Source organism: Dipodomys merriami, unplaced genomic scaffold (genome assembly GCF_024711535.1).
Source record: "Dipodomys merriami isolate MVZ:Mamm:240054 unplaced genomic scaffold, mDipMer1.0.p SCAF_59, whole genome shotgun sequence".
NCBI classification, from domain to species: domain Eukaryota; kingdom Metazoa; phylum Chordata; class Mammalia; order Rodentia; family Heteromyidae; genus Dipodomys; species Dipodomys merriami.
In genome coordinates this window covers 4,414,265-4,545,287 of record NW_027206168.1, presented here as the reverse complement: position 1 = coordinate 4,545,287, position 131,023 = coordinate 4,414,265, and the positions used below count along the sequence as shown (strand labels likewise).

The 131,023-nt window shown below is 49.2% G+C and overlaps 9 protein-coding genes across 23 annotated transcripts; 5 read left to right on the top strand and 4 right to left on the bottom strand.

Moving 5' to 3' along the window:
* Positions 1–11,549: 11,549 nt before the first annotated feature.
* On the bottom strand, positions 11,550–41,822 carry Kif1c (kinesin family member 1C). 2 transcript variants are annotated; one of them, XM_070001670.1, is made up of 23 exons: positions 41,611–41,822; positions 39,797–39,916; positions 39,417–39,549; positions 38,942–39,018; positions 38,369–38,548; positions 37,757–37,822; positions 36,989–37,167; positions 36,790–36,901; positions 36,078–36,155; positions 35,857–35,922; positions 35,694–35,769; positions 35,147–35,225; positions 34,831–34,976; positions 32,805–32,974; positions 32,560–32,639; positions 32,395–32,470; positions 24,111–24,190; positions 21,582–21,676; positions 16,905–16,988; positions 16,259–16,445; positions 16,041–16,113; positions 14,617–15,231; positions 11,550–12,849 (listed from the first exon to the last, which is right to left on the bottom strand). In XM_070001670.1, the coding sequence occupies exons 3-23, from the start codon at positions 39,520–39,522 to the stop codon at positions 12,166–12,168; spliced, it is 3,309 nt and encodes a 1,102-aa protein (XP_069857771.1). In that variant the 5' UTR covers positions 39,523–39,549; positions 39,797–39,916; positions 41,611–41,822; the 3' UTR covers positions 11,550–12,165. The 2 variants fall into 2 exon arrangements, with proteins under 2 accessions (XP_069857771.1, XP_069857772.1); XM_070001671.1 differs by lacking the exon at positions 14,617–15,231 and having other exon boundaries at positions 41,611–41,821.
* A 93-nt stretch (positions 41,823–41,915) lies between these two features.
* Inca1 (inhibitor of CDK, cyclin A1 interacting protein 1) lies at positions 41,916–55,390 on the top strand. 7 transcript variants are annotated; one of them, XM_070001675.1, is made up of 8 exons: positions 41,916–42,088; positions 44,938–44,993; positions 45,845–45,932; positions 51,139–51,252; positions 51,908–51,947; positions 52,176–52,369; positions 53,574–53,742; positions 55,014–55,390. In XM_070001675.1, exons 3-8 carry the CDS (start codon positions 45,889–45,891, stop codon positions 55,149–55,151), a joined length of 699 nt encoding a protein of 232 aa, XP_069857776.1. In that variant the 5' UTR covers positions 41,916–42,088; positions 44,938–44,993; positions 45,845–45,888; the 3' UTR covers positions 55,152–55,390. The 7 variants fall into 7 exon arrangements, with proteins under 7 accessions (XP_069857776.1, XP_069857774.1, XP_069857773.1 ...); XM_070001674.1 differs by lacking the exon at positions 41,916–42,088 and adding an exon at positions 42,215–42,317; XM_070001676.1 differs by lacking the exon at positions 41,916–42,088 and adding an exon at positions 43,241–43,260.
* Positions 55,391–55,648: 258 nt separating this feature from the next.
* Positions 55,649–76,848, top strand: Camta2 (calmodulin binding transcription activator 2). 8 transcript variants are annotated; one of them, XM_070001660.1, is made up of 23 exons: positions 55,649–55,808; positions 57,081–57,175; positions 57,375–57,478; positions 60,104–60,171; positions 60,258–60,393; positions 60,885–60,956; positions 61,181–61,334; positions 61,643–61,777; positions 62,374–63,314; positions 64,293–64,419; positions 66,217–66,351; positions 69,606–69,721; positions 70,568–70,752; positions 71,222–71,300; positions 71,446–71,668; positions 72,135–72,436; positions 74,536–74,732; positions 74,983–75,166; positions 75,317–75,388; positions 75,485–75,505; positions 75,660–75,844; positions 75,969–76,043; positions 76,124–76,848. In XM_070001660.1, the coding sequence occupies exons 2-23, from the start codon at positions 57,145–57,147 to the stop codon at positions 76,185–76,187; spliced, it is 3,606 nt and encodes a 1,201-aa protein (XP_069857761.1). In that variant the 5' UTR covers positions 55,649–55,808; positions 57,081–57,144; the 3' UTR covers positions 76,188–76,848. The 8 variants fall into 8 exon arrangements, with proteins under 8 accessions (XP_069857761.1, XP_069857760.1, XP_069857763.1 ...); XM_070001659.1 differs by having other exon boundaries at positions 60,870–60,956; XM_070001662.1 differs by lacking the exon at positions 75,485–75,505.
* A 61-nt stretch (positions 76,849–76,909) lies between these two features.
* On the top strand, positions 76,910–82,521 carry Spag7 (sperm associated antigen 7). Its single transcript, XM_070001668.1, has 7 exons — positions 76,910–77,100; positions 79,901–79,968; positions 80,477–80,565; positions 80,704–80,788; positions 81,646–81,735; positions 81,828–81,984; positions 82,113–82,521. Exons 1-7 carry the CDS (start codon positions 77,016–77,018, stop codon positions 82,220–82,222), a joined length of 684 nt encoding a protein of 227 aa, XP_069857769.1. The 5' UTR covers positions 76,910–77,015; the 3' UTR covers positions 82,223–82,521.
* Positions 82,522–85,776: 3,255 nt separating this feature from the next.
* Eno3 (enolase 3) lies at positions 85,777–93,875 on the bottom strand. The gene is made up of 12 exons (XM_070001657.1): positions 93,787–93,875; positions 92,787–92,873; positions 92,300–92,395; positions 92,105–92,163; positions 91,879–91,948; positions 91,342–91,475; positions 88,948–89,170; positions 88,631–88,828; positions 88,048–88,249; positions 86,214–86,322; positions 86,002–86,060; positions 85,777–85,920 (listed from the first exon to the last, which is right to left on the bottom strand). Exons 2-12 carry the CDS (start codon positions 92,869–92,871, stop codon positions 85,851–85,853), a joined length of 1,305 nt encoding a protein of 434 aa, XP_069857758.1. The 5' UTR covers positions 92,872–92,873; positions 93,787–93,875; the 3' UTR covers positions 85,777–85,850.
* Positions 93,876–96,626: 2,751 nt separating this feature from the next.
* On the top strand, positions 96,627–99,952 carry Pfn1 (profilin 1). The gene is made up of 3 exons (XM_070001656.1): positions 96,627–96,887; positions 98,447–98,639; positions 99,602–99,952. Exons 1-3 carry the CDS (start codon positions 96,756–96,758, stop codon positions 99,697–99,699), a joined length of 423 nt encoding a protein of 140 aa, XP_069857757.1. The 5' UTR covers positions 96,627–96,755; the 3' UTR covers positions 99,700–99,952.
* A 410-nt stretch (positions 99,953–100,362) lies between these two features.
* Positions 100,363–105,371, bottom strand: Rnf167 (ring finger protein 167). Its single transcript, XM_070001655.1, has 10 exons — positions 105,277–105,371; positions 104,651–105,143; positions 104,227–104,307; positions 102,696–102,821; positions 102,512–102,599; positions 102,253–102,343; positions 101,943–102,048; positions 101,708–101,801; positions 100,946–101,026; positions 100,363–100,860 (listed from the first exon to the last, which is right to left on the bottom strand). The coding sequence occupies exons 2-10, from the start codon at positions 104,732–104,734 to the stop codon at positions 100,547–100,549; spliced, it is 1,065 nt and encodes a 354-aa protein (XP_069857756.1). The 5' UTR covers positions 104,735–105,143; positions 105,277–105,371; the 3' UTR covers positions 100,363–100,546.
* Positions 105,372–105,599: 228 nt separating this feature from the next.
* On the top strand, positions 105,600–108,406 carry Slc25a11 (solute carrier family 25 member 11). Its single transcript, XM_070001654.1, has 8 exons — positions 105,600–105,830; positions 106,434–106,586; positions 106,680–106,886; positions 107,076–107,166; positions 107,247–107,337; positions 107,448–107,547; positions 107,624–107,675; positions 107,811–108,406. The coding sequence occupies exons 1-8, from the start codon at positions 105,736–105,738 to the stop codon at positions 107,964–107,966; spliced, it is 945 nt and encodes a 314-aa protein (XP_069857755.1). The 5' UTR covers positions 105,600–105,735; the 3' UTR covers positions 107,967–108,406.
* Positions 108,407–110,920: 2,514 nt separating this feature from the next.
* Positions 110,921–113,327, bottom strand: Gp1ba (glycoprotein Ib platelet subunit alpha). The gene has a single exon (XM_070001389.1). It carries the CDS (start codon positions 113,325–113,327, stop codon positions 111,351–111,353), a length of 1,977 nt encoding a protein of 658 aa, XP_069857490.1. The 3' UTR covers positions 110,921–111,350.
* Positions 113,328–131,023: the final 17,696 nt, after the last annotated feature.

Sequence of the window (131,023 nt, the reverse complement as noted above, 5' to 3'; positions counted from 1 at the left end):
TCCCTCAGTGACCCCCACATTCACAATCCAACAAGTCACAGCCACCTGAGACATACTTCTAACGGTATCCATTCACAGCCTGCTCTGAGACTCCCTTCTTGTGAGTGAAGGTTTTTCTAGCATTCTGCTGTTCTTCAACCACAGAACGCTCTTTCCCAAGATATAGCGCTCCCTTGTCTCAGACTCACTCCAAGACAAGTGCCTGCATTTTATTATTTTTCTTTTGCTTCCTTGCAAGGCTCCTCACATGTGAGCAACTGTCACTCACACTGCAAACTGTCGGGAACTAATTGTAAGCAGGCAGTGGGACAGTAGCTTCCAGCCTGGAGCCAAGGGATTCTCTATATTAAGGGCCCAAGATCTGGAGTCAGATCATTGTGGCAGCTCAGGGTCAGGTTCAGCTCACATCCCACAGAAGCATAGGCAAGCCTTCCATGCATAAATGTATGTAATAGGAATTATGTTAAGAGGATAGCTGGGCACTAGCAGTTTATACCTATAATCCTAGCTGTTCAGGAGGCTGCGATCTAAAGATGTTGGTTGATAGCCAGCCTGGTCAGAAAAGTCCATGAGACCGTTATCTTTAGACACCAATCTGGAAGTAGAGATGTGACTCAAGTGTTATAACCCTAGCCTTGAGCAAACAAAGCTCAGAGCCAAAACCCCAAGCCCTGAGTTCAAGCCCCAGTACTTGTATGCATGTGCATGTACACACACTGCTTTCTCCTTAATATCTATCTATGGCCATTTTGGGGATTGAACTCAGGGCCTTGCATGGCTGCCACTCTACCACTTGAACCACACCTCCAGCCTGGTTCTTTGCTGCTTCATTGGAGACAGAATCTCAGACTTGTTCTGCCTTGATTGGCTTTCAATCTCAATTCTCTGACCCCAGCCTCCTGAGTAGTTAGGATTGCAGGTGTTAGCCACTAGTGCCTGACATATTGGTTACTTTCAATGTAGGGTCTTGCTTCATACCCAGGCCACTCTGGACTGTGATTCTCCTATTTGTGCTTTCCCATGTAGCTGGGATGGCAGCTGTGCACTACTCTCTCTACTTGTTTTACTCCCTTGTAGCTGGATGACAGATATGTGGCACCACACCCAATCATTGCTTGAGATGGAATCTGAACTTTTCTGCCTGAGCTGGGTCTAAACTTCAATCCCCCTAGCTCTGCCTTCCAGGCGGCTAGAATCATAGGTTTGAACCACCTCAATGAGTTTTTTTTCCTTAATATTGAGAGCAGTGCATGGCATATAAACAGAGCAATGTGTTAAATGATCTCTTTTAAATAGTCTTCTCAATATGAGAAACCCCATTCCATGGTATTACTGTGGGTACCTAAATTTAATCACATTCCAGTCTGGTTTAGCTTTCCCTCAACAATAAGTCTAAGACTGGCTATACCTTACGATCACCTAGGAAGTTTAAAAACAACAACAACAACATATATTTGGTCTGGGAATGTGGCTTAGTGTGCTGGCCTAGCATGCATGAAACCCCAGTTTGATTCCTCAGTACCACATAAACAGAAAAAGCCACAAGTGGCTCTGTGGCTCAAGGGTAGAGTGCTAGCCTTAAGCAAAAGAAGCTCAGGATGGGGTGGAAGGTGGCTCAGTGGTAGAGCGCTTGCCTTGCATGCATGAGGCCCTGGATTCGATTCCTCAGCACCACATAAGCAAAAAGAAAAAAGCCGGAAGTGACGCTGTGGCTCAAGTGGTAGAGTGCTAGCCTTGAGCTGAAGAGCTGAGGGACATTGCCCAGGCCCAGAGTTCAAACCCCAGGACTGGAAAAAAAATTAATATTGGTTATTATTGGGTTGGGTGGGGGAGGGTTGTACATTTTTGTCAGTTGTGGGGCTTTAACTCAGGGCCTAGGTGCTGTCCCTGAGCCTCTTTGTATTCAAGGCTAGTGCTCTACCCCTTTGGACCACAGCGCTACTTCCAGTTTTTGAGTGGTTAATTGGAGATAAGAGTCCCTTGGGGACTTTTCTGCTAGGATTACAGGTGTGAGCCACCATGTCTGGCTTGTACATTTATTTTTTAGACAGGGTCTATGGAACATAGGCCATTCTCAATCAAGGTAGGAGTTTGCAGTCCTCTTACCTCAGCCCCCAAAGTGTACCACCATGCCTGGCTCAGTTCTCGTATTGAACCAAATGATTTGGGCACATTCTGTGTGGCCAAATGTCACAGAGAATAAGGTCGTAGTAAAATAGGCAAAATGTCTCCTTCAGCAAGCCTACATCCTAGGTGGGTGATATACCAGGGGAGAAGAAACTTTTTCAGTAAGTGGTATTTAGCAAATATGGCTTTGAAGAACATACAGTCTCTGTCAGAACTACTGAATTCTGCCTTTTGTGTGTGTATGTGAGTTTGTGTGTGCTGGTACTGGGCTTGAACTCAAGATCTGACTCTCTGACTTTCACTGGGTTTTTTTCTGCTCACAGCCTGAACCATGCCTTCAGTCTGGCTTTTTCTTTGTCAGTCATAAGGCTTGAACTTTGGGCCTGGGCGCTGTCCCCCAGCTCTTCAGCTCAAGGCTAGCACTCTACCTCTTGAGCCATAGTGCCACTTCTGGCCTTTTCTGCTTATGTGATGCTTAGGAATTGAACCCAGGGCCTCATGCATGCAAGGCAAGCATTCTACCACTGAGCCACCTTCCCAGCCCCAGGTCAAGCTTTTTTGCTGGTTAACTGGAGATAGAATCTCTTGGACTTTTCTGCCTGGGCTGGCTTCCAACCACAATCCTCAGATCTCAGCCTCTTTTTTTTTTTTTTTTTTTTGCTGGTCATGGGCATTAACTCTGGGCCTGGGCACTGTCCCTCAGCTCTTTAGCTCAAGGCTAGAGCTCTACCACTGGAGCCACAGCGTCACTTCCGGCTTTTTCTGTTTATGTGGTGCTGAGGAATCGAACCCAGGGCCTCATACTTGCAAGGCATGCACTCTACCGCTGAGCTACCTTCCCAGCCCAGATCTCAGCCTCTTAAATAGCTAGGATTACAGGCATGAGCCACCAGTGCATAGCTTCAGTACTGCCTTTTAACAAAAATGCCACCACAGCCCAGTTTTGGTGGCTCACACCTGTAATCCTAGCTACTCAAGAGGCTGAGATCTGAGGATCGTGGTTCAAAGCCAGCCCTGGCAGGAAAGTCTGTGAGACTCTCATCTCCAATAAACCAGCAGAAAACTGGAAGTGGCACTGTGGCTCAAGTGGTAGAGCACTTGCCTTGAGCTGAAGAGCTGAGCAACAGCGTCCAAGGCCAGAGTAAAAGCCCCATGACCAACAACAACAAAAAAATCAAAAACAAAGAATGCTACCACAAAAATGAGTACAGTAGGCTATAGGCATGGCTTGGGAAGTATAAGGCTCTGCCTAGGAAGAGTGAGGCCTGAGTTCAAACCCCAGAACGGCCAATAAAGAAAAAAAATTGTGGTGGTAAAAGGAGAAACAACAACAACAAAAAAAGCAACCACATACAGTAAGGACATGGCTGTGGTTCAATGAAACAATATTTACATAGGGTAAGCTTATACTATATAATAATAGTGTGATGGTTTTTGGTTTCCATATAATACTGTGATAATTCTCGGTTTCCATATAATTTTCCATGTATCTTCTGATATTTTCCCCAACCATTGATAAATATAAAAAACCCACTCTTAGCTCACCTACCAGTCAAAAGCAAGTGGTGGGCCAAAGAGCTCTCCAGATGGACAATGGGCAGAAAACAAGAATGGAACATCAGTTAAGGCCTCAGCCATATTTACCTATTGGAATCTGGTGAAGAGAGCAACCAGCTGGAAATCTGAGAGCAGGGTTCTGGCCTTAGCCACTTAGATTTGCTAGGCTCAGTTTTCCTCTGAATATAAAAATTCTGATAGTGTTTCCAACCTTGTGAACAATGAATAGACGTTATTGTGGATTTCAGAATCCATTGAAAACCTTACCAAAAAAAAAAAGTAAAATCAGAAAGTCTAGCTAAGTAATTTGTACACACACATATATTCCCGATGTACAACTGGATTGGAATATATGTTGCAGTGCCTCTTAATACTGGCTATTTGATGTAAGCTTGTTAAAACACCCACGTTTGAACAGACTTCCAAAAATCATCCCTTGTCCACTCATAACAGTGCCAAGGGCTTGATATAAGCGGTTATTTAATAGATATTTGTTGAACGAACATTTTAGGATCTATTTTCAGGAGATAGCAATTGATACTTGGGGGAGGGGTAAACATCCATTTTTTTTATTTTCTTCTACTTTTCTGTATTTGTCAAATTTCAAACAAAACAAGCTCCAATACAAAATCTCCTCTAGGAAGGAAAAACGTTGCCCTAAGCGTCAGTCACTCCTTTGACAAAGTCCTAAGGTATAAATTTCCCCTTTCCTCTTCTCTGGGATTGCAAGAGTATCCAGCGGGGAGGAGAAATGCAACCGTAGGGAGTCAGGTCTTTCTTTATGCAAAATGAAGAAGAAAGCTAGCCCTGGAGTAAGAACTCCCCACAGAAATCCTGTCCTTCTCTCTCCGTTCCTCTAACCTCATCCTTTCCTAGGTCTAACCCTGCAGAAAACGCGCCCAGCCTCACTTCTCAGCAGGTCTGGGATTCTGCGCCGGCACTCTTGCACCGCCCAGAGACGCGGTGCACGGGATGCACTCAGCGGCGGGGGCGCGCACGGGCGCGCTTGCAAGGCTGTGAACACGCAAGCCTTAGAGGTTTCCCCGGGAACCTGCACCTTTCTCCCCCTGGCGGACAACAGTGGGACAACACGCTTGGGGCAAAGTGGGGGATGGGGAAGGAGATGCTAGTCATTAAGTCTGAGCTGGAGAAAAACTTTATCCTTTAGGATTTGGCCCCATTTTGTGTGTGTGTGTGTGTGTGTGTGTGTGTGTGTGTGTGTGTGTGTGTGTGTGTGTGTGTGTGTGCGTCCCACACACACTGACACTGGGACTAGGGCTGGAACTCAGGGCCTGGATAACAGTCCCTTAGTTTTTTCACTCAGTACTGAGGTTCTAGCATTTGAGCCACACATTCACTTCTGGATTTGTTTTTTGAGGGTTTTTTAAATGGATAATTGGAGATAAGAGTCTCATTGACTTTCTTTCTAGGTCTCTGGCTTCAAACCATGATCCTCAGATCTAAGCCAACGGAGGAAATAGGATCTATAGGCATGAGCCACCAGTGCCCAGCTTGACCTAATCTTAGGACACCTTTCCTCTTTCCCAAGGCTGTTCTTACAGTTCTGAGACCAGGAAAGGGAAAGACACCCATATGTTAGCTTCTACTAATGAAACCAGTGAAATCATTTGGTACATGATGGGACAGACACTTTTCTCCTGTTTCAGCCACTATGTGCCTGTATTGAGCATTTTGTGTAGCCCACAAACAATGTTATGAATACCCAAATGACCCTTGTCAGAAAAAGGTTCTCCATTCCTGAGTCTTCCCAACAGCTCCATGGACTTACTTCACATACTTGACAGAGGAGGAAACAGGCCTAGAGGAGGTGATTTACCCAGACAGAGGAGGAAACAGGCCTAGAGGAGGTGATTTACCCAGAATGCAAGATCTGGCCGAAGCTGGAGCCAGGCCCATGTACTAAATAGTTTCCCCCCCACCCCCACCAGCTGAGGACGAAACTCAGGGCCTTGCACTTACCAGGCAAGTGCTCTTCCACTGAACTAAATCCCCAACTCCCTCCACAGGTTCTGACAGCAGCCTCAGCTGCTGATTGGCCTAGAACTTGAAAGGGAGCCGCTTCTTCAGCTGAGAAGGCTCTGCAAGAACCTAGAACCACCCCCACAGCCATTTGTAAAGAAGCTTTCCATGAGGACTGAGGGCATAGCTCAAATGGTTAAGTATTTGCCTAACAAACACAAGGCTCTGAATTCAATTCCCAGTACCAAGGGAAATAATCAAATGAAAGCTTTAATGAGTTCACTGTAGAACAGGAGAGTCGCAGCCACTGGCCAGGGTCATCCATAACTATAAAGCTTGCCATGTGTTTTCAGGCCAGTTCCCCTGCCTGGGATAGCAAGAAAGATCCCAGCTTCAGCCTAGGAGACACATGAGCTCAGAACAAGACATCCCCAGGTACCTGAAAATGCAGGAAAAGGAACTAGAGTGGAGGTGGAACTCTTTGTTGAAGCTGTGAGGGGCCCTGGAGGTTAACTTCAGCTCCTATGGTGGAATTGTTTAGGAATGAGGACAGCAGTTCATACAGCTCGCATCTGGTGACCAGATCTTGATGAAGCATCCCGTCCAGATGCCATGGTCTTCTGTGGACTCTTGACAGACAGAAGTGAGTAGCAGTGGTGAGAGTATGCTACTGCCTTTACCCAGAAAGGTGAGTGAGCACCAGCCACCCATAGCCAGGGAAACAGAGATGTTAAAGAGGCAGTACAGAGTACCATCACACAGGGAAAGGGAAAGCCTACATGCCAAAGTGGGTTAAGTAGCACACTTAAAACCATCCTGCCAGCTGGGAGCCGGTGGCTCACACCTGTCATCCTAGCTACTCAGGAGGCTGAGATTTGAGGATTTCAGTTCAAAGCCAGCCTGGGCAGGAAAGTCTGTGAGACTCTTATCGCCAATTAACCAACAGAAAAAAGGAAGTGGCGCTGTGGCTCAAGTGTAGAGTTTTCACCTTGAGCTGAAGAGCTTAGGAACAGCTCCCAGGCCTAGAGTTCAAGACCCACAACTGACAAAAACAAACAAAATAAAACCCATCTTGCCTTGTCACAGGATTTTCTACAATTCTACTGGCACAGGAAGAGGACTTAATTCATGCCCGTAATCTCATCTACCAGGGGGAGATCAAGAAAAAAAATGCTTGAACATAGGGCCTGGGTACCTTGAGTTCAAGCTTTTTGGTGGTTAATTGGAGATAACAGTTTCATGGACTTTCTGGCCCTGGCAGGCTTCAAACTAGGATCCTCAAATCTCAGCCTCCAAAGTAGCTAGGATTACAGGCATGAGCCACCACTGCCTAAGTTCCTGCAACATGTTAGGATAATCAAGCTCTAAGGTCAGACCTGAGCAAAAATGTGAGACTCTATTTGAAAATAATCTAAGAAGGGCTGGGAAGGTGGTTCAGTGGTAGAGCACTTGCCTCTCATGCATGAGGCCCTGGGTTCAATGCCTCAGCACCACATAAGCAGAAAAAGAAAAAAGTCAGAAGTAGCGCTGTGGCTCAACTGGTAGAGCGCTAGCCTTGAGCTGAAGAGCTGAGGGACAGCGCCCAGGCCCAGAGTTCAGGCCCCACGACCGGACCCCCCAAAAAAATATCTAAGAATTATGGCTCAAGTAGGACAGCACCTACACAGCAAACACAAGGTGCTGAGTTCAAACACATTCCGTTTTTTTTGTTGGTGGTGGTCATGGGGCTTGAACTTAGGGCCTGAGCACTGCCCTTGAGCTCTCTTGCTCAAGGTTAGTACTCTATCACTTTTTTTTTTTGGTCGGTCGTGGGGCTTGGACACTGTCCCTCAGCTCTTCAGCTCAAGGAGAGTGCTCTACCGCTTGAGCCACAGCGCCACGTCTGGTTTTCTAGTGGTTTATTGGAGATAAGAGTCGAACGGACTTTCCTTGCCCGGGCTGGCTTTGAACCATCATCCTCAGATCTCAGCCTCCTCACTTGCTAGGATTACAGGTGTGAGCCACCAGCACCCAGACAAACTCCAGTTTTGTACATACAAAAAGACCCTAGTGACACCTAGAGTTCCAAAGACTCCATTTGAAAAGGAAGAGGAAGGTTCACAGAAGTGGCTGTGGGAAGCTGTAGATCACTGGGGACGATAACTGACCATAGCCATATGGTGACAGTGGCTTAGGCCTGTAATTCTAGCTACTCAGGAGGCCGAGCTCTGAGGATCACAGTTCAAAACCAGCTTACACAGACAAATTTCAAGATTCTTAAATCTTCAACTAACCCCCAAGAAGCCAGAAGTAGAGGTATGGATCAAGTGTCATAGTACCAGCTTAGAACAACAAACACTACGTATGAGCAGGAGGCCTAAGAGTTCAAGTCCCAGTAGTGGCATCAAAAGAAGAGAGAAAAGATAGGGAAAGAGTAGGGAGGAGGGGAAAGAGAAGGGAAGAGGGGAAAGAAGTCTGGGGAGAGGGGTGAGGGGAAAGAGGAGGGGGAGGAGAAAAGTAGAGAAGAGGGGAGAAAAGGGAGGGGAGAGGGGAAGAACCTGAGGGGAAAGACCTACCCGTGGCACAACTGAAGTCACATGACAATCATGGCATCAGGTAGCTGTGACTAAATCTTTAAAAGGAAGGCCAAAAGAGGTGTTACATGTGCCAAGAGGTTAAGGCAAGAGAACTGCACATTTAAGGACAGCTTGGGCTATTCCGAAAGTCTCTATCTCAACAAGCTTTTTAGCCAGGCACCAGTGGCTCACACCTATAATCCTAGTTACTCAGGAGGCTGAGATCTGAGGATTGCTGTTCAAAGCCAACCCGGGTAGGAAAGTCCATGAGACTCTTTTTTTTTTTTTTTTTTTGGGTCCGGTCCTGGGGCCTGAACTCTGGGCCTGGGTGCTGTCCCTCAGCTCTTCAGCTCAAGGCTAGCGCTCTACCACTTGAGCCACAGCGCCACTTCCAGGTTTTTTCTTTTTGCTTATGTGGTGCTGAGGAATCGAACCCAGGGCCTCATGCATGCAAGGCAAGTGCTCTACCATTGAGCCACCTTCCCAGCCCCAGTCCATGAGACTCTTATCTCCAATTAACCACAATGGTGCTATGGCTAAAAGGCAGAGCGCTAACCTTGAGTGAAAAAGCTCAGGGACAGCGCCCAGGTCGAGTTCAAGCCCATGACCAAAAAAATAAAAATAAAAAGGGAAAAGAACAGTTTTTCAGGCCAAAGCAAAGTGGAAACTATTTATACAGAAAAACTTTTTTAAAAAAGTTTAAAAGTATTTCAAGATGCAAAAATCTCAGGTAAAAGAACAAAAAGTCTAAATGAAAAAGCCAAGGAAAGAAGGCTCCAAAGAGAAATGAAGACAAGGCAACGGGATTTCCAAGGAAACCAGAGTGAGACTGTAAAAATGCCAAACGGAGCCAGAAAACAGGCAGCTTGTCCTGGTGACTTCTCATGATTCAAGGAGGCTCACAAAACAGAGGCCCTCGCTTCCTCACAGGACAGTGCGGGAGAGACCGGAAGCTAGCAGGCAGGCCTATGACATGGTTGAAAAGACCTAATGGAAGAAGGCAATCACAGGTTTCTAGAAGGAAAGGTGTGACCTGACCTCCTGGAGGGAGGTCTGGGCTTTCGTCAGGTTAGTTTGGGTTCATACCTCTAACTTTTCTCTTTAAGAACTATGTACTTTGTAGTCAGGCATGGTAGAGCACACCAAGAATCTCAGCACTTGGGAGAATGAGTTTGGATGACTGCAAGTTGGGCTATAGAGCCAAGACCTGTCTTAAAAACAAACAAAACAAAGTGGAGGGACAAAGAGTGAACAAAAGTAGCAGTGGTACTCTCTAGACACAGTGCTGAAAATGAACTATACAACTTGTGAGTGGGGACGGAAGGGAAAAACTGTGAGAGCAAGGGAAGGGGTGACACTGTCCAAAAAGAAATGCACTCTTTACCTGACTTATGTAACCACAACCCTCTGCACATCACCTTTATAATAGCAATAAAAAAATTAAAAACAAAAAAACCTAGGCATGTACAAGACAGTATGTTGAAAACGAACTTTACAACTTTGCAGGGGGTGGGGGGTGAGGGGGGCAGGGAGGGAGAAGGGAGGGAGGAGCTGGGGAGGTAGGGAGGAAAGGGATAGTAGGGGGAAAATAAAGGAAGGTGTAACAATGCTCTACAAGAAATGGACTCATTATCTTGTTCATGTAACTGTAACCCCTCTGTATAGTATCTTTACAATATATATATATATCTATGTATATCTATGTATATATATAAAGATATATATATATATATATATATCTTTATATATCTATGTATATATATAAAGAAAAAAAAACCCTAGGCACTTGGATAACTCATAACCAAATCTCAATCAATCTGAAAAAATGGAAACAGAAGACCTCCTTTGCAGGGTTATTTAAAGAGCAAATGCACACAGAACACTGGCACATGGAGCCCATGAGATTAATGGGCGCTCCTCTGAATAAAATCTAAACAAGGTTTGTCCACATTCTTAAAGATTGACGTGGAAGGCTGAAGAAGTGGGTTTTTAAAAAGGGAATCTAATGCCTATTTACACTGGGCCAAGTTCTTAGGGGAGAAGAAACCAACTGTACTTGAAGCAGCTATGCCGATTCCCAGCTCCGCACCACAGAGCCTGCGCTGACCTGCCGGGGACTTCGTGTTCTGTCATTTTCTCCCTCACATTCGGATCCCCACCCACGAGATTACAAACTGCTCAAGTAAACACTGCTGCCAAACTACCCATTACATTCCAGATCTTGGGTTGTGGTCAATTTGTCCCCAAAGGCCTGGTAGTCAAAGGTGTCAAAATAAAGGTAGCCAACATTTGGGTTTGGAAACCAACCACAGGCTGAACCCTCCCCTCCCCACAGCCCTGATTTGCCTGCAGTTGGACCTGTGGAATGGTTGCTTACACTTCTAGACTCAGTGAGCCCAGCAAGCTGCAGAGGGGCAGCGGAAAATATTGAGTGAGGCAAAGTGTTTTCCTGAGAACAAGATGAAAACACAAAAATTCCAGGTCTTGGCAAACTCGGGGGAGCTTGATGGAATCCAGCCTGCAAAAGCATCCTATAACATTGCCACCAGCTTCCTGCTTGTAACTAGAACATGAAAAACAGGCAGTGCCTTGAAACTATTTTTAAAGTAATGTTTTAACACAAGTGTCTTTTTTTTTTGTCGGTCGTGGGGTTTGAACTCTGGGCCTAGGTGCTGTCCCTGAGCTCTTCAGCTCAAGGCAAGCGTTCTACCACTTGAGCCACAGGGCCACTTCCAGTTTTCCAGTGGTTTATTGGAGATAAGAGTCTCATGGACTTTCCTGCCAGGGCTGGCTTTGAACCACAATCCTCAGATCTCAGCCTCCTGAGTAGCTAGGATTACAGGTGTGAGCCACCAGTGCCAGGCACAAGTGTCTTTTCATTCTGGTCTGACCCAGGGTGGCCTTAACCTCACAATCCTCCTGCCTTGGTCTCCCAGAGTGCTGGATTACAGGTGTGAATCACTATAACCAGCATGAAAATAGTTAAAACAAAATGCTATTTGCAACTCTGAATGCAGCTGCCTAAGGGTAGATAACATGACCAGAATGAAAATAAACAGGTAGGCGCAGTAAGCATGACCAACACATTCACTGCCCAGGGAAACAGGTCTACTGAGTAAATGCTGCAACAAACCAGGGGATTCGATGAAGCACAACTGTTTTGCAACCGGAAGCCTTCCTTGTCTGTTAGCAATGGGGCAGCGGGTCACCTATAGGCTGCTGGTCCCTCACCTCACCTGGCATTTCTCTCTACTTTGTCCAAGACATTGGAAGTGGTACTGAGGACACAGAGACATTGGGTAAACAAAAATGAAGACACAGGAAATTGCATTCAAGGAAACACAACAGAACCATTTTATCCGAGCGGTGAGCACCTCTATTAAAGCCCCAAACCAAACAACAAGCCACAAGACCCTGCTTGCTAACATTTATTAAGGGGTCCCACATCCTTATGGGACTCCAGCCAAACCACACAGGTCCCCCTAAATACAGCAGGAGGCCTGGAAGGGGAGGGGAATGACTTAAGATCCTACCACACCTCCCTGGAAACAGAAACCCACCACAGATAGACAGACAGACAGGCTGGGGAGAACTCTCCTCTCAGTTCTCTCCCCTTTGCACCCACTCAAAAATAAAGTCAAACACTGGCTATGCAGCCTCTAGCCCCACCCACCCATAGCAGCGTTTGTGGGACTCCCCCCCCTGCAAAGGGGGGCCCCAAGGCAGCTTCCTATTACTCTTCCTTCACTTTGGTTTGCTCCTGGCAACTCCGTGCCCTATTCCTTCCCTCAGCCTCCAGCTCAGTCACCCTATCTTCCATCACCTGCTCGGACCTTCTCTCTCTCTCTCTCTCTCCTCTGGCCTCTCTGACCTAGGGCTTCTGGGAAGCATCTTTCCCTCTCCCAGCAAAGGCCTCGCCAGGGCCTCTCTGTCCAAGATGTAGGATTCACACAGCTGTCCCACTCTCCTTGAGATCAGGAGCTGAGCGCTGCCGTCTCATTCGTGGGGGAGTAGTGTATGGAGGGTAGCGGGGCCCTGGGGGCCTCTGGGCCGGGTAAGGTTGGGGCTGCTGGGGATAATAGTTGTGCTTCTTAGGTTGGAAGTGGTGGGGCTCGGGCTGTGTGGAACCCCCTCCCCGAGATCGGGCCCCTCCATCCAGGGAGTTCCTGCGAGGACGGTGGGACCTGCGGGGACTTGGAGGCCTTCGAGCAGGGGCAGCCGGAGGGGGAGTGACCTCTTCAGGGGGTTGGGGTGGAGCTGGGGCCTCTCCACTCCCCATTCCTGGCCAAGACTCCCGGTGCTGAGGGTTGCTCTTGAAGGGGAAGCGGAGCTTACAGTCATGAGGGGGCACAAAGCGAGCTGGGGGCCTGCGCAGCCCCCCTCCCCGCCCCCCAGAGCCCTGCAGTCCCTGCAGCCGCAGCTGCTCCTGCTTGAGCCAGCGAAGACGGCCACGGCGGAAGGCAGGGTCCTCCTCCATCAGCCTCGATACCCGCTCCCAACTGGACACAGGGGGTGTGGGGGGCTGGGCAGAGGACGAACGGTCACTGGGCACTGCCTCTTCTACTGCCTCTGACCCTTCAGCTGGAGCCCAGGTGATCTCACCAGCTTCTTCACTGTCATCTTCATGATCCTGGGATGCAGAGAGGGTGAGAGAGAAGGAGAAACAACCTAAGGAGAGCTGCAATCTTTTTTTTTTTTTTTTCGGGGGGAGGGGGGGAGGTCTGGTCGTGGGGCTTGAACTCTGGGCCTGGGCGCTGTCCCTCAGCTTTTCAGCTCAAGGCTAGTGCTCTACCACTTAAGCCACAGCATCACTTCTGGCTTTTTTTTCTTTTTGCTTATGTGGTGCTGAGGAATCGAACCCAGGGCTTCATGTATGCAAGGCAAGCGCTCTACCACTGAGCCACCTTCCCAGCCCCGAGAGCGGCAATCTTGAGGACATAAGGATTCAAGAACAGCCGGGCGCTGGTGGCTCACGCCTGTAATCCTAGCTACTCAGGAGGCTGAGATCTGAGGATCGCGGTTCAAAGCCAGCCCGGGCAAGAAAGACCGTGAGACTCCTATCTCCAATAAACCACCAGAAAACTGGAAGTGGCGCTGTAGCTCAAGCGGTAGAGCGCTCGCCTTGAGCTGAAGAGCTGAGGGACAACGCCCAGGCCCAGAGTTCAAGCCCCACGACCGACAAAAAAAAAAAAAAGGATTCAAGAACATTTTTCAGAAGGATGTGTAAGAGGTGTCAAGCAGGCCAGAGAAGAGCTTGGAGATGAGGGAGCTAGAAGGGCAGTGGTTTAGGAGCTCAGGCCTGAGAGCCAGGGGATCTGAGCTCAGTTCTGGCTCTGCTTGTCACATCTTGGGCTTGTCACATCTGCACAATGATGCCAGTGATACCATTACCTAGTACTGAGAGTTGTTCTGGGAACTTACTAAGTTCTACCATAGACGGGGAAGAACAGAGTGGGAAAGGAAGTCAACACAGGGATGGCTACAGTGAACGCACCAGAAAGAATTCACTGAAACCCAGGCACCAGTGGCTCACGCCTGTAATCCTAGCTACTCAGAAGGCTGAGACTCAATAGTAGAGCACTAGCCTTGAACTGAAGAGCTGAGGGACAGCACCCAGGCCCAGAGTTCAGGCCCACAACCATAAAAGAGAGAGAGGAAGAGAGAGAGAGAGAGAGATTGATTCACTGAGAAATTCTTGTTTCAGTGAAAGCCTGGAGTATGTGAGGAGTAAGCTGTGTGGCTAAGGAAAGCCACTCAGGCTGAAGGACCATCAGGCACAAAGGCTGCTAGGCTAGAGCATGCCCAGAAAGTACAAAGGACAATAGGAAGCCAGAGGTTCTCTCTTAGAAGGTCAGCTTGAATAGAGCAGAATTGTACCACCTGTCATTTAGGTAACCTCAGTGGCTGGCAGAATATTTGTCACACAGTAGGCACTTAAATGTTATTTGTTATTTGCAAGGATATGTGGGAACACTACCACCCATGGGTTACTGTGAAGGTTAAGCGAGGCGATGACACACAAAAAGCATGTTGCACTGCGACCACCACAGAGGAATGGTCAACAGAGGGGAAGAGGACCATGAGGAGTCACACAGCTGGGACTTAACCACTACGTACTCTGCACTAGCAATTCTCAACTTCTATACTTCAGAAACATCTGGGGAGCTCAGACAGAACTCCAAAGATGCACGTTCAGTAGGCTGAGAGTGAAGCCCAGTATCCTCTGTGTGATTCACAAAATCTACTAAGAAAACTAGGCTAAACTTTTTTTTAGAGGTAGGGACTGAGATTTGAGGTGGGAGGTGCAAAGTCCTAAAGGAAGAGCTGAAGGAGGGGAGGGGAGAGGAGAGGAGAAGAAAGGAGAGGAGAGGGTTAAGGTGGGCCCAGGGTTGCCTACCTGGGCCAAGGGGATGACTCTCTCCATGCGGAGCATGCGGTCCCGCAGGGCCTGCAGCTCACGGTCCTTGGTGCTGTTCTGCAGCTTCACCTCCTGCAGAATCCCTGTCAGCTTGTCGATGTGAGCCCGGAGGTCCTCGACCTCTGCACCTCGGGCTCCTTCCTCTCCTCCACCACTGCCACCTCCGCCTCCTTCCTCCTCTCCCACTGTGTCCCAAACATCCCGGGCCACGGCCTTCCAGGCATCTCCAGGCCCTTCGGGCTTGCCATAGGTGCGACACAGCTCCCGCATCTTGAGGGCAGCCAGGGCCTCGATTTCAGCACGACCATGGCGGAAATCAGCCAGGGCCACCTCATAGCATATCTCCTTGACAGCTTGCATCTTCAAGTCAGCCATGGTGGCCCAGCGGGGGTCTTTGCCTTGCAGCCGCCTACGCTGGGGGATCTGGTAAACCCTGCGGGGAGCCCTGCGCTTGCCACTGCTGGGCAGGCCACAGCGCTTTACAATGGTCTGGACAGTGGTAGGGGGCAGCTGCTCCCGCAAGGAGGAGATCAGTCGCCAGCTCTCTTCACAGGATCGCTTGTCAGAGTCATCCCCACTGTCAGAGTCTGCATACTGACACCAGAGAGAGAGATGACAGGGAGAGGGCTAAGGATATCCCAGAGCCCCTCCCTGTCCCAAAGACAGGGGACATGCCATCAGCGAGCCTGGGCTCCAGTGCTGCCCTAGCTCCTAGGAACTATGCACCCCTTTGGGACTGTTTAGCTTCTACTAGTCTAGACAGTATAGATTACAGAGATTCATTTGAAGGAGTAAGTATTTGGAATAGCAGTTGGCTATTGTATTATTTACAAGTAATAAAATATCCATTTGTGCAGTCATGTTTTACTTCACCACAGGAACACATACTGAGAAATGTCTTTAGGTGATTTTGTGTGAGCATTATAGACTCTACTGATACAAACCAAGGCAGCTACACATTACTAGGTAACATAATCTTATGGATCCACACTCAAATGAACAGTCTACAGTAAATAGAATCATCACTCTGTAGGGAAATGACCGTATCACTGCTGGGAATGAGGTTAAAGACTTTAAAGTCCACTTAAAGAATAATCTTAAGTAAACAGCAGTACTTGAATATGGAAAAGATCATTCACCAGAGGACTGGTGAATCTGGGGATCCCTGGTCAACTGAGGCATTTCCGTTTCTGTGCAGTGTAACTGTTTCCTCCCCTGGTCTCATTTCTCCCCTAGCCTTTTCCTTGTAGACACCCCCCTCCTCACACCCACCCCTAGTCCCCATTCAGGCCCAGACAATGCACCAAAAGCAGAGTTGGGCAGAGTTGATGTTGGACTTGCTGCTCACCTGCCCACCAGTCCCTCCCTGAGTTCCACCCCTGCCACACCCCAGGTACCCTCACCAGCCGCTGCTGCTCTAATAGAAGGTCGGCCTCTTCCTTTTCTTTCCGGTACTGATTCTCCAGATCCTGTAGCCTGGGATTGGGTAGAGGGAAGGAAAAGCTGTGGGAGGCTCTGGAGCTAATGTAGTAAGGTATAAACCACAAGAAGAGACTGGGGACTTGGGGACTAGAGGGGACACACGGGCCAGGGGGGAGGAGAGTGGTGGAGAGTCTTGCACCTCTTCTCCATCTCCAGCTTGATGTCAATTCCTTGCTGCTCCAGCAGTTCCTTCTGAGCAAAGTTCCAGTCAACAGGCTCAGAGGGCGGTCCTGGGGGTGGGGGAACCCCTCGTTCCCGCTCCAGGCGTGCCTGCTCCGGATGATTGAAGCGGAAAACATGGTTCTTGCCCATTACGATCCTATTCCCTGGAGATGCAAAGAGGGGAAAATAGACTGGCTCCCCAAAAACAGCAAAGACACCCCCAAGCCCAAGACATATATGACCTAGTCCTCGAGTCCCAGGACAGCCTAGGGACTCACCCCAAGCCCAGGATAGGAGTAGTCAGAGTAGATATCTCCTGGTTGCCCCCAGGAAGCTCTGATCCCTGTTATTAAAGGGAAGTGGGGGCTGACATCCTCTTCCTATTTCCCTAGGGGAAGAACCAGCAAAACCTAGCTCCTTGATCTCCACTTCACAGCTCTTTTATGTTTCCTTAGTGATGTGCCCTGTCCTGATACTTCCTCTGTACATATGTCCTAGACATATGTACATCCTAGGACATCCTTTCTTCATTTCTTTGTTGTGGCACAAGAGATCTAGCTTGTATATGCTAGACAAGCACTCTCCCTCTGAGTTACCCCCAGCTTCTGCTGTTGTGCTTCTACCTGACTTTAGCACCAGCGGCTCCGTCACAAGCTTCCCATTGACATACGTCTCTGCTCCTTCACAAGGCTCCAAGGTGACCACCACTGAGTGGAAGGAGAAAGGAAGGAGAGAGGTTAGACCCTGGGGAAGGCAGGCGGTGGTCAGACTCCCACCTTGCCTTATCCCCCCAAACCACACATGCATCACCCACACCCCCCCCAGTACCTGTGAGGGTGCCATGTCCCCTCTGAAGGCAGGCAGCACAGGAAAGGAAGAGCAGAAGGAGGGTTAGAGCCCTAACTACAACTACAACTGCAGTGACTCCCTGCTCACCCTCCACCACCTTCCCCAGCAAAAGAAAAAACAAGTATTCTCAGAAGACTTCATTCCCAAGTTCAACTGGGCAGAGGTCCTGTTACTTCTGCCTTGAAATATTACTTCTATCTTTCCCACTGACATTATCCCCAGCCAGGTTTAGATGCATCCAGCAGGCTCCCAGCCTACTTCTCTGTCAGATGCTTCTTGCAAACTACCACCTGTCTGATCTTCTCAAGCTGCAGTCAACATACAAGACACACTGAACTTAATCCAAATGTTTGTGAACATACCCTACAGTGCCAATCACTGAGTCTGCTGCTTGCTGGGGACATGAACAAGTATGAGGCAGCTTCCTACCTTCAGGAATGGTGGCCACTGACCTAGCCTGTGCAAGACTCCTTATCCAGGGATGCTGAGCAAGTCACCTAACGTCTAGGATCTTCTATAAAATGGTATAATGCAATCTTTATTTATAGAGTGCTGAGTAGCACAAATAAACAAGTCATAAAATAATAAGCAAACATGATTTGTTGTTATGTACACAATAATATGGAAACTGGAATGAGTTTTAATAGCAGCCAGAGATGGGGACTGCTGATATGGAGGTACAACAAAGACAGCAGAGAGCTCAGCTTAGGAGAAGAAGAATGGACAGGTTTATGTGAAAGTGGCAACCTTCCAGTCAATGCTCAAAGGAGGACTCAGCTTTCAATGGGCAGAAATGATGGCAAGGATGAGGACTAGGAAAGAGACAGCTAAGTGCGTCACTGTACGTAGGGGAACAACACAGGTTAGGATAGACACCAGTTTACCCCACCTTCACTTCCTTATTTCCTACCTGCCCCAAAATGCCTTACTGGTTTTGCAAAAATATTACAACCCTACTATATGCTAGGCCCTATCTGATGAGACCCTGGAAGTGAACTAACACAGAGATAAAAACCCCAAATCCCTGCTAGCACAGAGCTTACCTCTGGTTGGTAAGACAGATGATAAACTGTGTGTGTGTGTGTGTGTGTGTGTGTGTGTGTGTATACGCACGTATGCACGTGTGTGCACACCCATGCACCAGTCCTGAGGCTTGAACTCAGGGGCCTGGGTGGTGTCATTGAGCTTTTCTGCTCACGGTAAGCACTTTACCACTTGAGCCACCCCTCTACTTCAGGCTTTTGGGGGTGGTTAACTGGAGATAAGAGTCTCACACACTGCCGGGCGCTGGTGGCTCACGCCTGTAATCCTAGCTACTCAGGAGGCTGAGATCTGAGGATCGCGGTTCAAAGCCAGCCCAGGCAGGAGAGACCGTGAGACTCCTATCTCCAATAAACCACCAGAAAACCGGAAGTGGCGCTGTAGCTCAAGTGGTAGAGCACTCGCCTTGAGCTGAAGAGCTGAGGGACAACGCCCAGGCCCAGAGTTCAAGCCCCACGACCGACAAAAAGAGTCTCACACACCTTCCTCCCAGGCTGGCTTTGAGCCAAGATCCTCAGATCTCAGCCTCCTGAGTAGTTAGGATGACAGGCATGGGCCACTGGGGCCTGGCAAACAAGGTAATTTTAAGTCATTTAATTCTAGAGTGTGTGTGTGTACTGATCCTGGAGGTTGAACTCAGGGCCTCAGCACTGTCCCTGAGCTTTTGTGCTCAAGGCTAATACTCTACCACTTGAGCCACAGCTCCACTTACAGCTCATGGATTTTCCCACCCAGGCTGACTTGGAACCATGATTCTCAGATCTTAACCTTCTGAGCAGCAAGGATTATGGGTATGAGCTACAAGCACCTGGCTAATTCTAATAATTTTTCAAAGCAGATAATCTAAAGTCCCCTCTAACAGGACAGGTGTTATGGACAGAAAATACGATCAAGTCAGATGATTTCTCTCCAGCCTAGTCAGGGCAGTCCTCGTCCTGTCAACCCAGCAGCCTAAGGCAGAGCCCTGTAACCCTACTGTCCTGTACTGAAATCCAGTTCTGTTCTCTGTGTAATCTTGAGCAAATTACCTAACCAAAAGCCTCTGTTCTATCACCTGTGAGTTTTGTGAGAAAATACACACTAGATGTCAATTTATTTAACAGTCTTGCACATGTCTGCCCTTTCTTCAAATACTGAAGAGCTCTTGGATAGTGGGCTCAATCCTCAGGCCTTGTATGGCTTTGTAATCTCTTCCAGCACATGACTTGAGGTAACCACAGAAGAGGAACTCAGCAATAACTCACTGCACTGAACTGGTTCAACAGCTTTGAGCCCCAATGCCGGAAGCACTTGCTGTCACTGGGGACTTAAATCACACCAGAATACCAAAGCTAATCTGCTGACCCTGAACCAGACAGGAACCCAATTGGCAAATCTTAAACCTGCAAGCCACATGACAGTGTCATTTTTGTTTTTTGTTTTTGGGATTTTTTTTTGGTGGTACTAGGGTTTAAATTCAGGGCTCTGAGGTTGCCAGGTAAGTGCTCTACCACTTGAGCCATGCCTCCATCACATTTTGCTTGTTTTTGTTTTAAAATAAGGTCTTGTTTTGCCCATGCCAGCCTGAATCACGACCCTATTTATGCCTGTTACGTAGCTAAAATGGAATGTAAATACCACTTCCCAGCTACTAATTGAGATGGGGTCTCATGCACATTTATCCTGAACTGGCCTCAGATTGATCCTCATGCTCTTTAGCCTCCTGAGTAACTAGGAGGATTACAGGTGGCAGTCATTGTACCGAGCTTCTTTTTTTCTTTGAAGACAGTGATTCCACACTCTTCTCAAACTAACCCTAAACTCTTGGGCTCAAGCAGTTTTCCTACCTCAGCCTCCATAGTAGCTGGGACTATAGGTATGTGCCACCATGCCGTTTTTTTCTTTTTTTGTTGTTGTTGGTCACGGGGCTTGAACTCTGGGCCTGCACACTGTCCCTGTGTTCTTCATTCAAGGCCAGTGCTCTACCAATTGAGACACAGTGCCACTTCCAGTTTTCTGGTGGTTAATTGAAGGTAAGAGTTTCACGGACTTTTCTGGCTTTGAATCACGATCCTCAGATCTCAGCCTCTTGAGCAGCTAGGATTACAGGCATGAGCTACCAGTGCCTGGCTTTTTTTTTTTTCTGTCAATTCTGAGGCATGAAGTCAGGGACTGGGTGCTGTCTTTGAGCTCTTTTGCTCAAAGTTAGCACTCTACCACTTTGAGCGACAGCACCACTTCTGGGTTTTTTAGTGGTTAATTGGAGATGAGTCTCACAGACTTTCCTGCTCAGGCTGGTTTTGAACTACGATCCTCAGATCTCAGTCTCCTGAGTAGCTAGGACTACAGACATATGCCACTGGTACCCAGCTTATTTCTTACTTTTAAGAATATGGTAGGGCTGGGAATGTGGCTCAGTAGCAAAGTGCTTGTCCAGCATGTATGAGGCTCTGAATTCAATTACCACCACTCTAAACTAAAAACCAAAACAGAACCATCCTGAACTTCACAAGCACTGCTTTGTTCCTTGGTCAGAAAAGCTACCACTTTCACTCTTAGAGTCCATGATTCCTAACACTCTCTGCCCACATTTAAGGCTAAATAAAGGCTCTGCAAGCTTTGGAACCACAGAGACATGTGGCCTCTTTAACACTCAGAACACTTTTGTCACAAAGGAATCAATGCAGGTTCAGATATCCCACTGAAACAAATCCAGGTTCTCACACACAACAACTAGAGTACTATTTAAATTATATACAAGCTCAGCACCAGTGGGTCATGCTTGTAATCCTAGCTACTCAAGAGGCTGAGATCTGAGGATCATGGTTCAAAGCCAGCCTGGGCAGGAAACTCCATGAGACTCTTATTTCCAATAAACTATTGTTTAAAAAGCCGGAGGGCTAGGAATGTAGCCTATTGGTAAAGTGTTTGTCTAGCATTCATGAAGCCTTGGATTCAATTCCTCAGTACCACATACATAGAAAAAGCTGGAAGTGGTGCTATGGCTCAAGTAGTAGAGCATTAGCCTTGAGTAAAAGAAGCTTGGGGACAGCACCCAGGCCCAGAGTTCAAGCCCCAGGACCAGCAAAAAATAAAGTATAAAGTGTATATATATACATAAATACATAAATACATACACACACATATATATGTATGTAGATATATATATATATATATATATACACATCTACATACATATATATGTATATATATTTAGGCATTTCCTCCTCATCCAAATCCCACCCTCTGACACGTCATAGTGGTCTATCAGCCATGCAGAGAGCCAGACCCTTGGTATTGTCCCATGAGCTTGGAGTCCCGAGAGTGAAGATGCATCCCCATACGTGGCTGAACTCCCCGATGTCCAGCCCACATGCCACCCATCTCTCCTATCTGGCTCTCCGGCTCTCATACCCCTTCCACACCATTACCTTCTCCATCTGGCTGAGGAAGGCTTCGGAACACACAGTGTTGTTCCTGGATGAACTGTCCGGTCAGCTTGATGTCCACATCTAACTGGCCAACTCTGGAGAAGCAACAACCAATACTTTCGAAGCATGTTCTAGGTTTTTTGCCAGGCCTCTCCTAAGCACCAACTCATCCTAGTCAATAAGCATAATTATTCCCATCTTACAAATAAGGAAACTGAGGCTCAGGGAGAGGAAGTAACTGGCTAAGATCATGCACATGAGCAGTAGTGAAGCTGCCTGTCCCTAAAATTATACAATAAAGGTGAGAAGTGAGCCTGTACTAGATGGTCCCATCAGTCATGACCTTGTACACCCTTAGGACTGATCACCCTGAGGACTCACTTTCTACCTATAATGATCACCCAGGACACCGCAAAACCTGTTGTAGGAAGGAATGGAGTACCTGGCCCCTTTAACTGCAGGATGTACTGAGCCCCACCACTTCATACACATTAGCTGGCAATGCTTTCTACCAGGAGGCTATTGTGGACATTGCCCCTTGATAACGTAAAGCCAGGTTGTATGACCCTTCTCCCTCATCTACAGAGAATCCCAGCAAGGAACAAGATCATGGTGGTAGGGAAAAAATGTGGTGGTCCATCTCCCCCAACTTTCCTGCTCTAGTATATCAGGAGTAATCCCATAATGCTGACTCATTTGGTTCCAAGAAGAGTATCCTGTCCTCACCAAACTGAGGGACAGAGACAGCCAGAGAAAGCAGGTCATCAATTGTCAAGAAGCCAGGAGGCTCAGTGGCAGAGCACTAACGGTAGTGCACAGGGTCCCGAGTTCAATCCCCAGCATCAACAAAATTAAAATTAAAAAGTTGGGCACCAATGGCTATAATCCTAGCTACTTATGAGGCTGAGATTTGAGGATCAAGATTCAAAACCAGGCCAACAGAAAAGTCTATGAGACTCTTACTTCCCATTAACCACCAAAAAGCCAGAAGTGGAGCTATGGCTCCAGGTTAAAGTACTAGCCTTGAGCCAAAAAGTTCAGGGACAGAACCCAGGCCCTGAGTTCAAGCACCAGGATTACTGGCGCACATGTAATATCTGAGCTGCTTTTCACTGGCAGAAAATTCCTCCTATTGTCTGGCCTCAGGCCCTCCTGCTGTTGGAAATTTACTCTCTCCCCTGAATCCCCTTTTTCCCGGGAAAAGAATATCCACGGGAACTAAAATGTGAAATCAGAAAACAGAACAAAATTATTGATAAAGGGCAAAACCTCTTGGTAAAGAAAAACCCCAAAGGCTGACTACTGGTCAGCCTTTGCCCCTTCTCCATCCCTGCCAGAAAGCAAAAGAACATCTCTCCCTCACTTACCAAGCTGGCAGCTTTGCAGAAAGCTGTTGACAACCTTGAGGCTTACCACCAGCTGCACTGAGTTTAGTATTAGTCAGGAGCTTATAATAAAAATCATTTCTGTAATAGTGTCAATAGCATTGATAGTATTGGTCATGCTGACCAAGTCAAGATTCTGTTTTGCCTATCCTCCTGTGACTCAAGGCTATGTTTTTGCTATGATTTGCTTCTGTAACCTTGCTTGTTTGCCTCAGTAACAGGGCCTTAAGCCCACCAATGGAAGACCACCATTGAGTGGTCTCACTATGGGCTGCCTATTGCAAATTATTATGTGTGATATTTACCATACAGAACAAATGAATTTAAAGATCATATAACTATAACCAATAAAAATGTGCCAAATCTGCTTTGCATGGCTCACCTATGTAACCTAACCCTATAAAAACCCATCCTAGGGGGCTGGCAAGGTGGCTCAGTGGTAGAGCGCTTGCCTTGCATGCATGAGGCCATGGGTTCGATTCCTCAGCACCACATAAGCAAAAAGAAAAAAAAGCCAAAAGTGGTGCTGTGGCTCAGGTGGTAGAGCACTAGCCTTGAGCTGAAGAGCTGAGGGAAAGTGCCCAGGCCCAGAGTTCAGGCCCCATGACCGGACCCCAAAAAAAAAAAAACATCCTAGGGCTGGGAAGTTGGCTCAGTGGTAGAGTGCTTGACTCGCATGCATGAGGCCCTGGGTTTGATTCCTCAGCACCACATAAGCAGAAAAAAGCCGGAAGTGGCACTGTGGCTCAAGCGGTAGGGCGCTAGTCTTAAACTGAAGAGCGGAGGGACAGTGCCCAGGCCGAGTTCAGGCCCCACAACCCACCAAAAAAAAAAAAAATCCTACCCTGAGCTCAAGGACATTCTCCTACTTTCCTGGTGATAGAAAGCGGTCCCCACACGGTGGTAATAAAGTTCCTAGCTCCTTTAACTGGCTGTCTTGGAGTCTCTTTTGGATCCAGCATATTATAGTGTACATGCGCATGTGCACACGTGCTTAGAGAGGAATCAAGGTTGAAGAAATAGCTGCCCAGAGATCTGGGGGTATTTCCAGTGACCACTAGAAAAGGGAGTTAACAATGTAGCCATCCCTCTGCAGCTATACCCCAAAAGGAAAGGCCACTCCCAAGTTACTGGGCATATTTACCTTGTTACACCATCTTTGATGTGGTAGAGGAGACATTCAGACATCAAGGGGTCCTCATTCAGGTTCACCAGGTGAGGAGTCTGAGGGTGGAAAGAAGAATGGTCAGGGAAGGCTAATAAGACCTGGGTGGACACAAAAAAGGGAGCAAAGGCATCTGAGTAGCCAATCCTTCAAGTTCTGGCACCACCTGCAGCTCACCCTGCTTCCACTGGCTGGGGATGGACAGGAGTCTTCCCACCCTCCCTCCTGCCTAAGAAGCAATTCCTACCAATGGTCTGTCCTCTTCTTACACAACTGGGTCTACAAAGCACATCTTCTTCCTACCCCTCCCAGGTCAGCATCCCTTCCCAAGATCCATTTCTCTAAAAGTACCTCAACTCACCAGGCTCCAGGACTGGGAAGCAGCCTGGGAACCCACCTACACTGCCGTCTTCTTCCCCATTTTCCTCAGTCCCCCAAGTCCCATTATTTCTTCCCTCAAAATCTTGTAGCTTGCCTGGCACCAGTGGTTCATGCCTGTAATCCTAGCTACTCAGGAGGCTGAGATCTGAGGATCACGGTTCAAAGCCAGCTGGTGCAGGAAAGTCTGTGAAACTCTTATCTCCAATAAACCACCAGAAAACTGGAAGTGGAGCTGTGGCTCAAGTGGTAGCATGCTAGCCTTGAGCTGAAGAGCTGAGGGACAGCGCTCAGGCCCAGAGTTCAAGCTCCATGACAGACAAAAAAAAAAGTTGTAGCTTGCCCAGAGCTGGTGGCTGATGGCTCACACCTATAATCCTAGCTATTCAGGAGGCTGAGAACTGAGGATCACAGTTCAAAAAGTCCATGAGGGGCTGGGAAGGTGGCTCAGTGGTAAAGTATTTGTCTCGCATGCATGAGGCCGTGGGTTCGACACCTCAGCACCACATAAGCAGAAAAAGCTGGAAGTGATGCAGTGGCTCAAGTGGTAGAGCACTGGACTTGAGCTGAAGAGCTGAGGCACAGCATCCAGGCCCAGAGTTCAGGTCCAAGACCAGCAAAAAATGAAAACAAACAAAAAAAGTCCATGAGATTCTTAAACTCCAATAAGCCACCAGAAAACTGGAATTGGCACTTTGGTTCAAGTGGTAGAGCGCTTGCCTTGAGCTGAAGAGCTCAGGGACAGTGCCTAGGCCCAGAGTTCAAGCCCCCTGACCGACAAAAAATAAATAAATAAATCTTGTAATTTTTTTTTACATGGTCCAATTCTATTTTGATATTCCCATTTTTTTAAATCAAGATTCTTACATGAGTTTGAATAAAATCCTCTCAAATCACAGATTACCTTTGTAATTGCAATTTAAAAATAGGGCCATTACCTCGATTTAGAAATGAAACAAAATCCATTTCAAAAGCAGATTCCCCAACTCTTCCCTTGACAATGCCCCTCCCTGGGCCTGTAGGGCAGAAGTAAGGGCCCCTCAGCCATCTGGTGCTGTGCCTGCCCAAGGCCTCCCTAGCCAAATCCACTCCAAATTCCTGGCTGCTCATTATGTGGCTCTGTGCTGAAGACAAAGCCCATTCTCCAACTTCAAGGTACCTTTTCCTGACTTCTGTTTGTTCCAACAACTTCACCTTTTCCAGACAAGCAACTCTGGGGAGCATAAGCCTTTGTTCCTACCAGTCCTTCATGCCCTGGCTGTCATGCTGAGGGAGAAGTCTTCTTCTACCCTGCCCAATGGCTGCTGTGCCATCCTTGCCTCCAGCCTGCTTGACCTAGCTTCTCTGACCATATTCCACTCTATACCATGCCATGCACCACTGTTTCTCTAGAGACCTTCTCTAGTTAGCACTCTAAGTCCACTTGACTCGAACCCTGCTTCTTTACCCTGGCTTCTCCTCGACATAAGGACCTTAGTGCCCCTGTCCAGGCCCCTTTTCTGGGGATCACTCCCAGCTGTGTACTCCTGCCCACAACTGCTGAGCCCCATTTCAGAACCCAAAGCAGGACTTCTGCATCCCAGGCTGCTGTGCGACTGCTCCTACCAGGTTCCCACCAGCACTGACCAGCCTCTTGCCGGCTTCACCTCCACTTGCCAAAAATCATCCAATTCACATCTGTCTGTCTCAATGCCACCTCCTCCACACTTTCCTAAGCCTTCCAAGAAGGTTCCCCTGCCTCTGCACATAAAGATCTACATGGCTTTCTACTTCACCTCAGTGAGGTTCAGGATGGGACAGAGATGAGCTAAGTCCAGTCAAGGCTGACCTGTCAGTAAGGAAATCAGAGCCAACTGGGAGAAGCAAAAACGTGATACAGAAATACTGTTCATTATAAATGGGAAAAATGGATGTGATAGTTTCTGACCTCATATTCTTGCTTAGTTCATGCAATTCATTCACTGATTCTCCGGGTGGTGAATGTCTCAGTATTCTGGGGTTAACTTATACACAAAGAGGAAGAAAATGCAGGAAAAGTGGGGTTTAGAAGACTGGGAAAGGCTGGTCTTGGAGGATATGCACAAGCCGAGTGTCAGTGGTGCATGTCTGTAATCCTAACAACTCAGGAAGCTGAGATCTGAGGATTGTGGTTCAAAGCTAGCCCAGGCAGGAAAGCCCATGAGATTCTTTCTGTGTGTGTGCACACACACGCACACACACACACACATATACGCCCATCAGTTCTGGGGCCTGAACTCAGGGTCTCGATGCTGCCCTGAGCTTTGCTCAAAACTAGCACTCCATCACTTGAACCACAGGTCCACTTCTGGCTTTTCTGATGTTTAATTGAAGCCTCTTACCTGGGCTTGCCTTCTGCTGCAATTCTCAGATCTCAGCAACTTAAGTAGCTAGATTACAGACACAGCCACCAGCTCTTACAAGACTCTTATCTCTTCAATTAACTACCAAAAAGTCAGAAGTAGAGGACTGGGGCTCAGGTAGTAGAGCACTAGCCTTGAGCAAAAAAGCTGAGGGAAAGTGCCTACGCCCTGAGTTCAAGCCCCCAGTACTGGCACCAAAAATAAATAAAGAAAAAATAAAGAAAAAGTATAGACAAGCAGAAAGAAGAAGTCTGATAGAAGCCTGAAACACAGAGAGACAAAAACACCAGAGCACCATGGAAGAACAGATAGGAGTGGGGATCCCAGTTTTGTTGTTTTTTTTTGGTCGGTCGTGGGGGCTGAACACTGGGTCTGGGCGCTGTCCCCCAGCTCTTCACCTCAAGGCTAGCGTCCTACCACTTGAGCCACAGTGCCACTCCCGGCTTTTTTCTGCTTACGTGGTGCTGAGGAATCGAACCAAGGGTCAGCCTCATGCATGAGAGGCAAGCATTCTACCACTGAGCCACCTCCCCAGCCCAGGATTCCAGGTTTCTTTGGGGTTCACCCAGCACAACAGGAACCCAGAGCTGTGCCCACAGTCCACTTGGGCATATAGTCTGCTCTTCCTAGGCACTCCACAATTGCTACTGCCATACTTCCCTCAAGGGACATTCACAAACTCTCTACACTGCAGTGTCAGACCTGCTCTGGGTCTGGCTGACATTCATGGACTCTGAAACAGAATGTGATCTATCCCTAGGGAGAAGGACATGATTTGGGGCAGTGCTTTTCAATTTCTGTTCAGCCCTACAACTCTTTATTCAAATGAAACCTTATCTAGAAGATGAGGGCGTCAGACAGATAAGCAGGAAACCAATTAGGCCTGGGCTAGGGATAGGAAATCCATAATCTGGTTGTGTTCCCTCTACTTTTTAGCCCAAGAAGAAAGCTCAGGACAAGATTTGAGAATCATTGTGCTGGGCACTAGTGGCTCAAGCCTATAATCCTCAAGAAGCAGAGATCTGAGGATCACAGTTCAAAGTCAGGCAGGAAAGTCCATGTGATTCTTTTTTTTTTTTTTTTTTTTTTTGGGTCCGGTCATGGGGCCTGAACTCTGGGCCTGGGCACTGTCCCTCAGTTCTTCAGCTCAAGGCTAGCACTCTACCACTTGAGCCACAGCGCCACTTCCGGCTTTTTTCTTTTTGCTTATGTGGTGCTGAGGAATTGAACCCAGGGCCTTGAGCATGCAAGGCAAGCGCTCTACCACTGAACCACCTTCCCAGCCCATCCATGTGATTCTTAAGTACCAAAAAGGCTGGCAGTGAAGCTGTAGCTCAAACGGCAGAGTGCTAATCTTGAGCAAAACAGCTCAGGGACAGTGCCCAGGCCCTGAGCTTAAGTCCCAGGACTGGCACATGTGCACACACGCACACGCCCGCACACACACACACATGCACACACAAGAATGTAGTCATTAAAGCTAATGTTGGGGTCCCAGCAAAATTCTGAACAAGGGTCCTGGCTCTCTCTCCAAAACAAACTGTAGCTTCACCTCAAGACTGAATTTTCCACCCAACCATTACTAAGATAGAACCACTTCTATATCAAACCTGTTTCTCCAGTGAATCTAACTCTCCTTTCTGAAATATTTGAACATTTGAGAGTATATTCATCCTTAACACCCTGAGAAGAATGCAAATGTGAACTACTACAAGATACCCTTTAACCAACCACACTTGCAAAGATCAAAAACTCTGATTATGCCGGGCGTCGGTGGCTCATGCCTGTAATCCTAGCTACTCAGGAGGCTGAGATGTGAGGATCGAGGTTCAAAGCCAGCCCGGGCAGGAAAGACCATGAGACTCCTATCTCTAATAAACCACTAGAAAACCGGAAGTAGCGCTATAGCTCAAGTGGTAGAGTGCTAGCCTTGAGCTGAAGAGCTGAGGGACAGTGCCCAGGCCCAGAGTTCAAGCCCCATGACCGACACACACACACACAAAAATAAATAAATAAATTCTGATTACCCTTGCCCATGTAATTATAACCCCTCTGTACGGAATTTTCACAATTAAAAAAAAAAACTGATTAATGCGGGATGTTAAAAAGGGTAAGGGAAGGAATGTAGCTCAGTGGTAGGGGCACTTGTCACAATGTGGGCGGGGGTGGGGGGAGGAAAAGAAAGAAAAAAAAAACAGGTACCTATATGTTGCTCTTGGAAGATATATTCAGGTGGTTATAATCTTCACGGGACACTTTAGTAATCAGGCATGGTGGTACACACTTACAATCCCAGCTATTCAGGAGTCTGAAATCTAAGAACTGCAATTCAAAGCCAATCTGGGACTTTTATCTTTAATTAACCACCAAAAAGCCAGAAGTGGAGCTGTGGCTCAAGTGGTAGAGTGCTAGCCTGAAGCAAAAAAAAAACTAAGGAACAGCACCTCAGACTGTGACTTCAAACCCCAGTATCAGCACCAAAAAAAAAAAAAAAAAAAGGTAGAGGTAGTAATGTAACTCAGTGGTAGAGTACTTGCCTAGCATGCATGAGACTCTGGGTTCCATCTCAATTCCCCTCTTACCCCCCACCACCACCACAAAAAAAAGGTTCAACGGCCACCATCTGACCCCAAATGTCTACTTCTAGAATTTGTTTTTACAGACAGCACCAATTTTCAAGTCTAACCACTGTAGCAGTGTTTGTAGTATCAAAAACACCTAAATGCCCACTAATAGGAAACTAGTAAGATATCCTACATCTACATGACAGAATATTCTGACACAATGTCAAAAGTGAAGCAACCTTTGAGATAACAAGGTATGCAACCACTATTATTAAAAAGGGAGGCCACATGTGTGCACACATGGATAATTAGGTATGTAATACATGCCTGGGCATGCAGGCTGCCTCTAGGAGAACACATTAAGAAATGATAGTTTCTCTAAGAGAAGGAAAAATTGAGAATGAAAAAGAGACTTTCTAAAATGTACTCACCTTTTAGTACTATTGGAAAGTTTTCCTTGTTATGTTGTTATTATCTGTACAATAAATACAAGAACCCTCCCTATTCCATGAACCCAGTGGCTCACACCTTTAACCTAGCTTACTCAGGAGGTTGAAATCCAGCCTGGGCAGGAAAGTCCATGAGACTCGAATCTTAAATAAACTACCAAAAAAGTCAGAAGTGGAGCTGTGGTTCAAGTGGTAGAGTGCAAGCCTTGCACATAAAAGCTCAGGGAGGGCTGGGAAGGTGGTTTAGTGGTAGAGTGCTTGCCTTATATGCATGAGGCCCTGGGTTCGATTCCTCAGTACCACATAAGCAGAAAAAGCCAGAAGTGGTGCTGTGGCTCAAGTGGTAGAGTGCTAGCCTTGAGCTGAAGAGCTGAGGGACAGTGCCCAGGCCACAGTTCAAGCCCAGGACTGGCAAAAAAAAAAAAAAAAAAAAAAGCTCAGGGACAGTGCCCAGGGAGAGTTCAAGCCCCAGGACCAGCTAAAACAAAAACAAAAACAAAAACAAAAAAAAATTAAGCCAGGTGCCAGTAGCTTACACCTGTAATCCTAGCTACTCAGGAGGCTGAGATCTGAGGATTGAGGTTCAAAGCCAGCCCAGACAGGAAAGCCCCCATGAGACTCTTATCTTCAATTAACTTCATGAAACCAAGCAGTGGCACTGGTAGCTCAAAGTGGCAGAGCACCAGTCTTGAGCAAAAGAGCTCAAGGACAGTGCCCAGGCCTAGTTCAAGCCCCATGACTAATTAAAAAAAAATAAAAATCCTCTTTTTGGTCCCTGGGCTTTAGTAAGAAGCATCCCTGTGCAGTAGTAAGTCCTTCAGGAAAGAAATACACACCCCACTAATCATCCCACCCCTTTCTGTTTGCTTTTTTCTACCCTGCCATTGAGTAGAAGGGTACTAGTTACAGGCACCCAAAGGTAATTGGAAGCCATCTACATCCCTGATTCCTAAGATGTAGCTGTCATCTAGAAGGGTCTATAGCTTTCTCAGGACTTCAAAGCCCTGATTACCCTGGTCCTGGACAAGATCTCTCAGCCTGGCCTGCCACCCCAAATTATCTACTCACACTTCTCTCCCTTGCTTTATGGTGCGGGCCAGACAAAGCAAAGCCCTTTCCCTTTTTAAGAAGTGTTTTCAGTTTCTTAATTTGTGAGGCCTGACCTCTCAAATTAAAGTAGGGCCTCTGTGAGAAAATCTGCTACCTCTTCTTGGCTGACCCCAGTGACCTAACTTGTATGAGAGCAGTCTATCTGCTTAAGCCCTGATCTTAGCTGCTTTGCATCATGTACCAGACAGGCAAGGCTGCTTCTCTGGTGAGACTGGAAGTTCCTGCTCTGCCCTTCATTGACATGTACCAATCAGCTGGGCTAGCCTTGTTTTATTTTGTGTGTGGTACTGGGGATTGAACCTGGGCCTTATAATTGATAAGCAAGTACTCCACTGAGCTGTATTACATTCTCAGTTTTGGTTGTTGGAGACAATGTCTTGCTATAACCCAGGATGATCTCCAACTCTCAATCCTGCTTCTGCCTCCTGAGGACTAGAATTATAGGAGTGTCATCACACCAGGCAGCTATGCTCATTTTCTACAACTACCATCCATTCTGACTGGTCACTGTCTGTCACATGCCAGCTAGTTATGATACTTTAAATATCATTCCAATCCCCATCTGAGCCTGACCATTCCTGCCTTTTCTGTTCTTCTCAGCAAAGCTTTACTGAGCACCTACTACCTAGCAGGCACATGTCAAACATCAGTGTCCCCTACTCACCCCAACATGTACTCTGGGGATTCGGAAGTTTGTCCCTACTCCTTATTACCCCATCTTTCAGGCTCCACTTCCCAAATCCCCTTTCCCAGGAAGCTATGCACTGTCTCCAGGCCTGCCTGCATCCATCTATAATCCAGCCTTCCACACTTAAAATCGCTGAGTCATGCTCACTCCTCCATCCCCTTTCCACCTGTCTTCTAAATTATCCTTTCAAAATATGTATTTGTGAGCTAATTTTTTGCATAGTGAGTATATGCACAGGATACAAAATCCAAAGGGCAGAAAAACATATGCCAGTCTAAATTCCTATGCCAACCAAACTCCAGTTTCTCTGTCCCCCCTCCTCTCTCTGAGATAACCACTATCGAGCAGGTTCTCATGAATCCCAATCAATTAATTCTGACCAATTCTGTGCAGGAACACATACACATAAAGACTTAGAGCTAAGCAGGGAGGTCTATCATCCTCTGAGCTCCAAAGGCCTTCCTCACAGGCGTTTAGTAAGCACTGGACCCTCTATATCACTGTCTGATAAAGAAAGCAAGGATAGTGGAGAACATGGACCTGTTAGTGGTACAGGGCGCAGAAGGAGCAAGGGCCAGATCAGAGACGTAAGAGGAAAAGATTAGGGACAGAACTCTCACCCTGCCACCTCTAACCCTCTTCTCTAGGTATCCAAAGTGTTCCCCAGATCTCGTTCCACATTCGTTTACATACCTTCTTTGGAGAGAAGACACCCACAGTTCCCCCATCCTCCCGGACGGCCACCCCCATCTCAGCCAACAATGCTTCCCTATGAGCAAGAAAAGACAAATGTCAGTCTTCTCATTACTCATGTTCTTCCCTGCAAAGTCTCAATAGGTCATCCCTGGGTCCTCGCACCTTTCCATTCTTAGGGCTTCCGTCTTGCGCAGTTTCTCCTCCCAGGTCTCATTCAGCTCAGCTATAATCTTCTCTGTCTCCTGGAAGCACAGGGACAGATGGAGATCAGGAAAACCTGGGACCAACATCTACCACGGAGGCTGCAATACTCCTAGGATGCCATCTATCTCTTTAGCCCTGGCTTTGAAAAAGTAAACTCTCAGTAGTCTCCAGCCCCTTACCCCTTGCCGGCTCCAGGTTCCTACCTGCAGTCTCTCCATGGCCTCCTCAGGCCCAATCTGGGGCTCAGCATTGGGAGAAAATGAGGGCTCTAGCTCCCCATTATGGGCAGGGGGAGATGACGGTAAAGCTGGGGTAGGGGGGTTGGAAACGGTTGGCAGAACACCACCAGGACTCCCCTCTTCCACTTTCAGACCTGAAAGGGAGAAAGGTAAAAGGAGGCTAAGGAAAAATGGAACTGATAAAACTAGAGAAGGCCAGGAATGTTACAGAAGGCAACCTCCCACATGGTAGGGGTCCTCTGCAGCCCTGACAAACGGGCTCCCTGTCTCTGCTTATACTCCAGGGATGGAGGCCTTACTTTGTACTTGAAAGCCAGTTCTTCCCATTGTTAGTGCCTGACTGTGCTGAGTTGAAATGTGCTGCACAACATGCATGCTCTGCCCTCTGGCATGAAAGCCTATATATAGTGCCATTTTTTCTGCCCAGCCCCTGAAACACTACAAGATGAACATCCCACCTAATTTATCCTCCTCCTCTTCCCAAGAGCAATATGCCCTCCAAGGTGTACCAGCACCCTGATTCCCTTCAGTAAGATGGATCACTAGAGTGGACAGGGTTCATACTTGGTTAACATGAGTTAAACAACATCTCACACAGATACTGTTTTATTTTGTTTTTATCAGTGCTGACTACTGCATTTTAAAAGCCATTCCATTGTTGACTGTTAAATTCATGGTCAATTAAAATTCTGGTGCTGCTGGGCATGGTGGTGCACACCTGCAATCCTAGCACTCAAGTGCTAAAGTAGGATGATCCTGAGTTTGAGGCCAGCCTAGGCCACATAGTAAAACCCTATCTTTTTTTGTTGTTGTTTTTGTCGGCCACAGAGCTTGACTGCTTGAGCCCTGTCCCTGAGCTCTTCAGCTCAAGGTGAGTGCTCTATCACTTGAGCCATAGTGCTACTTCCGATTTTCTAGAGGTTAACTGGAGAGAAGAGTCTCATAGACTTTCTTGCCGGGGCTGGCTTTGAACTGCAATTCTCAGATCTCAGCCTCCTGAGTAGCTAGGATTACAGGCATGAGCCACTGGCACCTGGCCAAAACCCTATCTTTAAATAAAAAGGGGAAACAGGAAGATCTCAGTTCAAATCAAGCCCAAGCAAAAACTCAGAATCAAGACCCCATCTTAAAAACAAACTGCAAGCCGATCACCAGGAGTTCACACCTATAATCCTAGCTACTGAGAAGGCTAATCTGAGAATTGCAGTTCAAAGCCAGCCAGAAGTGGAGCTGTGGCTCAAGTGGTAGAGTGGTAGCCTTGAGCAAATAAAGCTCAGGAACAATGCTTGGGCCCTGAGTTTAAGCCTCAGGACTGGCGCACACGTGCGCACCACACACACACACACACACACACACTGGCGCACACGTGCACACCACACACACACACACACACACTGGCGCACACGTGCACACCACACACACACACACACACACTGGCGCACACGTGCAACACACACACACACTGGCGCACATGTGCAACACACACACACACACACACACACACACACACACACACACACACACACACACACACACACACACACACACACACACACACACACACACACACACACACACACACACACACACACACACCCTAAAAGCAAACAGACTTGAGTGTGGCTCAAGCATACAGCACTTACCTAGCAGGCTCAAGGCCATGAGTTCAATCCCCAATACCACAAAACAAAACAACAAAAACAAACTGGTATTTTTCAGGAATTTTTGCAAGGCAGACATACCAGTAGCCTCTTAACAATTTACTATGTGAACTATAGATGTAAAATTTGCCATTTATTCCTGTACTTGTCATTAATTCCTGAAGCCTGTCAAATGCCTTCTCTGTATCTGTGTCCACGTCACTGAACACAAGAAGAGCCTCCCAGTAGTTGCTTCCTCCCAGACCCCAGCACTAGATAAAGATAAAAAAGAGGGCCAGAATGGGTCATAGAGTGTCCCTGAACTGCCCCCCCATCCCTGGGGCCCCTACCTCCAAGAGCAGAGGCTGAGAGGCCCTGAGCCATCAGCAGCTCCCGCAGCCGGGCCACCTCCTCCTGTAATTCTCGGATCAGCCGAGCATTCGGGTCCTCATTGATGACAGCATTGCAGCGGATTTGCTTAGTGCGGTCAGCATACCTAGGTGAGGGACAGGGAGATTAAGAAGACAAGCATCAAGAATCCTTGCTGGGCTACCTGATCCCCACTCTTCTTCCCACTTCCCAAGACCTATGGCACGGTCCTGAGTAACCAGCTTCTAATCTTCTGGCACTTTTGAGGGCTGCCCCTGCCAGAGATGAATCTCTTACCTGAGGGTGCTGAGCGTCTCTTCATAATTGATGTCAGCAGGACTCAGAGCTGCAATCATTGCTGTGCGTGAGTTCCCACCTATGAACAGAAAGGATGGAAAAGCTTTAGCTGAGCTGGAGCTTAGGATAAGTCACACTGGGTCATGAGGCCAAGTGAGGGAAGGCTCAGTGAGCAGGGAAGGGTCACAGTATGAGGCAGAGGAAGCCAAGAGTTGTGGTGCAAACCATAAAGTCTAGGCGGAGAGGACTGAGGTCAGGGGTACATCAGGTATCTGTGGACAGTCACAGACCCAGGGGAGAAGGCTGAAGTCAGCAGTGGGTGTGGAGTCAGGGAGAGTCATGGGAGGCAGGTCAGTGAGGCCCTTGGCTTGGCAGCGTGTGGCCTTGATTCCAGCATAGGAAATCTTCAAAGGATATTTCCTAGGTTAGGGGGAGAGACAGTGGGACAACACTGACTAGATTTGGGATTCTAGAGATGGCAAGAGGATTCATCAGGTGTTATCACAGGGGCACCAGAATCAGCAAAGAGGGGAGAAAAACTGCTCACCCAAATTCTCCTTGAGCAGCCAGGTGAGTACAGAGTCCCTGTAAGGGATAAAATCCGACTTCCGCTTCTTTGATTGCTGGGGGGATAAGGAAAGGAAATTAGAATGGGCCACTGCCTATGCCTGCTCTCTTGAACCCTTGTCTTCCCAACCCTCAAGGCTTACCATATCTGCAAGGGCTGAGATCACCTTCCCTAGAGTAGTCAGGGACTTATTAATGTTGGCACCTTCCTGGCAAAGGATGAGGAATGTAGGGGTGAGACCTTCCTCTCCCAATCAGCTCTATTTCCCCTTCCCTTTACCACAAGAGTTCTGGGTGATGATCAATGATCTTCCCACTCAGCCTTTGAACCTGCCCAACATCTATCCCTCCAAAGCATCCTCACCTTCAGACGCATGCCCCGGGCTCCTGAGGAGTCAGCCCGCTCGCTCCCAGCAAGGTCCACCAAACTGATCTTACTGACCTAGGCTCACAGGAAAGAGGAAGTAGGTGACTAGAGTGAGGGAGGGATGGGAAGGCAAATCAGAGAAGCAGCCAGCAGGAATCTTAGTGGTTAGCAAGGGCTAGAGAAGTCCTAAGAGAGGACAAATAAAACTGATAGGAGGGCCGGGTACTGGTGGCTCATGCCTATAGTTCTAGATACTTAGGAGGCTAATATCTAAGGATCATGGTTCAGTCAGCCCGGGCAGGTATGAGAATCTTATCTCCAATTAAACACCAAAAAAGCCAGAAGTAGAGCTTTGGCTCAAGTGGTAGAGTGCTAGCATTCAGCAAAAAAGTTCAGGGACAGTGCCCATGATCTGAGTTCAAGCCCTGGGACCAGCACAAAAAAAAAAAAAAAAAGAGGAAATAGAGTCTGTAGATAACAGTAAGGAGCTAGTTACTTATTTATTCATTTACAAATATTTATATAGGTCGACTGTGTGCTGGGACAAGGGCCCAAATGGGACTGGTGACTGTTGAGAAGTCTGGTGAGGAGTTGTAATATACTAATATGATGGGGAGGTTAGAGAGGGCTATGGAAGACCCAAGCTGAAGAGGAAGGACAGCCCAAGCCTCTTCTATCACAACACTGTCCTCCTTCTAGAGATCCTCACCTTCTCTGAGTCCAGTCCAGTGAGTTGGTCATGAGAGCGCTGTGTGAAGACGATGGTGAAGACAGCATGGGAACGGCTGCTGGTTTCATTCATGTTGGTGGCAGCCACAGTCCTGATGGGGAAAGTAGAAGTCACAGGGTCCTGCCCCTCACCTTCCTAGCCCTGCCCCCTTCTCTTCCACTCTGTCAGCCGGTCTTACCGTGCCTTATTTCCACAGTCCATGAGGTCAGCAATGTCTGCATAGGAGGTCACAGCCAGCTTAGATAGGTCCTGCACATAGGGGCCCAGGATGGGGTGCTCCCGGACCCGGAGAGAACCCCGACTCTTAGGATTCAAGAGGTCGCGTACCCGCTCACAATAGATCTCCATATAGCTCACCTGAGTAAAGGATGCAAATAAAAAGTGAGGAAGACAATGTTGGCATTGCCAGTAAACCTCACCTAACTCCACCACAAGAACCTGGGTAACTGCAGTGCATGCATACCAGACTTGGTACTAAGCCACTGACTGTGATGGCTCATTGATCCTCCCACCAACCCTAGGGGTTGGGGGGTCTGAATCATTAGCATCCACAGATGAACACATTCAGGAGCTTCAGTCTGAAATCACTGCCCAAAGTCATATATAGTCACAGGTAGAGCCCAAAACTAGATCCTAGACTGACTCCCAAGATTGCCTTATGTCTTTTTTTTTTTAAATCAGTCCTGACGCTTGAACTCTGGGCCTGGGCACTGTCCCTGAGCTTCTTTTTGTTCAAGTCTGGCACTCTACCACTTGAGCCACAGCACCACTTCTAGCTTTTTCTATTTATGTGGTACTGAGGAATCGAACCCAGGGCTTCATGCATGCTAGGCAAGCACTCTACCACAAAGCCACATTCCCAGCCCTGACTTTAGTCTTAATCATTCTACCTTCTGCCCAGAGACATAGGGGCCCCTCCCTGTGCCCCAATAAAACCAGAGCTTACCTCCACAGAAAAGGAGAGCTGAGCACTCTGGTTCTCACTAACACGAGAGAAGAGGTCCTCACAAAGCTGGAGGGAAACATAGAAAAGCTCCCTTTTAGGGCACACCTGTCATGCCAGGCCCTTTCCCAGGTTGAACCCTTTCCATAGCCTAAGAGAGAGGTCACAAGTCAGAGGTTTTGCTCCCCAGGATGGCTACTATGCTGCTTGGCCAAGGAAAATTATGGACAACTCAGTTTTCCAAACTACCTCTTTCTACAGTTAACACCTTACCTGTGGTACAGAGGCCCATAGGGAAATTACACTCACAATAACTACAAAACAAAGAAAAACAGCAGTATATGGTAAAACCAGGGCTTATACCTAGTGTTCTCTGACACCAAAGCCTGGACTCTTTTCATGGAGCTTCACTGCCTCTGGTGGGAATGACACCTCCCTCTCCAAGAATGCCCACCAGGTTTCAGCCAATCCTCACATCTATCATATCCCTAATAACTAAAAACCTCAGCCAAGTATCTACCCATTATCCTTATAGCACTGACCTTCCTTCCCTGTGGAGCAACTCAATTGAAGATGGTCCTTCCCTGACTACTCAACCAGGTCCCCAGCATATACCTGAGGCACAATACCCTGCTGCCCTGGCTCCTGACGCCCCATCATGGTGTAGGACTTCCCAGCTCCTGTCTGTCCGTAGGCAAAGATGCAGACATTGTAACCTTCAAAGGCATGAAGCAGCATCTCCTCCCCAATGTCTCGATACACCTGCTGCTGAGATGCAAACTGCGGATCCTCAGCCTAGGTGAACAAGGGGCAGAAAAGAACACCAAGAGCTCTGGATGACCTTGTCTTTTGTTTCTACAGACCAAGAGTCCTGCTCCATCGTCGATGATTGCCCAAAGGAGCTGGGTGTTTCATACCCCCACTCTCATTATCAACTGAAGCATCTTGAGGGTCCTATCCAGCCCTTGCTAGAGGTCCTAATTATCCCAAGAGTCTCTTCCCTTCCCCTCCTGGTCATCACAGTCACAACCTAATGTACTATGTACCCCACCCAAGGGTTCTCATCTTTGCAATCCAGTTTCAACCAATCTCTTGGAGATTCTATTTCCCAGTAATACCCCCTTCTTCAGTACCTAAATCTTCTGTCTGCCATAATCTGGCCTACTACTCCCAGCCCAACAAACTCACCGAAGTGTGTGACCAATAGGAATAGTCGAAGGTGAAGCTTTTAGGGGCATCCTTGTTCTGTTTGGGATTGATGATGGCTGAGGGGAAAGGAGAGGGCAAAGGAGGGAAAGTCAAGGTCAGGTATTCCCAACCTCTGCCCACTCCCTTACAATCCTCTGGGGTCCAGCAATCTGACTCCCCATCTCTGTCCTAGCTCATTCTCTCCCCCTTTTAATACTCCCCACCCCCTCCAGCACAAAGCTAATTTTGGCTTCCTAGGACCCGCCCCCACTGAGCTGCCTCCCTGGATTGGGCAATGGAGGGCTGACGGCCAACATTCCCCCTCCCAGGGACAGGAACATGGAAAGGCCAGTCTGCCCTACCCCCACCCTTACAACTAGCACCTGCTCTGCCTAACATAACCCTCCTCCTGGTTCAGCCCAGCAGGACTGGCCTTCCCCACTTGTGCCCAGCCAGGCCCCTGAGACACACTCACAGGTGGTATTGCCCTGCATGCTGACCACACACTTGGCATCCTGGCTGGTCTCACGGGCATTGAAGGGCCGAACCCTCACTGCCACTTTCACGGAGGCTCCAGCCATAGTTCCAGACACTCCTGCCTTCCTCAACTAAATGACAGAAAAAGAGAGGTGGTCAGAGACACTGGAAGGACAAAGACATTGCCTCCCCGTTTCTCCTTGAAACTGTCTCTCCATTACCCTGCCCAGACAGCTACCCAGCCCTTCAAGGACTCAACTCCTGTTCCCCAGCCTTCCTCCCAAATGTCACTGTCTTAAGGGGCTTCCAAAAGTATTCCTGCCTTTCTCCCCAGCCCTATCCCAGCTCACAGGGACCTGAGCCATCACCCAGAGTTACCTGGCGTCCTGGCTCCAGACCAAGGGGGTTGTATCAGCTCTGGCTGCCACCGGCCCTTGAAGGGGGAGCCCCATCCTACACTTGGGGCCTGGCCACACAGCAGGGGCTGTAGGGGAAACCCTGGTAGTGGGGGGAGAGTGGTTAGGAAGCACCTGTGTCCCCAGAGACCTGTCTGGAGTTCTGTATCTGGAGGGCCAGGGGTGGGAGTAATGTTAGGAAAAGTAAAGATAACTGGCCCCCCTAAGTGCAATGTGATTCCAAGGGCAGGGATAGTGATATTTTTATTCCTCATCACTCACAAGTGTACTAGACATTCAGATGGGAAAGATGAGAGAGAGAGGGAAAGATGAGAGAGGGGGGAGGGAGGCTGGACAGAGGGCAATTCAGAGAAAGACACACATGGGCAGACATAAGGGTGGTGAGAAGGGGGAGAAGAGGGACAGAAAGTCATAGACACCAAGAAAGTGAGCAAAATGAGACAAAAGACAAGATTGAGGTCACTCTGTGAAGGAAAGAATGGGAGAAGGAAGAAGAAAGACATGGAGGGTGTCAATGCTCAGAAATGTTAATAGGCAGGAAGGGGGTTCTGAAGCCAAAGCACAAAGTGGGAGTCCAGAAAAGAGATAAAAAGAAAGAAAACCCCAAATATAAAACCTAATCAATAATTCCCGAATAGTGTCAGTGAAGGAGAAGTAGATCCCTCTTCCCACCTACAGCCCACACAACCCCCACTTGGGAGGCAGGGAGGACTGATGGCAAAGCTGAAAGGCTGGGACTGGGATACACAGGGCCTGTCTTGTGGGCCCCAAGCCCCTTGCCCAGCCCCCAGTACTTCCTCCTCAGGATCTAGGACAATGGACAGGGGAGGGTGGGGCCATCCTGTATCCATACCAAACCCCAGAGCTCCATTCTGCAAGACCTGGAATACCTGTGTCTCAAAGGGGAGGCACGAAAAGAGAAGGGAAGGGAAAGGAAGCAAACTGGTCCCAGCCCCAGCCTGGGGCTAATACTATGGCGTCCACTGCCCAAGGGAAGGTGCCAGGCTGGAGCCCAGGAATGTGGGTAATCGGGTACCCACACCCAGAGAGGAGAGTCTGGGCTGCCCACACCCACAGACGGCAGGGTAAGGACTATGGAAAAGGTCCAGGGATGCCAGGTCCCAAAGGACCTCCAACCTTTGTCATACCAGCCTTCTTCCTAAGCATGGGAGGGGAAAAGGGGGCTGGTCTGTCCCAGGACAGGAAGGGAGTAGCCAAAATCAGAGACTGGTTCAGGAAGAACAGTAATGGCCCCCCCTACCCCTAGACCCTGGACAAGCGAGAGAAGGACACTGGTGGGAAGAGAAAAGCAATGGTGATCGCTCTGCAGCTAATAAAGTGGGAAATAGGGTGACACAGCCAGGGGACGGTGGGGGAAGGAAATGGGCGCTCAGTACAAGGGTCTGCCCGTGCGGCTTTAAGGGCACAGTAGGTACAAGGGAGGAGCCCCAGGCGAAGTGGGGCCTACTGACCCGAAAGGGGGGGGCCTCGGGTCACCTACACCTTGCCCACCAGGAACTTTCCCAACAACCCCCCCACCCCGGTCTGGGCGGCCGAGGACCCGGTCTCCTGGTCCAGACAGCCGACGGCTGCCCGGGGCCTGGCACCGCTCTGCGCCTCCGCGGGACAAACAGCACTTGATCACAGCTCCGGGGCACGGCCGGCTCGGGCCGGGTCTTGCACGCGGGACCCCGGCTCCGCACCCCGCCGCCCGCGCATTCCTCCGCGCCCCCCCCCACACCGCCCTGTCCGCCTTCCCCCCGGCTCTGCTCTCACCTCGTAGACCGCAGGGCTCCCGGAGCGGCGCGGCGGAGCGCGAGGAGGGTAAACTTCGTGGAAAGCGCGTGAGACCGGAGCGGGGCCGGTCCCGGGACCGGTTCGGGGCTGCCCCCGCCCCCTCGCCGGGTCCCCGGGCGGCGGGTGGCCGTGTAGCGCCCCGAGGGCGGCAGCAGGAGCGGCGCCAGCGGCCGGCGCCCGCCCGGGCAGCGCGAGCTGGGGCGGGGGACGGGCGTGAGGGCGGGCGGGCGCGCGCCCGCGCGGACGGGCGTGAGGACAGGCGGGCGCGCGCGCGCGGACGGGCGTGAGGGCGGGGGCGCGCGGCCCTGGGAAGAAGCCCGAAGCCACTCAGGCAATTCGTGTTAAAGGGGCAATGCTCTCGGACTGTGGGGCCCACCGACAGGATGCTGGACACAGCGGGCGAGCAGGATGACGGGACTTTGGAGGGCTCCAGGAGCTCGAGGAGCCGACACGAGTAGTGAGTGACAAGCTCCTCCGGAGTGGGGGGGGGGAGGGGAGCAGGCGTCAGGCCCGCGCACGTCGTCGCCGTCGGGGGCGCGCTCAGAGGGCGGGGCCACCGGTCGGGGTCTAGCCAGGCCCCGCCCCCAGGCGAGCGGCCAGTCGGCTCCTCCCTCCGCCTGGGTCGCCTCCTAGCTGCGTCTTCCCGCCGGGCCAGTCGTTCTAGAATTCGCCAAGCTTCTCCCCAGGTGCCAGGGAAAAGTGTTGGGGACTGAAAAGACAGGCCGGCGCTCGGTACCTTCCCAGGCCTCTAGTTCCACAATGCTGGCCGCCCCGGCCACCACCTCAGGCCCGGATGCTATCGCAGGCCAGGCCGTACCCGCTCCAGAGCCAACGGGGCGGGGGATGTGGGGGGGGGGAGGTGGGCAGTCTAGAGCCCCGTACCCTAGACTGTCCCCCAAGCACGGGCCCACCACCCTGGGGCCGCAGGGGCTCCCGCGGGTCTCTAGCTATGTCCTCAACTTGGCTGGCCCCACAGGTCCAGCCAGGGTCCCGTCCACCTCCCAAGGGTCTAGTACCGGCTTCAGGTCACCCCCTCAGGCCTGGCCCTCGGCTCCAGTCTAGCCCAGGCCCAGCCTTCCCGCTAGGTCCTCATCAACCCACTCAGGCGCCAATGGCCATCAAGACCTTGGCTACCCCCTTTATCCATGGTTGAGCATCCTCCTATCTAGCTTGCTGAAGCCCTGTCCCGTGAGACCTCAGCCCACTGAGTCTTCGGCCCAACTATTTGAGGTCTAAACGTCCTTCAACTCCCAACTGCTCCTTGAGTTCTGCTGAGTCACTCTGGCTCAAGACATTCAATTTGGACCCCACTTGCCCCTTTCAGCCCAACTTTATCCCTATCTGCCCAACTTCCTCTCTCCAGTTCTATAACATTCCATAACTAGCCCATGCCTTGGATAACCTCAAAGTCTGTTTAACTCAGATTTTCCATTTGTCTTTTTCTCTCCTTTGTGCAGCTTATATGAACTCCCTTGTGGATCTAGTATTTGTTGCTTTTTTTGGGGGGGGGGAAGGACTTATCCTGGGGATAAAACCCAGAGACTTGCACATGCTAGGAAGTGCTCTACCATTCAGCTATATCGCCCAGCTCTTAACGTACTATTTTTTTCAAGGTGCAAAAGATAAATGGTATGTTTATTAAGTAAAATTTTTTTTCATAGTATTTTTTTAAGTTTATTTAGAAACAAAGAATGAAAGAAGAAAAAGAGGAGAGAGAGAGGAGGAGGGGATATTAATGGGTGAATTCCCAGTTGGATATCCCAATCTTTTTTTTTTTTTTTTCTAATCAGGGCTTGAATTCAGGGGACTTGAGCTCTCACTTGGCATTTTTATTCAAAGATGGTGCTCTACCACTTGAGTCACCTCTCTACTTCCAGCTCTTTTGCTGTTTGAAATGAATTAATCTTACAGACTTTCCTGCACAGGTTGACTTTGAACCCAGTTCTCATATCTCAGCCTCCTGAGTAGCTAGGACTTTAGGTTTGAGCCACCCAGTCCTTTTTTTTTTTAAATTTGTATTTTTTTTTTATTGTGAAAATACCGTACAGAGGAGTTACAATTACTTAGGCAAGATAATGAGTACATTTCAGAACAAAAGGTTTTTTGTTTTGTTTTGTTTTTGATACTGGTCCTGGGGTTTGAACTCAGGGCCTGGGCACTGTCCCTGAACTTTTTTGCTCAAAGCTAGTGCTCTAGCACTTGAGCCACATCTCCACTTCCTCTTTTTCCTTTTTTTTTTTTTTTTTGTTGTTGTTGTTGGTGGTGGTGGTGGTGGTAGTGGTCCTGGTCCTGGGGCTTGAACTCTGGGCCTGGGTGCTTTCCCTCAGCAATTCAGCTCAAGGCGAGTGCTCTATCACTTGAACCAAACCACCACTTCCAGTTTTCTGAGTGGTTTATTGGAGATAAGAGTCTCACAGACTTTCCTGCCTGGGCTGGCTTTGACCTGTGATCCTTAGATCTCAGCCTCCTGAGTAGCTAGGATTACAGGTGTGAGCCACCAGCGCCCAGCCCCAATCCATTTTTCTTTTGTTGAGATAGTGTCTTACTAGGTAGCCCAGGCTGGCCTTGTACATGTGATTCTCCTGCCTTTGCCTCCAGACAGCTGGGATTGCAGACCCTGTCTAGGTTTTATCTAATGGTCTTTGTTTTGTTTGTTTGGGGAGGATTATTTGGGTTTTTTTTGTTTTGGTCATTGGGCTTGACTTCTGGGACTGGGCACTGTCCCTAAGCTTATTTTGCTCAAGTCTAGCACTCTACCACTTAAGCTACAGTGTCACTTCCAGCTTTTCCTGAGGAATAGGACCCAGGGCTTCATGCTTGCTAGGCACTCTACCACTAAGCCACATTCCCAGCCCTGCTCTCTACCACTTTCAGCGAAAGTGCCACTTCAAGAATCTTGGTGGTAATTGGAGATAGAAAACAAATGGGCTTTTCTGCCCAGGCTAGTTTTGAACCACGGTCCTCAGATCTCAGCCTCTTGAGTAGGATTACATGAGTGAGCCACCAGTGTCTGGCTTATCTAGTTTTCTTAATTCCCTTTCCTATGCCAACTAGCTCTAAGGTTATCTTTGGCTGATGGATAAATATACTGGCCCTGTGTAATTGACTTCTCTACTCACTTTTTTCTTTCTTTTTTTTTTTTTTTTTTGGTACTGGGGTCTGAAGTCAGGGGTTGCATGCTATACCTTAGCATTTAATTTTTTTTTCTTTTCTCAAGGCTAGTGCTTTACCACTGGTGGCACAGCCCCACTTCTGGCTTTTTATTGGTTAACTGGAGATAAGAATCTCACTACTTTTCCTGTACAGGCTGAATTAGAACCACAGTCCTCCAATCTCAGCCTTTCGAGTGGCTAGGATTACAGGTATGAGCCACTGGCACCTGACTCCACTAACCTTAACTGTAGCCATTTTGAGCTGTCTCCTTCCCTGTCATCAATTTGTCACGCTGTCTGCTGTCTACACTTAATGTTTACTAACCACTTGTACCTAATTCATTTTATATCTCTAAATTCTGTCACTTTTCTACTTGTTCCTACCACCAATTCTCCTTTTTCCTTTTATAATCCCATATTACAATCAAGTCATGTAACTACCAACTATGAATTTTACTTACTCTTCATACTATTTACCTTCAGAAAGTTGGCTTTCTGCTTCACCTTTTACAACATCTTTCCTGTGTATTACTATCTTTAACCTTGAATGTTTAGCTGTCTAATACTAGTAAATCTCTTTTTTTTTTTTTTTGTTTTTTTTTTTTTTGGTCTGGTCGTGGGGACTGAACTCTGGGCCTGAGTGCTGTCCTTCAGCTCTTCAGCTCAAGGCTAGCGCTCTACCACTTGAGCCACAGTGCCACTTCCGGCTTTTTTCTGTTTGCTTATGTGGTGCTGAGGAATCAAACCCAGGGCCTCAGGCATGCAAGGCAAGCACTCTACCACTGAGCCACCTTCCCAGCCCTGTTTGGGTTTTTTTTTAACTGTATTTTTTTGTCTTTTCTTTTTTGGTACTGGGGATCAAACCCAGGACGTTGCACTTGCTAGGCAAGCGCTTTGCCACTGAGCTACATCCCAGCCCTAGTAAATCTCTTAAGAGAATTAATAGTCTTCTATTTAAGGAGCCACCCATTATCTTTCCCAGACTGTAGATGTGTTTCTGGTCTCATCCGTCTCTACCGCCACTGCATGAATGAATGACTCATTTTCCATTATCTTCCCAGCACCAAGAACAACATTTAGTCCAGCTACCCAAACCAGTCCAGTCATGCAGGTACAAGAAGATGGAGACAACCTCATGCCTTTTGCCAAGTGAGTCCTCTTTACTGGGTAGAGAGGATTGGATGGAAGGAATATTGTATGCTTGGGTTCTTCCTCAAGATGAGTAGGAAATAAGAAACAAGAAGCTCAGTGTCTGAACCCTAGAGGTTGAAAATTCATCATGCAACAAATAGCTTCTGAATTTGGATGTCATAGCTCATACCTGTAATCCCAGCTGACATCAGGAGGATCTCACTTCAAGGCCAGCCCAGGAAAAAAGTTCCCAAGACTTCATCTCAACCAATAGAAAAGTCAGCATGGCCAGGTGCTGGTGGCTCATTTCTATAATCCTGGTACTCAGTAGGCTAAGATCAGAGGATCAGGGTTCTAAGCCAGAACAGAAAGGAAAGTCTTGACTTTGTATGTGTATACATGTGTGACAGTCCTGGGGCTTGAACTCAGAGCCTGGACACTGTCCCTGAGCTTCTGCTCAAGGCTAGTGCTCTACCACTTGAGCTACATCATCACTTCCAGCTTTTTCTGTTTATGTGGTGCTGAGGAATTGAACTCAGGGCTTCATACATGCTAGGCAAGCATTCTACTAAGCCACATTCCCAGCCCTCTTCAATTTTCATTATGGGGATTTTCCGTAATTAGTAAAATAGTATGTTAGCTTCAATAATTATCATTATTCAGAAACTTTACACATCAAGCTCCCATTCCCCCAATTGTTTTTTAAAGTATATTTCCAATCTTGTATCATTTCACATTAGCTAGCTAGTTAGCTAGCTAGCTACTGTGTATGCATATGTGTGAGCGCATGGGTGTACACCAGCTCTGGAGCTTGAATTCAGGGCTTGAATGCTGCCTCTTAGCTTTTTTTCCTCCAAGGCTGGTGCTCTACCAATTGGGCCACATCTACATCTCTAATCTCATGGACTTTCCTTGCATAGGCTAGCTTTGAATCTTGATCCTCAGATCTCAGCATTACAGGAATGACTCACTGGTGCCTGGCACATGATCACATTTTAAGAGACTACTCTCAATGGTCTATACAGAAGAGATTGTGGAGAACAGGAGATGAGAACAGAAACAGGGAGAGGAAAAGATGGAGATCATTACAATAGACCAGGAAGAAGATTATCCATAATATAATGGTAGGACTGGAAATGATGAAAAGTGGTCTATTGGGGTATTTTTCAGATTTAGAACTAGCAAGGGGGCTAGGAATGTAACGCAGTGGTAGAGTGCTTGCATGAGGCCCTGGTTCAATTCCTCAGTACCACATAAGCAGAAAAAGCCAGAAGTGGCACTGTGGCTCAAGTGGTAGAGTGCTAGCCTTGAGTTGAAGAGCTGTGGGACAGCGCCCGGGCCCAGAGTTCAGGCCCCATGACTGACCAAAAAAACAAAAACAAAACAAAACAAAACAAAAAAACTAGCAAGATTTGCTAATGTAACAGTTGAAAATAAGGCTGGGCACCAGTGGCTCACGCCTATAAGTTTAGCTACTCAGGAGGCTGAGATCTGAGAATCATGGTTCAAAGCCAGCCAGGGCAGAAATATCCCTGAGACTCATCTCCAATTAACCACCAGAAAACTGGAAGTAGCACTGTGGCTCAAGTGGAAGAGTGCTTGCCTTGATCTAAAGAGCTCAGGGACAGTGCCCAGGCCCGGAGTTCAAGCCCCATGACCGACAAAAAAAAAAAAGTTGGGCTGGGAAGGTGGCTCAGTGGTAGAGCGTTTGCCTTACATGCTCGAGGCCCTGGGTTGGATTCCTCAGCACCACATAAGCAAAAAGAAAAAAAGCCAGAAGTGGCGCTGTGGCTCAAGTGGTAGAGTGCTAGCCTTGAGCTGAAGAGCTGAGGGACAGTGCCCAGGCCCAGGGTTCAGGCCCCAGGACCGGACCCAAAAAATAAAAAAATAAGTTGAAAATAAGGCACAAGATTTTTGTTCTTGGTAGCTGAGCAGTTGGAATGCCTTCCAGCCGTATGAGAAAGGCTGAAAAGCTGTTGGGTGGAGCTTAAGGAGGAATCAGGGCTGTAAGTAGAGATTTAGGTGTATCAGCACACTGGCAATATTAAAGTCGTAGAAATGAATGAGATCATCTAAATAAAGCAAGATGGAAATGGGGAAAATAAAGAGTTCCTGGACATTCTACTTAAGAACACAAGAAGGGGCTGGGCCCTGGTGGCTCATGCCTGTAATACTAGCTACTCAGGAGGCTGAGATCTGAGGATCTCATTTCAAAGCCAGCCCAGGCAGGAAAGACCGTGAGACTCTTACCTCCAATAAACCACTCAGAAAACCGGAAGTGGTGCTGTGGCTCAAGTGGTAGAGCAGTAGCTTTGAGCTGAAGAGCTCAGGGACAGTGCCCAGGCCCAGAGTTCAAGCCCCACAACCAAAAAAAAAAAAAAAAAAAGAACCCAAGAAGGGTTGGGAATGTGGTTTAGGGGTAGAATGCTTGCCTAGCATGCATGAAGCCCTGAGTTGGATTCCTCAGTACCACCTAAACAGAAAAGGCTGGAAGTGGTGCTGTGGCTCAAGTAGTAGAGTGCTAGCCTTGAGCCAAAGAAGCTTAGGGACAATGCCCAGGCCCCGAGTTCAAGCCAATGACTGGCAAAAAAAAAAAAAAAAAGTGAGACCCTATCTACAAGGATATTCTTTTTTTTTTACTAGTTAACCAGATTTAAGTCATTAACAATAGATTAATTATTATTATTAACTAATTACTAAATAATTAGTTAATAATTATTAATAATTAAACAAAGCATGTATACATTAAAGAAAGCAGTACAGAAATGTACTGTATGTGAACTGTTTACAAAAACATACAAAATGGGCTGGGAAGGTGGCTCAGTGGTAGAGCGCTTGCCTTGCATGCCTGAGGCCCTGGGTTCGATTCCTCAGCACCACATAAGCAAAAAGTGCCGGAAGTGGCACTGTGGTTCAAGTGGTAGAGCGCTAGCCTTGAGCTGAAGAGCTGAGGGACAGCGCCCAGGTCCAGAGTTCAGGCCCCACGACCGGACCTCAAAAAAAAAAAATAAAAACACACAAAATTTTGGATGGGGCTGGGAAGGTGGCTCAGTCGTAGAGTGCTTGCCTTGCATGCCTGAGGCCCTGGGTTTGATTCCTCAGCACCACATAAGCAAACAGAAAAAAGCCGGAAGTGGCACTGTGGCTCAAGTGGTAGAGCGCTAGCCTTGAGCTGAAGAGCTGAGGGACAGCGTCCAGGTCCAGAGTTCAGGCCCCAGGATCGGACCCCCCAAAAAAAAAATGTTGGATGGCACAAGGGATACAGTGCTAATATAGACTGTTTAAGCTAAGTGCTTAACATAAACAGTCCATCCCTATAACTAACAAAGAATATTTAAGGGACATGAAATATTAATCCTTTTGAGATAAATGAAACAAAGTAGGAGTGGTTAGAATTCTCTCTCCTGGATCATTGCATTGACCTAAGGAAACTCTATGTCAAATTACTAGAGTAGCCAGCTATCCTTTTTTTGTTTGTTTGTTGTAGTTCTGGAGCTTGAACTCAGGGCCTTTTGCTCTTGCTTCATGTTTTCAAGGCTGGTGCTCTAATACTTGAGCCACTTCTCTATTCCTATTCATTCTTTTCAATGCAAAATGAAAATGGAACAGTTTCAACCACAATAATCACCTCACTATTCTAAACAGCATGAACCCTACTCCTGCCTTAGGACCACATGTCCTATCCTCTTTCTCCCAAGGCTAAAACTTTAAGCCCCTTTATTCTACTCAAAAGTATAGATACCTTACTTAATACTTCAGCTTCTATTCGCACACTTTGAATTTCTTTTCCCTGCTTTATCTTGTGTGTGTGTGTGTGTGTGTGTGTGTGTGTGTGTGTGTGTGTGTGTGTGTGTGTGTGTGTGTGTGTGTGTGTGTGTATCTGTGTGTCCGTTGTGGGGCTTGAACTCTGGTCTTGGGTGTGGTCCCTGTGCTCTTCAGCTCAAGGTGAGCACTTTACTGCTTGGGCTACATGGCAGTTTTCTAGTGGCTTATTGGAGATCATAGTCTCATGGGCGGGGCTGGGGAGGTGGCTCAGTGGTAGAGCACTTGCCTTGCATGCCTGAGGGCCCCCCCCCCCCAAAAAAAAAAGAGTCTCATGGACTTTCCTGCCCAGGCTAGCTTGAACTGTGATCCTCAGATCTCAGCCTCCTCAGTAGCTAGGATTACAGGCATGAGCCACCAGTGCCTGGCTCCCTGCTTGAACTCTCATTATCTATAATGTAAGTAGTTGAGCTTGAACTCAGGGCCTTGCATGCAACTGAGGGACTCTTACTCTCACTTAATGTTTTTACTCAAGGCTGGCACTCTACCACTTGAGCCACACCTCCACTTCTAGCTTTTTAGTGGCTAACTGGAGGTAAAAGTCTTCTGGAGGGCTGGGAAGGTGGCTCAGTGGTAGAGTGCTTGCCTTGCATGCCTGAGGCCCTGGGTTCAATTCCTCAGCACCACATAAGCAAAAAGAAAAAAGCTGGAAGTGGGGCTGTGGTTCAATTGGTAGAGCGCTAGTCTTGAGCTGAAGAGCTGAAGGATAGCGCCCAGGCCCAGAGTTCAGGCCCCATGACTGGACCCAACCTGCACAGGGCTAGGTTCAAACATGACCTGAAGATCTCAACCTGCTGAGTAGAATTACAGGCACAAGTTACCTATGCCTGGTTGGTCTCTCCTCCTCTTCCCCTCTCCTTCCTCCTCCATTTCCCCTCTTGTTCCTCTCTCATCCTTCTCCTCCCCTCCCTTCCCTTCTGCTGGTCCTGGGGCTTGAGCTCAGGGTCTAGGCACTGTTCCCTAAACTCCTCAAAGCTAGTACTCTACCACTTGAGCCACAGCTCCACTTCTGGCTTTTGGATGGTTAATTAGGAAAAGCCTCACTGACTTCCCTGCCCAGGCTGGCTTTGAACTGTGCTTGTCATATGCTAGCCAGCCCCCTGAATAGCTAGGAATCCAGGCATTAGCCACTGGCACCCATCACTAGAGTCTATATAATAATTCTGCTTTTCAAGTAATGTTCTCTGTTTTGATGTATTGAAGTTTGAGATGCAGTGAAATCTAAGGCTTTGACAATAACTGATATCCTATTTCACCTTATCTCCAATCTCCATTCAAATCAGAGGCTTTACAACCTTCCTGTCTTAAGTAGACAGGGAAAGGTTGGGACCCTGAATCCTGGAGGTGAGTAGATGATGTCACACAAGAGCATGGTTATGAGCCTACTATGTTGTTATCTTAGGTGTTCCAAAGTGGTCAGCCGATCTACACCCCTATCCCTGCCTTCCCAGAGCCTCAAACCAATGGCCCAACATTATGGTGATGTCTTTTGGGAGAACCTTACCCAAAGGTCCAAGTGAGTAATGGAGAAAATTAGGAATAATTGGCAGTAGAGAAGGTGAGACTGTAGTTTTTCGTGTGTGTGTGTGTGTGTGTGCGCGTGTGTGTGTGTACAGGCATGTGCATATACATGCTCCAGTAGTAGGGCTTAAACACAGCTCACACATTCAGCAGTAAGCTTACACTTGAGTTATACCTCCAGTCCCAGGTTTTTCCTGGTTAATTAGAGATAGTTTTTCAAAATTATTTGACTAGGCTGGCTTCAAATTTTAGATCTCAGCCTGCTGAGTAGCTAGGATTATAGGCATAATTCACTGGCGCCTAGCTTGCGCCTGTAAAGTTTTGTTTTGTTTTTTTTTGGTCCGTTATAGGGCTTGAACTCTGGGCCTGGCCACTGTCCCTGAGCTCTTCAGCTCAAGGTGAGCGCTCTACCATTTGAGCCACAGCACCACTTCCAGTTTTCTGGTGGTTCATTGGAGATAAGAGTCTTATGGACTTTCCTTGCCTGGGCTGGCTTTGAACCTTGATCCTCAGATCTCAGACTCCTGAGTAGCTAGGACTACACCAGCACTTTACTGGCTGATAGACATTGTCATTCCTAAGGCCAGACAAGTAGTAGGAGAAGTCATCAGAGAAGAATCTGACTGTAATCCCCTTGTTATACTTTACAGCCCCAACTGGATGGAGGAACAATCCATTCCACCCAAGTTGGTATGACGAGTTCTGCCCTTCTATACTGTTTTCCTGGCCCCAGCTGTCCTTATTTCTCTTTCCCTCTGGTGTTTCCTAACCAGTACACTAACCAGGCCCTCTTTTCTGTGAATTTCTCATCATGGTTTCCAGAACACACCTGGACTTCCCAATACCCCTGACTCTCCTGAGTTCTGTCCAAGGTCCCCAAGAAATCCTCTAGCTCCCTTTTCTCATTCTCTGGCACAGAGAGGCACTGGTTGCTCCCAGCCTGGCATATATCCTCCTGAGGGGCTACTTCCTCCTGAGATGCTTTGCGGAAGAAAGAGAAGAAGGCTGCATTTGGAGAAAATACATCAGAGACCTGGAGGCATCCCAGCCCGTGTCAGGGCTGTCACTTATCACCTGGAGGACCTGAAGAGGCGCCAGAGAACCATCAATGAGTAAAGGGCGGGGGGGGGGGGGGGGGCGCACGGGGGAGGGTGTAAATGGCATCGGGGCTTCAGGAGCCAAATAGGGTTTGAAGGCAGGATGGTTCTTTGTTGTTATTGTGGGTTTTTTTGTTGTTTTTGTGGGGGGGGTTTTGGCCAGTCTTGGGGCTCGAACTCAGGATCAGGGCACTGTCCCTAAACTACTTTTGCTCAAGGCTAGCACTCTACCACTTAAGTCACAATACTACTTCGAGCTTTTTCTGTTTATGTGGTACTGAGGAATCAAACCCGGGGCTTCATGCATGCTAGGCAAGCACTCTATCACTAAGCCACATTCCCAGCCCAGCAGGATGATTTTTATTATTTATTTTGTCACTCGTGGGGCTTGAACTCTGAGCCTGGGCACTGTCCCTGAGCTCTTCAGCTCAAGACAAGCACTCTCCACTTGAGCCACAGTGCCACTTCCTGTTTTCTAGTGGTTTATTGGAGATCAAGAGTCTCATGGACTACTTTCCTGCCCTGGCTAGCTTTGAACCATGATCTTCAAATCTCAGCCTCCTGAGTAGCTAGGATTACAGGCATGAGCCACTGGTGCCCAGTCAGGATGGTTTTTACAAAGTAAGGTTAAGAGCTTTGAGGGAATTGGATGTTGTTTGGGAAGCAGCCAATGGCTTAGTGCAATTGATTTCTATAATTTGGAAGAAGCAAGGAAGTGAGGGATAAAGGACTCACCATATGAGTTGCAAGGAGTAGAAACTGGGTTAATGAAGAAAGGAAAGAAAGTACATCACAAACTAGAAATTAGGTATCAACTCTGGATCCCTAGACTACAAATATTTCTGTCTAGGAGGAGCAGAAAAATAGTACTGGTGAGTTGGAAGTCAAGTGGCAACACTCTTAGGTCCCAACAAGAATTACTTCAAGGGGTTGGGAAGGTGGCTCAGCGGTAGAGTGCTTGCCTTGCAAGCCTGAGGCCCTGGGTTCAATTCCTCAGCACCACATAAACAGAAAAGCTGGAAGTGGCGCTGTGGCTCAAGTGGTAGAGTGCTAGCCTTGAGCTGAAGAGCTGAAGGACAGTGCCCAGGCCCAGAGTTCTGGCCCACAACCGGACCCCCCCCCCCCCAAAAAAAAGAATTACTTCAAAACAGAAGAGTAAAGAATGAGGAGACAAAGTCTGTCTTCCAGATAGGCACTTCTCTCCTAAAAACCTTTACAGGCTGAAGAAGGTTCAGTGGGGCAGCTGCAGGGTTGCACCTGAGCCCCTGCTGCTTGAGGCAGAAGGCTCTAGATTCCCTGGAACCACTGAAAACTGTGATCTGCAATTGAAGAGGGCAACAACCTTTCTACAGGAAGAGGGCCATTTTGTCCATCCCGACAGGGCCCAGGTATGCTAGACAGGAACTTAGTTGGGGGTAGAAACTGTTGTGGGTTTTTTTTTTTGTTTTTTTGTTTTTTTTTGTGGGGCCTGAACTCTGGGCTTGGGCGCTGTCCCTCAACTCTTCACCTCAAGGCTAACGCTCTACCACTTGAACCACAACGCCACTTCCAGCTTTTTTTTCCTGCTTATGTGGTGCTGAGGAATCGAACCCAGGGCCTCATGCATGCAAGGCAAGCGCTCTACCACTGAGCCACCTTCCCAGCCCCTGTTGTGGATCTTAAAAAAAAAAAAATAGTGTTATTATAAAGGTGATATACAGAGGGGTTACATTTTCATAAGTCAGATGAGTACATTTCTGTTTTGTTTTGTTTTTTTTTGGGGGGGGGGTCTGGTTGAGGGCCTGAACTCTGGGCCTGGGCGCTATCCCTCAGCTCTTTAGCACAAGGCTAGTGCTCTACCACTTGAGCCACAGCGCCACTTCCAGCTTTTTTTTTTCTGCTTATGTGTTGCTGAGGAATCGAACCCAACGCCTCATGCATGCAAGGCAAGCGCTCTACCACTAAGCCACCTTCCCAGCCCAGATGAGTACATTTCTTTTTGAACAATGTCACCCCTTCCTTCACTCTCACAGTTTTTCCCTTCTGTCCCTACCTGATGTGGATTTTTGGTCTTGTGTGCAGATAGAAGAGTCAGGTTGGATAGATTTGAGAGAATCAAAAATAAAGTAGGGAAGCCAGATCGTAGTGGCACTCCTGTAATCCTAGCTATTCAGGAGACTGAGATATGAGGATCACAGTTTGAAGCCAGACCTGAGACTCTTATCTCTAATAAACCACCAGAAAATTGGAAGTGGGACTGTGGCTCAAAGTGGTAGAGTGCTAGCCTTGAGCACAAAAGCTCAGTAACAGCACCCAGGCCCTGAGTTCAAGCCCCGTAACTGAAAACTAAATATAAACAAATGAAGAGCCAGGTGCTCTGTAACCCTAGCTACTCAGGAGACTTCGCTGAAGTCTGAGGATTATGGTTCAAAGTCAACCCAAGCAGAAAGTCCATGAGACTCTTCCAATTAAAGAAGTGCAGGTGTGGCTCAAGGGAGGTGTGGCACCAGCCTTGAGTGAAAATGCTAATAGACAGTGCATACCCTGGGTTTTCAAGCCCCAGTTCTGGCACGCACACGCACAAAAATAATGTAGGCAAGAATCAGAAACGTGTGAGCCTGGAGACCAGGCGATCTAGAAGAGACCTTCCCCCCCCCCCCCCAATTTGTCTCATCTACAGCTGCTTTGGTCCCCCTGGAGTCCTCTGGGCCAGGAGAGTTTTTGTGCCTCTGGGAGGCTGAGTTCTTTTTCCTGCAGCGCGGTTACAGCCACAAGGAACCCTGTTCACAATCTCACGAAGATGGAGCCTGAGGAGTAGGAAAAAAACATCCAAACCCAACACGTTTGCGTTGCTTCATGACCCAAGACAAGTTCCATCACCAACATCGCCCCATTGCGGACATGGACGTGTTTCCTTCATTTGGCCTTCGCACTCACTTAGGCTTCACAGCCCCCCGGGCCCTTGGGGCTCCCATCGCAACTGCCCTTTCACAGTTATTCCTCCAGCCCGCATTCCTCCAAGGCCCTTCTGTTATTAAAGCAAGTTAGTGCAGCCTCTCTGAGTGAACCAGTGATGGGAGGGACAAGAAGGAAGGCGGGGGGGGGGGGGCTCCGTTCACCTTCCCAGGGACCCAGCTACCATGAAATCGGGGAGTCCTCAGTCTACGAGTCTCGCCGGGGGCCAGAAGAGTTCTGCCCGGGTCCAGTGCTCTTCGCGGCAGCCCCCACCCCACCATCCTCACGGCCGACCAGCTTCTGCGTCGGGCCGAGGCCTCTGTCAGGAACGTGAGCCCGGCGACCCCGCGCCCTCCCCAGCCCCACAGCGCTGACCCCAAGTCCCTCCCGACCCCCGTTCTCTTTCCGGGAAGCCCCGCCCCGTGCGCAGTGACGTCGGACGCCGCCGCCGGCCGGCGCTGGGGGGGGTCGGTGTGGGGGAGAATGGCCGCTGCCGCCGTCACCCGCGGGACCCCGGGAGGTAAGAGCCAGGCCGCCGCCCGCCGCTCCGCCCCCGCGCCAGGGGGCGCCGCTCGCCGCGCCCCGACGTGAGCGCCGCGCCGGGGACCACCGTCCCTCGCCTCGCCCCGCCGCCCCGCTCCCGTCCTCCTCCCCCGCGCCAGGGGGCGCCGCTCGCGGGCCCCGCTGCGGACCTTCGCATGCGGGGAGACCCGGCACCCCGGCGCCGACCCTGACCCTGGCTCGCCGCGCGCGCGCGGACTCTGCCCCGTGGCTTCTCCAGAACCTCCCTGGGTGCAGACCGGACCCTCCCACCCCGGAGGTCCCGCCGGGGTGCCCGGCCCAGCCGTGGGGGCCGCCTCGAGCCGGGCGTCTGAGCCCCGCGCCGCCGGGCCCTCGGCCCGGTCCCGCTCCTGCTCCGCACCTTGGCAGGCTGCCCAGCCGGGACTGCGCACCTGCGCCCCGGGGCGGAGTCCTCACCCCAGCCCGAGCTTCCTAGCACACGGCCGAGCCGGGACCGGCCTCCTCCTCTCCATCCCCGAACACCTGGTGCCGCCGGCGCCCAGAGCCTCCTCCAGCTCCCATCTGTTCCCCCAGAAGGGCGGGGGATCGGGCTGGAGACAGAGCGGTGGATGGGGTAGGGTAGGCCTGAGGCTAGGGAGGCAGAGGCGGGTGGGGAGAGGGGTGCTGGAGGTGGAGTGGGCTGTGGGTTCATTGGCAGAGGACAGGTTGTCCTGAGGGTGGGAAACTGGGTTCTGTGGACCTAACCCAAATGCCACCAGACCTTGACCAACCTGAAGGAGAGAGAGTAAGTGAGGTCAGTTATCAGATCTGCCCTTCCCCTTGGAAAAACCAAACAGAAGGAGCTCAGGGTGTGTCCCAGGCTTAGCTTGCCACCCAGACTTCGATCTCCTGTCCTCCCCCAGCAGCCAGGCAGGCTTGCCAAACCATCCTACAGGACCTGATGTCCCCATTTCCAGCCCTGGGATCCTGACACATCTTAGTCCTAGCCTGGCTGAAGTCTTACGAGTCTTCTCCCTCCCCTCCCCCCACCCCATTCTTTCTGACTACTCCATTCCGTCCTTTCACCCTACTCATGTTGGTTTTTGTCACTATAGCTGGTGAGGTTCACTCATCTCCGTTTCCCAGTTCTATTGTCACATTGTCCAGTCCTTCCACTCTTTGACTCATCTTTCCCAGATACCAAGATCCAGTAATGCACCCTTTCCCTCCTGCTCCTCATACTGCTTTATTGTGGGGGTTTCTGCCATGACCTTATTCTCTCCCTTCCCAGCACAGACTCCCCCTCCCCTCGGCCCCTCAGGCCGGGGGTGACCTTGCCCCCTGGAGTCCTCACCATGAATACCAAGGACACCACCGAGGTTGCTGGTGAGTTCATAAGCCAAGTTTCCAGTTTGGGTACAGACTTGTTCTCCCCACACTGGATGACCCTCTGATTCCTGGCTCCCTGCCCTCTTCCTGGTTGTAGTTTTTCCTAGAGCCTTAGATGGCCTTCAGACCTTTTCCCCTGGGCTGCCTTACAGCAATGCCAGAGGGGCCATTAAGCTCTGCCTTCTGTTCCCTCTAGAGAACAGCCACCACCTGAAGATCTTCCTCCCGAAGAAGCTGCTGGAGTGTCTTCCTCGATGCCCATTGCTGCCTCCAGAACGGCTACGGTGGAATACAAACGAGGTTTTCTAGGGAGATTGAGGAGTGCGGGCCCAGCAAGGCCTAGTGGGGGAGTAGAGGATGAGGAGGGTGTTTTTGTGTCTGTGGACACATCTCAGCACAGAGCACTGCTCTAAGCTCTTTGGGGATTATAGAAGTACAAAGAGGGGCTTGGAATGTGGCTTAATGGTAAAGTTCTTGCCTTAGTATGCATGAAGCCCTGGGTTCGATTCCTCAGTACCACATAAACACAAAACTCCAGGAGTGGCGCTGTGGCTTAAGTGATAAGAGTGCTAGCCTTGAGCATAAAGAGGTTCAAGCCCTAGGACTGGCAAAAAAAAAAAAAAGTACAAAGACCAGGGATCTTGTAGACTCTCACTTCTTTCCAACAAACCCACCCAGGTAAAAACAATAGCTACTGCTTATTAACTAGGTTTTTTTTCTTTCTTTCTTTTTTTTTTGGGGGGGGGGGGGTTGGTCATGGGGATTGAATTCTGGGCTTGGGCCCTGTCCCTGTGCTCTTCAGCTCAAGGTGAGCGCTCTACTGCTTGAGTCACAACACCACTTCTGGTTTTCTAGTGGTTTATTGGAGATAAGAGTCTCACAGACTTTCCTGCCCCGGCTGACTTTGAGCCGTGATCCTCAGATCTCAGCCTCCTGAGTAGTTAGGATTACAGGCATGAGCCACCAGCACCCAACTGCCTGTTAGGTTTTTTGTTGGTTGGTTGTGGTGGGGGGCGGGTGTGGCAGTCATACCAGGGTTTGAACTCAGGACTTCCTTTGCTCTCAGTTTTTCCACTCCTGCCTGGAGTTCTGCCACTTGAGCCACACCTCCAGTCCAACATTTTTGCTGCATAATTGGAGAAGGAATCATCTCATTGATTGTCCTGCCTGAGCTAAAAAGTGATCCCTCAGAGCTGGGTGCTGGTGGCCCACATCTAGCTACTCAGGAGGCTGAGATCTGAGAATCAGGGTTCAAAGCCAACTCGTGCAGGAAATTCTGTGACACGCGTATCTCCAATAAACCACTCAGAAAACCAGAAGTGGTGCTGTGGCTCAAGTGGTAGAGCACCCGCCTTAATTGAAGAGCTCAGGGACAGCACCCAGGCCAAGAGTTCAAGGCCCAGGACTAACTGACAAAAAAAAAAAAAAGTGATCCTCAGATCTCAGCCTCCTGAGTAACTAGGATTACAGCCACAAGCAATGGGCACCTGTTGTTATTTTTGGTTTGTTTCTTAAGATAGGGTGTCAGTATTTAGTCCAGGGTGACATTGAATACAAGATCCTCCTGTCTCAGTCTTCAAAGTATTGAGATTAGAGGTGGTTCACAGCCCCTGCTTTTCACCACCAACCTATACTGGCTCCTTCTGGAGGTCACAGTCCTTTTGTTGTATACCTGTATTCTGTATAATTAATGCTTCATTTTTAGTTGGTAGTCGTTAACTACTGGTTTGATATAACTTAGTAAAAGGGAATGTGTATGCATGCAATCATAAGGGCTGTCGTGCTGTCAGATTCATGCTGGCAGCAAGGCTTCATACAGGATCTAGGAATCTCATAGGATAACTAGGAATCTCATAGGATAACTGGAGATGTGTGTACATGGTATTTCAGGCTTGTGCAGCACTAACAGGAAGGGATGACTGTGCAGGGCATGTGCAGGGAGGAATTGGCGGGCCCATCCAGCAGGAATGTGAGTGACACATAGGTAAATAGTGGTGTGCTCCCTTGCTGGGAGAATCTTGGGACCTGGACATCTTGGTAGTGTCAAATAATTGGAGTTTCTTCTCAGATAGGAACAAAAATGGTGAAACCTACAAAGAGCAAAATAATATGTGATATGAAAAATGGATGATGAAGCTGGGGGCTGACGGCTCACACCTGTAATCCTAGCTACTCACGAAGCTGAGACTGAGGATTGTGGTACAAAGCCCTAGCACAAAATGTCTATGAGACTTTTATCTTCAAGAAACTACTCAGAAAAGGCAAGAAGGGCTGGTTGCCAGTGGCTTATGCCTGTAATCCTAGCTACTCAGGAGGCTCAGATCTGAGGATCGAAGTTCAAAGCCAGCCTGGGCAGGAAAGTCGGTGAGACTCTAATCTCCAATTAATAATCAGAAAACCGGAAGTGGCATTGTGGCTCAAGCTCGCTTTGAGCTGAAGAATTCAGGGACAGTGCCCAGGCCCACAACTGACAAAAAGAAAAAAGAAAAGGCAGGAAGTGGCACTGGCTCAAGTGGTAGAGCACTAGCATTGAGAGAAAAGGCCCAAGGACAGCACTCAGGCCCTGAGTTCAAGCCTCAGGACCAGCAAAAATAAAAAGAATGATGAAATTCAGAACCTGTCTCTTAAGAGGTTTCAGATGAAAGAGAGAGAAGGAAAGATGAAACCTAGGATTCTGAAGAGGGCAGTGGGACTAGGGATGGGGGCACATACCTGTAATCCCAGAGAGACAGGAGAACCAAGAGTTCAAGGATGGTCTTGACAACATAGCAAAATCCTGGCCCTCCCTGGGTCCAGTTATCTGGAAGTACCCTCCACTAGCTGCTACAACTCAGCTCTTCACAAAGAAACTGTAAGGCAGTGATCTAGAGACTAGGTTGAGACCCTCCATTAAAAGCGCTCATCTGAGTGCCTCCTCTCCTACAGGAGATTGCATCCTACCTGATCACCTTTGAGAAGCATGATGAGTGGCTGTCCTGTGCCCCAAAAACACGGTGAGAAAGTTCTCCCAAGGTGAGGAAGTAGCAGGGAGGTCTGGCTTCTGTTCATAGAAACCAAGACCAGGCTTTTCCCTTTTCAGGCCTCAGAATGGATCCATCATCCTCTACAACCGCAAGAAGGTGAAATACCGAAAGGATGGTTACCTGTGGAAGAAGCGAAAGGATGGCAAGACCACCCGAGAGGACCACATGAAGCTCAAGGTCCAGGGCATGGAGGTAAGAGCATCATGCATCCAGTCATCTGTTTTCATTGGCCCCTGTCAGTCCTCCTCCCCTGCCCACTCACTTTGGATTAGCTGAGTGATCCCTTAGTCCAGTCTCCCATTTCCCTCCATGACCCACCTATGGTTCAGTCCCTCACTTCTATAGCATTTCTCTCAGGGATCTAAGGAATGATGCTCTGAGCCAGGTTTCTCTTCCCAAATCATTTTTACACTCAGATGTATTCTTGCTCTTTCCTTAGATTTCCAGGTAGTCCCATATTTCAAATCTGGCCTTTGCTGTGAGGCACCAGCCCCACTGTTCCCTTCCCTCTGTCCCTCATCTGTGGCTGCTGGAACTTGAGAAGGGTGGGAAGCAGATTTGGGATGGGGGGGAGGGTTGGAGAAGAACTGGTGGAAAGATTGGGATTCCTGCAAAGGGACTGAACAGAGGAAGAGTTGGGGAGCAGACTAGCCCTCCCCCCACCCCAGCCTGTCTCCTGGCAGTGTCTCTATGGCTGCTACGTTCACTCTTCCATCGTCCCCACATTCCATCGGCGCTGCTACTGGCTGCTCCAGGTAAGAATGGAATACTCAGGGAGCCAGATTGTTCTGGTCCTTTGAGACATATGGGGTCTGAAAGGACAAAGAGGAAGGATAAGTAGGTTTTGAGAAATAAGGAGGGAGGTTTGGTGGGGGTGGTGAGAACCATAAGCTAGGGAGTACCTAGAAAAAAAAGATTAGGAAGCTAAGCCCCTGCACCCCAAGAGCTATAGTTTTCTGTATGTGCCTTGTGCTCTCAGAACCCTGATATCGTCCTTGTACACTACCTGAACGTCCCAGCCCTTGAAGACTGTGGAAAGGGCTGCAGCCCCATCTTTTGTTCCATCAGCAGCGACCGGCGAGAATGGCTGAAGTGGTCCCGGGAGGAGCTGTTGGGACAGCTGAAGCCCATGTGTAAGGAGCAGGGTGAAGATAGAGCTCCAAGGGAGAGTGAGAATGGGGTCTCCCAAAGCATTGCTTCTGTGTCCAGAAGCCTGTGGGTGACTGTTCCCCTCCAGACACAGAGGGTGCATCCCTGCAGGGTGCTAGGTTTCCTGTGCAGTCCCAGGTGTGGAATGTGGAGAATGGAATGAAGACAGCTGTGAGCTACATGGCCAAACAGTCTTGAGGCCGCTGGCCTCTGGTCAGCAAGTCAGGGGTTTGGATGACCCTGACTTGGGTACTTTGGGGGCCCCCCAGCATTTCACCTAAATCTCCTGTAGTTCATGGCATCAAGTGGAGCTGCGGGAACGGGACAGAGGAGTTCTCTGTGGAACAGCTGGTGCAGCAGATCTTGGACACTCATCCGACCAAGCCTGCACCCAGAACCCATGCCTGTCTCTGCAGTGGGGGCCTTGGTGGGTGTCCCCCAACACTGGAGCTCTCTCCCCACCTAGCCACACTGTTCTATGTCTCCATGGCATTTACATGCTGATTTGAAAATCATTTGCATGTCCAGGAAGATGGGCCAAGTGAACAGAGACCGTCCCACCTGGGCAACACTGGCCTCAGCTCCTTGTTCTGCATAGTCTTGGCAGCCCATGCCCTTCTTGCCTGCTACCTTTAGCCATCATCCTACCAGTCACACCCTGACTTTGCTTTGTTTCTAGTTAGTACCACCTTGGTTCTGATTTTGTCCTTTTTCCATGCCTTTACCTTCTGCTCTCAGCTACTCTCTCAAGTCTATAGTCCTCCCCTGCATTTGCTCCAGTCCTGTTTATTTTGAGGAGAGAGGGCGAGATGAAGAGGGGGGGGAGGAGTGCGGGGCGGGGGGGGGGGGGGGGGGGGACACTCATTTCTGACTCCTCCAAGTGGCCACAATGAGTATTACATCTTTAGTCTATAAGGGAAGTCCCAAGAAGTACTTTCTAAGGGCATCTAGGAAGGGAAGGAAGGAGAAGGATGTATCTTTGTATCTTATCCCTTCTCTCCTCCCCACCTGTCTTCACTCCAGGTTCTGGAAGTCTTACCCACAAATGCAGCAGCACGAAACATCGTATCATCTCTCCCAAAGTGGAGCCCCGAGCTTTAACCCTGACCTCTGTACCCCACTCCCAACCACCCGAGCCTCCTCCTCTGATAGCTCCGCTTCCTCCAGAGCTCCCCAAGGCACACACCTCCCCATCTTCATCATCATCTTCCTCCTCCTCCTCTTCTTCAGGCTTCGCAGAGCCTTTAGAAATTAGACCTAGCCCTCCTACCTCTCAAGGTTCTAGAGGAGGTACTGCCATCCTCCTCCTGACGGGACTGGAACAGCGTGCTAGGGGCCTGACACCCACCAGGCACTTGGCTCCCCAGGCTGAAAATAGGCCTTCTGTGAGCTTGGCTGTGGTTGTAGGTTCTGAACCCACTGCCCCACCAGCTCCTCCAAGCCCTGCCTTTGACCCTGATCGTTTTCTCAACAGCCCTCAAAGGGGCCAGACATATGGAGGGGGCCATGGAGTAAGCCCAGATTTCCCTGAGGCAGAAGCTGCTCATACCCCCTGTCCTGCCCTAGAGCCCGCTGCTGCTCTAGAGCCCCAGGCAGCCACTCGAGGTCTCCCTCCACAGGCAGGAGCAGGTGGGAAAAGAGGAAACTGTTTCTTCATCCAAGATGATGATGGTGGGGAGGAGCTCAAGAGCCAGGGAGTTGCCCCACCTGTACCTTCACCCCCTCCTTCATCCCCATCCTCCCCTGCCCCTCTGGAGCCATCAGGCAGGGTAGTAAGAGGGGAGGCCTTGTTTGGAGGACCTGGTGGAGCCAATGAGCTGGAGCCCTTTAGTCTTTCGTCATTCCCAGACCTAATGGGAGAACTCATCAGTGAAGAAGCTTCAAGCATCCCTTCTTCTACACCCCAGCTCTCACCTGCTCTTAGCACCATCACCGACTTCTCTCCAGAGTGGTCCTACCCAGAGGTGAGTCTAGGCTTATCTTCTCCCACCCTCTTTTCCAATTCCACAAAATGAACCTTAACTCTTAACTTGTGGTCTATGGCTTAGTTTTCCTTTGTTTTGGTTTTTTGTTGGTCATGAGGCCTGAACTCTGGGCCTGGGTGCTGTCCCTCAGCTCTTGAGCTCAAGGCCAGTGCTCTACCACTTGAGCCACAGTACCACTTCTGGCTTTTTCTGCTTATGTGGTGTTGAAGAATCGAACCCAGGGCCTCATGCATACAAGGCAAGCACTCTACCACTGAGCCACCTTCCCAGCCCCTCCCTTTGTTTTTATATCTTTTTTGTTTTTTCTAGTATGGAGGGGTGTCAAACCCAGGGCTCTTGGGCATACTAGGCAAATGCTTTACTACTGTGCCATACTACTGGCCTTTTCATAGCCTCTTGGGTCTCTTCTCAAGCTCCACCTTATCTGGACTATAGCTTCTCTTTTGTTTTCATGGTCCTTACTCACTGACCCTTTCTTCCTCCCTCTTCCATGTGTTAGCATGGCTTCAAGTACCCCAGGGATCTCAGTCCTTTGGTGACTATTGAGGGGGAGGGAAATGAGGCTGTTCAGCCTGGAAAATAAAATATACCATAGAGATGTGACTGCAGACTCTGAGCAGTTGAAAGTCTGTGGTCAGCAGTGGAGAAGTTGTGTTTTATGCTGCCTGAAAGGGCAGAGCAGAACTGAGGTGGGGTGAAATAGCCCAAGAAAACTTGCTTCTAATGACAGTTATCTGCTACCTTTACGGAGATCCTAAGTTCCCCATTTCTGGTAGAATATTCTGGTAGAAATAGTTTATCCACTTGGCAGAAAGGTTGGGAGAAGGGATAGATTGGCCACCTAATTGGATCCTGTCCATCTCTGGGCCCTCATACTCACACAGGACCTGCCATATAGTAATACTCTAAGGATCTGTGTAAATGTGTGAGTCACATGTCTTTCACTTCTGTCTGCAGGGTGGGGTCAAGGTGCTTATCACAGGCCCTTGGACGGAGGCTGCAGAACATTACTCCTGTGTCTTTGATCACATCGCAGTGCCAGCCTCACTTGTCCAGCCTGGTGTCTTACGCTGTTACTGTCCTGGTATGGTATTGGGCATGGTAGGGGAAGGGACTGACATATGCATAGTTAGGACAGGTTCTGAGAACACAAGACTTCTGCTAGCACTGAGGTCATATACCAAGCTCCCCAGAAGGTAGAAAAGCCTGACCTTAGGTGTCAGAAAATCTAGGATATGGCCCAAGAAATCTTGCTAGCTACCAGTGGTTTTAGATAATTCTGTCCCTTTCATGTGTGATTGGTCTCCCCTCCAGTAAATTCAGGCATTTGACATAAGAAATCTATAATGTGACAGTGTCCATCTAATTTCTGGCATAGCACCAGGGTCTCCTACTCCAGTGTAAAGAGAATGAGAAGGCACAAGCACTGTTCTCCCCTGGCCAGTCCTGAAACCAAAAAACATTAGTTTTTATTATTTATTTTTATTTTTATTTGCCAGTCCTGGGCCTTAAACTCAGCACCTGGGCACTGTCCCTGAGCTGCTTTTGCTAAAGGCTAGTGTTCTACCATTTGAGCCACAGTGCCAATTTCCGCTTTTTCTGTTTATGTGGCACTGAGGAATAGAACCCAGGGCTTCATGCATGCTAGGCAAGCACTCTATCACTAAGCCACAATCCCAGCCCAACCTTTATTTTTTTATTTATTTTTAATTTTCTGAACTTAAAAGGTCATACAAGCCAGATGCCAGTAGCTCACATCTGTAATCCTAGCTTCTCAGGGGGCTGAGATCTGAGCATCTCAGTTCAAAGCCAGCCTGGTCAGAAAAGTCAGTGAGACTCCAACGGAAGTGGCACTATGGTTCAAGTGGTAGAGCGCTAGCCTTGAGCTGAAGAGCTGAGGGACAGCGCCCAGGCCCAGAGTTCAGGCCCCTCAACTGACAAAAAAAAAAGAAAGAAAAGAAAAGGTTGTACAAGCAGGTTACAATTTAAAATATCCATCTTATGTGTCCAGTACTTTTCGATCAGAGATTTCCCTTCCATTTCTCTCCCCAACATTAGCTTTTAAATGTGAGTGTCCAGAAAAGTAACTGTTAGTCACATGTGCCTATTTAATTCAAATTTAAACTTAAAATTGATATTTTCATGTACATAGCCATACAGTCTAGTGCTTCCCTATGTAATAATTTGGGTAGAGAATATTTCCAGCACTACAGAGTTCTGGAAAGCACTGGTCTAGACTGACCTTCCTGCTCCTCTGCCCCCATCCTTACCCCTGACCCTGCACTTACCAGTCAGCCTTCCTGTGGAACCGCAGGAACCATGGGAGTGACAAGTTGACAGCTTCGCCTTCTGACTGTATTCTTTCCCATCTCCACAGCCCCATTCAGCTATATGTGGAGGGAAAGGGAATGAGTTTAGAGAAACTGATTGGGAAAAGGTAGTAAAATAGAAAAGTAGGTCAAAGCCTGGTGGTTTCATCCAATAGGCCTTAGACCCTTTTTCTTGGACACAGCTGGGGAACAACCAGAGCCCCTTTTCTCCATTTCAGTAACAGGGTCATGACTTTGACTCTGGTCTAATGGATTAAAGGGTTTAGTCATCATCAAATTGTTTATAAGAATAGGTGACCCTTGATCATTAGCATCCAAACATTTTTGCTGAATAACCAACATACTTGAGAATCTAGAATCCAAGAGTTCTTTGGTCCATAGTAGATACAAATAGATTCCCCTTTGAGTCAGTACAAAGGCCACTTACTGAAGCCAGGAGACTCTTGGGAGTATGGGAGTGGGAGCAAGAAATAGAACAATCATGGGCTCTGACGCAGATGGCCAGAGAAGGAGCCAGGAAGAGTCCTTCATGCTGACCCTGCTCTCCCCAGCCCATGAAGTAGGGCTGGTAGCTTTGCAGGTGGCTGGGCGAGAAGGGCCCCTCTCTGCTTCTGTGCTCTTCGAGTATCGAGCCCGCCGCTTCCTGTCTCTGCCAAGTACACAGCTTGATTGGTTGTCACTGGATGGTGAGTATAGAACCCTCTGACCTTGTTAGGCCCCACAACTTTTGAGTATAACATGTTCCTAGAGAGAGAAAGGCACACCCTTATTTCATTTCATTACCACCCTATTTCATTGGTCTTTTCAGTTCTTTTTGTTTTTGTTTTTGTTTTTGTTCTAGACCTGGGGTTTGAACTCAAGGCCTATGTGGTGTTCCTGGGCTTTTTTGCTCAATGCTAGCACTCTGCCAGTTCCAGTTCCAGCTTTTTGCTGGTTACTTGGAGATAAGATTCTCACAAATTTATCTGCTTGGTCTGGCTCTGAATTTCTATTCTCAGATCCCAGCCTCCTAAGTAGCTAGGATTATAGGTATGAGCTGCTAGCCCACACTTAAGAAATGGAATTTATAACTTATTTTGCATTATTTGTTGAGACAGTGACTCACCCAGGCTGGCCTCAAACTCCTGATTTTCATGCCTCAGCCTCCCAAGTACTGGGACTACAGGCCTGTACCCCCATCCTCAACTAAAAAATTGATGTGGTTTTTTGTTGTTTTTTGGTCAGTCATGGGGTTTGAACATTGGGCTTAGGCACTGTTCCTGCACTCTTCAAGGCGAGCCACAGTACCACTTCTGGTTTTCTGGTGGTTAATTGGAGATGAGTCTCATGGACTTTCCTTGTCTGAGCAAGCTTTGAGCCACAATCCTCACTCGGATCTCAGCCTCCTGGGTAGCTAGGATTACAGGCATGAGCCACTGGCACCCAGCTAAAATGGATGTTTTTTTATGACTGCTTAGTGATACCTACTACTAATATCTTGGTGTTCTTTCTTATACAAAAACACAGATGCAACAATACTCTTGTGTACGGGGTGTGTGTGTATTTAAGTCTAATACTGTTGTCTTCTTTTTTTTCTGCTTCTTTTTCTTGGGCCTTTGAGAACTTATTATCTGCCCTGCTGCTTTTTTTTTTTTTTTTTTTCCTTCTCATGGGGCTTAACTTGGGGCTTGGGCACTGTCCCTGAGTTCTGCTTTTTTTTTTTTTTTTCTTTCTCCTGTCATGGGGCTTAAACTTGGGGCCTGGGCACTGTCCCTGAGCTCTTTTGCTCAAGGCTAGTACACTACCACTTGGAGCCATAGCTCCACCTTCTGTTTTCCAGTGATTAATTGGAGATAATAGGCTCAAAGAGTTTGCTGAGTGGGCTGGCTTCAAACCAAGATCCTCAGCTCTAATCCTCTTGAGTAGCTAGGATTACAGGCATGAACCACTAGTATCCAGCAAGGCCCTGGTCTTTCTTGCCTCAGTATTTTTTTTTTTTGGGGGGGAGCAGTCTTGGGGCTTGAACTCAGGGCCTGGACACTGTCCCTAAGCTTCTTTTGCTCAAGGCTAACATGCTACCACTTGAACCACAGTGCCAATTCTGGCTTTTTCTGTTTTTGTGGTACTGAAGAATGGAATCCACAGCTTCATGCATGCTAGGCAAGCACTGTACCACTGAGCCACATTCCCAACCCCTCTTGCCTCATTATTTTTGGTTGTTGGTCTTGGGGCTTGAACTCTGGGCCTGGACACTGTCTCTGAGCTCTTCAATTCAAGGATAGCCCTCTACCACTTGAGCCACAGCACCACTTCCAGTTTTCTGGAGGTTAATTGGACATGAGAGTCTCACAACTTTCCTTGCCTGGGCTGGCTTTGAACCGTGATCCTCAGATCTCAGCCTCCTGAGTAGCTAGGATTACAAGGATGAGCCCCTGGCACCTGGCTTTCTTGCCTCTTTTTTTTTTTCTTTTTGCCAGTCGTGGGGCCTGAACTCTGAGTCTGGGCACTGTCCCTCAGCTCTTCAGCTCAAGGCTAGCATTCTACCACTTGAGCTACAGCGCCACTTCCGGCTTTTTCTGCTTATTGGTGCTGAGGAATCGAACCCAGGGCCTCATACATGCAAGGCAAACACTACCACTGATCCACCTTTCCAGCCCTCTTGCCTCATTTTTGTATCCACTCTTCTCACAAAGCCTTGGGTATGTGTGTTGGGTGCCTGTGGTGATTCAGGTCTGCCTACTAAGACCTTGTCAGCTTTCTCAGTGCTGTTCTATAACTTCATCACCTTATTTCTCCTATAGGTCCTCTCTTTCCCACTCTTCTTTTTTTTTTTTTTTTTTGGGTCCGGTCGTGGGGCCTGAACTCTGGGCCTGGGCGCTGTCCCTCAGCTCTTCAGCTCAAGGCTAGCGCTCTACCACTATGAGCTACAGCGCCACTTCCGGCTTTTTTCTTTTTGCTTATGTGGTGCTGAGGAATCGAACCCAGGGCCTCGAGCATGCAAGGCAAGCGCTCTACCACTGAGCCACCTTCCCAGCCCTTTCCCACTCTTCTTGAACCCAGTGGCTTAGCTTGTATTCTTTTTAGCTCTTTGTCTCATCTCTCCTTGCCTTCACCTTGATTTTTTTCCCCTGCTCTCTTCTCTCAGTCCTACTTGTGTTTCTGTTGGTGATTCTTTATTCCTCTTTCCCCTGCTGTCACCTCTCTGCATTCATCCTTCTGTTCTCCTGGCATCTCAGGACATGCCAGCTTTCATTCACCCTGCTTCTCAGTGCTTATTTTCCCTAGGCTCTAGTCCCCTCCCCTCTTTGTCTTTTTTTGATCTCAGAGAGGGACTAATAATAGCTTGGGTTATGTGTGTGTGCTTGTGTGTATGCATGTATACCTATGTGTATATTTGTGTATAGGGTTGGGGAAGGAGGAGGAGGAGGAATGGCCTTGGCTCTGACTTTCCACCTTCCCTCCCCCACCATCCTCTTTGTGGACAGCTGCGGGGGGCTGGGAGGAAGGGGTGGTGCTTTTCAAATCACTCCCTGAGCCCTTTTGCACGGTAGTTCACCCAAGAGGAGGGACCCCGAGCCTTTCAGCCCCAACATGGGGGACAAAGGTAGTGTCTGGGGAAAGAACTTAGGGAACACTCTGCTTAGGAAGAGGCTGGGTTTGTCCTGTGTGATTTTGGGAGCTGAGGGCTGGATGGCTGTTGGGGGAATTCCCGTTACCTCTGCCTTAAAGGAGATTGCTTTGGTTCTGAACCCTGAGTCTAAGCTATAGGTAGGATTAAAAGCCCTGTTTTCAGAACTGAGCCCTGGTGGTATTTATTTAGAAAGTGAGTAGAAAAAAGAATAGAAAATGATTCGCTGTCTTCACATCCCCCTCTGCCCCAGATCTTGGATAAGTCCAATTGCAGTATTCCTTCCATCCCCCAGACCCTGTCCATTTAGCCTCCCATCTCCATTCCCTGCAGACAACCAGTTCCGGATGTCCATCCTGGAGCGGCTGGAGCAGATGGAGAAGCGGATGGCAGAGATTGCAGCAGCTGGGCAGGCCCCTTGCCAGGGTCCTGAGGCTCCTCTAATTCAGGTAGTTCCATGGGAAGGGCAGTGGTCTATGGTGGGGAACAGGGACATACACCTAAAGAAAAATGACTCTAGTGTATGACTCTGTTTGCCTGTCCCCAGCCGCCTCAGCCAGTCATCTTTCCTGTCCCTGACATCACCCTGCTCCCACCCCCACCCTGTGGAAGAGTGGCTATTCTGGGCACCCTCTTGGCATGACAAGCTTCAGACTATTTCTGGTCTGAAGAAGGGTGGAGGTGAAGGAGAGGAGGGGGAGGGGTCAGGAGAGTTGGGGCTTAGAGTTGTGTGGATCCCATTTCTCTGAAGAAATAGAGATGGGGAGCTGGGTACTGGTGGCTCATGCTTATAATCCTAGCTACTCAGGAGGCTGAGATCTGAGGATCATGGTTCAAAATCGAGAAAGTCAGTGAGACTTATCTCCAGTCAACCACCAAAAAGCTAGAAGTGGAGCTGTGGATCAAAGTGGTAGAGCACTAGCCTTGAGCACAAAAGCTCAAGGACAACACCTGGGCCCTGAGTTCATGCCCACCACCAAAACCAACAACAACAACAAATAGGGAGAAAGGATAGAGAAGACATGCTTCTGATGGGGACAAAACATATGTGGACACGGCACCTATCTGAACTGATGGGGAGAGATAATGTGGGCAAGGCTGTACAAGGTCTGCAGCCAGAGCAGCTGGAATAAGTAGACTATGGGATAGAGGCCACACAGAAGCTTCAACTAAGAGAACCAGTAAGCCATGGGAACCTAGAGCAGAATGTGATGAAGTGGCAGAATTAGAAGTCAAGAGAACAATCTTAGGAGACCAGATGCCCATGTCTCTGAACATCTGTGTGTGTACTGCAGGATGAAGGCCAGGGTCCTGGGTTCGAGGCACGGGTGGTGGTGTTGGTAGAGAGCATGATCCCACGATCTACCTGGAGGGGTCCTGAACGTCTGACTCATGGAAGCCCCTTCCGGGGCATGAGCCTTCTGCATCTGGCTGCTGCCCAGGGCTATGCCCGCCTCATCGAGACCCTGAGCCAGTGGCGGTGAGCCAGGGCAACATGGAGGGGGTGTGGCTGGGCAGTTGTTGGGACATTAGTGCTAAGAGGCTGGGGTGGGAGTGGAAGAGAACAAAGCATTTGGGGAAATCATAATATCCCCTGACTTAAGACATGTAGATTCTTGGTTCCCTATCCCCTTCAGTGGACTCATTTTTGGCTATTTTATCCTACTTGGTGCTTCTAAACAGCTTGCTTCCCAGTCCCTTTACTTTTTTTTTTTTTTTGGGGGGGGGGTCCGGTCATGGGGCCTGAACTCTGGGCCTGGGCACTGTCCCTCAACTCTTCAGCTCAAGGCTAGCGCTCTACCACTTGAGCCACAGCACCACTTCCGGCTTTTTTTCTTTTTGCTTATGTGGTGCTGAGGAATCGAACTCAGGGCCTTGAGCATGCAAGGCAAGCGCTCTACCACTGAGCCACCTTCTCAGCCCTCATGTCCTTCTTTCAAACCCACTAGGAGTGTGGAGACTGGAAGCTTGGACTTAGAGCAAGAGGTTGACCCGCTCAACGTGGATCATTTCTCTTGCACCCCTCTGGTGAGGATATCAGGTCCTTAACGGCCTGCAGGGTGAGGGGAATTGTGCTTCAAAGGGAAGGTCCTTTGAAGGATGCAGAGCATGGTGTGGACCCAGGTATGAGATTTGCACCTGGAAAAGTCAGGTTTCACCTCCTGCTCTTCAGATGTGGGCTTGTGCCTTGGGACACCTGGAAGCTGCTGTGCTCCTCTTCCGTTGGAACCGACAGGCGCTGAGGATTCCTGACTCCCTGGGCCGTCTACCCCTGTCTGTGGCTCATTCGAGGGGGCATGTGCGCCTTGCCCGCTGCCTTGAGGAACTGCAGAGACAGGAAGCTTCAGTTGAGCCCCTCCTTGCCCTGTCACCACCTTCCTCCAGCCCAGACACTGGTGAGAGCTGGCTCACATCTTGTTGTTGTTTTTAATCGATTGTGGGGCTTGAACTCTGGGTCTGGGCACTGGCCCTATGTTCTTCAGCTCAAAGCAAGCCCTCTACCACTTGAGCCACAGTGCCACTTCTGGTTTTCTTGTGGTTAATTGGAGGTAAGAGTCTTATGGACTTTGCTGTCTGGGCTGGCTTCGAACTGCGATTCTCATATCTCAGTCTCCTGAGTAGTTAGGATGACAGGTGTGAGCCACCAGAGCCCAGCCTTGGCTCCGATCTTTTTCTGAGAGGGATATGGCCTGTCACAACCAGGGCAAAGTCAAAGGGCAAGAGAGGGAGTGGAACTGGAGGTAGGGATAGGAAGATAACAGGAGCAAGAACAACCAGGGAGACTGAGATGAAGGATGAGGGTAGAAGACTTGAGGGTGGCCTGTTGCTCCCACTGCCTCACCCTCTTCCCTTGCCTCACAGGTCTCAGCAGTGTTTCTTCGCCCTCAGAGCTGTCGGATGGCACTTTCTCCATCACATCAGCCTATTCTAGTGCTCCAGATGGGAGTCCTCCCACTGCTCCTCCACCAGCCTCTGAAATTACTATGGAGGAGATGGTCTCAGGCCCACCCTCCTCTGGTGCACCAGAAACCCCCCTACTCATGGATTATGAGGCCACCAACCCCAAAGGGTCCTCACCTTCCCCTCCTGCCTTCCTGCCAGCCCCAGATGATGGGGCTGCTCCAGAGGATGCCGACAGCCCATCAGCTGTGGATGTGATCCCGGTACTGCTTCTGCTGATAGAATCATGGGGGCCAGTCATTAGGATAGGTTAGGCTAGGCAGATACTCTATGAGCAGAATCAGAGTGTGGCTTCAGCTTGGGAAAAAGGCCCATTTACCACATGAGGACAAGCAAGGTACCTCTTTGCTTAGCTTCTTTCAGACCTGGTGACATGATAGTCATGAGGCAGCAGAGGTTAAGAATTCTGAGGAATATATTCACTTAGAGCTAGATTATAGGAGTTACCTGTTGATCCACACAGAGAAAAAGTTATTGAGGAACCAGGGGAATGGAGGGCAAGGATATAAGCACCAGGGCTGACTAGATGGAGATAGTGGGCAATGATCTGAGGTAAGAAGGAGGCTTGCGTGTGGCAAAAGCTCAGGAAGTCTTACAGAATGAATGAATAGCTAAGTGCTAGACATAATCAGCTTTAGAGGCCAATGAGTAATTAGAAAGCAATCTAAATTTAAAAAATTAAAGAGAGAACAGGAAGCAAGCTGCATGGAATGTGGCCAGCAGGAAGTGCTAGAGGCCTCAGGGCTAGAACAAAGGTCAGAGCCATTTGCCAGGGTGTCATGTGGTCAGCAGGCCTTGGGCTAGTTCTTGGATACCTGAAGGTAGTAGATTGACCGGCTTTATAAGACTTGTGGGGAAGAGGTGCTGGTTGGCTGTTGTGGGACAGGCCTTGGTGTGGCAGTGATAACAGTAGGCCTGTTTGCTCAGCTCTTGGATCCTCATATGGGTTATATCTTTCTTTTTGGCAGTACTGGGTTTGAACTCAAGGCCTTGTGCTTATCAGGCAAGCATAAAAGGGGTTTACCAGCCCTTTTTGCTTTAGTTATTTTTCAAACAGGGTCTTGCGTCCATGTCCAAGCTGGCCTCCTATTTTCTTTTCTTTTTTTGGTTGGTCATGGGGCTTGAACTCTGGCTTGGGCGCTGTCCCTGCACTCTTCAGCTCAAGGCAAGCACTCTACCACTTGAGCCACAGCGCCACTTCCAGTTTTCTGAGTGGTTTATTGGAGATAAGAGTCTCACAGACTTTCCTTCTCGGGCTGCCTTTGAAGCCCGATCCTCAGATCTTAGCCTCCTGAGTAGCTAGGATTACAGGTGTGAGCCACCAGTGCTCAGCTATTCATTTTTTATTAAGTAGTTATACAAAGGGGTTTCAATTCCAGAAGTCAGGTTATGAATACAATGTGGGTTTTTTGTTTTGTTTTGTTTTTTTGCCGGTCATTGGGGCTGAACTCTGGGCCTGGGCGTTGTCCTTCAGTTCTTCAGCTCAAGGATAGAGCTCTACCACTTGAGCCACAGTGCCACTTCCGGCGTTTTCTGTTTATGTGGTGCTGAGGAATCGAACCCAGAGCCTCATGCATGCAAGGCAAGCACTCTACCAGTGAGCCACCTTCCCAGCCCCACAGTGTGGATTTTTTTGTTTTTGTTTTTGTTTTGTCAGTCATGGGGCCTGAACTCTGGGCCTGGGTGCTGCCCTTCAGCTCTTTGGCTCAGAGCTAGTGCTCTACCACTTGAGCCACAGTACCACTGAACCCAGGGCCTCATGCATGCAAGGCAAGCACTCTACCACTGAGCCACCTTCCCAGCCCCTACAATGCATCTTGATCAATGTCACCCATCATTCTCCCCTATCTTTCCTTAGCCTATCTCTACCCTTCATTGGTTTTGGAGATGGAAATCTAATGAACTTTTCTGTTCAGGCTTTGTACCTTGATCCTCTAGATCTCAGCTTCCTCCAGGTATAGTCCTCCTAGGATTACTGGCACCTGGCTCACATTCAGCTTTCTGTTGGTTGAGATGGGAGTTTCAGGAACTTTTTGCCTCAGCTGACCTCCCATTCTCCCAAGTAGCTAGGATTATAAGCTCGATCCAACTTGTCCTTATTCTATGTTCTCTGCAACATCATAGTACAGAGGGCTATATCCCCTAGAGGGAGCCAGCAAGAATGAATGAATCTGGAACTATAACCAAGAAAGGAGCTAGAGTGTGATCTTTGAGGCTTGTTTGGTGGTGAGCCACCTCTCAGGACAGGAACATTTGGCAGTTAGGCCCTTGCTGGGCTTACACAGCTTCCCTTTCCATCCAGGTGGACATGATCTCACTGGCCAAGCAGATCATTGAAGCCACACCGGAGCGGATTAAACAAGAAGACTTCGTGGGGCTTCCTGAGGCTGGAACCTCAATGCGGGAGCGAACAGGCGCAGTGGGCCTTAGTGAGACCATGTCCTGGCTGGCCAGCTACCTGGAGAATGTGGACCATTTCCCTAGCTCAGCCCCTCCCAGGTGACCAGTTCAGGACCAAGCCTCCAGATTTCATCTTCAAAGGAAGAAGGGAGGGAGGAAGCAGGCTAACCTATAGCCAACACTTCATTCTGGCTGAGTTCCCCGGGCTTTTGAGAAGGGGCTTGGCCTGGCTTGTAAACTGTGAAGCCACTTTCCAGACTGTTACTGGAGGTCTTCTTTCATAGCTACCTCTGTGGGACAAGAGGAACTAAAGATGCCCCTTGACTTCCCATCTCCCTGTCCTCCACAGTGAATTGTCCTTTGAGCGAGGTCGCCTGACTATGCCTCCAGCACCTTCCTGGGCAGAGTTCCTCTCTGCATCTACCAGTGGCAAGATGGAAAGTGACTTTGCCCTGCTGACACTCTCAGATCACGAGCAACGGGAACTGTATGAGGCAGCCCGGGTCATCCAGACAGCTTTCCGGAAGTACAAGGTCAGGCGGCCAGGGGGCTTCTAGAGAAGAGCAGAGACCAGATAGGCCTCAGATGGAGTCAGTCAAGGAGCCCCAGGAGAGCAAGAAGTCAGGTTCAGTGTCTGTTATGTGTGTAATAAAATGCTGAGACCTCCTCTTCCCTTTCCTCAGGGGCGGAGGCTGAAGGAGCAGCAGGAGGTAGCAGCAGCTGTGATACAACGCTGTTACCGGAAGTACAAGCAGGTAAGATCCTTCTCTTAGAAGCTTGCCACCAACACATACACTCCAGTCTAGAGAACCAGGTGCTCTGAGCCCTAACTTCCCTTCTCTCTCCACAAGCTGACCTGGATTGCACTTAAGGTATTAGCCTTGAGATCTGGGTGTGAGGTGTGATGATTCTGCTTTTCCAGAAGTGTCTGAGTTAGAGATCTGTATCAGCTTAACTTGGGGAAGACCCTCAAGGGTTAAGGGCTCTTTCCATTTCAGCCCTTGTCCCTTTTCCCCTTCCCTGCAGTTTGCACTCTATAAGAAGATGACCCAAGCAGCCATACTGATCCAGAGCAAATTCCGAAGCTACTATGAACAGAAGCGATTTCAGCAGAGTCGGAGAGCCGCGGTGCTCATCCAGCAGCACTACCGCTCCTACCGCCGCCGGCCGGGCCCTCACAGGCCTTCAGGCCCCCTGCCAGCCCGCAACAAGTGAGGCTCCAGCCCTGCAGCCCTCTGCTTACCGTGCCCCTCTCCCCACTGGGTTCCTAAGGGACTGAGGACACGCGGGCCCTAGGTTCTAGGACCTATCGCTATCTCTTCTTTCTGCCACCAGAGGCTCCTTTCTCACTAAGAAGCAGGACCAGGCAGCCAGGAAGATCATGAGATTCCTGAGGCGCTGCCGACACCGGTAGGTCACTGGTTCCCTCCTCCACGCCGCCTCTGCCCACCCCCTGCCAGCCCCGCTGACTCCTTCCCCTGTCTCCGCAGGATGAGGGAATTGAAGCAGAACCAGGAGCTGGAAGGGCTTCCCCAGCCAGGCCTGGCCACCTGACCTCGCCACCGGCGGCGGGGGGGTGGGGGGGGCACCTCCGGCAGTCGTAACCTGGAGAGGCCGGAGGAGCCCCTGTCGGCAGCTTTTCCCCCTACATTTTGGTTGGCGCCCTTGGCCCCCACCCCCGCGCGGCGCCCACCCCTCCCTCCTGGCCGCGCCTCTTTTGGTCCCAGGCTCCCGAGAGCCACGCCCCACAGACCTGCATCTTCCTCTGCGACCCACGGAGCCCTGCCTGCCTGCCTGCCTGCCTGCCCGCCCGCCCGCCGCCCCGGCCGCGGCCCTTCCTGACTTGCCTTATTTATTTGTTGGAAGCGTCACTGAATGTATCCGCCTCGGCCCCACCGCTGCCCGCGCCGGGCGCGCCCTCGGGTGTCAGGCTGACCCGCCGCCCCCCGACTCCGGACGTTTGCGTCCGTTTGCTTCCTAGGACTGGTCTTCCCCCGTCCGAACGGCCGGGGGTGCCCGTGGGAACGCCCGGCGGAGTCCGCCCTGCGCCCGAGGGCAGGGGCCTGTACATACTGTAACATACAGAGTATAGTGAAGAATCTATTTAAGACGCCGCGGGAGGGTCGCGCGGCAGGGGCCCGGCCGGCTCCACGAGCACTTTCTACATGTGCATGGGCTTGGTTTATACGAATTGCCATTAAACGTCGCTGTACCAGCCAGCCTCCGGCTCCTGTCTGCTGGGAGCGGGGCGGCGGGGAGGGGGGAAGGGGGCCCCGCCGGCGCAGGGCGGCGCGAGGCCTTCCGCCTCCGACGTGTTTCCGGCCTTAAAGGCAATTGCCCCTCCCCTTTAAGACGCACCGCCCCTTCTCAGTCACTTCCAAGATGGCGGACCTACTGGGCTCCATCCTGAGCTCCATGGAGAAGCCACCCAGCCTCGGGGACCAGGAGACTCGACGCAAGGCCCGAGGTGAGGACCCCAAATCCACGACCACCTTTCTTCCCTCGGTTCTTGGGACCGCAGTTGCACCCCCCTTCGGACGATGCCGCCGCCAGAGCCGTGAAAGACCCTCACAGGCCCCTGCGGAGACCCTCCGCGTCCCTAATAGAGCTGCCGGCTCGCCCGGCCGCCGCCCTCGGCGGGCAGTGATTGGCTGCCGGAAGCCCAGCTCCGGCCTCCTGCCTCTTCTCTCCTAGCGCAGCCTTCCGTAGTCCTTGTTTGCCATTAGCTGCCGGGCCCGTCCGTCTCCGCTTGTCCCGCCTTCCCATTGGAGAACGGTGTGCTCAGGCCCCGCCTACTGCTGCTTGCTCAGGTCCGGGACACGCCCACACACAATCTTTTCGCCTGAGGTCGCTATTGGCTCTCTTAACTTAAAGCATCACTTCCTAAGTGTTGGACCAGCACCCTTGTACCTCCGTTTAGTAGCTTGAGTCTTCCGGGTCTTTGTGCCCCTTCTAGATTTGACCCAGTCCCTATGCCTGCCTCTACCAGTACTTTTTCCCAATGTTAGCCTTACATTTCCAAGCTGCTTCAGCAGATCATGGTGTTTATTGGAGGGATGAGCATGCTGCCGGGCTGATGGTTGTGGTCCCGGCCTGTGCTTTTTTGAGTGGCTTCCTACCGGGCGGGCTCGGGAAAGGCGGCCAGAGTTGGGTACGGCCTGGCAGGGAGGTGGAGGTTTCCTTTGGCAAATGAAGAAGCCTAGCCGAATGCCTGCCGTGGAGATACCCAGATCCTAGTCCTGTTGCCGTGTCTGCAGACAAACCCTGTACAGGGAGTCAGGGCAGGCAGGATGCCTTAAAGGTGTTCAAGAGTTGCTGGATTATCTAAATAACCTCTTTATTTACTGAACGCTTGCTAGGGGAAGGGGCGCCCCTGAAGGAGACTACCATCCTGAGTCTGAGATCCTCAGTGATGAAATACACAAGTGTGATAACAATAAGTGCTCCGAGTGTATTTGCAGTGAGTGAGGTCTGAAGAATAGATAATTCTACTGTAAATGAGAAAGAGGAGCAAAAAATTATAGGCAGAGAAGTGAATCTGAAAGCTCTTGAGGAAAGAGGGAACAATTACAGTAACCCGGAAGTTGAAATTAACTTGGGGGTACAAATGACTCTCTAGAAGCAGTTGATTAGGAAGTTCAGTTCACTCACTTGTGTGCGGTCTCACAGGGTTAGTAAGTGGCAGCTTCATACCCACGTGTGACTTTTTTTTTTTTTGGTCCCACGTGGGGCTTGAACGCTAGGCTTAGGCGCTGTCCCTGCACTCTTCAGCTCTACCACTTGAGCCACAGTGCCACTTCCACCATGTGTGACTTTTAAGCACTGTGTTCTTTTTTTTTTTCTTGGTTGTGGAGCTTGAACTCTGGGCCTGGGTGCTGTCCCTCAGCTCTTCAGCTCAAGGCTAGTACTCTATCACTTGAGCATCAGCACCACTTCTGGTTTTCTGAGTGGTTTATTGGAGATAAGAGTCTCATGGACTTTCCTGTCTGGGATGGCTTTGAACCCAGGCTTTGAACCGAGATCCTCAGATCTCAGCGTCCTGAGTAGCTAGGGTTACAGGCGTGAGCCACTCAGCACTATGTTCTTAACGACCTTATGCCATCATCCTGTGCCACCTCACCAGGCACAAGGAAGACTGGAAAACTAACTAGAAAATCATCACTGGCCAAGATTGGAAATGCTAAGGTTCTAGGCTGTCAGTTCCTGAGGCCCCGGAAGATAACAAGACTGGATATAAGCAAGGGTTCTTGCCCTTCAGAAGCTCATAGCCAGATAGGGGAGAGAAACAAAAAGTTAACAGTATCTTGTTCTTAGCATATGCTAAGCTGAAGTCTTGTGGTCTAGAGGAAGAAGTAACTCTGACACACGGTGACTGTCAGTGTTTGCAAGAGGAAAAGCAATCCCATGCACCAAAACAAAAAGACAAAACCCTGATGTCAAGGAGGCAGGATCTGAGAAAGGGGAAGAGGAGAGTTGAATAAAGATTCCAAGGTGAATTTATTTCCAACTAGGGTTGGACACCTATACCCCCAAAAGTAGAAGGATATGAGATAAAACATTTCTTTCAGCTTCATTCTGGTTGTAGAAGTAGGAAGTGGAGGGTATTACAAAATACAGGAAACTAAATAGTTTCTCCTTTCCCAACACAATGAAATGATGGAGATGATGATCCTCAGGCCAGAGGCTTAGTCTCCTTACGGCCCCATGTGCCTTATAGTTCCCCATGTGCCTTATAGTTCGTCATCTGTTATGAGGATTAAGTAAATATTAATTGGTTTCCCAGTGAGGTTGCTAAGTAGAGTTATACATAATTATGATCTTTGTCACTCTTAAACTGAGTTCATGAGGGGCAAAAGTATGTTTGATCATCTTGGTACTTCAGGGCCTACCCCAGTACCAGGCATGTGATAAATATCAGTAAATGCCTCACAAATAAACAGTAATTCTTTTTTGGTGGGGGTGGGTTGGGGGTAGGGGGCTTGAACTCTGGGCCTGGGTGCTGTCCCTCAGCTCTTCAGCTTGAGGCTAGTGCTCTCTACCACTTGAGCATCAATGGCACTTCCGGTTTTCTAAGTGGTTTATTGGAGGTAAGAGTCTCATGGACTTTCCTGCCTGGGATGGCTTTGAACTGTGATCCTCCCATCTCAGCCTCCTGAGTTGCTAGGATTACAGGCGTGAGCGGTGGACAGCATGTTTCCTTTGAAGCCTAACAAACTATTCTCACATGCTTCTAGTCCAGGCCTAATGCTGCCATTTCTCATCCCCAGAGCAGGCTGCCCGCCTGAAGAAACTACAAGAACAAGACAAACAACAGAAAGTGGAATTTCGTAAAAGGGTGAGAACGGGAGAGATCAAAGGCAGCTTCTAGAAGGACTTCCAATAAGTTAGAGTTAGAAGGTTGAAGACTCAGTTGTATTGAAAATGTCTTAATTGCTGAGTGCCAGTGGCTTATATCTGTAATCCTAGCTACTCAGGAGGCTGAGATCTGAGGCTCACAAGCAAGCTGGTTCAAAGCCAGCTAGGGCAGGAAAGTTAGTGGACTCTTACCTCCTATTAACCACTAAAAAGCCAGAAGTAGAACTGTGGCTGAAGTGGTAGCACACCAGCCATGAGTGAAAAAGCTGAAGGATAGTGCTCAGGCTTTGTATTCAAGCCCCAATACTGGCACAGAAAAAACAAACAAAAAAAAAAAACTTTAATATTTCAAGAGAGATACAACCTAAGAGCCAGTGATATGGAAGCTGAAGAAAGTGTAGGGAGGTATAGACAGGTTGTTAGTCCTGTTGGGGAAAGGAATAATTGTACAGAACCATCATCTCACATCTTCTTTCCTTTCTTCCAAGATGGAGAAAGAGGTGTCAGATTTCATCCAAGACAGTGGGCAGATCAAGAAAAAGTTTCAGCCTATGAACAAGATAGAGAGGAGCATACTGTGAGTGTCTCTTGCTGGGGGAGTCAAGAGGTGGGCAGCTGGGGATATGAAAGGGCCATTTGGAGAAGCCCTCACAAGAAGAGACGGGGCCCCTTTATAACCCAATACATTTTTTTTCTCTTCTACCTTCCTTACCAGACACGATGTGGTAGAAGTTGCTGGCCTGACATCCTTCTCCTTTGGGGAAGACGATGACTGTCGCTATGTCATGATCTTCAAAAAGGTGAAAGGCCTCTGTTCCTCACTTCCCTCTTTCCTTTTCAGTCTGTCCTCCACCATGGGAGATGGTTAAGATTAAACACTTAGCTAGGCACTAGTGGCTCACACCTGTAATCCAAGCTAATCTGAAAGCTGAGATCCAAGAATTAAGGTTCAAAGCCAGCCTGGGCAGGAAAGTCCAGGAAACTCTTTATCTCCAGTTAACCACCAAAACGCTGGAAGTGGAGGAGTGGCTTAAAGTGGTAGAGTGCCGACCTTGAATGTTAAAGCTAAGTGAAAGCTGAGCAGTGGTGGCACTGTAATCCTAGTTTCATAGGAAGCTGAGGATCATGGTTCAAAGCCAGCCCTGGCAGGAAAGTCTGATACTCTGACCTACAATTAACCACTACAAATCTAGAAGTGAAGCTGTGGCCCAAATGGTAAAGTGCTAGTCTTCAGCAAAAAAGCTCATGGTACCAGGTGCTGGTGGTTCATGCCTGTAATCCTAGCTACTCAGAAGGCTGAGAGCTGAGGATGACAGTTCCAAGCCAGTGTGGACAGGAAAGTCCATTAGACTTACGTCCAAATAACTACCAAAAAAACTGGAAGTGGAGCTGAGGCTTAAAGTGGTAAGAGCGCTAGCCTTGAGCAGAAAAGTTCAGGGACAGCACCCAGGCTCTAAGTTCAAGTTCTATTACTGACCAGAAAAAATAAAAAATCTAACAGACAGCTCTGAGTTCAAGCCTCAAGACCAGCACTCGTACATACACATGCACATACATACAAGCTAAGGGAGAATGCCCAGGCATTCATGCCCCAGTAATAGCACACACAAAACAAGATTAAACATTTAAATGGGCCCCTGATTCACTTCTTCCCCAGGAGTTTGCACCCTCCGATGAAGAGTTGGACTCCTACCGTCATGGGGAAGAATGGGACCCCCAGAAGGCTGAGGAGAAGCGGAAGCTGAAGGTGAGCTTTACCTGGCAATCCCTGGAGCCACTACCATCACCTTGGTCAGGATCAGGCCCCTGGGTACCAATACTCTACTTCTGTGACCCTAGGAGCTGGTCCAGCAGCAGGAGGAAGAGGCAGCTCTGCAGGGACCTGTGGAAGTGAGCCCAGCCAGTGACTACAAAGACAAGTACAGCCATCTCATTGGCAAGGGAGCGGCCAAGGATGCAGCCCACATGCTACAGGCCAACAAGACCTATGGCTGTGGTGAGCCATGGCAGGGGTTGGGGGGCGCCAGTTGGGGGGATGCTTGGGGAGGAGAGCATAGGATGGAGGAGGGGGAGCTGAGGTCCTGCCCTCCCTCCCTTTTGTGTCCCCCCTCCCCCACCCCCCAGTGCCAGTGGCCAACAAGAGGGACACACGCTCCATCGAAGAGGCCATGAATGAGATCCGAGCCAAGAAACGTCTGCGGCAGAGTGGGGAAGAGTTGCCAACTTCTTCCTAGACGTCCAACTCAGCTCCCCTTGGCCTCTGGAGCAGGATAGGGGATGGGAAAGGACAAGTCTGCTGCTATTAGGACCCACCCTGGAGCCCCGCCTCTGAGTCACCTCCTGCCAGCCAGCACTCAGGCTGGAGGACACAGGGGTTTGATTTGTTTCGCTGTGTATGTGATGTGTGTGTGTGTTTGAGTGGAAGAGTGTGAATGTGCAGGTGGGTATTTAATCTGTATTATTCTGTTCTTCTTGGAACACTTTCCCATGGGGCTGGGATTACTTTACATTCAATAAACACTGTTTGACTCAATGTACTGGTTTGTATATAGAAAAATAGGTTTTAGTGCCACTGGCAGGGAAGAGAATAATTTTAGGGGAGCTGGGAAGGTGGCTCAGTGGTGGAGCGCTTGCCTTGCATGCCTGAGGCCCTGGGTTCCATTCTCCAGCACCACATAAGCAAAAAGAAAAAAAGCCGGAAGTGGTGCTGTGGTTCAAGTGGGAGAGCGCTAGCCTTGAGCTGAAGAGCTGAGGGACAACGCCCAGGCCCAGAGTTCAGGCCCCATGACCGGACCCAAAAAAAAAAGAGAATAATTTTAGGTTGAACAGTATAAAATTGCTGATTGTGTAAGCTAAACATGGCCAGTTATTGGCACTGTCGTCGGACTTTCGGGATGTATTCTTTTGTTGTACTGATGGTTCATGAATGAAACCAGTCTTGTGTGTGATAGGCAGGTGCTTTACCACGGAGCTACATCCCCAGCACTTAATTTCTTTTTTTCTTTTTTCTTTTTTTTTTGCTGGTCGTGGGGCCTGAACTCTGGGGCTAGGTGCTGTGCCTCAGCTCTTCAGCTCAAGGCTAGCACTCTACCAACTTGAGCCACAGAGCCACTTATAGCTTTTTTCCACTTATGTGGTGCTGAGGAATTGAACCCAGGGCTTCATGCATGCAAGGCAAGCACTCTACCACTGAACCACCTTCCCAGCTCCCCCAGTACTTAATTTTTTTAAATGGTCTCACTGTGTAGCTCAGGCTGGCCTCAAACTCTTGATCCTTCTGCCTCTGTCTCCTAAATGCTAGGATTGCAGGCTTGCACCACTATGTCTGGCTTTTTTTTTTTTTTTTTTTTTGTCGTTTTTGGTTGTGGGAATTGAACTGGGAGCCTGAGTGCTGTCCCTCAGCTCTTCAGCTCAAGGCAAGCACTCTACCACTTGAGCCACAGCACCACTTCCAGTTTTCTGGTGGTTAATTGGAGATGAGTCTCACGGACTTTCCTGCCCGGGCTGGCTTTAAACCTCGATCCTCAGATCTTAGCCTCATGAGTAGCTAGGCTTATGAGTGTGAGCCACCAGCACCTGGCAGGATACTGAGGTCCAAAGTCAGGCCTTGCACTTGCAAAGCAGGAGCTCTACCACTTGAGTCATGCTTCCAGCCCTTTTTTGCCTTGGGGATTTTGTAGTGTTTTTCCAGTTATGAACTCTGCACCTGGGTACTCTCCCTGAGTTTTTTGCTCAAGGCTAGCACTCTCCCACTTGAGCCACGTCTCCATTTTGGCATTTTGTGGTTAATTAGAGATAAGGATCTCATAGACTTTCTTGCTTGGGCTTCAAACCATGTTCCTCAGATCTCAGCTTCCTGAGTAGCTAAGATTATAGGCATGAGCCATTGGCACCCAATTTACCTTAGTTTTTTTCAAGTAATATCTCTCATTGTTATGACAAAGCCAGTGTAGACTGTGATCCTACTATTTTACTTCTTTCTCCATGTCACTAGAGATGACAGGCATGTGCCATTTCACCCAGCTATTGTGCTTCCCCTGAACTGACATAACCTCAGTCACTGAATAAGATGGAATCTCAAACTTTTTTTCTTTTTTTGTCGGTCGTGGGGCTTGAACTCTAGGCTTGGGTGCTGTCCCTGCGCTCTTCAGCTCCAGGAGAGCACTCTACTGCTTGAGCCACAGCACCACTTCCGGTGTTCTAGTGGTTAATTAGAGATAAGAGTTTCATGGCTTTTCCTGACCAGGCTGGCTTTGAAGCATGATCCTTAGATCCCAGCCTCCTGAGTAGTTAGGATTACAGGTGTGAGCGAGCCACCAGCACCCAGTGGAATCTCAAACTTTTATATCTAGGCTGGCCTAAAACTGTAGTTTCTGCCTTCCAAGTACCTTGGATTACAGATGTAAGCTACCAGACCTTGCTTAAATATATATTGCATGAGAGTTTTGTCTTTTTTCTTGTTGTTTTTGATGGCAGAGAGGTTTGAACTCAGGACCTTATGATTGTGAGGCTGACATAATACTGCTGCACCAAGCCTCTAGCTGATTAAGTTGGAGGTGTGTGTTTCTAACTTTGTGCCTCAGTGTCTACCTGTAAAAATAATAACTGAACCAGGCACTGGTGGCTCACACCTATAAACCTATAGCCCTATCTACTTAGGACAGAGGTTCAAAGTCAGCCAAGGGAGAAAAGTCAATGAGACTCTTATCTCCAACTTACTGCCAAGGGATAGTACCTAGGACTAAAGTTCAAGCCCCAGTACAGGTACACACATACACACAAAGGTAACTGTGACAGGACTGTTCCTAAGATTATATGGGTTAATATATATCAAATATCAAGAATACTTCTAGGGCTGGGAAGGCGGCTCAATGGTAGAACGCTTGCCTTGAATGCATAAGGCCCTGGGTTCGATTCCTCAGCACCACATAAGCAAAAGAAAAGCTGGAAGTGGCGCTGTGGCTCAAGTGGTAGAGCACTAGCCTTGAGCTGAAGAGCTGAGGGACAGCACCCAGGCCGAGTTCAGGCCCCGCGACCAGACCCCCCACCCCCCAAAAAAAATACTTCTAAACCAGGTGCTGGTGGCTCATTGCTATAATCCTAGCTACTCAGGAAGCTGAGCTCTAAGGATCTCAGTTTGAAGCCAGACCAGGCAGAAAAGTCCTGAGACTCTGAACTCCCATAAACGACTTAGAAAAAGCAGGAAGTGGCACTGTGGCTCAAGTGGTAGTGCTAAACTTGAGCAAAAGAAGCTCAGGGACAGTGCCCAGGCCCTGAGTTCAAGCCCCAGGACCCGCAAAAGAAAAAAAAAAGCCAACAACAATTAAAAACAAAAAACATTTCCAGATCCTCATAAGCTCTGGAGAAGTTGTAGTTGCTCTTATCACTGATCTAAACACTCAGAGTGCACTCATTCTGAGCCTGACTGAGCAGCCTTCACTCTCCACTGTATACTTGGGCCATTTATTTCAACTCAGTGGCAGGCCTGCTCCAGCTCTCCTGAGGCTGGTGGTGGCCAGACCCTCAGCCCTGTTCTGTCCTCTCCTGCCCCTTTAGATCTGGTTCCTCCATCAGTACCTTTCCAGCTTCTCTCACAGACTACAGCCTCCTCCTAAAATGTGAACTTCTCTGTTCTAGATCTACCTCGCTTCCTCTCGGCCTCCCTCACTTCCTCTTTGTAGGTTACTCTTCTGTTCTCTCCCTCCCTTCTTTCCTGCACCTGTTCATCTCTTGTCTTTCCCAGCCCAGACCCATGCCTGTCCCTCCCACAAAAGAGCACACTGTGGTCTTGTTTGGCACCAGTGTTTATTTCCAAGAAGGGCTTGAAGGACTGCACACAGGAGTCCTGGGTTCTCCAACTTCTCATTTGGCTTGTGGGTTACGGAACTTTCGTCCAGCAAAGACAGCCTTGTCTCCAAGAGACTCTTCAATCCTAGAACACAGACCAAGTCAGAACTGTCACCTGCTAGTTGCATTCCCGCCACCAATGCCCAGGCCACTCCCTCTGCTGTACCTCATAAGTTGGTTGTATTTGGCCAGACGCTCAGAACGACAGGGGGCACCAGTCTTAATCTGAGATAGAAAGAGGGATTCCGAGGTGAGGTAAGGCTGACGGAGTTAGGCCTGGACCCAAAGAACAGCCTGTGATGGCATTCAACCCAGAGCCAGAGCACTGAGGATGCCAAGAAATCTAGGTCAGATACTTAAGAGGGAAGCCCCAAGTACCTGTCCAGTGCAGAGCCCCACCACAAGGTCAGCAATGAAAGTGTCCTCAGTCTCTCCAGAACGGTGGCTCACCATCACCCCCCAGCCGTTAGACTGAGCCAGTTTGCATCTGAGTAAAGACAACATGTCATTAGGCCTTGTGAGATCTCAGGAGGAAAATCCAGAGAATAGAGCTTTTCTCTCTCTTTTTTTTTTTTTTTGGTCAGTCATGGGGCTTGAACTCTGGGCTTGGGCGCTGTCCCTACGCTCTTCAGCTCAAGGCAAGCACTCTACTCCTTGAGCCACAGCTAGTTTTCTAGTGGTTTATTGGAGGTAGGAGTCTCAAGGACTTTCCTGTCTGGGTTGGCTTTGAACCATGATCCTCAGACCTTAGCCTCCTGAGTAGCTAGGATTCAGGCGTGAGCCACCAGTGCTCAGCTATTCATTTTTATTAAGTAGTTATACAAAGGGGTTTCAATTCCAGCTTTCTCTTCCGTTTTTACTAGTGGTCTTACTCCTCTTTCTTGTCTCTGTCTGTTTCTTTTCTCTTCTTGCCAGTCCTTGGGCTTGAACTCAGGGCTTGTGTGCTGTCCCAGAGTTTCTTTTCCTCAAGAATAACACTCTTCCACTTGAGCCCCAGCTCCACTTCCAGCTTTTGGGTGGTTAACTGAAGATGGGAGTCTCATAAACTTTTCTTCCTGGTGGGTTTTGAACTGCAATCCTCAGATCTCAGCTTCTTGTGTAGCTAGGATTACAGGCATGAGCCGAGCCACTGGTGCTTAGCCACTTTTTTCTTTGTTGGCCTACATCAGTTTTACAGGTAGGAATTTCATTGTGACATTTCCACTCATAGATGTATCTAATGTATTCCAATCAAATCCACCTCCTCTAATCACTCTCCCCCAGCCCCAGAAGTGATCACTTTCCAAGGAAAGCAGTGACTAAATTCTTTGTGAGGTAAGAGAGAAGAGATTTCTGATCCTTTTTATTTTTAAGTTTTAGCAAGGATTTATTTTTCTATAACTGATTTAAAGTAGGGAAAAACAGAAAAATAGAAACATTTTCTGCTTCCCATACAGGAAATGAAGTTAAAGACTCTGAAATTTAGCCAGGTGTCGGTGGCTCAAGCCTGTAATCCTAGCTACTCAGGAGTCTAAGATCTGAGAATCAAGGTTCAAAGCCAGCCCGGGCAGGAAAGACAGTGAGACTCTTACCTCCAATAAACCACTAGAAAACCAGAAGTAATGCTGTAGCTCAAGTGATAGAGTGCTCACCTTGAGCTGAAGAGCTGAGGGACAGTGCCCAGGCTCAGAGTTCAAGCCCCATGACCACCACCACCAACAACAAAAGACTGAAATTTGCCTGGTGTCGGAGGCTCACTCCTATAATCAATCTTAGCTACTCAGGAGGCTGAGATCTGAGGATCACGCTTCAAAGCCAGTCCGAGCAGACAAGTCCATGAGACTCTTATCTCCAGTAAACCACTCAGAAAACCAGAAGTGGAACACTCGCCTTGAGCTGAAGAGCTGAGGGACAGCGCCCAGGCCCACAACTGACAAAAAAGAAAAAAAAAGATTCAAAAATTTCTGATCTTGAATTCCATACAGGAAATGAGGGGTAAAGATTCTGAATTTCTAATCTGAATATCTGAGAGCTTGGTGAGAAAAACAGCAGAATCTAGAAGAGAGGGGTAGGGGGCATAGCAGGGCCACAAGGGTAAAAGCTCTTACAGTCAGGCCTGGAATATAGGGTCTTGAAATCAAATGCTAGGGGAAGGGTGGAGTTGGGGAGAGACTGGGTCAGACTAGAATAGGTAAAGCTGGGGCTGACATGGCTTGCGTGGGGAGGTACTCACGCCTGGATGGACTCAGTCACTGAGCCAATCTGGTTGACCTTCAGCAGCAGGCAGTTACAGGCCTTCTTCTCAACGGCCTGGGCAATCCTCTTGGGGTTGGTAACTGTGAGATCGTCCCCTACAATCTGGATGTTCACTCCAGAGAGGAAGGAGGTCCACGTGGCCCAATCATCCTGGTCAAAGGGGTCCTCAATGGAGACCACTGGTAGGATGGGAAATAGTTGGAAAGGTGAACAACTCTAAGAAACAGAGTTTGGATGGGGTCTTTGAAGGGGTTGAAGATTGGAAGGTTCCCCCAATCATGGCCAACCCAGGCCCAGAAACAAATGAAGCAGTTGTAGGGAACTTGGGCAAGCACACGGGAGCATCTCTCAGGATACTGCTTCTTTTTCTTCTACTTCTTTTTTTTTTTTTGCCAGTCCTGGGGCTTAAACTCAGGGCCTGGGCACTGTCCCTGAGCTTCTTTTGCTCAAAGCTAGCACTCTACCACTTGAGCCACAGTGCTACTTCTGGCTTTTTCTCTATGTGTGGTACTGAGGAATCGAACCCAGGGCTTATCACTCAGCCACATTCCCAGCCTCACCAGGATAGTTCTTGATGAAGCTCTTGTACAGCTCCCCAAGCTTCTCCCCAGTAATGTGCCGGGCAGGATCATCAGGGGACTTGAAGTCAAGATCGTACTTCCCATTGCGATAAAATTCAGATGCTGCAACATCCATTCCAATCACCACCTTGTCTGGATAACCAGCTGCCTGGATGGCCGTCTTCAGAAGCTCCAGAGCTGGGAGAGGAACAGGAAAGGACCTGAGACTTGAGAACCCACACATGTGTGCAGCCACTCCTCCCCAACACCCGTGGCTACCCAGGGGGGTCTGGTGCCCCAGGGTGCTCAGCACTGACCCTCATTGTTCTCCAGGATGTTGGGTGCAAAGCCGCCCTCGTCCCCCACATTGGTAGCGTCCTTCCCATACTTGGCCTTGATGACCCCCTTGAGGTGGTGGTAAACCTCAGCACCAATACGCATGGCTTCCTTGAAGGAGCTGGCTCCCACTGGCAGAATCATGAACTCCTGCATGGCCAGCTTGTTTCCAGCATGGGAGCCCCCATTGATCACATTGAAGGCCTGAGACAGGGAGAGGGTATTCAGACACTGGGCCAATGTGTGAGAGGTCAAGAAGATTGGAATGGCTGGGAATGTGACTTAGTGGTAGAGTGCTTGCCTAGCATGCACCAAGCCCTGGGTTCGATTCCTCAGTACCACATACACAGAAAAAGCCAGAAGTGATGTTGTGGCTCAAGTGGTAAGAGTGCTAGCCTTGAACAAAAGAAGCTCAGGGACAGTGCCCAGGCCCTGAGTTCAAGCCCCAGGATTGGCAAAAAAAAGAAAAGAAAAGAAAAAGAAAAAAGGAACTGGAGGTTGGGTTTCTGCAAAGGAGCTCAGGGTCAGCATCCAGGCCCACAGTTCAAGCCCCAGGACCGGCAAAAACAAACAAACAAACAAAAAACACCCAAAAACCTCTATTCACTTGATATTATTATTCCACTTTCTTTACTAAGGAAACTGAGGCTCAGGGAGCCTCAAATCACACAAGTAGTAAGCATACAGGGTCAGCTGTTACCTTTAGAGTCTATGTTCTTATACATCTTCCTAGTAACAATACATAATAACATTATTGAGATTAAACTCAAAGAGTTTCCATTAAGAGGGCACTGGTTTAATAAGGACTCAGGAAGAGACAGAGACATGTAAGGATTTTTTTGCTGTGAAGAGCTGTCAATCTGATTTGGAGAAGTAAGGATGGAGTGAGTCTAGAGTCTAGAATTTACTTAGTGATCAAAAAAATGAAATGAGCTAAAATGAATCAAATGAATTGAAAAGAATTAAAATGAAAGAGAAAAAAATAATTAAGCTAGGCGCCAGTGGCTCATGCCTATAATCCTAGCTACTCAGGAGGCTAAGATCTGAGGATCACAGTTCAAAGCCAGCGGGCAGGAAAGTCCATGAGACTCTTATCTCCAATAAACCACTAGACAACCAGATGGCACTGTGGCTCAAGCAGTAGAGCACTTGCCTTGAGCTGCAGAGCACAGGGACAGCGCCCAAGCCCAGAGTTCAAGCCCTACAACCAAAAAAATAGTAATAATAATAACAATAATAATAATAAAAATAATGAAATCCTGGCCTGAAATCCTAGCTACTCAGGAGGATCTGAGGATCACAGTCTGAAGCCAGCCAGGGTAGTAAAGTCCATTAGATTCCTTTATCTCCAGTTAACCACCTAAAAGCCAGAACTGGTAAGAGTGTCATCTTTGATCAAAACTCCCAGGCTCTGACTGAGTTCAAACCCCAGTACTGGCTCAATGAACAAACAAATAAGTAACTTAAGAGGAAGGGCTGATGGCTCATGTCTGTAATCCTAACTACTCAGGAGACTGAGATCTGAGGATTGGGGTTCAAAACTAGCTTGGGCAGGAAAGTTTGTGGGACTCTTATTTCCAATTAACCATCAAAAATCCAGAAGTGAGGGGCTGGGAAGTTGGCTCAGTGGGTAGTGCTTGCCTCGCATGCATGAGGCCCTGGGTTCGATTCCTCAGCACCACATTAGCAGAAAAAGCCGGAAGTGGCGCTGTGGCTCAAGTGGTAGAGCCTTGAGCTGAAGAGGTGAGGGACAGTGCCCAGGCCCAGAGTTCAGGCCCCACGACCACCACTAACAACAACAAAAAGCCAAAGGTGAGCAAGGTATTGGTGGCTCACACCTGTAATCTGAGCTACTCAGGAGGCTAAGATCTGAAAATTGAGGTTTAAAGCCAGCCTGGGCAGGAAAGTCCGTGAGACTCTTATCTCCAATTAACCACTAGAAAACCAGAAATGGCACTGTGGTTCAAGTAGTAGAGCACTCGCCTTGAGCTGAAGAGCTGAAGGACAGTGTCCAGGCCCAGGGTTCAAGCCCCATAACCACCCCAACAACAACAAAAAAAGCCAGCCAAAAGTGGAGCTGTGGCTCAAGTGGTAGAGTGTTGGCCTTGAGCACAAAAGCTCAGGAACAGCGTCCAGGCCCTGAGTTGAAGTTTCAGGACTGGTACCAAAAAAAGAAAAGGAAAGAAAAAAGAATTACTTAATGAAGGTACTGAGTTATACAGCCAGGCTAAGTGGATGGTGCGGATTGTGGGAAAGAGGGAGGGGCTGCAGCTCAGCAAGAGAGGTTTGATTTCAGGAAACTGCTCATTTGGAGCTGGTTAAATTCCAAAAGGTACATTTTCCACTGGGGATCTGGAAGGGATGGCCACACTTACAGGCACTGGGAGTACAAGGTTGGGGTTCCCCGCAAGGTCTGCAATATGCCGGTACAGTGGGACCCCCTTCTCAGCGGCTCCTGCCTTACACACGGCCAAGGACACGCCCAGGATAGCATTGGCCCCAAACTTGGCTGGAAGGAGGCAATTGGGAAGAAAAGAGTAAGATCTTCTCTTACAAGGCATTAAATTCTTTCCTTGTACATTAAGTTAGGAGGAAGCCAAAGCTCCAAGGCATGGAGCACCAACATTTTATTTTATCTTTCCCTCCCCAGCCTTGCAGCAGACCTCAGAGCTCTCTTCTCCCCTCAGGAGAATGAAAGTGTCAGTTTCACATCTGTGTCCACAGCCAAGTGACTGCCTGGCAGAGGACAGGCATCAGGAAATGCCTGTGGAATGAATAAAAAGCCATCCAGCGATGATGTGCCCAAGGATGTGGGACACAAAAATAACCTCAGCCAGATCTCAGCCTCTGTGGTTTCTCTCGACCCCTCCTCCTGTGCTCTACGCCTTCCCCAGCTCTGGCCCTTTGCTTACACTTATTCTCTGTCCCATCCAGCTCAATCATAAACTTGTCGACTTTTTCTTGATCCACAACACTTAGTTTCTAGAGAGACAGGTTTGAAGAGAGAAGGGCAGAGGTCAGATTTCTCTCCAGAGGCAGGGCATGTGCAAGAGGAGAAAGGACAAGTGAAAATACTTGGGAGAGAGGGTGGTTTCATGGGGGAAGAGGAGAAAAGGGGAGCTGGCCCCTCCAACTTACTTTTTCCAGCAGAGCCGGACCCAGAGTCTTGTTGATGTGTTCCACAGCCTTCAACACACCTGGAAGCCAGAGAAGGGGGTTCAATTCCAAGTGGAACAGGCCTCTTCCATAGGCTTTGAGATCCAGTCCTCTACCCCTGTGAGCTCATATCCTGAAACCACCCACACAATTTTCTCTTCATTAGCTTTTGCTCACCTTTCCCCAGGTAGCGTGCTTTGTCTCCATCTCTTAGTTCCAGAGCTTCATATATACCCGTGGAAGCTCCACTGGGCACCGCAGCTCGGAAGCGTCCTGGGACAGGAGGAATGGAAAGGTCAGAGAGCATTCTCCCAAGTGCTAGGGTCTCCTCTGTAGGCCCAGGGACTGAAGACTGTGAAGGGAGGGAGGAAGAGGACAGAAAAAGGAAGAACACACACACACACACACACACACACACACACACACACACACACACACACACACACACACACACACACACACACACACACACACACACACACACACACACACACACACACACACACACACACACACACACACACACACACGGCTTCCTCAGTTTGGGAGCCCAGTTAAACTGGGAAGGAAAACCCCAGAATGGTAAGGCAAGGCACAGAATTGGGAGACAAAGGCCAAGTGGGGTGGGGTCTTCTAAGGGAAACCAAGTCAATGAGCCAGTTACCCTTGGCTGTATGCAGGTCCACCTCCACTGTGGGGTTGCCCCTGGAGTCCAGGATTTCCCGAGCAAAGATTTTCTGCATGGCCATGGCTATACCACAAGAGGTGTGAGTTAGTGTGACAGTTGATCCCTTAAGGAACTAGAAATCCCTTGCCCTTTAAGAGCAAAGGATTTGCCACTCCAAGAAGGCAGGTGCTGAAGCTAAATATAACTTATAAAAAGGTCACAGACCAAGAGGCAGGCCCAGCCCCTCCCCCACTCAGAATGGCTCCTATTCCACCCGGAGTCCTAAGAACTCCTAGGTCTCTGCTTTATCACTCCTGGGGTCCCACACCACTCTGAAAACCTCCAACTCTCCAAAAGCTGCTGCACTATTCCTTCTTCTTTCCTTTCTTCCTCTCCTTTTCTCTCTGTCTCGGTTTCTCTCTTTCTTTTCTTTCTCCAGTCCTGGGGCTTGAACTCTGGGCCTGCTGCTGTCCCTGAGCTTCTTTTGCTCAAGGCTAGCATTCTACCACTTGAGCCACAAGCCACTTCCGGCTTTTCATTCTTTCTTTCTTTCTTTTTTTGTAATTTATTGGAGATGAGAGTCTCATGGACTTTTCCTACCAGGCTGACTTCAAACCATGATCCTGGAATCTCACAGCGTCCTGAGAAGCTAGGGTTATAGGCATGAGCCACTAACACACAACTCATCCTTCCTGGTCATGCAGTCTGTTGGACAAGGCTTCCTAGCCACTAAATCACCTGGTTCTCAGGGTCCTGCTCTAAAATCCTCCTGGGCCCTAAGTTCTCCAACTCTAACTTTCTCCATTCTCTGTTCCCAAGCTTCCTTTCCCTTCATCCTTGGGTACTCCCAGTAAATGGTCCATCCTGCTTTGCTCCAGCAATACCAATCTCTCTCAAGCATCCCCAATACTAGGAGGAAATAAAAGCTGAAAATTTCCCTTATTTTCTCCAAGTCAGCACCACCCACACCTGCATGCCCTGTGGTTGGAAGTCTCACCAGACTTGGGATGTCTTCCCTGGAACTCTGCTTCTTGGTGGCAGCTGGGACAGTGTCAGCCCACCCCCTCTCAGGCTGGGCATTTATCCCCAAGCCACCCAGTCCCCCGGCCAGCCCCGCCTCTTCGCTCAGTCCTCCCCCCTCCCCCCTGGGCTGGCAACCAAGTGCCCACTACAGCCTAAAGCAGAAGCATTTGGCCCCGGGCACCTGCCCCCTTCCCAAAGGCTAATAGATACTTCCTCAAACACTTTCTTTTCTTAATTTTTTTAAAGGGGGGGGGGAGGCCATACTTTGAATTCCATCCCTTGGAAGGAGCAGCGGGGAGGGCTTGAGGTTGAGGGTCTCCCCCTCCCCAGGATTATATTCCCCTTTTGCAAAGGTTAAAGAGGAACTAGTGCCCTTTAGGAAAGGCCAGAAGTAACCTGAGCCCTACAGGGCTGGGGAGGGGGCCCTGGAAGAGGGGCTGCAGGACTGACATCCACACTTGCTCAGCTCTGTCCTCGGGACTCTGCCCTCCCTCCGTGGGGGGTAGGGACCTGGGACGTGGGGCTAGGTGAGATCTAAAATCGAACCCTCCCCCCCCAGAAGCAGGAGGGTCTCACCTCTCAGGGTCCTCATACCGGCCCCCCCCCCGGCCCCACCCCACCCCACCCTTCCTACTCCTCGCAGGCAGTGACGGAGGCTAGCGGAGGGAGGGGGCAGGAGACGGATTTAGACGGCGCCGGGAGCGGGCGCTGCGCCCGGCCCAGGGCGCTTGGGGCAGCTACTTGTCGCCCCGCGTGGAGCCCGCGGATCACCACCCTTCTCCCCCCCGCCCCCCGCCCCGGTGGCGGGCGCTTCGGCTCGCGACCCCCGCCCATCGAGGAGTGTTGTTAGACCGGGAGTGAGGAGCAATGAATGGACGGGAGGAGGGGCGGCCTTTTGTGAGTGTAGTGGCGGAGGCCGACCCCGCGGCCCGCCCGCCGCCCTGCAGGAAGTGGGGTGCTGCCCTCCCGCAGCTCTCTCCGCCCTGGTGCGGGCCGGGGGCAGGGTGTGTGTGTGTGTCTTGTCCCTCGTTCCGCTGCAATCTGGGCCAGCCGACGGGAGATCTCGGATCCTCATCCCGGCTCCGAGGCCCCTCCCGCCGGCGCCCGTGCAGCCCGCACTGGGTGACTCACCCCAGTGCCCAGGACGCTGCCCCGCCCTTCCCATTCCCGCGGTCAGTCTCCCGGCCCCAGGGTCCCCACCTGTCCTCCACTCTCCCGTCTCAGCCCTCCTCCCCCCGCCCCTTATCTCAGGGCCGCTCCCTTCGGGGTTTTTCCAGCCTGGGGTGCAGACCAGAGGTCAAGCGATGGAGGGTGGGGAGCGCCGCCACGTGCCCGGGCGCAGCCCCACCCGAGTCAGCCAGTGACTCAATCTCGCGGCTGTCGAGGAACCCGGGCTCGGGGGGCGTCGGGGCCAGGGGCTGGGGTGGACAGGAAGAACGCTGGCGGACTCGCAGGAGCAGTGGAGTTGCCAGTCTTCCCCCGAAGGCGCTGCGGAACCCCGGCACCCTTCCCTCCACCCGGGCGCACCCCCCTGCCCCCCCCCACCCCGGTATCTGCACGGCCCTCCTCCACTCGGCGCCCCTCCCCCGAGGGACCGGAAGCGGCCAAGCCCCTCTGCAAAGAGCTCAAGGGGTGATCGGTTCACCCAACGCAGCCGCGCGAGCCTGCGGTCGCCGCCTCTCCCTCCAAAGCTGGGCTGCGAGCGAACCGATCACACACAAGTATTTAACAGAAGCTTGAAAAACCGAATGGGTACAAAGTAGACGGGACTTTCCTCTTTTTGAAAAAGTTGCCAACCTGGTCACTTTTTATTCTTCCGCCTCAAAAAATTAGTTCCGCCCGTCACGCCCTGCGAGCCCCGCAGCCCAGTGACCTCTGCAGAGAGAGCCTAGGGGCAAGGCCGGTGCCCCGCGCGCTGGCCCCGGGACGGACGCGGCCGGGCCGTGGGGCGAGGCCCGGGGTCGTAGCCCATCTAGAGAGGAGTAGGGATGAGCTCCCATGAGCCGATCTGTTCGTCTCGGGGACACACCCGGGGCCAGGTGTCCTGTGGGTACCATTAGGTCTGCAAAGGATCGGATAATGGTGTCCTTTTTATTTTTTTTCCCTCCAAATTCTCCTTTATTGTTTAAATAAGTAACAGTAAAAAAAAAAGTGCGGCGGCACACGCCGGCGCCCCTGCCTCTCCCTCTAGGCGGGAGAGACGTGTCCCAGGCCCGCCTTCCATCCCAGGAAAAGTCTAGATCCACCCGGCGCGGCGCGCTCCCGCGCAGCCGGCCGCCGGCCCCAACCGCCCCACGCGCCGTCCCTCCGGGTCCCGGCGCAGGCGCGGGCGCACGCGCCGCCGCCCGCCGTTCCTTCCCTCCGGCGGAGGTGGTGGGGGGGAGGAGTCGTTCCGTTTAACCCTGGGTTCCCCGAACTCTCAGATTTGCTCCTTGTTCAATTTGCATCTTGCTAGTTTCTTCCTCCTTTCTCATTCCTTCCTCCGGCTGCTTCTCTTCCTGTACCACCAAGTGTGGCTTGTATTCCCTATACGAAGTGAGGTGAGCCCCAAACCTTCGATCCGGCCCCCCTTCCTCCACCACCATGCGAGCTCTTTTACATAGCTTTCCATCGAACTCTGCACATTTTGCAAGGGGGGGGGGGAGGGATTTTTAAAATTGCATTTGCAAAAAGTTCGCTTTCTGGGCAGCCGGGGTGGGGGAGGGAAGGAGTGGGGAGCAGGCCCCGCCCCTACCGCCCATTGCAAATAAAAATCTAGTGGTGGGGGGGGGGAGGAGCAGGAAGTGGCGGTGCGAGGGCTGCTGCACAGCGAGCAGAGCCGCGGTCCGGACGGCAGCGCGTGCCCAGAGCTCCCGGCCTCCCCCCGCCCGCCAGCCCGAGCAGCCCGAGCCCAGCCTGCGGCCCCCTTGAAGCAGCGCCTAGAACAGCCCCACGAGCAGCGCCATGTCCGGGTGGAACGCCTACATCGACAACCTCATGGCGGACGGGACCTGTCAGGACGCGGCCATCGTAGGCTACAAGGACTCGCCCTCCGTCTGGGCCGCCGTCCCTGAGAAAACCTTCGTCAACATCACGGTACGGAGAGGCTGGCGCGGGCGGCGGCCCCGGCCGGGCGCGGACCCCCCCCCCCGGGGGGAGGGACGAGTGGGGGCGGGCGCGGCCTGAGCGAGGGCCCCGGAGGTCGTGGCCCGGCTCCTGCCCCGAGCGCGGCGCGGAAGGCGGCTGCATGTGAGCGGCTTCTTTTCGGGGGCTCCCCCCCCCAAGTCCCACGCCCCGGGTGGCGGCGCCCATCCCGCCTGCCACCCCTTCTGCGACGGGGCGTTACATCCGGGGCACACGCGGGGAGGGGCACGGCGCCCGGCGGCGGCCCACTTCCGCCTCCTCCCGGGAGGGCGGGCACGCGCCGCAGTGGTAACTGGGGGTTGTGATTGAGAAGGGATTTGGGGGCCCGTGGGTCTCCCGGGCCGCCAGCTCGCTCCCATCCACCATTGTTCCTCCCTCAGCGTGCGGGAGCCCCAGACGCGTGGCCTGAGGCCCTCGCCGGTCGTCCGTGGGCTCCTTGCCCCTCCCAGCTCCGTTAGGGAAGGCGAGGCCGCCGCGCGCGCGCACACACACACACACACACACACACACAAAACTCGTTGGCTTCCAGCATTCCTGCAAGTCCACTCCCGGAAGTCCCCTCACTCTCCCTTCCCGCCATCCGGCGGGGCCTGCTGCGGGGGGAACTTTGTGAGAAGTTCTGAGAGGGGAGAGTGAAGGCATGGGGCATGATTGCTTCTGTCTTCACCACCTCCCCAGGCCACACTGCCCGGAAGTGGGGAGGGGGAGGAAGTGGGGAGGGGGAGCGGAAGTTCAAATGGGGGGGAAGGGGATTTCCGGGCGGGAGGGTACCGGATATGGGGGCTTAGGGTGTAAGGGGGGAGGGGAGAAGGGTTCCCTGGGGTAACTAATGGAGAGCTGGCTCACCTGGTGTGTACCCACCCTCAGCCGCCCTCCCCTCCCCCGAAAACTTTTCCAACTTTAACGGAGAAAGCCCCCAGAGGTCGTCTTCTTCATCTAGAGGCACAGATACCTGGACCAAACTGTACTGTTACTTGGAGACCCAGGCGTCCAGGCCCCTAGCAACTCCTGCAGAACCTTTGACCAAATAAGGGCAAAGTTGCTTCTCCTGCCTCACCCGCCCCCTCCCTTCCCCTCTCCGCTTCTGCTTTTCCTGAAGGAGAGTTCTGAGCATCCAAAGGTTTTGCATCTCTCCTTACTGATTTTGAGCCTCACGAATTACCTCGTTTTGCTTTTCCTGTTAAAATTCCAACACCTAAAAGCCTCCAGGGCAATGTTACCTATCCCTCCCTGGTCCCATTTTCTAAGCTTTTATAGTATGTTCCTCAAATAACCTTGATAGGTAGAAGCCCTTGCCCCACTACCCCACTTTCCCCCACCCTTCCCAGGTTTCTAGCTCCCAGAGAAGTAGAAAGGCAGGAGAACAAGGTGGGAACCTTGATGGACTAACTTCATGGATGATTGATCCTCATCCCTCTTTTAACTAGTTGAAGTTGGTATCCTTTGAAGGAGGTGGGTTCTTAAAACATTCTTGGTGCATTGACCTCATGGATAAATGATTACTCTTCCAGCCAGCTGAAGTTGGTGTCCTGGTTGGCAAAGACCGGTCAAGTTTTTTTGTGAATGGGCTGACACTTGGGGGCCAGAAATGTTCTGTGATCCGGGATTCACTGCTACAAGACGGAGAATTCACCATGGATCTTCGTACCAAGAGTACTGGCGGAGCCCCTACCTTCAATGTCACTGTCACCATGACTGCCAAGAGTGAGTTTCTGACTCTCACCCCTCTAAGGTTGGAGATATCTATAATACTTCTTGCAGTCTTCTGAGTTCTCCCTAGTATGAAGAGTATCAGAACAGCATTCTACTCCCATTCTTCTTGCTAGATGCTAGAACCTTAGGTAGTTCCTTCAGTTCATAGTTCTTCGTCTTGTAATCTACTGCTGGTGGCTTTTGCCTGTAATCCTAACTATTCAGGAGGGCGAGATCTGAGGATCACAGTTCAAACCCAGACCTGGACAAGAAAGTCCATGAAGTTCTGTTTCCAATTAACCAGAAAAAAGCCAAAGTGGAGCTGTAGTTCAAGTGGTAGAGTGCTAGCCTTGAGCAAAAAAGCAAGGGACCAAGCCTAGGCCCTGAATTCAAGCCTCAGGATTGGCACATGCACAGATATTGCACAGCATTACTTCTTAAAAGTCCCTTAATTTTGTGAGCCTTGGGGGGGAGGGCAGTCTTGGGGCTTGAACTCGGCTTGGACACTGTCTCTGAGCTGCTTTTTGCTTTTGCTCAAGGCTAGGCACTCCACCACTTGAGCCATAGCTCCACTTCCGTTTTTCTGGTTATGTGGTACTGAGGAATTGAGCACAGGGCTTCAAACATGCTAGGAAGCACTCTACTACTGCCATTGTCTTGGAACTGGTAGATTCCTCAGATTCTAGGTCATTTAATTCTGGGCTGAGTTTTGTCGGTTCCTCTACAGCCATTCCTAGCATGAATTGTCTGTGAGCCTTTGACCCTTGAATTTTAGCTTGTTCCACTCCAATCTTTAAGCTTGATTTTCTTTTTGAAAAGCCCTATTGTTGCAGGATGAATGACAGCCTGCCTGTGGGGGGGAGGGGGGCCATGAGGTTAGGTTACAGCCCCCAGGGCTGGACAGCTGCTGAACAGCTGGCAGGGGGTTGAATTGTGACACCTGGGTCCTAGCTTCCTTTCTCTTTTCTCTATAGCGCTAGTCCTGCTGATGGGCAAAGAAGGTGTCCATGGCGGTTTGATCAACAAGAAATGTTATGAAATGGCCTCCCACCTTCGGCGTTCCCAGTACTGACCTCGTCCATCCTCTTCCCCCACCACCACTCCCCACAGCTTTTGCACCCCCCCTCCCTTCCCATACACACACATATACCATTTTTATTTTTGGGCCATTACCCAATATCCCTTATTGCTGCCAAAACCACATGGGCTGGGGGCAGGGGCTGGATGGACAGATTCCCCCCCCTACCCATCCCCCTCCTGTGTGTGGTTGGAAAACTTTTTGGTTTTTTTTTTTTTTTCTGAATAAAAAAGGATTCTACTAATAAGGTGCTGTGTGGTTTGAATTTGGGTGTCATAATAGGCACTGCAATCTGCCTTAGTTCCTGTTTGGGGTTGAAGCACTCATCTAGGTAGTTTTGTCTCCATATCCAGACCAAAGGTCCTAATGTCTTTTTTTAAAAACTGGTCACCACGTCCTCATCATGACTAAAAAAGCATCTAACTCAAGCATGTTTGGCCAGGGCACCTAGTCCCTCTACTTACTCTAGTCCTAGGTAGATAATGCAATAGAGCCACCCAGACCAGAGCCTGGATCCAAGCCTGTGGGCAAGGCAGGGCAAGTTGAGTCATCTTTATGTGTGGGCGGGGCTCCCTTTTCTGAGTCACACATAGCAAATGTTGCTGGGCTGTCCCCAGGACTCCCTTATCCCTTCCATACTCCTGTGTGAAAATGACCTTTTCTTAATCCAGAAAAACAACTTTATTAACCCAGGTGAGGACCCAGTTCCTTGCCCCCTTACCCCAACTGCCTTAAAATGACGGGGCTGGGTAAGAAGCTTGGGGATGGAAATTTACCCTATTCCCTAACATAGACTGAAGGAACATGGCCAGTGTAGGAAAGAGGTGCTAAGTGTGAGACTTTAGGCTAGAATGGCAGATGAGGGAGAGGAGAAAGAAGGAGAAGGTGGGGGTTCTGTTGATGGCCCAGGGAAAACCAAAGGCGCTGGGGCTAGAGAGCCAAAGGAGGCAGGGAGAGTGGGACTGGAGCCCAGGAGTGGGGTTCGCTCTGAGGCAGGGTGGTCCCTTGGCTCCCCTTCCTCATCACCCTCCTCATGGCCTTGATTTTCTTCCTCCTGCTCCTCATCCCCAGGGCCCCGATGAACTGGCTGCTTGCAGATGGGGCAAGTCTTCCGGGTTTGAGTAAGCCAGGGGTCCACACAGCGGCTGTGATAGGCTGTGGAGAAGAATGTGTGAAGCACCAGGCTGGTGGCAACTGGTGGGGTGGGGGCACAAGTACAATCAATGAACGTCTCACCCACCATGAGCACAGGGGAGTACACGCAGCTTGTCCCCATCTTCATATTCATCCAAGCAGATGGCACAAACATCATACTGGTCTCCTACAGAAGAAAGGAATCTCTTCCTTCATTGAACCATTCTGAACCAGAGTGGCTTAAGAACTTACTCTGGTAGACTTATGGAAGAACTAAGATGACCAGGCAGGGAAGTAGGACAAGGCCAGGGCAGGACACTGAACAATGGGGCAGAAGGGGACAAGCAAAGCAGAGGTAAGAAGGGAAGTGGGTTTTGGGGGAAGTGAGGGTGGAGATCAGTGGGAGGAGCGGAAATGCGGGGGGCAAGGCTCCTGATATAGCCTTATATGGACATCGGAGGCTGTGGAGCCAAAAGACCCTGTCTTTCACCGGTTTCTTTGAATGTTCCACATGCCTTCCATCCTTCTGCTCTCTACCTCATTTATACACAAGGCCTAGCCCTCGAACTACTTTCCTTGGTCATAATTGGTTTCTGTCTACCTGCTCTCATATCCTCTTTGTATTTGTGGAGAAAAAAAAATGGCATCTCAAGATGACATCTCTGCCATCTTTTTTTTTTTTTTGGATCGGTCGTGGGGCTTGAACTCTAGGCTTGGATGCTGTCCCTGTGCTCTTCAGCTCAAGGCGAGCGCTCTACCCCTTGAGCCACAGCACCACTCCCCTCTGCCATCTTTGTACCCCTTAACTGCTTGGGCTCAAGCTCCTTCAGAACTAGATAAGCAGTGCTCTTCCTTCCTGTACCCTTACCCTTTTGATAGTCATGGGTAGGAATCTGTTTCAATTGCTCTTTGGTAAGCCGATTCCGTTGAAGCCGTTTCCGGTGCTGGATACAACGAACTATCTGGGAGAAGAGGGAATTGGATATTCCAGGCTTAGAGAACAAAACAGAAAAATTCAGTACACCCTCCCCTTCCCATATACCCCCATTCTCAGATCCAGTCTGACCTTAGCCCCAGCTCTCCAGATGCACAGAGCCACTCACCATTACTGTTCCCATGGCCAAAACCAGCAGTCCTACTATCCCAGTGAAAGGAATGAGGTAATAGCCTAAAGGGAAGCTATTGTCTGGAACCAGAAGTACCCGAGCCCTGAAGAAAGGAAGACCAGTCTCAAGGAAGGCAAGAAAAGGCAACTGGCTCTGGACAAGACTCATTTATGAAAAAGGAAGTGGGAAGGAGGGCAAGAGTTATGGGAGGATTGATCCAAGACCCAGTTTTGGGGGGAGGGGGGGGCACAGTGAGGCTGCCAGGTTGGCACAGAATTGAAGAGAGGTATGGAAGCATATATCCTACCCCTTCTCGTAGACAAAGAGGGCACGCAGGTACTCGGCACTTCTTTCTCCAATAAAGACAGATGGGATCCAGATCTGCTGCTGGATTTCCTCTGCAGGGATCAGGACATTACATGGGATCTCAACTTACTCATCCTTTGGGGACCTGGCATTTGGCACTTTTTATCCATTCCATACAAAGGTCTGTAAGCCTTCAGACCTCCCACTAGCTCCAGATCTAAATGCTACTGAAAACCCAGCTGCCCAGACCTCCAACTTACCACTATTCCACACCATGTTGAGAAGTTCGTTGGAATTTACATTGTGTACCACTGCTGCGCCATATCCAGCTTTCTGTGCATTTAGGACCTAAGGGGACAAAAGAGCCATCATGAACCCTTTCTCTTCATGCCTGGTCCTATTGTTTGCCCTCAAGTTCCCAGCTCCCACTCCACATTCAGCAACCTTGAGGTCAAAGTTGCAGTCGAATCTTCGAAGCAGTGCAATAAAGACTGACCCATTGACCGGGGCTGGGGGCGGTGGGGCAATAGGACTGCAGGCATTTTCTGGATGAGCCTCCACAAGGAACCCCTGGGGGGACAAGCAAACAGTTTAGTTTTCTCCCTAGATTCTTCCTGCAGGGCCTACTAGCACAGCACCTCACCCACCATCTGCACACACTATTCTCATTACTTTTCCACCTTTTCCCCATACATCTTCTCTTTGCCTCCCATAGATGCAATTAAAACAAACAATATCCCTTCATCAAACTTTCCCCATCATTCTTTTCCTCAGATGAGCTTCCCTATAACCCACACTCCAGGCTAATACATTCCTGCCTCTAATTTCCTACTGATTTTAATTACGTTCTTGAATCCATGTGCGAGTTTTCCGCAAGTTCTTTCACATTTCCCTCTCCAGTAAACACACGACCCACTCATCTCACCTGTTTTCCAATTTCCAATTTCACAAATTACTAACATATAAGACCCAACTGAGTTCTTGCTTTGCGGTAGCCTCTGTGAAGTAGTACAGTATTGCTTATCCAATTCATGCTCATTCACAATAGTTCTAAAATTGTACTTTTTTTTTGGTCCGTCGTGGGGCTTGAACTCTGGGCCTGGGCGCTGTCCCTCAGCTCTTCAGCTCAAGGCAATCGCTCTACCACTTGAGCCACAGCGCCACTTCCAGTTTTTTTAGTGGCTTATTGGAGATAAGAGTCTCACAGACTTTCCTGCCCGGGCTGGCTTTGAACTGTGATCCTCAGATCTGAGCCTCTGGAGTAGCTAGGATTGCAGGCATGAGCCACCAGCGCCCAGCTGTCATCTTATTTTTTTATCTTATTTTATAGTTAGAAAAAAATCTTAAAAGATTAAGAGACTTCCATATAGTCAATAACTTGCTCCAAAGACTACTGAAAAGCTATATCCCTATCTACTTTATCTCATTCATAAACTCAAAAGAGAGTTTCAGAGGGGACTTTGCTACCTCTAGGTTCTGAGTTCCATTAGACATGTTCACGTACTTGGCTGTGTGTGGAGGGAGGGGCGAGGAGGACTGTGCCAAGGATTTAATGTAGAACCTTACACAAGCTAGGCAAGTCTCTACCACTAAGCCACATCCCTAGGTTTTTGTCGTTGTTGTGTCGATCATGGGGCTTGAACTCTGGGCCTGGGTGTTGTCCCTGAGCTCCTCAGCTCTTTACCACTTGAGCCACAGCACCACTTCCGGTTTTCTGGAGGTTAATTGGAGATGACACTCTCGGATTTTCCTGCCAGTGCTGGCTTAGAACCGTGATCATCAGATCTCAGCTCCTGAGTAGCTAGGATTACACGAATGAGCCACCAGCATCCGGCCTCCTAGGCTAGTTCTTAACATGATTTTTCCTACCTCCTAGGCTAGTTCTTAACATGATTTTTCCTACCTCCGGTTTCACCCAGGGCATGTCCTAGGATAAAGTACATGGAGGAAATAGGAAAAAGGGAAGAGAAGTCACCTGGAGTCCCTCTTGGCTCAAGGCAGCTCCAAATAATGCCGGGAGGTCTGCAAAGTCCATGCTGGCATTGTGTTCCGAGGTCTGCAGACAAAAGAGGGACAAGGGCTGGGAATGTGGCTGGTGGTAGAGTGCTTGCCTAGCATGCATGAAGCCCTGGGTTCGATTCCTCAGTCCACACAGAAAAAGCCAGAAGTGGATCTGTGTCTCAAGTGGTAGAGTGCTAGCCTTTGAGCAAAAAGCAGCTCAAGGACAGTACCCAGGCCGAGTCCAAGCCCCAGGACTGACAGAGAGGGAGAGAGGAAGAGGGCGGGGGAGAGGGAGGGAGGGAGGGAGAGAGAAGGAGAGGAAAAAGAGAAAGTCCGCATACGCATTCAGCCTGCAAACCCTCCTTCCCTGCCCTTCCCCTTCCTCCCCTCAGACTCACCGCTCGAATGAGCCCCCGGATGGGGGATGCTCCCCACAGCACAGTGGCCACAACCACAGGAAGCGGGAAGGCTGCAGAGTGCATGACAGCAAGAGGAGAAGGGCTGGGGAAGTCGCGTGCTGATAGCAGGAGCAGAAACAGAGCTCTCGGACCCTCCTTCAGGATCCTAGGGGTCTAACCACCCCTAGGGCCCCCTTCTCAGCTACATGGGGGCGCCGGGGGAGGAGCCCCGACTCGGGGAGATATCCAATTCGTGTAGTGGGACTGGGAAGGAGACTTAGGTAAGTGGGTTCTTTCTAGTATGGAAATAAAACAGAAAAGGATCGGAGGCAAACACAGGTGACAGAAACTTCCGAGAGGGGCCGGGGGGAGGAAAGCACAAGGAGGAATGACTTCCGGCCAGGTGGGTCGTCTTCCTATCCCCGGGAAAAGGGTTTCCGGTAAAGTCAGGCCGCTTCCAACACTGGATGCTCAAGACGAAGGACTTCCGGTCCTGAAAGGCCGGTTAAAAGACATGTGAGGGATGGAAGGAGAGCCTGTAAAGTGAAGGGAGCACCAGTACCCAGAAGACAACCTAATGGTTTCCTTTTATTGCCCGAGATTCTGGAGCTGCCCTGTTTACAAACCTCTGATCCTCCGTCTAGCCGCCGCCGTACCTCCAAATATCGCGAGAGTGCTTGGCCCTCCTCCCACGCGCCCCTCCCCTGCATCGGAAAGCTTGTGGCCTTTATCGCGAGAGACTTCCTAAGTCCAGCTAGTCTGACTCACTGGCTCTCGCGAGACTTTCAAACAAACTATTTTCCCGCGATTCCTATTCGGTAAAAACTGCGTCCACACTTCTGCTTTCTAAATCGGCCACACCCCTTCCCTCATGCACCCTTCAAGCTCCACCCTCGGCCACGCCCATTCCCAGGCGCCTTTGCGCTGCGCGCCTGCGCCGGCACCAGCTTCCAGCCGGGGCTGGACCTGAATGCCGGAGGGGCTCGCGCGCGCGCGCCCTCGCTCTGTGGCGCGCTCGGTGTCACCTTGGGCGCGAGCGGGGCCGCGCGCGTACGGGACCCGAAGCCGGGGACCTTTGAGTGGCGATGGCGGCGACGGCGAATGCCGGGATTCGCGGGGTGGACGGGAAGCCCCGTACCTCCCCTAAGTCCGTCAAGTTCCTGTTTGGGGGCCTGGCCGGGTAAGCTCAGGCCCCAAGGGTGGGAAAGGAGGAGGAAGGGACTGGCGCTAGCACCCGGGCCCGCTTCATCTCGGAATGTTTTTCGGTGAACTGAGCCTGCACTGGGTTCAGTTGAGCTCCAGTCGTATTGCAGGAGCTTTGATGGGCAGCCAGGATCTTTTCTCCCATTGCAAGTCCTTATTGGGCTGCATTCAGGTTTTATTGCACGACCCTCACCGGGCTAAACACCTGAGTTTTCCAGTCCACCAGTTTGACTCTGCTTGGCCGGCTGGGGTGTTTGGGACTATCTAGCTTGCTGAGATTCCATGTCATTAAACGATTCATTAAATAATAACTTCAGGGTCCCAGGCCATGGATGCTCCCTCTACCCGCTTGGTGGTACCTGTTCACCGCTTGACCTTCGTGGAACTGCCTAAATCGCTTTCATTGCATGGACCCTATTGGACAACTATACCTCTCAGGCATATTTCTCTTGCTGCCCACACTCTTACACACATGTACACCAGCAGGCCCTGACCTTTGTAACTTCTTGCTGCCCGGCTTAAGCAGGCATTAGTAGATCTGAAACAACTGACCTCTTGCTCTATTCCTTTCTTCCCCCAGGATGGGAGCTACAGTTTTTGTGCAACCCTTGGACTTGGTGAAGAACCGGATGCAGCTGAGTGGAGAAGGCGCCAAAACTCGAGAATACAAAACCAGTTTCCATGCCCTCACCAGCATCCTGAAGGCTGAGGGTCTGAAGGGCATTTACACTGGGTACTGGAGCCCCAGGTTGGGAGGGAGGGTATGTGGTGTGTTGTTGGCAAGTCCAGACCTTGGCCCTGACATATTGATCCCTTTGCTTTCCAGGTTGTCAGCTGGCCTGCTTCGCCAGGCCACCTACACCACTACCCGCCTCGGCATCTATACTGTGCTGTTTGAGCGCCTGACTGGGGCAGATGGTACACCCCCTGGCTTTCTGCTGAAGGCCCTGATTGGCATGACTGCAGGTGCAACTGGTGCATTTGTGGGAACACCAGCTGAGGTAGCTCTTATCCGCATGACTGCTGATGGCCGGTGAGTTCCAGGTCTGAGCCTAACCCCAGCCCCATTTCTGCAATCTAAAAATGAAAGGACCAGTTTGTTTTGTTGTTGTTGGCATTGTTTTCATCTCAGGCCTAGAACAGAGCATTTGTCTGTTCAGGCCTCTCTGTCTTTGTTGTTGTGGGCTGACCTGATCTTGGTCTCTTCCTGCCCCGATACCAGGCTTCCAGCTGACCAGCGTCGTGGCTACAAAAATGTGTTTAATGCCCTGATTCGAATTGCCCGGGAAGAGGGAGTCCCCACACTCTGGCGGGTGAGTGAAGGGAGTAGGGATTTGGGGGATGTGTGGTCATGTCTTTGACATTTTTTACTCTTCCATTTGCTCACTCCCAGGGTTGCATCCCTACCATGGCTCGGGCTGTTGTTGTCAATGCTGCCCAGCTTGCCTCGTACTCCCAATCCAAGCAGTTCTTGTTGGACTCAGGTAAGACCCCAAACTGGCCCTCAGCTCCCCGTCTGCCCTGGGTTACTGCTGAGCTGAATATCACCTTCTGAGCTGAATATCACCCCTCCCCCAACACTTCTCCCCCACAGGCTACTTCTCTGACAATATCCTGTGTCACTTCTGTGCAAGCATGATCAGTGGCCTTGTCACTACTGCCGCCTCCATGCCTGTGGACATTGTCAAGACCCGGTGAGTGTTCAGGCCCGGGCTTGGAGTGGAATAGGAGCGCTTTTGGTTTCTCATGCCCCTTTGTCCTCTCCTGCAGGATCCAGAATATGAGAATGATTGACGGGAAGCCAGAATACAAGAATGGGCTGGTGAGGAAACAGGGCAGAAGGAACTTGGGGTGGAGGGTCCCATGCCCTGGGAGGGCTCTGAGGGTAACCGGGTAAAGAGATGGAGTCCTAAAAACCAAGTCCTAGCCCCAGCACCCTGCCTGCCTGTCTGTCTAGGATGTGCTGATGAAGGTCATCCGCTATGAGGGTTTCTTCAGCCTGTGGAAGGGCTTCACACCATATTATGCCCGCCTGGGCCCCCACACTGTCCTCACCTTCATCTTCTTGGAACAGATGAACAAGGCCTACAAGCGTCTCTTCCTCAGTGGCTGAGGTGGCAGAGGTCCTGGAGCCAGTGTGCTGGAGCTTCCAATCACCACTGCTCCAGGGGGCCTGGTCTCTGCTGCCCCCAGCCCCTCTATTTATTTTCCCTCCAGTGTAGTTCTCTCCTTTGCGGTAAAGGACTTCAATCTGTTCTACTCTCTGTTACAGCTTGCCCTGCTTGGCCTGATTCTATGATCACTGTGTCCCTGGTTGTTTCTTGGGGGAAGCTGGGAAACTCCCTGAGGATTTCTAGTTCCTTTTTGGGTATATCTCAGGGCACACAGGAAAGCAGATCTTGCTTCTCAGTGGGGAAACCAAGGTAGAACTGAGTTGAGAGAGAACAGAAGCTATCTGGATGGTCAAGAGAGTCCACGGTGGGAGAATCTGGCCTCTCCTCCCACTCACTGAAGACCTAATTAATAAATTGAATTGGTGACACCGCCCTCAAATCTCGGACAGTTGTGGGAGTTCAGGGCGGGGAGGAGACTGGACAAAGAAGCTGATGTCCCTGGAAAACAGGAACTGGAGATTTTAAGAAAAAATGATTAAAGAAAAAGCACCTGCTGGTTTTATGAAAATGCTATGTAAATCAGTCATGCTCCAACAGCTGACAGGGCAGAGCTGAAAACTCCAGGCCCCATGCTACCCCCAAGCCACTTGCCCAAGAATGCAGCCAGCACACAAATCATCTGACACAGTCCCCAGAAAAGCCTCTGGGATTGAGTGACCGTCTTTGCAGCCTTAAGAGGGAGGGGATAAAGGGATAAAGAGGCTGAGTCAGGCTTGTAGGCTGGAGCCACACGGGTGGGGCTGGGGGTGAGGTGGGCCCCAGAGCCAGATTCCAGGATTGAGGGAAGGAAGACTTGGGCTGTGACTGCCTTATCCACATCTTGAAAAGTGGATTCCCCAGGCTCTCCCCTCAAGGAGCTGACAAACGTCTTAGCCCCTAAAGGGGAATGGCAAGGTCAATCCAAAAGGAGTACTGGCAGCCTGAGGGCTGCCTGCCAGTCCAGAGGACAGGCAGGCAGCAGGTGAGAGCTTTTCCCCTTGGCAGAGCCTAACAAGACTCCGCAAGAAGTAGAACTCAGACTCTTCTTACCCCTGTTTCTGCTTCTTTTATTTACTTATTTTTTTGGTACCAGTACTGGGGGTTGAGCTCAAGGACCAGGTACTGTCTGCCTTATTTACTCTAGGTTGGCACTCTACTACTTCAGCTACGCCTCCACTTTCCACTTTTAACTGGTTGTAAGAGTTTCCCAGACTTTCTGCCCAAACTAGCTTTGAACTGTGATCTTCAGATCTCAGCCTCCTGAGTAGCTAGGATCACAGGTGTGAGCCACTGACATCCAGCCCTGCCTCACACCATACCCTGCCATGGTTACTTTGAGACACATCAAGCCTGGACCTTATCCTTAAGAGAAACAACTGGAGTTGTGGGGATGTGGGAGAGGGGGTGGCGATGGGTCTTGCTCTCAGCCTAGTATAGGAGGAGAAACTTGCACACAGTGACAGTTGGACAGGTTGATAAGGTGGACAGAGGTAGAAAATTGGGTAGAATGAGGGCGAAAGCTCAGAGAGGGAACATTGCTGGAGGCAGTGATTTGTGAAGTGTTTACAGTGGTTCATGCACAGATGGGAGATGAAGCTGGACTGATAAAGGGAATCAGTGTCTAGAAGTCCTTGATTGCTGAGTTCAAGAGTATCTTCTAGGGAGCTGGGAAGGTGGCTCAGTGGTAGAGTGCTTGCCTTGCATGCATGAGGCCCTGGGTTTGATTCCTCAGTACCGCATAAGCAGAAAAAGTCAGAAGTGGCGCTGTGGCTCAAGTGGTAGGGCACTAGCCTTAAGCTGAAGAGTTGAGGGACAGCGTTCAGGCCCCACAACCAACCAAAATAATAATAAAAATGTCAGGCTGGGAACGGGGCTCAGTGGTAGAGCGCTTGCCTTGCATACTGGATCCCCTCCTCCCCACCCCCACCCCCCCAAAAAAATGTCCTCTACCTGGAGAAGCATTCAATGTAGGACAGAAATTCTGTCAGGGTCTCAGATTAAGAAGACCCTTCCAGAGCCACTTAGAGGAAGGGATCTCAGAAAGATGGCAGTCTTCACTCCCATTTTCTGGCCCCAAGTCCTGGCTTGGGCTGAGACTTGAAGGCCTCATGGATGTGGCTAGCAAATGGCAGAATCAGGAGTAAAGGAACCCATTTACCTGTGTTTTGGCTTTAATGGTTTAAAAAAAAAAAAAAAACAACCTGAGACTTCTGATTGATCTAGATGAGATACTGGTAGACCACACCTCCCCCTGTACAGTGAGCAGGGCTGTGTTCCCAGTTCTGAGGCTCTAGGCACCCACCATTCTCACTAGCACTGTAGGCTACCAGCAGGTAGGCCTTAGCAATGCTTCTTAACTCTCCAGACTGTTAGAGAGCTCATGCTTGGGCCTTTCAGGAGAGGAGCCATCCTAGGCAGGAGAAAGGGCCCTATGTGTGGAGTTGGTTGGAAATTTTGGACTAAGGAGCAGTTGGAACTTCGGATTTATTGTTTTTGCTATTATTACTATTATTTTGGCAGATTAGGGTTTGAACTTGAACTCAGCCTGCCACTGAATCATGCTTCCAGCCCCCCCCCCCTTTTTTTTGCTCTGGTTATTTTCCATGTAGAGTCTTGCTGTCTACCCTGACATATGTTAGGGCCATGATCTACCTACTTTAGGCTTCCTGATAAAAAGTAGGACAACTGGCATGCACCACCAAGCCCAGCCCTCAATCAAAAAGAATCTCCCAACCTTTTTATGTCCAGGCTGGCCTCAAACAGATCCAGTCTCAACTTCCCAAGTAGCTAGGATTACAAGTGTGAGCCTCCAGTGCCCAGGTGGTACCTTGAGAAATCATAACAGGTTTCCTAGTCACTTCATCAAAACAAATGTTTAATTTTGTAAATTATTTTTATTATACAAGTAGTATACAATGATGGTGGAAACTAGAAAATGCTAAGCAGGGGTGGGAGGGGAGAAACATAGTTTAAGACACTTGGAAGTAATCAGTGCTCACCTCTACAAATCACTTTCCAAATTGTCTTCTACATGTGGATACCTGTGGTTTAGTTACTCTTTCTTAAATTCTTTCCCAAAGTGATGGCAGTAGTCATGTGGCCTGGTAACCTTGCCTTCACTCCCACGCAGCAAAGGGATCGTGGTTCTGTGATCCTGCCAACCCCATTGTCACACTAACCCTCCCAATTTATGGGGTCTAGGTTCATATGCCCAGTTGTGAAGAGTGGGCTTTGGAGTTTTAAAAATAATTATTAAGACCTCCCTGTGGCTCTGTGTGCCTTAGCCAGACACCAATAGGAGAACCCATCAGAGTTTTTCCCAAGGTCCCCCAAAGCCCTGGCCTTTAGAGACTATGACCAGAATACCTAATGCCCACTCTGCCCAGCAGATCCTCACCACGACCCTGACTCAGGGCTGAGGGCCGCCGTCCTGGTACCAGAGGACCTATCCGGCCATTTGGCCTTACCCACAGGAAGAGGCTGGAACGGAAAGTAGGGAGTGCCCCTTGAAGGAAGAGCAGCCAGGCTCTGGGCACCGCCACCTGTCTGCCCCTCTGTATTTCCACGTGGGTAGTCTGTGTGGCTGGGGCCAGGTCAGGATCCAAAACGTGTGGTTTCACATGCCAGACCCAGGTCAGCAGGCAGATGAGGACCACAGAGGCAAGTGAGAGCCAGACGAGACCCAGGATGTAGAAGACGATGGAGAGGAGGCAGCAGGCATGAGCGGGGAGGAAAGGGTCCTCCCTAGAGCTGTCATAATTCCCTTGAGCCGCCACCCAACGGGGCTCTGGGAGGTGGATTGTGTGGATGGGCTCTGCAGCATTAGTGAATGAAGTAAGTTCTGTGGGAAAGGATTGTTTTGGAGTGGTCAGAGTTGTGGTGGGATCTGGGGTAGTTGGGACTGAGGTAGGTTCTGGGGTGGTTGTGGTAGTGGTGGGTTCCGGGGTGGTCTGGGTGGTGGTGGGTTCCGGGGTGGTCGGGGTGGTGGTGGGCTCTGGGGTGGTCGGGGTGGTGGTAGGCTCTGGGGTGGTCTGGGTGGTGGTAGACTCCAGGGTGATCGGTGTGGTGGTCGGCTCTGTGGTGGTCGCGGTGGTGGTGGGCTCCTGGGTGATTGGGGTGGTGGTAGACTCTGGGGTGGTTGCGGTGGTAGTGGGTTCTGGGGTCGTGGTGGATTCAGTAGAAAGTTCTAGAATTTTGGAGAAGGCAGTAGGTCCCATGGTCATCAGGAAGGCAGAGGACTGTGACAGCCGTCCGGCTGGGAATGTGCTCAGTTTCTCGGTGGATTCTTGGGTTGAAGGCAAAGAGAACATTTTTCTGTCTGGAGCAGCAGTGGACTCCGAGTAGAGGCCCCAGGGGGTTGTGTGGGCCTTGGCGTAGGTAGAGAACTTGACCACGATCCTGGTGGCATGGATGGGGTCACTCCTAGAGACATCCTCATAGTCATCGTAGATCGTATCATCCCCGTCACCGGGGACAGGGCAGTCCTTCCCTGGGTAGGTATAGATGGGTGTGCCGCCCAAATTGGCACAACGTACACTTGCCACATTGGGGGTCATGGCCTTGACGTCCACACCCTCCTTCCACAAGTAGACATTGTTGGCATTGTCCTGCAGCCAGCGTCGGAAATAGAGGATCTCGCAGTCACAGAACCAGGAGTTGCTGTGGAGAAAAACAAAAGGCAGTGTGAGCTTCCCAAAGAAGCCCTTGGGTATGGTGCGGAGCCAGTTCCCCTGAAGGTAGAGGGTGTCAAGCTCCTCCAGCCTCTCCAGGAGCCCTAGAGGCAGCTCCTGGAGTCTGTTGTTGGACAGATTGAGCTTTTCCAGTCTGGTTGTGGATATCAGGAGGCCGGGGGACAAGGACTCCAGGTTGTTATCCTGCAGGCAGAGATATTGGAGTTGGCTGAGGCCATCCAGGACATCAGGAGACAAGGAATTGAGCTGGTTGAAGGAGACATCCAAGCTGGTAAGTGCAGGCAGTGCGCGCCCCAGGGTGGGGAGGCTTTTCAGCTTATTGTGAGAGAGATCCAGTTTCTTTAACAATGGCAGTGTGGTCCCATCAGTCTGCAGGGTGGACAGCTCACTGTGATCCAGGTACAGCTCAGTGAGCTGAGTGAAATGCACCACCAATGCCAAGGAGAAGGTTTCCAGGTGGTTCTTGCCCAGATGGAGGATGCTTGTGTCTGTTGGCAGGTCGGCAGGCAGGGCTTTCAGCTTCCTGTTGTCACAGTTCACCTCCAGCTGACTGCTCACTTTGGAGACTTCGCACACGGGGTGGGAGCGTAGGAGGCTCGGCAGCAGGACCAGCACGAAGAGGAGAGACATGGGGACCTATGGACAAGAGGAACTTGAACAGATGTCCCATCAGCCCTTGGCAATGCTCCTCCATTGCCCCCCTACTCCTGTAGCTCCTAGTATTCTTCAGAAACTCCTGTTTCCACACTTCTCAACCTCCTAAACTTATTTACAAAGCCTAAACTACCATCTCCAGGTTCTTGGCCTCTTAATACCACGCACCCCCCTCCCCCCCACTGCCCTCACCCCCGCCCAACACACAAGGATCTTCCTCCTTCCCCAATTCCAGCCCTAGCATACAGGCATGCAGAAAGACCTCCAGAGGCTCCAAGCTGCTTCCAGGGTATGACTTGATCCTTTACTCTTACAGCTCCAAGGAGTGTCAGGCCAGAGTCAGGAAGGGGATGAGGATGAACAGGAAATATTAGCCTGATTAAGGACTCCTGTAACCCAGGCAATAGTCTCCCTCCAGAGCACAAGTTCTTATCATCTCCCTCCATAACTTACCCCCAAGCCTTCCTATTGGCTCAACTGTCTCCCCTTTCCTTCCATGCTGGGGGGATGTGGGGTGGACTCCTCTGACCACCAACCTCTTTTAAAAGCCTCACCACAGGGCTCCTCTCCTCCCCATTGCAGCCATTTTCTCAGATACCTAATTATAAATCTCCTCTTCTTGACCTCCCTCTCTCAGTCTTCTCTTATCCCACTAGGCTGGTTTTCCTTCCTGAAGCTCCTCTACCCCCACTGACTTGGTTGTGCCACAGTTGCTAATGCCCTCCACTTGACATCTCCATTACCATCTTAACTGATCTTATAACTTTCTCTCTCTTTTTTTTGTTGGTCATGGGGCTTGAACTCTGAGCCTGGGCGCTGTCCCTCAGCTCTTCAGCTCAAGGCTAGCACTCTACTTGAGCCACAGCGCCACTTCCAATTTTCTGAGTGGTTTATTGGAGATTAGAGTCTCATGGCCTTTCCTGCCAGGGCTGGCTTTGAACTGTGATCCTCAGATCTCAGCTTCCTGAGTATCTAGGATTACAGGCATGAGCCACCAGTGCTCGACGATCTTGTAGCTTTCATACTCACGCCTACTACTTTTCTTGGGACTGTATTTTTGGTTTCAGCACAGTTGATGAGTCCAGCTGTTTGCATGATGTTTGACCGCATCTCAAGTGTTCTTGGTTTTCTCTTACCTATCTGATTGATACTTTTCAGTCTCCTTTATGAATTCTTTTACCTCTGCCCTTAGCAGCTGGCCTTGTTCCTAGACTCTCTTCATGTTTATGAACCATAAGTACCTGGCATAGTGTTTACCATTCTTCTTGCCTTCAACACCACTGCTACCCCAGTGACTCTCAAATCTCTAGTTCACACCCCTTTCCTGAGACCAAATACATATGTCCATCTGCCTTCCGAACTTCTGTCTTTACATGTCCCACAAGTATAGAAAATGATACGTTGATCTAGGTCTGATAGTGTGTGCCTGTAATCCCAAGACTTGAGGCTGATCAAGGATGCTCAGGAATTTGAGATCAGTCTGGCCTAGATAAGAAAAGCCCTTCTCAAAAAAACAAAACAAGCCAAGTCTTGGTAGCTCACATCTGTAATCCTAATTACTCAGGAGGCTGAGATCCGAGGATTGTGGAAGCAGAGAAGCTGTCCCTTAGCTTTCTTGCTCAAGGCTAGTGCTCTACCACTTGAGCCACTGCTCCACTTCTAGCTTTTTGGTGGTTAATTGGAGATGAGAATCTCAGACTTTCTTGTCTGGGCTGCCTTCAAATCCTAATCTTCAGATCTCAGCCTCCTGAGTATTAGGATTACAGGTAAGAGCCACCAGTGCCCATTTTACCTTACCTCCTGCCTAACTTATACTTAATCTGGCAGGTTCCAGCTCAGAATGTCTTCCTTCAGATAGCCTTTTCTGACTTCCCCAAAACAGATTAGAGGTCTGCTTAGACAGCCAGCCCCCATGTCTGTTGGGCATCTAATGATGAGGATGCCCTACTTTCTGCTCCCCAGACTAGCAGCTGCACAACCACACGAGCCTGCCCCTCTCTGTGGATTGTTTGTGACTGAACAATGAGGTAGACATTTGTGCCAGAAGCAATTAATTCATAGACTTGCCATTAATATTATTTGTCATCTGCAAAACATTTGGGAAGTGTGTAGGAAATCAAGAAGTCAGGTAGCAGTTTACTTCAAGAACCAGGATGGTTAACAAGCCTTTGAGGATATTGTTTTTGTTTTTAACTGCACTGGGATTAGTTAGTATTTAAGCTGTAAGCAACAGAAAATGTTCTGGCTAATTTAGGTCAAAAGGAATTTACTAAAAATACATTGGTTAAGCTGGGCACCAGTGGATCATGCCTGTAGTTCTAGCTACTCAGGAGGCTGAGATCTGAGCATCACAGCTCAAAGCCAGCCTGGACAGTAAAATCTGTGAGACTCTTATCTCCAATTAACCAGAGAAAAGCCAGAAGTGGAGCTGTGGCTCAAGTGGTAGAATGCTGGTCAAGTAAACAAACTCAGGGACAGTGCCCAGTCCCTGAGTTCAAACCCCAGGATTGCACACACATGCATGAGCGTGTGCATGCACATGCGCACACACACACACACACACACACACACACACACACTTTGGCTAAACCAGGTATCAATGGCTCATATGTGCATTCCTGGATACTCAGGAGGCTGAAATCTGAAGACTGAGGTTTGAAGCCATTGAGGTAGAAAAGTTCATGTGTCTCTTATCTTCAATTATCAAAAAAAAAAAAAAAAAAAAAAAAAGCCACAAGTGGAGGTATAGCTCAAGTGGAGGAGGGCCAGCCTTGAGTGAAAAAGCTGAGGGACAATGCCCAGGCCTCTAGTTCAAGTCCGAGTACTGGCATACATAGCACAAAAAATACATTGGCTAGAGCCAGGTGCCATCACATGCCCTTGAAATGCACATTATGCATGCTACTCACAGTGAGACACTGTCTCATAAAAAAGAAAAGAACTGGCTACTTCACAGATTTATTTCCCCCTTGACATGGAGCTATATAGCCAGGAACGGTGCCCAGAACCAGGCAGCAGAACCAGTCTGGTGAGCAAGACTCAGCTTCAGCTTCAAGAGCTGTGTTGTATCACTCCAGTTGCAGAGCCAGCAATGTGCCCCCAACCTCTCCTACTGCTGAAAGAGAATCCCACACCGGGGCTGGGAAGGTGGCTCAGTGGTAGAGTGCTTGCCTCACATGCATGAGGCCCTGGGTTCGATTCCTCAGCACCACTTAAGAAAAAAGAAAAAAGCCGGAAGTGGCGCTGTGGCTCAAGTGGTAGAGCGCTAGCCTTGAGCTGAAGAGTTGAGGGACAGCGCCCAGGCCCAGAGTTCAGACCCCACGACCAGACCCTCCCCAGAAAATAAAAGAGAATCCCATACCATCCATCTCTATTCCTTTATGATACTAGCGCCTAATTTAAGTCTAAGTATGAATCTGACATGCCTGTGTTTGAACTGCAAGGGAGTCTGGAATAGTAAGTATGTATTAACATTTTTCAGCTTCATAGAAAACACATACTGCTTTTCCAAAAATCCTGAAGCTGCCGGGTGCCAGTGGCTCACACCTGCAATCCTAGCTACTAAGAAGGTTGAGATCCGAGGATAGAGGTTCAAAGCCAGCCCAGACAGGAAGGTCTGTGAAACTCTATTTAGTCAGTCATGGGGTTTGAACTCTGGGCCTGGGCTCTGTCCCTCAGCTCAAGGTTAGCTCTCTACCACTTGAACTATAGCTCCACTTCGGTTTTCTGGTGGTTTATTGGAGATAAGAGTTTCACTGACTTTCTTGCCCTGGCTGGCTTTGAACCATGACCCCTCAGATCTCAGCCTCCTGAGTATCTAGGATTACAGGCATGAACTACTGGCGCCCGGTTCTGTAAACTCTTTTTTTTTTTGGTCCGGTCGTGGGCCTGAACTCTGGGCCTGGGCACTATACCTCAGCTCTTAAGCTCAAGGCTAGCGCTCTACCACTTGAGCCCCAGCGCCACTTCCAGCTTTTTTCTTTTTGCTTATGTGGTGCTGAGGAATCGAACCCAGGGCCTCATGCATGCAAGGCAAGCACTCTACCACTGAGCCACCTTCCCAGCCCCCGGTTCTGTAAACTCTTATCTCTAATAAACCACCAGAAAACCGGAAGTGGCAGAGTGGTAGAGTGGCTCAAGTGGTAGAGTGCTAGTCTTGAGCTAAATAGCTCAGAAACAGTGCTCAGGCCCAGAGTTTAAGCCCTACAACCGACCAAGAAAAAAGAAAAAAAAAAAAAGGGCTGGGAAGGTGGCTCAGTGGTAGAGCGCTTGCCTTGCATGCATGAGGCCCTGGGTTCAATTCCTCAGCACCACATAAGCAAAAAGAAAAAAGCCGGAAGTGGCGCTGTGGCTCAAGTGGTAGAGCGCTTGCCTTGAGCTGAAGAGCTGAGGGACAGCACCCAGGCCCACAGTTCAGGCCCATGACTGGACCCCCCCCAAAAAAAAGGTCACTAAATGCCGGGCGCTGGTGGCTCACGCCTGTAATCCTAGCTACTCAGGAGGCTGAGATCTGAGGATCGAGGTTCAAAGCCAGCCCGGGCAGGAGAGACCGTGAGACTCCTATCTCCAATAAACCACCAGAAAACCGGAGTGGCGCTGTAGCTCAAGTGGTAGAGCGTTCGCCTTGAGCTGAAGAGCTGAGGGACAGCGCCCAGGCCCAGAGTTCAAGCCCCACGACCGACCAAAAAAAAAAAAGGTGAACAAATTAACCCAGAATTATATTTAAATGAACAATTGATTTGATTAGACCAAATAAGATTAATTCTAAACATCTCATTATATAACTTTTGAAGAACAGTGCCCAGGCCCAGAGTTCAAGCCCCATGACCGACCAAAAAAAAAAAAAAGGTGAACAAATTAACCCAGAATTATATTTAAAGGAACAATTGATTTGATTAGACCAAATAAGATTAATTCTAAACATCTCATTATATAACTTTTGAAGAAAAACCAGTGGTACCAAAATTTATCACATTGATATTTGAAGGAAGTAAAACAGGATTACTTCAGTACAAATCAAAACATGTGAATCTGTTTTCTGTGTTTGGAAGGTTCTTCAACTTTAGAATTTATTTATTTATTTATTTATTTATTTATTGGCTCAAAGCCAAAAGTGGTAGAGCTTCGCCTTTCAGCCAAAAAATAAAAATAAACGGCTGGGAAGGTAGCTCAGTGGTAGAGCACTTGCCTTGCATGCATGAGGCTCTGGGTTCGATTCTTCAGCACCACATAAGAAAAAAGAAAAAAGCCGGAAGTAGAGCTGTGGCTCAAGTGGTAGAATGCTAGCCTTGAGCTGAAGAGCTGAGGGACAGCGCCCAGGCCCAGAGTTCAGGCCCCACGACCGGACCCCCCCCCCAAAAAAAATAAATAAAAATAAAAAAATAAAAAAAATCTGAAGTTGAAGAATCTTCCAAATACAAAAACAGATTCACATGTTTTGATTTGTACCGAAGTAATCCTATTTTACTTTCTTCAAATGTCAATGTGATAAATTTTGGTACCACTGGTTTTTCTTCAAAAGTTATATAATTAGATATTTAGACTTAATCTTATTTGGTTTAATCAAATCAATTGTTCCTTTAAATATAATTCTGGGTTGATTTGTCTACCTTTTTTTTTTTTGATCGGTCGTGGGGCTTGAACTCTGGGCCTGGGCACTGTTCCTGAGCTCTTTAGCTCAAGGCAAGCGCTCTACCACTTGAGCCACAGCACCACTTCTGGTTTCCTGGTGGTTAATTGGAAATAAGAGTCTCATGGACTTTCCTGCCTGGGCTGGCTTTGAACCACGATCCTCAGATCTCAGCCTCCTGAGTAGCTAGGATGAGAGTCATGAGCCACTGGAGTGTTTACATTTTTGTTGTGGCTCTTATTGGTCTCTGTCTCCTGAGTAGCTGGGATTACAGGTGTGAGCGATCACACCTGGCCCATGGAAAAAATGAAAAACAATCTTCTTTGTATCTACAAATAGGTTACTAGGATTTGGATTAGAAATATTAAGTCTACAACAATTTGAAAAGAATTAACATCTTTTCTCCATTGGGTCTTATTGGGTCTTAGACTCCATGAACTTGATATACTTTCTTCATTTATTTAGTTCTTCCACTTCTTTCATCAATATTGTATAGTTCTCAGCATATAGGCTTTATTTATGAATCATTAAATTTACATTTAAGTCTTCTCTCCCCTCCCCCTCCCCCCCTCCTCCTGCTCCTCCTCCTCTACCTCCTCCTCCTCCTCTACCTCCTCCTCCTCCTCCTCCTCTTCCTTCTCCTTCTCCTCTTTTCCTTCTTCTTTTTTTTTGAGCCAGTCTTGAGGCTTGAACTCAGGGCCTGGGTGCTGTCCCTGAGTTTTTTTGTTGTTTTTTTTTGCCTCAAGGCTAGTGCTCTACCAATTGCACCACAGCACCACTTCCAACTTTTTCTGAATTGTTTATTGGAGATAAGAGTCTCATATACTTGCCTGCTCAGGCTGGCTTCGAACCATGATGCTTAGATCTCAGCCTCCTGAGTAGCTAGGATTACAGCCATGATCCACTCACACCAGGCTTCCTTCCTTCCTTCTATATGGTAGTTTTTGGTCATTTGCTTGTAAATGCTCTCACACTTCTCTTTTTAGTTATTTTTTAGAGCCTTATACTTTTTCCCAACTCTGCAACTAGCTGTTATTAGACAAGCATGTTGTGCCCTCATCTCCTTTTCCCCTCACCTTCCTTTCTTTCTTAGCAATTGTATATAGTCTTGCTTTAATGTTCCGTCTTATGTGTGTGTGTGTGTGTGTGTGTGTGTGTGTGTGTGTGCACAAGTCCTACTGGACATTGTCCCTGAGCCTTTTTGCTTAGGGCTAATACTCTACCATTGAGCCATAACTCCACTTCTAGCTTTTTGGTGAGTAAGTGGAAATAAGTCTCATGAACTTTCTTGCCTGAACTGGCTTTGAACTTTGATCCTCAGATTTCAGCCTCCTCAGTAGCTACTGGCCACTAGAATCTGGCTTGGTTGTATTGCTTAAAAAAAATTATTTTTTTGCTGTCTATGTATTCCCTGCTAGCACACAGAAATAAACGATTTTTTGTAGGCATACTTTGTATCTTGATCCATACTTAGTTCTAGGAGTTCTTTTGTAGATTCCTTGGGTTTTCTATGTGGACAGTCACTAATTGGCAGATAACGACAGTATTATTTTTTTCTTTTCCAATCTCTATGCCCCTTCTTTCCTTTTCCTGTTTCTTGCACTGTCTAGCCCTTCCAGTACTAAGCTGAATAAGAATGATAGCAGATACTCAGGCCTAGCTCCTAATCTTAAGAAAAAAACACCCACTTTCTGTCATTAAGTATAGGGTTAGCTGTATGATTTCTGTAGATACTCTCTTTTTTTTTTTTGGTTTCAGTACTAGGATTTGAACTCAGGGCCTGGGCACTGTCCCTCAGTTTTTATGCTCAAGACTAGTGCTCTACCACTTTAGTTTCAGCTCTTTTGTGCTTAATTGGAAATAAAAGTTTCACAGACTTTCCTACCAGGCTGTCTTCAGATCTTCATCCTAAGATCTCAACCTCCTGAGTACACCTGGATTACAGGTGTGAACCACCAGCACCGGGCTCTCTGTAGATATGTGCTTTTTTTTTTTTGTCTGTTGTGGGGTTTGAACTCTGGACTTGAGGGCTGTCCCTCAGTTCTTCAGCTTAAGGCTAGCGCTCTACCACTTGAGCTGCAGTACCACTTCCAGGTTTCTAGTAGTTTATTGGAGATAAGAGTCTTATGGACTTATGGACTTTCCTACCCCGGCTGGCTTTGAACCACAGTCCTCAGATCTCAGCATCCTTAGTAGCTAGGATTACAGGCATGAGCCACCAGCACCTTGCTCTGTAGATATTCTTATCAAGTTCAGGAAGTTCCATTTTATTCCATATCCCCCATTCTGGGCATTTGAAAAGACTGTTCTCATGTTATGTAGTGGAATGGGCTACAAATGTCACTTAGATCTTGTTGGCTGATGATGTTCTTATATATATATATATATATATATATATATATATATATATATATATATATATATATATATGTATATATATATGTTATATATATATGTTCTTATATATATGTTATATATATATGTCCTTATATATTTTTGCTAATTGTGTGTGTGTGTGCGTGTGTGTGTGTGTGTGTGTATGCTGGTACTGGAGCTTGAACTTGGGGCCTTGGGCTTACTAGGCAGGCACTCTAACCCTTGAAGCATGCCTGTAGATCTACCCCCTTTTTTCTGGTGGGAGATAAAATCTTGGATTTGTCTGCTTAGGCTGGCTTTGAGCCATGATTCTCAGATCTCAGCCTCCTGAGGAAATAGGATTACAAATATGAGTTGAAAGGGTATGGTTTACACTGTTATATTTGAACTGAGTTTCCTGTAAATAAATACCATGTGTTGGGTCAGTTATTTTATATATTTATTTGAAATAGGATGTTTCAATGTAGCTCAAGTTATGTACTTCAAATCATGAATCATGATTCTGTGTGTGTGTGTGTGTGTGTGTGTGTGTGTATTACTATGGTTTGAACTGAGGGCCTTAAGGCTCATTCAGCTTGCTTTTTTATTTTATTTTTTGTCGGTCATGGGGCTTGAATTCTGGGCCTGGGTGCTGTCCCTCAGCTCTTCAGCTCCAGGCGAGCACTCTACCACTTGAGCCACAAGCCACTTCCGGTTTTCTAGTGGTTTATTGGAGATAGGAGTCTCACGGTCTCTCCTGCCCGGGCTGGCTTTGAACCACGATCCTCAGATCTCATCCTCCTGAGTAGCTAGGATTACAGGCATGAGCCACCAGCACCTGGCTCATTCAGCTTGCTTATAGGGTGATTTGTGTGTGTGTGTATGTGTGTGTGCGAGAACGCCCGCGTGCCAATCCGGGGGCTTGAACTCAATCCCTAGGCACTATCCCTGAGCTCAAGTCTAGCACTCTACATTTAAGTCACAGCTCTACTTCCTGCTATTCAGTGATTAACTGGAGATGAGAGTCTCATGGACTTTTCTACCCAGGCTACTTTGAACCTCAGTCCTCATATCTCAGCCTCCTAGGTAGATAGGATTACATGTGTGAGCTACCATTGCTTGGCTTAGGTCATGCTTTTCTTTTTTTCTTTTCTTTTTTTTTTTTGGTGGGTCATGGGGCTTGAACTCTGGGCCTGGGTTCTGTCCCTCAACTCTTCAGTTCAAGGCTAGTGCTCTACCACTTGAGCCACAGCACTACTTCCAGTTTTCTGGTGGTTTATTGGAAATGAGTTTCATAGACTTTCCTTGCTTGGGCTGCCTGTGATCCTCAGATCTCAGCCTCCTGAGTAGCTAGGATTACAGGTGTGATTACAGGTGCCACTGGCACCCAGCTAGGTCAGCTTTTTAATTAATTTACCCTGTCAATATCAGTTGTGGGGCTTGAACTCCGGCCTGGGCACTGCCCCTGAACTCTTCAGCTCTAGGCTAGAGCTCTACCACTTGAGCCACAGTGCCACTTCTGGTTTTCTGGAGATAAGAAATAAACTTCTGGTTTATTGGAGATAAGAGTCCCACAGACTTTCCTCCCTAGGATGGCTTTGAACTGTGATCCTCAGATCTCAGCCTCCTGAGTAGCTAGGATTACAGGCATGAGCCACCAACCTCTGGCTAATATCTGTCTTTTACTTGATATATTAGATCATTTGCATTTAATGTAATTGTTGATAGATTAGGACTTAAGTCTGATGTTCTCTTTTTCTTTTTCTAGAATAGGTCGGACTCGATCTCAACAGGCTAGGACTGTTTATTGCCAGTGAGGGACACAGACCTTCCTGCAGGTATATAGGTTGTGTAAAGAGATGGGCTGAGCCTAGCTTAGTGGTAGAGTGTTTGCCTAGCATGCATGAAGTCCTGGGTTCAATTCCTAGTGCCATATAAACAAAAAGCTTGAAGTGGCGCTGTGGCTCAAGTGGTAGAGTGCTAGCCTTGAGCAAAAGAAGCTCAGGGATAGTGCCCAGGCCCTGAGTTCAAGCCCCAGGATTTGCCCCAAAAATTTAAAAAAAGGAAGAAAAAAAGAGGTGGGCTAAGGAATGAGATTTTGGGGGGTTTAGCAGGGGTTCAGAGGTTAATGAAAAAGCCATTGGGTCTAGGGAGCTAGGGAGCTTTCAGTTGAGCTCACAAAGGAATGTTTTAAGCCAGGCCTTAGGTAATAGATTACCCAGCATGCACCAGACAGTCTATGCATATCTTTGGCACCTGTGAAAATGGGGTGGTGGGGGGGGTCAATCCTTCACTATTTCTGTGTTTTATTTTGTTTTTTAAATTCAGTGCTGGGGAACAAACCCAGGGCCTTATACTTGTGGAGCAAATGCTATACTACAAAGCCTTACTACTTTTTTTGTGCTTTCCTATAAGATACTTGAGCATTTCATGGAATTCAATGTTATTTATTTTTATTCAATGTTATTTTTATTTTTTACACTGCTTGGAGTTGCACCCAGGGTCTCTGAATTCTTGCAAGTGTTCCATTCATTAAGCTACATCCCAACCTGTATTTATTGTATCTTTGAATGTAACTGTTTACAGTATTTTGGAGTGTATCTATTTATAGTATCTCTGGCTATATCTATTTGTATAGTGTGCTTAATAGCTGCTGCAGGTGGCTGGGAAGTTGGCTCAGTGTAGAGTGTTTGCCTTGCATGCATGAGGCCCTGGGTTTGATTCCTCAATACCACATAAGCAGAAAAAAGCAGGAAGTGATGCTGTGGCTCAAGTGGTAGAGCACTTGCCTTGAGCTGAAGAGCTGAGGGACAGCGCCCAGGCCCAGCATTCAGCCCCCACGACTGACAAAAGAACAAAAACAAAAACAAAAACACCTCATTTCTTTATCCTCCTCCATTTATTATTGTCTTAAATATTTCCTTTGAATGTATTTAAGTGATTTTTATTTATTTATTTTTGTTTTTTTAAATGACTTTTTCTGCTTATGTGGTGCTGAGGAATTGAACCCAGGGCCTCATGCATGCAAGGCAAGCACTCTACCACTGAGCCACCTTCCCAGCCCATATTTTTTATGTTTTTGGTGCCAGTACCAGGAGTTGAACTTAGTCTCCTAATAGCTAGGATTTCAGGCCTGGGAACCTAGCTAAACACAGCCCTCTGTTTTCTGTGCATTAATGACTCTAGCCACTAACTGACCTGGAGGTAGGTTCCAGGGGGGAAACTGAGCTCTGATCTCTCTAGGCTAGATTAGTTACTGTATTATAAATTCCTACAGTATCTTGCCAAAGCTGTTGGGAAACACTATTTTTTGGGGGGGTCTGGTCGTGGGGCCTGAACTCTGGGCCTGGGTGCTGTCCATTAGCTCTTCAGCTCAAGGCTAGTGATCTACCACTTAAGCCACGGTGCCACTTCTGGCTTTTTTTTTTTTTTTTCTGCTTATGTGGTGCTGAGGAATATGAACCCAGTGCCTCTTCAGCTCAAGGCGAGCGCTCTACCACTTGAGCTACAGCGCCACTTCCGGCTTTCTGAGTGTTTATTGGAGATAAGAGTTTCACAGACTTTCCTGCCCCAGCTTGGCTTTGAACCACGATCCTCAGATCTCAGCCTCCTGAGTAGCTAGGATTACAAGCGTGAGCCACCAGCTCCTGGCTAAGACAGAGTCTTCTTACATAGCCCAGGCTACCCTTGAACTTACCATCCTCCTATTTCAGTCTCCCAAATGCTGGGATTACAGAAATTCACTACTTCAAAAGGCTGAATTTTTGTTTTAAGGTCTGTCTTCCCCTCAAGATAGCAAACTTGGGGCTGGGAAGGTAGCTCAGCGGTAGAGTGCTTGCCTTGCAAGCATGAGGCCCTGGGTTCGATTCCTCAGAACCACATAAACAGAAAAAGCTGGAAGTGGCGCTGTGTCTCCAGTGGTAGAGCGCTAACCTTGAGCTGAAGAGCTGAGGGACAGCGCCCAGACCCAGAGTTCAGGCCCCATGACCGGCAAAAAAAAAAAAAAAAAGATAGCAAACTTGCCAGGGGCCTTGTGGCTCATGCCTATAATCCTAACTTCCCAGGAGGCTGAGATCTGAGGATCGCTGTTCAAAGCCAGCCTGGGCAGGAAAGTCTAAGAGACTCTTCTTTTTTTTTTTTTCTTTTTGCTTATGTGGTGCTAAGGAATCAAACCCAGGGCTTCATGCCTGCAAGGCAAGCACTCTACCACTGAGCCACCTTCCCAGCCCCTAAGAGACTCTTATCTCCAATAAACCACTCAGAAAACTGGAAGTGGCACTGTGGCTCAAGTGGTAGAGTGCTAGCTTTGACTGAAGAGCTGAGGGACAGCGCCTAGGCCCAGAGTTTCAAGCCCCATGACCGACCAAAAAAAAAAAAAAAAAGATGGTAAACTTTGGGACAGCAATCTAGCCCATGTTCTCAGGGGAGAAGCTGTTCCATGGAATAAGGGAGGATCAGAAACATTAAATGAGGCCTTCCTTGGTGTTTCTCTGTATGTTTCACATCTTGCTTTTACAAGCTTTGTCTAATATCATTTTATTGTAGCCTTTTTTTTTCTTTAAGGTGGTATTGGGGGTGGAACTCAGGGCCTTGGACATGCTATTGGGGGTGGAACTCAGGGCCTTGGGCATGCTAGGCAAGCACTGTCCCAGTGAGCTACATCCCTATCACTTTCTTAAATTATAGTCTTAATGATTTGGACAAAATATATTTCTTACTTGTTTGTTTGTTTTTTTTTTGTTTTTTTTTTTGGGTCAGGTTGTGGGGCCTGAACTCTGGGCCTGGGTGCTGTCCCTCAGCTCTTCAGCTCAAGGCTGGTGCTCTACCACTTGAGCCACAGTGCCACTTCCGGCTTTTTTCTTCTTGCTTATGTGGTGCTGAGGAATCGAACCCAGGGCCTCTGGCTTGCAAGGCAAGTGCTCTACCACTGAGCCACCTTCCCAGCCCTTACTTATTTGTTAAAAAGACACTTTTTTTTTTTTTGGTCAGTCTTGGGGCTTGAACTAAGGGCCTTGGGGCTGTCCCTCAACTCACTCTTCAGCTCAAGGTGAGCACTCTAACACTTGAGCCACAGAGCTACTTCTGGTTTTCTGGCAGTTAATCGGAGATAAAAGTCTTATGGACTTTCCTTGGCTGGGCTGGCTTTGAACCTTGATCCTCAGATCTCAGCCTCCTGAGTAGCTAGGATTATAGGCATAAACCACTGGTGCCTGGCTAAAAGAACACTTTCTTTCTTGCTTTCTTTCCAGTTTGCTTGCTTTTCTTTTCCCTCCTTCCCTCCTTTCCTTCTTTCCTCCCTCCCTCCCTTCCTCCTTCCCTCCCTTCTTTCTTTCCTTCTTCTTTCTTTCACTCTCTCTCTTTTTTCTTGCCAGTCCTGGGGCTTGAACTCAGAGCCTGGACACTGTCCCTGAGCTGCTTTTGCTCAAGGCTAGCATTCTACCACTTGAGCCACCAGCACCATGTCTGTTTTTTTCTGTTTCTATGGTAATGAGGAATGGAACCCAGGACTACATGCATGCACTCTATCACTAAGCCACCTTTCCAGCCCTCTTTTCTTTTTATGGTTAGTGGATGGAGCCCAGAGCCTCATCCATGTTAGGCAAGTTCTCTACTGTTCCTTTGTTGTTGTTGTTGTTGGTGGTGGTGGTGGTGGTAGTGGTAGTGGTGGTGGTCATGGGACTTGAACTCAGGACCTGGGTACTGTCCCTGAGGTCTTTTACTCAAGGCTAGTGCTCTATCACTTTGAGCCACAGAACCACTTCTGGTTTTCTGGAGATAAGAGTCTCCCAGACTTTTCTGCACTGGCTGGCTTCAAACCATGATCCTCACATCTCAGCCTCCTCAATAGCTAGGATTACAGGTGTGAGCCCCAGGCTTGGTAGAAATTTTATTTATTTGCTTATTTTTGCTGGTCTTGGGGCTTTAACTTAGGGCCTTGGCACTGTCCCTGAGCCTCTTTGTGCTCAAGGATAGTGCAATATCACTTGAGCCACAGCACCAGATTTTTCTGAGTAGTTTATTGGAGATAAGAATCTCAGGGACTTTCCTACCCAGGCTGGCTCCAAACTGTGATCCTCAAATCTCAGCCTCCTGACAGCTAGGATGACAGGCATGAGCCACTGGGGCATGACTTGTATATCTGTTCTTAGTGTTGCTTTGGTTCAAAAGAATAGAACATGTGGGACAATTTGAGGGACATGGGGGAGTGAAAAAGAGCATGTTAGGGGCTGGGAAGGTGGCTCAGTGGTAGAGTGCTTGCCTTGCATGCATGAGGACCTGGGTTTGATTCCCCAGCACCACATAAGCAAAAAGAAAAAAAGCCAGAAGTGGCGCTGTGGCTCAAGTGGTAGAGCGCTAGCCTTGAGCTGAAGAGCTGAGGGACAGCGCCCAGGCCCAGAGTTCAGGCCCCACGACCGGACCCAAAAAAAAAAAAAAAAAAAAAACAGAGCATGTTAGAAGGGGAACACTTCTGAATCCATGGCATCTGTGAAGGAAGATGGCAAAATGAAACTCACCCAAAGCCATAGTTATTCATTCCCACCTCATCACACTGATAACTGGAAGTTCCTAGAAATTTTTATTTCTGACTGAATCTATCTTCTTACCTTTCAGGATCAGTGAAATCCTGGAGGCAGCACCTAGAATTATATCATCTCCTCTACCACCATCTTCTACTTTGAATCCAAGTCTGTGACTTCTGGAAAGTTCTGTGAACTTACCATCAATTCTTTTTTTTTTTTTTGCTGGTCCTGGGGCTTGAACTCAGGGCTTGGGCACTGTTCCTGAGCCTCTCTGTGCTCAAGGCTAGAGCTCTACCACTTGAACCACAACTTCTGTTATGTGGTACTGAGGAATCGAACCCTGGGCTTCATGCATGCGAGGCAAGCACTCTACCACTGAGCTACATTTCCAGTCCTACCATCAATTCTTTACTGCTTTTTCTTTTCTTTTCAAGGCCTGGGACTTGAACTCTGGGCCTGGGCACTGTCTCAGAGCTCTTCAGCTCAAGGCAACTGTTCTACTGCTTGAGCCGGTTTTCTGGTAGATAATTGGAGATAAGCTCATGGACTTTCTAGCCCAGGCTGGCTTTTTTTTTTTTTTTTTAGAAAGTTTGTGAGTTTTATTGTTGTTGTTGTTTTGTTTTGTTTTATTGTTGGTCATGGGGCCTGAACTCTGGGCCTGGGCGCTGTCCCTCAGCTCTTCAGCCCAAGGCTAGCGCTCTACCACTTAAGCCACAGTGCCACTTCCAGTTTTCTGGTGGTTAATTGGAGATAAGAGTCTCATGGCCTTTCTTTGCCCGGGCTGGCTTTGAACCACGATTCTCAGATCTCAGCCTCCTGAATAGCTAGGATTACAGCTTTACTGCCTTTTCGGATGCACTCTCTCATCTTCTTTCTCTGCTCTGAAGTTTGATCTGAGGTCTCTTTCCACAGATGATTGCTGTGAACATGCTCTTGTACCAGGGAGTCCTGGGAAGAGAAAACAAGTTTCTCTCTTCTTCATACTCAAGTTGCTAGAAAAGAAAATACTTTGTCCGTGGGCCTGGGTCTGGGAACTCACTGATTGTGTCATCCCCATAGGGCCTGCTGAGCTCTGGTTCTGTTCTTTCTTATTCTCCTCAGTGTAGGGATTACAGGCATGCACCACTTTTGTAATACATCCCTGGCTCGTGGATTGCTTTTTTATTGTCAGTAGGATTTTTCTGGGTATTATGTCATGGGGCTTGTTACTATCAGTTGTTTTTTTATTCTTGGTGGTGCTGGGGATTGAACCTGGGGTTTTATGTATCTGCTAGGCTCTAACACTGAACTGTATTGAAACCCTAAGAGCCCTCATATTTTTAAACCAAGAAAAGAAGGATTGGATTTTCTGAGGGGATGCTGAGGTACTTCATTCATCCAAAGGAAGTGTTTGGGCAACTTCCCTGTGGGAGGAGACCAGCAGGACTGGGCCTCAGGAATTTCCGGGCCCAGAGGCTGGAATGTTCAAGATTCTTTCTTGTCCCTACTTGTTTGTGGAGCAGCTGCCTCTTACCCCATTCCACACAAAGGAGAGGGATGAACATGCCTACATGCCTACTGAATGGATCTAAATTTCGTGTGTGTGTGTGTGTGTGTGTGTGTGTGTGTGTCTGTGTGTCTGTGTGTCTGTGTGTGTGTGTCTGTGTGTGTGTGTGTATGCTGGTACCAGGGCTTGAACTCAGGGCCTGAATGTTGTTTCTGAACTTTTTTTGTTTGTTTTTGTTTTTTTTTTGGTTCTGGTCGTGGGGCCTGAACTCTGGGCCTGGGCGCTGTCCCTCAGCTCTTCAGCTCAAGGCTAGCACTCTACCACTTGAGCCACAGTGCCACTTCCGGCTTTTTTCTTTTTGCTTATGTGGTGCTGAGGAATCGAACCCAGGGCCTGAGGCATGCAAGGCAAGCGCTCTACCACTGAGCCACCTTCCCAGCCCCTGAACTTTTTTATTTAAGACTGGAGCACTACCATTTGAGCCACAGCTCCCCTTCTGGCTTTTTTTTTTTTTTTTTGTCAGTTGTGGAGCTTGAACTCTGGGCTAGGCGCTGTCCCCCAGCTCTTCAGCTCACGGCAAGTGCTCTGCCACTTGAGCCACAGCACCACTTCTGGTTTTCTAGTGGTATATCGGAGATAAGAGTCTCACGGAGTTTCCTGCCTGGGCTGGCTTTGAACCTTGATTCTCAGATCTCAGCCTCCTGTGTAGCTAGTATTACAGGTGTGAGCCACCGGCGCCCTGCTCCTTCTGGCTTTTCTTGTGCCAGTCCTGGGGCTTGAACTCAGGGCCTGGGCACTGTCCCTGAGCTGCTTTTTGCTCAAGGCTGGCACTCTACCACTTGAGGCACAGTGCCATTTCTCACTTTTTCTGTGTATGTAGTACTAAGGAACTGAATCCAGGGCTTCATACATGCAAGGCAAGCACTCTACCACTAAGCCACATTCCCAGCCCCTGGCTTTTTTATGGTGGTTAATTGGAGACATTCCTGCTGGGGGTTGGTGTTTAATGACGATCCTCAGATCTCAGCCACCTGAGTATCAAGGATTACAGGCATGAGCCACCTGTGCCCAGCGATCCATCTAAATCTCAGCAGAGACTGTCTTCCAGAGCTCCTGCTTGACAGAATTCCCAGGGCAAGATTCTCTTTGTCCTAGCGTAGGTTAGGTGTCCTCCCCCAAGGACCAATTAACTCTGACCAAGGAGTTGGGTCTTTAGGTGACTGGAAGAGCCTATGGGACACAAGGGTAAATAAAAGTTGTTTATTTGCTTGGTTATTTATTGTTGTTGAAGAGTTCTTAAGCCAAGGTAGGGTGCTGGCATAGTGTGTCCACTCATTCTCTTTGTGTGTAGGGGGGGGGGGATGGGAAGGTGTGCGGGTCCTGGGGTTTGAAGTCAGGGTCTGGGTACTGTCCCTGAGTTTTTTTTTTTGTTTTTTTTTTTTCTTGAAGCTAGTGCTTTGCCACTTGAGCCAAGGCTCCATTTCTGGCTTTTTGGTGCTTAATTGGAGATAAGAGTCTCACAGACTTTTCTGCCTGTGCTGGCTTTGAACCACAATTCTCAGCTCTCAGCCTCCTGAGTAGCTAGGATTATAAGCATGAACCACTGCCACCCAACTATTTTTGGGGGTGTATGATGGTACTGTTACTTGAACTCAGAGGCTTGATTTTTCTATCAAGGCTG

Bases quoted from the DNA above. Each gene is read 5' to 3' on its own strand.
- Kif1c (XM_070001670.1), bottom strand. From the start codon at position 39,522: ATGGCTGGAGCCTCCGTGAAAGTGGCAGTGAGGGTTCGGCCCTTCAAT. The intron at 21,677-24,110 runs GTAAATATGCCC...TTGCTTCTCCAG, and splicing joins ATCAAAGATGGTGTAACAAG to AGTTGGCCAGTTAGATGTGG. The intron at 12,850-14,616 runs GTAGGCAACCCT...TCTGCATCCCAG, and splicing joins GAGTCATCCCCTTGGCCCAG to GATCATGAAGATGACAGTGA.
- Inca1 (XM_070001672.1), top strand. From the start codon at position 42,040: ATGACGGGACTTTGGAGGGCTCCAGGAGCTCGAGGAGCCGACACGAGT. The intron at 45,933-51,138 runs GTGAGTCCTCTT...TTGTTATCTTAG, and splicing joins AACCTCATGCCTTTTGCCAA to GTGTTCCAAAGTGGTCAGCC. The intron at 51,948-52,175 runs GTATGACGAGTT...TCTCTGGCACAG, and splicing joins AATCCATTCCACCCAAGTTG to AGAGGCACTGGTTGCTCCCA.
- Camta2 (XM_070001659.1), top strand. From the start codon at position 57,145: ATGAATACCAAGGACACCACCGAGGTTGCTG. The intron at 61,335-61,642 runs GTAAGGAGCAGG...AATCTCCTGTAG, and splicing joins GGGACAGCTGAAGCCCATGT to TTCATGGCATCAAGTGGAGC. The intron at 66,352-69,605 runs GTGAGTATAGAA...CATTCCCTGCAG, and splicing joins TGATTGGTTGTCACTGGATG to ACAACCAGTTCCGGATGTCC.
- Spag7 (XM_070001668.1), top strand. From the start codon at position 77,016: ATGGCGGACCTACTGGGCTCCATCCTGAGCTCCATGGAGAAGCCACCC. The intron at 81,736-81,827 runs GTGAGCTTTACC...CTGTGACCCTAG, and splicing joins AGGAGAAGCGGAAGCTGAAG to GAGCTGGTCCAGCAGCAGGA. The intron at 81,985-82,112 runs GTGAGCCATGGC...CCCACCCCCCAG, and splicing joins CAACAAGACCTATGGCTGTG to TGCCAGTGGCCAACAAGAGG.
- Eno3 (XM_070001657.1), bottom strand. From the start codon at position 92,871: ATGGCCATGCAGAAAATCTTTGCTCGGGAAATCCTGGACTCCAGGGGC. The intron at 91,949-92,104 runs GTAAGTTGGAGG...CTGTCTCTCTAG, and splicing joins GTCCGGCTCTGCTGGAAAAA to AAACTAAGTGTTGTGGATCA. The intron at 88,829-88,947 runs GTCAGTGCTGAG...TTCCTCTCCCAG, and splicing joins CATCCTGGAGAACAATGAGG to CTCTGGAGCTTCTGAAGACG.
- Pfn1 (XM_070001656.1), top strand. From the start codon at position 96,756: ATGTCCGGGTGGAACGCCTACATCGACAACCTCATGGCGGACGGGACC. The intron at 96,888-98,446 runs GTACGGAGAGGC...TTACTCTTCCAG, and splicing joins AAACCTTCGTCAACATCACG to CCAGCTGAAGTTGGTGTCCT. The intron at 98,640-99,601 runs GTGAGTTTCTGA...TTTTCTCTATAG, and splicing joins TGTCACCATGACTGCCAAGA to CGCTAGTCCTGCTGATGGGC.
- Rnf167 (XM_070001655.1), bottom strand. From the start codon at position 104,734: ATGCACTCTGCAGCCTTCCCGCTTCCTGTGGTTGTGGCCACTGTGCTG. The intron at 101,802-101,942 runs GTGAGTGGCTCT...CTCTTCTCCCAG, and splicing joins TGGCCATGGGAACAGTAATG to ATAGTTCGTTGTATCCAGCA. The intron at 100,861-100,945 runs GTGGGTGAGACG...TCTTCTCCACAG, and splicing joins TGTACTCCCCTGTGCTCATG to CCTATCACAGCCGCTGTGTG.
- Slc25a11 (XM_070001654.1), top strand. From the start codon at position 105,736: ATGGCGGCGACGGCGAATGCCGGGATTCGCGGGGTGGACGGGAAGCCC. The intron at 107,338-107,447 runs GTAAGACCCCAA...TCTCCCCCACAG, and splicing joins GCAGTTCTTGTTGGACTCAG to GCTACTTCTCTGACAATATC. The intron at 107,548-107,623 runs GTGAGTGTTCAG...CCTCTCCTGCAG, and splicing joins GTGGACATTGTCAAGACCCG to GATCCAGAATATGAGAATGA.
- Gp1ba (XM_070001389.1), bottom strand. From the start codon at position 113,327: ATGTCTCTCCTCTTCGTGCTGGTCCTGCTGCCGAGCCTCCTACGCTCC.